The sequence below is a fragment of the Amyelois transitella genome, chromosome 7 (assembly GCF_032362555.1).
Source record: "Amyelois transitella isolate CPQ chromosome 7, ilAmyTran1.1, whole genome shotgun sequence".
Taxonomy (NCBI): Eukaryota; Metazoa; Arthropoda; class Insecta; order Lepidoptera; family Pyralidae; genus Amyelois; species Amyelois transitella.
Genome location: NC_083510.1, coordinates 9,107,697 through 9,251,875, shown reverse-complemented (window position 1 = coordinate 9,251,875; position 144,179 = coordinate 9,107,697). Strand labels below are relative to the sequence as shown.

General features: G+C 33.5%; 1 protein-coding gene across 2 annotated transcripts; it reads right to left on the bottom strand.

Annotated features, from left to right (window-relative positions):
* Positions 1–26,235: 26,235 nt before the first annotated feature.
* On the bottom strand, positions 26,236–69,818 carry LOC106130182 (glutamate receptor-interacting protein 1). Of its 2 annotated transcripts, none has more exons than XM_060945031.1 (16): positions 69,604–69,818; positions 40,771–40,980; positions 39,567–39,811; positions 39,044–39,336; positions 37,829–38,004; positions 35,922–36,023; positions 34,549–34,705; positions 33,781–34,007; positions 33,165–33,310; positions 32,467–32,827; positions 31,764–31,919; positions 31,218–31,346; positions 30,624–31,151; positions 30,288–30,487; positions 29,502–29,609; positions 26,236–28,549 (listed from the first exon to the last, which is right to left on the bottom strand). In XM_060945031.1, the coding sequence occupies exons 1-16, from the start codon at positions 69,731–69,733 to the stop codon at positions 28,484–28,486; spliced, it is 3,234 nt and encodes a 1,077-aa protein (XP_060801014.1). In that variant the 5' UTR covers positions 69,734–69,818; the 3' UTR covers positions 26,236–28,483. The 2 variants fall into 2 exon arrangements, with proteins under 2 accessions (XP_060801014.1, XP_013184411.1); XM_013328957.2 differs by having other exon boundaries at positions 30,624–31,139.
* Positions 69,819–144,179: the final 74,361 nt, after the last annotated feature.

The following is a 144,179-nucleotide window of genomic DNA, read 5'->3' as shown; positions in this document are numbered from 1 at the left end:
AATCTTTCAGAATAGACGGCAGAGATGCAAGTTAGACGTCAGGTACTCTTGTTCATTAACATGGTTCAGAATATACAGTATTTTTTTTTTGAAAGTGTGCTAATTTCAAAATGGAGATTGTACGATATGCATCTGAATAAGTGAAAATGTAGATTTATTTTAACTTGATTACAAATTGATCTTTTTAATCAATCAAAGGTATTTTTTAAAGGAGCCTTAGGTAAGTACAAACGATTACCTATTTTTATCATATTATTTTATCAATTATTTTGTGTAGGTATCAATATATTTATTTAGTTTGTCCTTAGATAAAGTTCTCGGTCAGACCCAATTGTGGCCCAAGAAATTGCTTCTAGCATTAAATCCGCCAATTGTGCTGTACATTTGTATTTTGTACAATAAAGTTTAATTAAATAAAAAATAAATAAATGCCAGTCCTATCATCACTTATCATTCATTACATTTTACATAGCGTCGTGGTCATATGTGCACCCCGGGCAATTTACAGAGAGTTGAGGACGTAACCAGGTCACAGTTTTTTATTCCTATTGCGAAATTCGTTATTCTCTCAGAAAATCATATTTACTGAAAAATTCGCTAGTAATTTTTTCTTAAAGTAAGACGTGATTTCAGAAAGTCTATTCTACAGTAGATAACACTGAAGCCATATGGTTTCCAATGAATATCTTATCAGCAGTATGAAACTTTTTAAGAGTTACAAAGGCGCTTATATGTATACTAGCGAGACGTCGTGGTTTCACTCTCCTTTCAGTTTTAATACATACATACATATGGTCACGTCTATATCCCTTGCGGGGTAGACAGAGCCAACAGTCTTGAAAAGACTGAATGGCCACGTTCAGCTATTTGGCTTAATGATAGAATTGAGATTCAAATAGTGACAGGTTGCTAGCCCATCGCCTAAAAGAGGAATCCCAAGTTTTATAAGCCTATCCCTTAGTCGCTTTTTACGACATCCATGGGAAAGAGATGGAGTAGTCCTATTCTTTTTTGTAATGGTGCCGGGAACCACACGCTTTCAGTTTTAATTTTTGTCTAAATCTCAATTCCTTCAGTGAACGTGGCATCGAGTCCTTCTAGCGAGACGTTCAGCTCTGTCTTCTTTGTAAGGAATACAGACGTGGTATCTTACAAATGTATTTAATTAAAAATGTTCTGTTGTTATATCACATTTGATATTTATAACGCATCAGTTTTGACTACCTACTCGTACAACAACCTTCCCACTAAATCCTCTACAACCAAACTTCCACCCAAATAGATCAATCTAGTATTTGTCCCAGTACAGCTGAAAGAAATACTTGAATTATCATATAAACGTAATTATTTTAATCAAAAATGCTATGGAGTATTTTTTTTTTGGATTCCATAATTGCATTTAACTATTTTGTACCGCACAGTGCATAGAGACATTGCGCTTGGTGCATAACCCGTCATTTGTCAACTCGGGTCTAAACATACATACTATGTCAACTCAAACACAGAACAACTAAGGAATATCTCAGAAACGTAAAGCAAGACTGTGTAACTTGGCTGAAGCTAAACTTGTAATTAAGCATGTCGTTAATATGAGAAGTCGTAAAATTATGTTGTTACCGTTTGTGAATTTAATGTGGAGTACAATGGTACGAAGGTATTTCTATTTGGGGCTATGAAAAAGGCGGATTTGGAGATAGATAGAATGACCTGTAGGTAAGTCCGTCTTTTTCTCTCTCGGTTAGATTCGAGTCAAAGCGTAGTTCACACTAGAGACGAAACGCGACTGTCAAGCAGCACGACACTCAATATTAGATCACACTAAATAAAAAGTTAAATACAACGAAAGTCAATAAACGATTGGTCCTAGAATTTAGATGCTAGCATTATTCTACATCTGTGCTGTTGGTACTTGTCAAACCATTAAAATAAGACCAACGAAGGCAACCGAACTTATTACCTTCTTTCCTTCCGTTCATTACTCCAATGTATACGATAAAGTAGAGTCCTAAAAGCCGCATCGTTTTCAATCTTATCAATTTAATTATATAGCCATTCTATCGTGGTCTGATAACATATAATAATAGTCGTAAGTCTTGTGAATATAATCTTTGCAAGAACAACGGCAGTCTTGTGTTTAATTACATTAATAAAATAATATTTAGCTACCTGTCTTGTACAACCAGGATTATTTAATCGATATTCAGTCTTGTGTAACCAATCAAACTTGTGTTTTCATGGCCCTACAAATAACAACTGCGTAGGTACTTATCGTTGCGAACGGAATGCGTTGTCATTATCATACCATATTCTGATGATGGTCGTAATGAAGCACTCATATCAAATTAGAGAATAATTAAATTATATTAATGCTATTTATGTTTAGGATTACATTTACTTCTTGGATTACGGAATGAGTTAATTGTTGTGGCTTAATTCGTTTCAAACCAAATGAAACTCGGCGCTGTATGTTTCTTGAAGTCCTTTACAATTTTTTAAATGTATAAGTATACGAATAATATAATTTGATGACTTTAAGATGTCTTGCAATAAATATGCTTATTCTTTAGAGGTTCTATACCTGTTGTCTTGTCTCTATACTTGTTCTTTAGAGGCAAGAATTCAACCACTGCGCCAAACAAGGAATGTTTTAGTTGACATATAAATTATAGCAAAAAATTTAAAAAAATTATAATGTACACCTTTTCAAATGAAGAAAAATACGTTATATTAAGTTGTTACTCCTGAACTCTAGCATCATCCCGCGGGAACCTGGCAGTTTAAATTCACCTGATTTATGTTGCCCAAGTCACTTGTGGCTCCTGATTTCACAAGTGAAATATACCTCTGTTTTATACAGTGCCGTGTGGTTACCGGCACCTTACTATAGAACCGCTCCATATCTTTTCCATGGATATCGTAAAAGGTGACAAAGGAATAGGCTTATAAAATTGGGATTACTCTTGTACGCGATGGGCTAGTAACCTGACACTATTTTAATCTCGATTCGATCATGAAGCCATACAGCTGAACTTGGCCTTCCAATCTAATTTATTGACCTTTTTCTCTTTTTCCTGGCGTTAATTCCATATATAATTATCTCTCTAGAGAGTAACCCGGAATGTGCCTGTCATTAACTGGTAAATCTAAGGTTATTTGCCTTTATTGTATTAAAGCGAAGCCATCTAAAGGAGTATTTGAGGTTTCAGTTTTCAGCTGCGATGACACCACGATTAGACCTCATAACAAAAATAGATACGAGTATGACGTTGAAGATTGAGTGAAGTTCGTCACGTCATCGCGGCCAACGTGTCCCGAATGCCGCTTCGAGATTAATTCTCAATAGCTGACTCCCGCGCGTGATAATCATTCCGTATTACTTGATTTGTTTACTTGAAATAGCTGAATACAAAACAACTCACCTCTCTTGAGAAAAGCTGCTTTTGATCCTGATTTAGGTAAGTAAGGTACCTCTGCAACGTTTGAATTAGAACCAAATCCAGGTAGTTTTGGAAAGATATTAATTAGTCGTTCGGATGAATAGGTTTCTTCACGATTGACCGATGCTCTCATATAATAATAATATAATAATACTAATAGTATATGAAGTTGTAATATCACATGAAACAATAGAGGTGAGTGAAGAAAGTTTAAAAGAATTCCACCTTAGATGTCATCCATTCAATACAAAAAGTAAAAACATAATCGTGTTAGTCTCTTGTGATCGCTTAAGAGAAGAGTTTGCGAATCCGAATAAAAAGTATGGTTTGATCCTGTGGACCGTGGTTATCACCCTGTGCAATATACTTTTTATTCGGATAGTTCAACAATTTGTACGCCAAGGCCCTATTTAAAAAGGTGGGGTGAGTTCATTTATCTTGAAAGCCTATTCGGGCATATAACATGATATGGCCAAAATAAATACATAATTCTGTTTTCAGTAATGTTCAATAAATTGAAAGCTAATCGATGCCTTAATTATGACGCCTAAAAATTAATGTCTTATTTGTTAAAATTTTTCATTGCAGGATAGCAATCCCAGAAAGAAGATCTAGAAAGTCTTTATTGTTTTATATCAAGAAAAAACTTAATTTACGAACCAGAATTGTCCCAATTTTATAAAAAAATAATTGTATCTTGCCAGTAACACAGTTGTAGACAGCTGTAAAACCCGTAACAACAATGTCTACTAATTTTATTCTTACTGAATAAAATATAAATGTAATTTCGCTAAGGGACAGTAAACAGTTTCTTTTATCAAACGGGCCCAAAGGCGAACTTTATGCATAATTACCGCCTCTCATTTAAATACTTTTATACTCCCAACTTGTTATTGCCAAGTTTTCGTTCACAAAATACACATAGGAAGTAGCCGCCTAGTTTAATGGTGAAATTAATTTTGAATTGAAATCTTATATCTCCATTTTTATGAGAAACAAGGGACCATTAACTATAGCCCCGGTTACATTATCACTACTCTAGAGAGAAGCCAGGAGTAGGCCTATGACCATGACCATGGATCCTGAATTGGGTGAGTCAGGGTTTTACATGAAGCGATTCCCGTCTGACCTCCGCAACCTTTGCCGGGGGACCTAAGCCTGTAATGTGCAGGTTCCCTCACGATGTTTTCCTTCTCCATAAGAGCATGGGTTAGTGTTAAAACTAATAAACATTACTCTAAAAATAGTCTGTGATACATGGTCGAGGTGGGATTTGAAATTGTGCTTTTATGCGTATCACGCATCTTACCGATTCGACAATCGGATATTTTAATTAATTATGTTTTTAACAGAACAGCTAATTATTGCAAACAAGACGCACATAAAAATGTAGGTCAGTGTGAGTCTAAAGGAAGTTTACAAAATGAAAAACATTCACAACCAGACACAAACTTAGATGAAAATAAACAAAAGTTCGTAAAAAAATTTAACTTCCATTTCCGTCCAACTCAGATGAGAATGCCCTTACGTGACGTGAAATGTATGAGTATAATAATATGAAATTGTGATATAACATCGCATCAAGTATGTAATAATAATACCTTGGTAACCAAGAACCGACCAAAACTAGGACAATCCACGAGACTTAGTTCTCAAGTCACAAGTAGACATTGACCTTGGCAGAAATAGATTAAACAATAAACTTTAAATTCTGGATATAATAATTGCTAAACATTGGATATGATAAAATTAGTAAATTCTAATGTAAGTAAAGTAGTCTAATGTTCTATAGGTAATAGGTAAGTATCTTCAAATTTAGATGACTTGATTAACCGCTATCCCATGGGGGTTGGGTTTGTAGTGGGAGCGATGATTCGACTGGACCGCCACCGAAAGGAAGCTCTTCCGTCAGGCTAGGTGTGATGCCTGGGGAACCGCGGCTCCAACGATGTTGAGTCGGAGATAGAGGACTTAGGAGTAGAGAACGTTTTATTATTAAATATTCTCATGCAAAATAAACCTTAACATTATTTAACGTCGTTTAATTACTTAGCAACAACTTTGTTACGTGTTAACCTTGAAGAATCTTTTCAGCGAAGTCTCACAGCACCCCTCTTGTATTAACTTACTAATTCTTCACACGTTCTCAGGATTTCGCCTGTTCCCTTGATCTTCACTTCTCAAACAATATTAAGTGCGAACAAAGAGTGGGAATCAAGTTATAATGTGTTTTTGAGCATGTTTATAACGAGGCTACAAATTAATGTTATGTTTTGATTTTTAAGTAACGTTTTATTTAATTAAGAAGCTGAAAAGTTTAAGAACAATTTTAATTCAGTCACCATTTTATTATCATGTTTATCCCTCGGGTGCACACCTTGTTTTGATTATGATGGATTTGAGATTTAGATAGGTACAGATTGCTAATTCATCGCCTAATGAATAATTCCAAAATTGTAAGTAAGTAAGTAAGTTTATTTGCGGACTCTGCTTTGATACAATTTTTCGAAAAAAGAAGCGACACACTTTATGTTTTTCTATTTTATTCAGGAATTCTTTATTCAAATTTACAGAATCATGTTAACCTATCTTTATCGAGTTGAGTTTAGTTGCTTTTTAGTATATTTAATACAATCGAAAATATAAATCTTTTGTTTTCATAATATAAAGTTGGTGAACTGTTCTACCAGGCAACGAAAAATTATATAATAAGAAATTATGGAACTATATAGCTGATCGTGGCCTTTCATTCTTTTTGAAACCTATGGCTCTATCTACCCCGGAAAGGATATATACGTGATATGTATGAATGAAAATACTATAATAAGCGAATTTAAAGATAAGTTTTATATACATGATTATATGTATGTATGAATAAAAATACTCTTAAATACATACAACAAAAGATCAGACTTATTGTTTGACATTAATTTTGAGATATTTTTTAACCCACATTGCCACGTTGGAACTTCAAAAACTAAAACGGTTCGCATCGAGAGTCCGCCTCAGTTTGTGGAACTCGTTAGCGCACAGCAAACTACAGGGAGCACTTTCTATGAACGATAGATGAAGCAGAAAAACGAACAAGTTAATCATTTTCAAACTAACTTTTTAGATTTATTATCATTTATAACAAATACAACGGCTCCTTTTTCAGATGCAGATTGTAAAATCCAATCAAGGAAAAGGCTCATTAACTTCGGATTCTTCTTGCAATGGGCTGACAACCTATCTCTATTTGAATATCAATTCCATCATTAAGCTATACAGTTGAGCTTGACCTTCCAGTCTTTTCAAGGATGTTGGCCCTATTAACCCTATTTTTTATTCTAAAGGAATAGAGACGTGATAATTATACTATGGGTTATATCCCTTTTTCCTTTTTCCGGACTTTCCCTGCGGCCCCGCCACCGCTGTACCAACTTGACAATGGACTATAAAAATACTTCTAATACTCTCGTGAACTGTTCTCAAAACCACAGACTTCATCTTAAAGAAAGTTATTATATTGCGTGAAAAAGAAATATTTAACTTGAAGCAAATCCCAAATATATACTAGAACAAAAGTAACTAGTTTAAGCTTTTTATATATTCATAATATATATTTAAAATAATTCAGGCTAATATAATTGAGATTCTTCCTTAAGGCGATGGGTTAGCAAACTGTCAATATCTCAATATTAATTCTCTTTAGGACTGTTGGCCCTGTCTACCACATACGACATAAAGACAATTAATTTTATTCATGAAAAACTGTTCTGTTTAGTTGAACATTTTCTGTAGTGAATTCAGTGCCTTGTAAGAATTCATAGTGCAACTTTCCTACAACGGCTTTAAAAGTTTTTCTAAGCCATTCTTCGCGATTTAAATTCTTTTGTCAACTTTGCGCTGAACATTCGCGAGTTCCGATTATGCTTGCAGGACGATCCGGCACTATTTTTAACAAACACAAAGCGTAAAGTTTAAAAAGAGCAAACTAGCTGCAGCCCGCGGCTCAACTGAAAAATTCCAGATTTGCGACATTCCTTGTACACCACGCTGTATAAACGTAGTGCATAATAGTCACGGTTGACACGTTAAGGCCTATACTCGTAGCAGTCTAAATGTGTTGTCAGATAGAATTAAGTATCCGATAATGAGACGCTCGACGGAAACCAATGTGTCTCTGTCAAAGGGTTAACATTTCTACTGAAAAAATGTGGACATTATTATTTAACAATCATTTACTGACCAAGCATTAGTTTAATGATTCTAGTAGCTAATTTCAGAAAAATTTTTGTTGAAACAAAGAATCTTTGTAATAAGGACGATAATGTAAAATGTTACTACAAAATTTAAATTAAACCATTTCTGATGAATAAATAAAAATATAATTTTGTATATATTTTTTTTTTATTATTCGCTAAATTTCTATAGTGTAAAAAGAACATAGTGAATTGGGAAAAATATCCTTCACAAGGTCTCGCAAACAAGCGCTTGTAGTTTGGGATTGGTCTTTCTCGGTCTTTTTAGATCGTATAGTTGTGGTTGCTCTAATCTCCTTTGCTTTTGCCAACAAACGTTTTCTTAACTTTAACTTTAGAAGAAACGGTGTATCGAGCTGTAATGAAACAAGAAGTTTATCAGTATTTGATTATAAGATATCCGTAACTCGAAAATTTTTTCAAAGAGAATGGTGCACGGTCCATTAGTTATAGAATAGGACCACTCTATCTCTTTTTCATAAATGTCGTAAGAAGCCATTAAGAGAATAGTCACATTCCATTACTGCAGCTGTTATCATGTACCAATATGGATAAGTGTTGCGGAGGTCAGGCTTCAGGTCAGGCAGGAGTCGTAAAGACCTGCCTTACTCATGGTCAAAAGACGCACTCCGGGCTTCTAGAGAGTAAGGATATAACCGGGATTAACGCCAGCATTGCACGCACAACACCGTATTTATCGCGCGAAAAACTATCGCTCTTTCGCTTTTAATTGTGATGTGAAACGGGACAGAGATAGTTTTACCCGCAATAAAAACGTCGACGCGCTTGCCGTGGTAGAAGGGCATGAGAAAGAAGAAAACGAATCAACATTTTTTTTTGTTTACTTAGTCGCAAAGTCAGTCGATTTTTCATATTTTGTCATTGATATAATATCCTTTGTGTCACAACATATTAAATGCTATTATAATGGTATCTGAATACTCGTGTAAGTTTACCTGAAAAGTTACTACAATATTGCAGACTAAATTGAGTTATCATAAATGCAAAAGTTTGTCAGGATGTGTGTGGGTGAATCAAACCCTAAGGTATAATGGAACTGGTAACAAGATGAATTTTGAAATGAACATACACGAAGTTTTGAATGTCGTGGAAATAGGTGTTTACTATTCTACTAATATTGTTTTTTCCGCTTAAACTTAATGAATATTTAGAAATTTGCTAATGACTGCACATAATTTTTAAGATTTATAAATAAGTTATAACTATAAGTATGTCTCTTTTTCACCAAACATTGATAAGAATTTTTTGTTGTATTCTTTTCCGGTATCGTGAAACATTTTAACCCAAAGTCATTTCTGTTTGTCTACGCGTTTAAGTATACTGCTTGTTAGTTAGTTAGTTCATCGTGAGCCGCATGAGTTAAAATAAATAAACAATTATTATAGCCTCGACGTATGTTCGATACTTGTGCTACGAAACACTTAGGTAGGTACTCAAAGATACTAAATTTTATAATAAAAGCTAAAAGCTATTTGAAATAATTCTTGATTATCAAAAGCAGGCGTATAATAGTGATATTTATCGTAAATTTTAAACAATACACCGATTGACCGCGACCCGTACCGATCACAATCTCTATTAAACACATGGGCTCATTGCCATTCTGATAAAGTCAGATATTAATGATCAACAGTTTTATTTTATCACGCAAAAGTTGCGGGATTTCCGTAAATTATCGCAATTTATTGTCATTATTAAAATTAATGTATGTTACGTGGTTTGTTTGATGCATTATTTTATTTAAATTCTTGCCTCGCTTCGCTGCCTAAATATATTAATTTTTCGATAAAAATTTCAATATTTCAATCAATTTGAAATTAATCTGGTAAATATATGTTTTATGAATGCATATAATACATCATTTCTCTCCGGAAGGATAATTATAATCAAAGACTACATCTTTCCACTTATCAATATTATTACATACTGCATACTCGTACTTTTTTCTTTTCAGCCACATTCATCATTTTCCTAACTTTGACCGCTTGACTCTTGCAAAATTTTAATACAAATATAACATAAAATCAAGTGCAAATTAAATTCAAAATCTACTTTATAACATTTGAGCGTCAGAAATTCTAGAACATGCCCCAATTATTCACTCGTTTTATACCCATTCTTTCAGCGCATAATACGACCACAGAGACAAAGCTAATTCACTATGCTATAAAAATATAGGAACTATTTTAACATACCGAGGGGGACTTTTTCAAAGCATTCTGGGAATAAAGAGGAGTTCACATCGCTTTATCTGCGCCATTCACTAGATCTGCTGACGCATTCCGCTTTGTGTTAGCGCACTTACATTTCCATTAAGGAATTTATCGTTACCCTCATTGTTTTTTTCACTTACTTTGGTAAAAAAAAAATGAGACATTTGCGTAACCATTCGTCGGATCAATCGAATGTTTTATATGAGTTTACTAGCTCTCATGTGTCCAATTTTTTACCGACTTCGAAAAAGGATTAAGTACGGCATATCTCCAGCATTTATAATTCCATTACAAAAACATATCTTTTATTTCATTAAAAACAGAAGAGTATCAGTGCGGTCCCATAGAAATTTGTTTAAGGTATGTACTATGCAGTGACCGGGCATGAGGAAATATGTTGACACTGCCTACCCCTCCAAGAAAAAAGCGTGCTGTATTATTATTACTGTTATTAGAAACCCTTAAAATAAAGATCTAAATTAAATAACATCCTTAATAATAATGTAAAATTTTCTCTGGACACCACATTTCAGATCAAAAATTAACGAAAATCTCGTCACCACATCGAAAAATTAAGCTCAGTTAAAGCGAAACGAATGATCAATTAACGCAAACCAATGATATATTTATTGAATGCAGATCACGGGTGTAATCATTTCACCGAGGACACGTGAATGAACGATAAAATGATTATTATGATTGACTGGCATTCAATTGGCAGTTTCTGATGAGGCCTTGTGGTATTGAATACGTCTATTTCCTTTCCTGGGTGAACAGAGCCCACAATATCAAAAAGCTGTGTATGGCTATGGCAATTCAGATTGGGATGAATTGTTAGCCTATCGCCTTAAAGCAGAATCCTAGGTTTAAAAACCTTTCCCTTGGTCCTTGTAATTGGGTAAACTTAAAATATCATTAGACTAAACAGCTGAACGTGGCCTATCAGTCTTTTTAAAACTGTTGGCTCTGTCTACCCCGCAAGGGATATAAACTAGATTATACATAATCTATGTATGTATGTACAAAATTTTATTTGTTTTAGATATCATTAGTTTAATTTTATTATTTGTAACAATATTCTTCTAGAGTTTCTGTAGTATTCATGATTACAACCTTCAATCATTGAGCCACATAGCTGAACGGGGCCTTTCAGTCAATGTTCGTATGTTTGTTTATTCATGAAAAAGAAAAACTGTTTAGAATATCGTAAAATTATCATTGTATCGTAAAAATGCCAATGTTGGGCTTCATAATTAGAAATGGAAAAGTTTTCCGAAATTCAACTACTAAATGCACTCTATACAAGTCTTTGGTACGTCCTATTCTAGATTACGGAAGTATAATATGGCGCCCACATTTTGCGACTCACACACTGCGAATTGAAAGGGTGCAAAGAAGGTTTACTCGTCGTTCACATCTAGCATTGCATCAAAACTAGATTCATATAATATTCGTTTAGAAAAATTTAATCTCACTAGCCTAAACAAACGCAGAGATATACTTGATCTGGTGTTTCTCTATAAACTTATAAACAATGTTATACACTGCCCCCAATTATTGAGAAAATTTAATTTTACAGTGCCAAGACGAATATCCCGTAAGCCAATCCAATCTTTTGCACCCCCCATTGCAGAACCAAGTTAGGACGAAATTCGACAGTGCCCAGAATTTGCAGGTTATATAATAGGATCAGTGGACTAGCTAATATACATCATTTATCGTTAAAAAAATTCCGTGCTAAAATTTTAAGTTGCTTGAATGACTAATATTTATATATTGTACTCTTATTTTATGTACTTATAGGTTAATATTGCCGCCTTATTATTTTAGTTCTTTGCCGTTCAAAACATTGAAGTTGTTACTATTTGCACCACAATAAACTTTATGCTAACAAAAAGGTAGATAGATACTTACTTAAATTTATCAGTAATAATTAAAATTAAACACGGATTGTTCCCTATAGCATGCTGGGTTTGCCAGTAACTGGTCGAGCAATTAGAACGAACCTTATTGTATGTATAATCTCTGTATTTACTGTTGTATCGACTGTTGGTGAACTGAATAAATAAATAAATAAAAATTAAAAGTACATACTCGTACAGTAAAATTTTAACAAGCAGATGTCTGTACTTAAAAGATATTGCCAAAAATCTATATGAACATCTCGTTTCCTGTACATTTACTTAAATTACCTTTGTCTTTTATTCTAAAGGAGCCTATGTTGCCCCGAAAAAACCGAATATTAAAAAAAATATTTACACTTATTTTTCCAAAGATAATATAATAGCTGTTATGTCATGGAACATATACTCAACATTAAACGTATGTTCGTCATTCAATTTGAATCTTTACTTCGCTACAATAAGATCCATTTTGTTCTATTCTCATGCGCCACTGACTCCGTATGTATCCATCATTTTAAGGATCAAGATTAATAGATCGCGTCATAATCAGATACCTGTTCGACAACGATGACTGATGGGATTTTTTTATTTCCCCGTGGACGGAAAAACTCTTTTTCAGGTAACATTCTGATATTTATAATGTTAACATTTCTGGCTAGCAACCTGTCACTATTTGAATCTCATTCTCATCTATTATTATATCTTTTTATCTAGCTGAGCGTGGCCTATCAGTCTTTTCAAGACTGTTGGCTCTGTCTGTACCGACGTGACCATATGAATGTATGTATTTATGTTAACATTTCTAAATCCAGGAGAAAAAAAACACATACTTATGCTGTACTTCCTGTGCGATTATAAAGTCCTTTATGGGAATGGCTTATATGCTTTTATTATTCTTATAGGCGACCTAGCAACCTATCACTGTCTCAATCTCAATGCTATCAATAAGCCATCCAACTGAACTTGGCCGTCGGTACATGTATCAAATTCAACATTAATTTACTCTAGCAACAAGTAACACAAAATTATATAACTTTTTTGTCTATGATGACGATTTTTTTATGTTGGTAACATTGTGAATTGTCAATTGCTATATCTCTTTACGGCTGTTCGAATAAACGTATCGTCTTGAAGTAGTATATTTTAATACTTCACCCCAGCGAAGAACCTTGATCCTGACTAGCAAGAAAAACCTTGTGTATGTTAATGTATCCCTATTTTTTGATTTCAGTATTTATACCTTCACGTTTATACGGAGCAATTTTTCAAAGCATCAATCTTGTATCACTAACGTAGGACCATCAAATAACCATTATAGCGCTTTAAAAGCATTCCTGTGCACACAGCCACTTTTACGAGACTGTGTAGGATCTGAGCCTTTATATTTATTTCTTGTGACTTCACAAATACTTGAAATGTTTAGTTGAATTTGTTTTGTGTGTTACTTTGTAAACTTTTTATTTTTATAAGTTTTTTTTTATTATTTAATAATAAATACCAAGAATAAAATAATGATTATTAATCTCCACGCGTACACAAAAACATAATAAACTTTATATTTTTTACATAACTTTTGGGGCTTTTGTTAATTGGTACCAAACTAAGCTTTAGTCAGAATATGTGAAAAAATACTTTCCAGGATAAAAATTACGTTAAAACATGCAATATATCAACGAGGAGTAAACATAGCACACCGCTTTCACAAAAAACATAATAGAATTATTTAGAATACGCTACATTTTTCATCTTTATTACCCGTCAAACAGCTCATAATATGGCGTTTCATAACGATCCGAGCTTCGTTAAGCATTTTATCAAAACAAAAAGTAAATATTTCCATATACGCAGACAAAAAGCCCGTGTTTACTGTGAAACGGAACGTAACGCAAATTGTAAAATGCAAAACCTGTGTATTCTCAAATTTTAATATTAAAAGCATCCGCGGATTTATTACCTTAATTAAGCAATCAATGATCCATTTGTAGGTTGTTTTTTATTTTTTGTTTGTACATCATTATTTCCAGCTGATATAAAATTTAGTTTTTCCTTACTGAATACGTGATCTACGTTTGCCACAAAGAATTTATAAAAGTCTCTGCGCGTTAATTTCAATTTCATCCACACTTGTCTGGAGTAGAGTAGTCGCCTGTGACCACAATGCTGTTAGAAAGTTATCACATGTGTTATCTAAAATGTTTCCATAACCTACCGTAACAAAACTAAACTATATATTGTATGCAACTCAGAGTCTTACTCTCTTACAGAGAATACTTAAAAATGTGTGATTAAAAAACATAAAGAAAGAAAATCAAAGCATGTTATCTAAAAAACCTCAAAGTGTCTTTGAGAATACCGCACATAGATCTAACTAAGAACTGAGCACAACCTATCAAAAACACTTTAAGTCTGAACATTAAAGTCTGAAGTCTCTTGCAGCTGTGATTTAGCACCCAAAGGTTCCCTAGGGAGTGCGACACTACATAGAACAAATTACTGAACAATGGACAATTAAGCCCCGTCCAGACACAAGTTCCAATTATTTGTGAATTAGGTATTTTCTCCAGCTTGCCCGCTGTTCCCATCTGTAGAGATTACCACGGAAGAACAATTTCAGTTGTTCGTCATCATTTCATAATTGTGGCTTAGTTGTGAAATATTGTTCGTGAATTTTATTCGGATTAAAACACAAAACGCTGTTGCGCTGCAAATGTGTTCTAATCCAAACAAATTGGGAGTAGTCAAATAAATTAGCCTTGCGCTTTATTGTATCAAAATGAGCTGAGTACAAGCTATTTAATCCGTATGATATTGTGTAGTTAGCTTCAGTTTTTAAATAATATAAAACAATGTGCTCTTTTTTTGTAGATAGTTTAAAATTTCATTAACATACAAGCCCATAAAAGCTCCACTTTTTCTGAAAAAAATATAAATAAATTTTTGTTTTATTTCAATTTTACAATATTATCATACTATTATTTTCTGTAATCATTGGGCGTGTGAACGTACATAATAGAAGCTACACGTACTTATAGTTAAACATAGGTGACCTAAGCGGGCCATAGACCAACAATAGTACTAAATCAATAGCATCATACCGTCCATTTACTGGAATTACCTATCATGATTGGCTCTACATCATCACTATTGATTTGTACCGATTTGCAGATGATGAATTCGCCATGTTAGAATCCTTTCTTTGTAATAATGAAATAAAAGGTAGACTGAAGGCTGTTTTATTCAACCAATAAAATAAAGGACGAAGAGTGGTAAAGTTACCCAGAACCCAAATCTTCCTTTGTCCCGGAGGATTTCAACGTTGTGTAAATTGAAGAAGAAGGGAGATTTTGTTATCCAAATAACACTATATGATGATATATATATATCAAAGTCACTAAGAGTTACCTTACCAAGTTGTTATATAAATCTGACAGCTGCTAACCCACTTTGTTATGGGATGAACATAACATGACCTGCTAGGAACAATAACAATAATCTCATTCTGTTGATTCTACACATTTCCCTAGTGCTACTACCCTCATTACTGTGTTTGTACAACATTTCTCCGGGGCATTGTAATCGCGAGTTACGAGCGTTTACCTCGAATAAGATCATAAGCAAGTTAGCTTTAGGCTATACCATAACTTAACTGATTTCTAAGGTATTTCTTATTTCAAAGAAGCCTTTATTATGTTTTAAGCATATAAATTTATTTTTAAAGTATCTTGATCAAATCGAGGACGTTTTAGCTAAAGCTTAGTAATAGAGTCTTGCTTGATGATAGTGATGAATTTTGTTGACGTGAAAGAAGTACACAAGATTACTTTGGAAGTCATGGCAAATGAAGAGATAAAGTTTTATTCCACCCTCCAGGAAATAAGCACGACTTTATTAATGAAAGAACGATTACTTTATATTGACCACGGTTCCATGTTTTGACCTTTTGTGAAACAGTAACTCTAACGAAACATCAAAGGTCATAAATTTTATATTTTTTAAGATTGTTTAAATTAATTAAGTATATATTTGGTGTTCCAGAAACATAATTGAAGTTTAAATTAATCAAGCCCCGTATTTATTTATAATTTGATTATAACTTTATATTAACAGTTAATTAACTTCATGAAGAGAGTTATGAATGTGGATGAAGCAAAGGAAGTATGCAGGGATCGTGGCAAGTGGAAAGAGGTAGTCTCTGCCTACCCCTCCGGGAAAGAGGCGTGAGTTTATGTATGTATGTATGTTTATATTAACCTACGAATCAAGGTTTCACCTTTTGTGACATACAACTTTATTCTTATTTATTAACTTTATATTTATTATTTACCTTGTTGTAATTAAAATAAGTTTCAGTTTTTAATTAACCGAGAACTAACATCTCGTAGGGATGATAGAAACCTTTGCTCACTAATAACCGCCTATAAGGTCCCGAGGGCGTAGTAGCGAATCTCGGACCACTTACACTGAATGAGGCAATTAGCCCGTTCAGTGCTGATTGTGGCCGTATAAGGGAGCTTGATTGTATAGACATGTCCAAATTGTTGGACTGTATTACTGTTACCAAATGTACAGAGTGCCGTAGGAAAATGATCTTTGTGAACTTATGTATACATACATACATACATAAAATCACGCCTCTTGCACCGGATGGGTAGGCAGGGACTACATCTTTCCACTTGCCACGATCTCTGCATATTTCCTTCGCTTCATCCGCATTCATAACTCTCTTCATGCAAGCTCGGCGGTTTCGGGTACTCTTGACCTGACCCTTTGCCAGGGCATCCTTAATTTTATCAAGACACGTTATGTATAAAATTAATTAATTTCCTTTATTTCACCGAACTTCAACATGTTAGTGTATCTAAATGTAATTTAATAGTAATTCGCAAACGGCGGTGTAATAGTATTTCGAATAAGCAATCTCTTCCTGGCAACAACATTTTGTGATATAGAATAAGGTGCGGGACAGTTAAATACATCTATTAATTTAGAAAGTTACTTACTTGTTACTAATAATATAATAGACGTGCATAATAACATTAACTTACTGAATATTTATAACAAATATAATTATTAAATTATTGACAGAGAATAAACCTTCTAGATGATATAATTATAGTACCGATTGATTATGATAACTCATAGATTTACTAAAATATAAATGAAAACAAGAGGAATTACATTAGCGCGTAACATTATCTATAAATGTTATCAATCCACTTTTGCAAAATTTACACGATTCATCTGAAAGATAAAAAAAGCGACAATATCATTATTATCAAGCATTCCTTTTAACTCCAAGCACTTAATAAAAGTCTGTGTAGAGTTAGTGTCACCGTTCCGTTTCCTGCATTTTTCAGTGCCGGCATTATGCACACTCACGCCAACCGTAATGAAGTGGTGCGAGTGTTCACGGCGTGTTACGTAACACGGAACGTGGACATGCGACAAATACTAACCCATTTTGTTATGTGATGAAAAGATTTTCTGAACGACCTCCGGTTTTGTAATTCGTATGTATGGTGATAGTTTAACAACCTGTCTTTGTATCTCAATTACATCGAATTTGTTTTGGCCTTTGAGTCTTGTGATTTTATGTCCTGTATAATTTTTTTTTTGTACCTCGATGATGTTTTGATTGACATTTTAGAACATATCGGGGATTTAAATTTGAGTGCGGGCAACATGTACATATATATATACCTCATCAAATTCGGTTCAGATTCAAGGTCAGGTCAAACTGAGCATTTTGAAGGCGATTAAAAATAGCTTAGTAATTTTGATTTAATTATAACGTTTAACTCGTCTTATAAACAGCCTACTTAAAAAAAATACGAAAAATTCAGTCCATATTCATTATTGAGTGAACAAAGTAAATCTTAACAGCATCAAGCAGATTATTCTCAAAGTTAAGAAAGCCGATCCATTAAACCGAGTTCAAAAGATAAGACAGTGAGACGGAAAATCCTAAAAGAAAAGGTTGATAGTCTTAAAAAATGTCTTAATTTAGAAGAAGTCTGATAGCAACAATTAAATTGTTTCGTTTTATCACAATGACTAAGATAAAAAAGAAGGTTTTTTTTAATCTGGTCCGAAATTTTAACCCGAGCCATTGAGATTTTAAGAAAATCAACATTTTCTATTGAAGATGCAACTGTTCTGGCCAGGTTCAAAATAAATAAAAATAGCAGCAACGCAAAATGCATCTTTTCAAGGCGAAATTATCATGGATATGTGAAAATGTTAATTGCACTGAATCCCACATAAAATATTTTGTAAAAAAATATTCGCCTCTAATCGATATCCCCTTTATTGAAGTCGGTTAAATTTCTTGAACCTTCTCCTATTTGCAAAGAACAATTTCCTGAAAACCTCATCAAAATCGATTCGGTGAAACGCGAGGCGCGGACAAACATACAAACATATGTGTTAAACTGACCACCACCTTTTTTTTGAGGGCGGTTAGAAGTAGCAAAGAAGAAGACGTTATTGTATGTTTTGAATTCTCAGTTATTTATACTAAAACCACAATTATTTGCCTATCCTTATTCTGTTGATTAGAATTGAACGATAAATAATGTTAATTACGTCACACCCTTTACGGAAAGGTCGTTTGAACCAAATATACACACCACTTTATTAAAATTTAAGAGGGTTTATCAATAAAACTTGGAATGTATTGCACTAAGCACCCAAAGTTATGAAAATGGCTCGTTTTGAATTTATTGATGTTATTGAATATCTTTATTGTTAGGGTTAGAGAAATGTTGAATCACAAAATAACAACAATTTGTATAACCTAATAGACATTATTAATTTATTTAAACTTTATTTTACTAAATACAAATATATAGCACAATTGGAGGTTTAATGCTTAAAAGCATTATCTACCAGTCAACCATTATTTAGGTACTCAAATATAAATCAGTTAAATATAGGTACTATTCATTAAATTACCATCTTTATTTCATACTTGTAAACAAAAAAAGCTATATTTTTCGGTACTATTGACTCTTTTTACCACCCAAGGGATATAGACATGATTATGTCTATGTATGCATGCTTAATAAATTACGCAAAAAAATATTTAACCTTAGTATGTTGTTTTCTTATAAATTTAATTTTAATAATTCAACAACGCTCAGAAACTTGTGTTGACTTTGAGTTCTCTATTTCCACAGATAACTTTAAGTTATACAGTCTACCTGACATGTACCTGAGAGTTTGATATTATACTTTTGAAACATCAAATATATATGAAAATTTAATATTTATGCCAATTCTCTTTAATTGGCATAAATATTATTATATTAAGTCACTGCATCATCATAATAAAAGTCGCTTAAATTATCTTATCATAATTCCTATTGCGTCCTAAACTCTCTAAAGAGGGGCGTAGGGTCTGCTTGTCACTATAAATAAATCAGTTTTTTATTATAGGTGACGTGAGGTCCTCTGACCTTCCGAAAGTATTATTTGGTTAACATTCAGTAGTCTAAATTGGTAAGTTTCCTGGAATTAATTTATTCCTTCCAATTCCTTTTCCTCGCGATGTTTTCCTTTGCAGTAACGGTATTAAGTACTATAGCAATCGAAATTATATGTAGATATATATCTCACTTCATTATCACTATACTTGATAAAGTCCCCCCAGATATGGACATATTTTTTTTCTGTTTGAAAGAGAGTTTTCTGAGAAATAAATGCTACACCTGTGAAGCCGGGGTGGGTCGCTAGTAAATAATAAATTTCCCATGAGTATTGCGGACCGCATTAAGCTATACCGCTGAACGTGACGTTTCAGTCTTTAGATTATGGGCTCAGTCTACCCCGTAAGAAATAAAGACGTATATTATACGTACGGTGTATAGACAAAAAGAAAACTAATCACACGCAGATGACACCACAGGCAACAGCTAGTTCGTACGCAAAAAAATATATATAATCGAAGTGGACGTCGTGTGATAAATCCAGGGAATCACCCCTAACGAGGGCCTCGGGATTTATTGGTGATTTAGGGAAAGCTAATGAATTAAGCGTCCTAACATTAGTACAGTTAAAACAAACGATTTTTTCCTTCAGAACTGTATTGAAATATACGGGCGATATTTCCGTCGAGCATAATGTACTTGGTAGATCCAACTTCTCAAATTTCGCCTACGTTCCTGTGGAGAAAAGTAACGTCTAAAGGTCTAATCTGTTCCCTGTGTAAAATTGCAACATCATCATCATGATCATCACCATCATCATCATGTTGCTAAAACGAATTTCCTAAAATTTGGTTTCTTAATTATTTTTTTTCGGAAAACACCTTAAAACTCACATAAAAATCTTGTATCCGTTTAATATTATATGTTTTTTGTAAGGAAATATGAAGTTTTGAGTTGACTTCCTGAAAATCAGGTGGAGTATTCTCATAAAATAGAGATAAAATGTGCGCATTGCTCAACCTATATTACATATAGTTCTTTTATTTTGGACAAAACATAAATTGGGTTAATATAAACGAAGCTCAGTAATTTAATCGATAATATCAAATTCATTTTTTAAATATATAATGTTTTTTTAAATATACTCGTATAGTAAGTATGGAGTTGAATCCCAATGTCCTCGTGTGTTTTCAAATGTTTTTTTAATACAGAATTAGAGCCGTTGAGCGCCAAAGCCGCTTTTTGTTTAATTTCGTTTAAAGAAAATTAAAATGTTTAAGCAAAGAAATTTGTACTTTTGTATATTTTGTAAAATTAATTCTGCGTAGAATATATGTGAATTGGATTTTTAATTTAAATTTTGAACTCATTAAAATTTAGCTATCAGTTTTGCATTTTTAAAGATCCTCTCTTCTTTCAACTTTATTGGAAAGGCATTTCAGTAAGTTTTTAATCTTGGGGATAGTTGGATCAAGTTAGGTGTGGTAGAAGAGGCATGAAAGCAGAAGTTACATAGTGGAAATGAGATCGTTAAGAAGTATGATCGGTATAAAACTGAGTGACAGAAGAAGGGGCATTGTGATAAGGGATTACTGTGATGTGAATGAAGATATAAAGTCATGAATAGAAAAAGAAATGTTAAGATGGCTTGGTCATGCAAAAGTTGGTTGACTAAGCAACTATACATTATGACTGAAAAAGTATAGGTCCCTAAATTTATACAGCGAAAATTCTACAATATCTAATTCTGTTTGAGGCTTCAATAAATAATTTTCCAGTAAATCCTTACTTAGAATTAACCGAAATATTCAATGTTTGGCGTACAATATAACGTGTTAGTACACAAAAGCCGGTTTATCTGAACGCCCGGCTCCCGCGGGATTACCCGGCTACGACCCGGTTATCCGGTCCATCGGGCCTGTTCCCTTTTATTTTGTTTTGTTTTTACTACCAATGTACTAATATTTTGCTGAATTAGCTGGAACTAGATTTAGCCTCTGTTGTCATGTCATAAAACCGTCTCATTATTCTGTGCTTAATACGCGTAATTTACCTCAGAAATTTAATTATAAAGCTGCAGAATGTAAGTAATAGTTGTAAAAAGACACTGATATAGTTTGAACTTTGTAGTCACTGATACTATACGAACAAGATTTGTTTATTGTTTAGTAATTAACATGCTTGTCCCCACTCTGAGGGCTTATATTGAAAGTTTGTCGAATCAGTACAAAATGAATCAATTGAAATTATTTAAATACAGAAATTGCCGTTAAAGAACAGCGGTATTGAAATTTAAACTCGGACTTGTAAAATTTTGTTTCGCTCAACGCCGTAACCCATATCGGATCATTGTCTACTCTAAATTTACGTAGCCCACTAAATAATAAATTAAATTTCAATTAAGTCAAGCAGCTGCAGTCATAACTCTTTATAAACAATTTTACTTTAACCAAATTATCCAATAACGATCAGAAAATCGGTTCTAAAATCGAGTTTAACTATGAAATATCGATACCGCGTTTGGGGGCCAAATGAAATCGGCAAGTGGCCGACAATAGCTAGGGTGGAGCTCATTTGGGAAGGATTAAGAATTAATTCGAGGGAGAATGGAATGGATGCGCGATTAATTTCTCCTGAGAGCCAGGTGCCATTGAGGTGATACCTGAAGGAGATGACTTAGGTCGATCTACAAAACGCACTTGCAATGTTATTTAATCTGGAACTTGCTTATCGATTGTTTTGACATTATAAATTAAGAGGAAATGAAAATACAAAAAATAGAGAAAGATACATTAGGTTCCCTCATAATTATTTGCCTCGTAGTTACACTCTTTGCCACATTGCCTTAGAGGCTGGGTTCCGTCCTTTCCATATATATATATATATATATATATATTATTTTGAATTGATTGTTTGCAGCGTCTTCAGTTTTAATCCATAAAACATTGGGCTAGCTAAATATCCATAATTCAATGGAGTACATTCACCTGGCTTATTTTTTTTTTTTATGCACCTATTATCATTTCTTTTCGTTTACCAAGTTAATTCTTGATATTGTTGTAATTATTTTTTCCCGCGATAAATCCAACATTAAACATGGGGTTTTTATATGACAAAATAAATGTTTATGTGCATCTTCTTCTTTTCCCGCGCGAAATGTAAGTATAAGAGAGTCAAGAAAAAGGCTTCTTGCAAAAGAGGCTCTCGTCGGAGTCTTTATGAAACTTTTGGCTCTGTCTTCACCTTAAAGGATAAATATGTATGTGTCATTTTCATAGTGATTTTGTTTCGGGTGCACCCTTTTTGATGATGATTTGATGTCTGCCTGATGATGATGAACATGATTAAAGGAATGAGGTATGCTTTGCTCGCTAAGGCTTTACCATAAAACTAGTAATCAGTTGACCTCGGATAAATTTATTATTTCTCTACAAAGGCTCATCAAAATCAGTCCAGCATTATGGTGCGAATGCTTCATATAATTGGTATTGATATGCGTTTTATATAAGTAATAAGGCATTCTATCTTACGACCATTTATTCTTAACTGTCACTTCATTGTAAAAGGATTTTACGTGCATTAATTACCAAGTTTACCCTTCCTGTCTTTTTTGGTCCTAATTATTTGTACAAACTTACACCTCCGAAACTTAAGCCCCTCTTAGGCTCTATATAACTGGATGTCGTAATCCTTAATTTACTGAAAATTATATCACTTACCTGCTCCTGGTATTATAATTGAAGCGGTCCGTAAAGGAAATGGTTATGGGTGGGTCAAATAATTTTTGATGGTGCGTTGTTGTCATTCCTGAACAAATTTCGCTTATAAATTTGTTTTAACTTAAAAAAAAAACTGTAAAATATATTTTGGTGACTATGATGACTATGTTATGGTTCTGATAACGATTAGTTATACCGTTACTTTCGCCAGTTTCTACAACATCAACCTATTTTCTAATAATATTTTAATACTAGAGGCCGCCCGCGACTTCGTCCGCATGGAAACCCTATCAATCCCGCGGGAACTCTGGGATAAAAAGTAGCCTATGTGTTATTCTGGGTCTTCAGCTACCTACATACCAAATTTCATGGTAATCGGTTCAGTAGTTTTTGCGTGAAAGAGTAACAAACATCCATACATCCATACAAACTTTCGCCTTTATAATAGTAGTAGGATATTCTGTATAATTTGGTTGTATCATTTGTAAGCCGTTATCTCCAAGCTCTTAAATCAGAAACATATATACATAAATAATGTCACGTCTATATCCCTCGCGGGGTAGACAAAGCCAAAAATCTTGAAAAGATTGATAGGCCACGTTTAGCTGTTTGGCGTAATGATAGAATTGAGATTCAAGTAGTAACAGGTTGATAGCTCCACGCCTAAAAGAAGAATCCCAAATTGAAAAGCTTATCCCTTAGTCGTCTTTTCTAATATCCATAGGAAAGAGATGGAGTGGTCCGGAACAACACGGCACAAATCAGAAAAGGTTAACTAAAACAAAGTTGGATAATCGTATCACTTCTTGCAAACAATTATCTAAAACCAGTCTCAATTACAGGTAACAGTAACTGCGTTAACGCTATAACTCAAGGTAAATCTTACTTACCTAACTGGATCCAGGAGGATTAATACGATCGCACCCAGCGCGCTAATTCATTTCTAATCCTATTTTAGTTGATCCTCGACCGAAGTTACTTTACATTGTTTATGATAATATTGAAAACGATTTAATAATGTTTTTGTTTACTGAATTTCAAAGGATTGTTTGAATCGTTCTTTGAAATTTATTATTTAAAATGTGGATAATCGATGATTATATATGTATATATAATCTTTATCTCCTTTGAGGTAGTTACAGTGTTTGAGGTAGTTTTGAAAGGCATTGATATTCTTCAATTTTTGCCCCAACATTTAAAAGATCGTTTCCTGTTAACCCCTGATTAAAAAGTAAGTAATGTAACCCTTATTAGGATATCCCTTGTCATTTTATCAATAAAATCAGAGGTGCTCATTAAAAACGAGGCGAAAATTCAAAACACGTCTCACGCGACCGTGCCTCACCAAATGACCTTTGCTGTCACGAAACTTTTCTATCATAACTCCGACGTCCTAATCCCGAACCCTTCAAAGTCCATTTTCGATTAACTCTATCAGCACGATCTATTTTGAGGGGCGTAATATTAAATTTGTATATAGCAGTGATGCCGGGGGCTGCACAAAATTCCCATTTTCCATGCGATTTACCACAAATTAATGCTTGGAATACGTCGCCGCCCAGATATTTATGTATGGATTTGCATCTAGCCAACTTAGTTTTTCTCAGTTCAACGGCGATTGCAATTTATTAAGCAGGTGGCGGGTTAAGTATCCTCTCTAAAATGTTGTATCGCTAATCCAAAATTAAATTAAATGGAAAAACGGTCACGGTTTTAGGACTCTGCCAATTTGTTTCGGTTCGTTGTTATCAACCTACATGGGCAGATTTTTTTTCAGTATAGGATAAGTTTTAGATCGTATAATTGTTTCCTTGAATTACATAATCTTTGACTTACTTGACTTGACTTAAGGTCCAATGTCCCCTAGCTGGGGCAGAGGGCATCCACAGTGCGTCGCCATCCCGCTCGGTCTTTATTACATAATCTTTGCACACAAATATTTAGTCCGTCAAAATTGTGGAGACTTTTTGAAATTTTTAGTTTTGAAATAAGTCTAAACTAAATTTAGCACAATTTGTTCGAAAAAATATTGGGTATTATGAATATGTTAAATTTGAACTAGCTTTTATCATCCATGCATTTTTACACCAGTCAAAATTAAAACTTTTAAAATATAAATTTTAACCATTATAAAATTTACAGGATTTTGGATGGGGGATTAATTAACTAGCCGAGTCAGTCACGCTCATGACTAACAAATGGCTGCTGGTCACGCGATCCGATTTGAATGTTCAAAGCCGGATTATCGGGATTGCATGGGATTTCCCATGCCTCATGCGTTGAATTTACAGTGTAACCAAAGTTTCAGAGCTGTATTTGTTAGTAAGTTTTTTAATTATTCATTTATTGTATGTACGGTAAAACCCCCAATCATCGACACTTTAACGCACGAACTCTAGTATTTTTGCAATATTTGTTTTATTTTTATTATTTTATCATATTTTGAAGTTTTGAGTAAAATTTTAGGGTATTTTGCATGATATGTTAAAGTAGAAATGAATGTGATATAAAAATTTACTTTTCGTTATATAAATGTATGTTTTGATATAACTAACACACAAACTATTAACATAGAATAATTTGACGGAAAATGTAATAAGCTTATAAAAAGCTCATAGCAGTGTTTGTGTATTTAAACAGTTCATTAAGGTACCTGAAATAAGTATAAAATTTCATACGATGCCTTGTAAAGACTATCTTTTTATATGCCACAAGCTACAAATTGTGACTTCATACGCCAAAACTGTTGTCTTCATTATCTCGAATTTTCATTTACAGACTGATGTTTATGTTAATATTTATTCATACATATGGTCACGTCTATATCCCTTGCGAGGTAGACAGAGCCAACAGTCTTGAAAAGACCGATTGGCCACGTTCAGCTATTTGGCTGAATGATAGAATTGATAGGTTAATATTTATTTTTAGAATTTTAGCTCGCACCCCTCAAAAAGCGGTCATGCTATTATAGTGGCTTATGCTTAGTTATTACATTTTATATATAGTATAAGCGTATACTGCTGAACGAGGCGACTTACGTTTAGTTAAAGAACGAGACCCAGAAAAACATTGTCCTAGAAGACGATTCCATGCAAGGGATAGAATTTTGATATAATACATACCTATTTACCCCGTTTAACGGAACCTTAAACTTTAAGAACATGTAGCCCCGTATTGGGACAAACAAAGTGCCGTGTCTATTTTCGTGTTTAACTATATTCTATAAAGGTTTCAGGGTTAAATAGAACGCAACATTACAATCACGCATATTTTATTTCAATAACTCCATTGTAGCAGCTAGGCTCCCCGCTACTCTCAATTAATAAACATTAATTGACAATAATATAAATTATCCTTACAACTAAGGGTACAAAAATAAAATGTAAAAAATTACTAACTAAGTATCTACATTAATATGGGCAAATGTCATACTTTTTTTTTTACTAAAACAGACTCGATTATAGCATCTTATACTATATAAACATTAACAAAGGTTTTACACAACGCTGTTGTTTTATTCAAGTTAGCCAAACATTTCAAATTAAAATAATACAAATATTTTTTCCAATGAAATCTATTTGGATTAAAATTTAACTGAATTATAAATACAAAATTTTTGTTATTATTTTAAGTTTACATACATTATGTTGAATTATTTCCTATTTTTTTTTCAAAAACAGATAAATGTTACTATTTTTTAATTGTTTTTATTTTCTATCTAGATCAAACCCTAACACACATTATTACAAAGTCCTCTTTTCTAATTATTATTTATTATAGTTATTCCACGAAATCAATATAAAAGATTCACACTGTGCCTTTACAGAAACTACAAATAAAGCCTTAGTCATTTTAAAAATATTTAAAGTAAATCAGGAATATCTAAGGCTTTTTGATTTTGTCCACGAGTGTATCAGTAATCTATATTTTGTTCTTCAGAATACTTTATAAGAGGTTAATTATATACTTTGATGAGAAAAACTAATTACTCAAAATTGTACATCTAAGCTATTTAAATCTGCTATCAGTCTGATTTCAACAACGGTAAATTACTAAATTATGTTTATTTATTATTTATATGCTTATATATTTATGTTCTTGATAATAAATACTAAAGTATGCGAATAAAGGACAATAACACTACTAATTTACACGTGAAAAATTCTCATTGCATCATTTGTATTCTATTGAAGCGGACTTCAGACATTAAAGTCCACCTCATAGAAAACATTCATAAATGCGCGATTATCAGAAAGACAGAAATAAAAAAAAAGGCAATTTTGTTATACTTGACATGGTGTGATGTTATTGCAGTGATCAACATAAATACACATTTAAGTCGAAACACAGCGAAACTGTGCGGAATAAAGAAAGTGGGTAGTTTGGGAAACAATTTCTGGCACGCGCCCAAACGAAAAGCGGTCACTGAATTCAACTGATTCTAATTTACAAAGTTATAAGGGCGATAGTTTCTCTGTGACTTTTTACATTATTATTATTAGAATGTAGGATTTCAAAAGAAATTTTGTAAATAACATAATGTCATTTACAAAAAGTTGTTTATAAATAACGTATAAACTTAACTTTTTTAACAGAATAGTTGCAAACCTATTAAGTATGGACAAATCATTTCTTATCGGTTTACAAACGGCAAATGCAAGGGCAATTTGTGCTTACATTCATAAAAATTAAAACTAAAAAATAATTCAATTCTATTTAGCATCTAACTCTATGCATACATGTAGGCACGTTTCGGGATTTACTAAACCATCACATAAAACTAAATTTATCATAACAATGTACTTATTAATGTACCTACTAATGTTATTTATTTTTCATCTTTGGCGCTAACTTCCCTAGTAAAGTAAGATGTAACAATTTTTGGTTGATCTTTTTTGGTGTTAGTTATCCTTAAATAAACCACCACTTATCATTTTAGGAAAAAAATACGTTTTAGTTTATTAACTTAGTTAACTTTAATTTTACATTTAAATGGCAGCTCTATAATCAATTTACAAAAACATGTTAACTATTAAATCTCAATTGCCATTTTAACACCACACATCACAATTACGCATTTCCCCTTATTTTCATCATCAGCATTTATATACGAAAATCTATTTATAAATTTCTGCACCATTATTATTTCTATAATACTGATACCACATTGCACTCATAATTTGTTACAAGTACTTAATATAGAAAATGTATAATTAATTCTTAAAATAATTTTGTTCCGATTAATCGCACATATTACTTTGTAACGTGATAAATTTATTACACTACCATTTTACTAATTAATCAGGTTGAAATTTAAGCACTGCATGATACTTTGATTTAATATTATTGGTGGTACCAGCATCAAGATTTAAAAATTAAAAATTATCTTATTTATTTACAATAATGTTTTCATTAGACAACGCACCTTAAGTACCAATTTTTGACACTTTATAAATATTTTTAAATATTAACGAAACTGTTAGTCTTTGGCTGAGTTTCATTAAAGTCGGGTTATACACTAAATGGTCTTTGTCACTATACTGTCACTGGGGCTCGAGTTGTCATCCAGTCTGTTTTTGAGGTCCTGTAACAAACAAAATTTTAGAGATTACAATTATTGTATACATTATCATCTTCTCAGCATCAGTCCCGGTTAAACATCATTGTCTCGGCGTCAGTCTAGGTTCTAGCTTTTCTCATCCAAGGAGCTTGAGTTTGCCTATAGCCAAAATCCTGCTAAAAAGCATCGCAAACGCGACGCCGAGTCTATCGCTGTCCTGATTCACGTCATAATAAAAAGCTTAACAGCGATAAAAATGGCGTCGCATGCTATACTACGGGGACTGGCATGGATAAGTCTGGTTTCAGTACGAAGCGACACCCGTATGACTCAACACTAACCATTGTTTTTAACTTTGTTAAGTTAAAAAGCTAAATCTAGAAAATTACTCGACCAATAAACCTTACAAGTGAGGAACATTACAAAAAAGAAATAAAAGCACACAAAAAATATCAGTCATTCCGTTTCAGGCACGTTTGTTGAACACTCTTAAGTTGCAAAGCAGGAATGTGTAACATAATTTTCTTTGTCGAAAGGGAATCAATTTACAATGAGTGAAACTGGAGGGAAAAATTGTCGAAGTTGCTCACACATGAAAAGGTACTTTATTGGGTCTACGTTCAATTTTACATAAGTAATATTTTTTCTTCCCTGCGTAAATGTCGTTCCAAAGGATTTTCCCTTGTTTTATTCAGTTCGGGTTAACTTTTTTCTTTTTGATCTACCTGCTCCATTTATTTTGTGTTACTTGCATCGGAATGTAAACCAATTTAATCCTTTTTGTTAACTGTTTTCGCTGCTTGCTTTGCAAAGTGGACTTTCGCATTTTGATTTTATTTATACACGTTTTTGTCTTTACGGGGAAAATAAAAACACGAATGGGTTAAAGTTGAGATAGTGAGAGGTTACAAGTAAGTTATCATCTAAAAGAAGAATCTCAAGTTAATAAGCTTTTTCCTTGATTACTTATACTTACTCTGGAAGTAGCCAGCCTTTGAACCACTATCTCCAATCTTTCTCCGGCGGATGCTATCAATGGGACAGTGAGACAGCAGTCATAGTCCACAGTTCGTGTACCATTCACCTGCAAAAAAAAACAAACAATGCTATATTTTACAAAAAGATATGTATATTGAAGCTTGGTTTGGGTTCGAATTGCATCAATTATTCACACTAGCCTAATTGTTAACCGATTCAAATAAATTTTTGGTAATAAATTCTCTTAACATTTAAATTTTTAATCATAGCTCGTACAATACTTGTAAGAATACAAAATGCATTAGGTAGATAAAATAGAAGTAGTACACCGTAATATGGGTAGATAAAAATTAACGTTATTTTGTCTGTCTTACGAGATAATTATTTACAAAACGAAAGAGTTTATTCAAATTCAACCCTCTAGAGTGCTCTGACCACACATAAAGATAATAGAAATAAAGTATTGTATGACGTCTATTTAAATTTTGCCTTTGTGTGAAAGAAACTATCATAAAATGGAAACTCATCCATTCAAAATTCATATCGGTAAAATGGATTAATCTTTTATAGTGATTGGGGACAAAATGTAATTAACGTTAGCTAAATACTGTACGCGTGTCGCTAAGAGTATAGTCGTTTATATCACCTTTATTTTTTATAACTACCTAAATAAAAGACTAGACCTTTGTCTCGATTTGACATGTTAGTTATTTAACGTATTAATCTTTTACAATCATCTTGCTTGTATTATAAATATTTGTTTATTAACTTTTCAATAAAATACCTGCAGTATCCTATCGTAAGGCCTAAGTAAACCCACTATATCGGCCGGACCTCCTTTTCTGATTCTGTTGATGTAAACTCCTCTTTCGTATAGTCCATCAGATACTGAGAACCCATAGTCATCATAAATGGCATCTTTGTACAGAATCACGTGATGGATTGAACCGCGTGCTGGAGAGACTGCGTCGCTATTGTAGAGGCCTGCAAAGGGAATGATAAGTTTTGGTAAAACAAACACAAAAAAATGATGTTACTTATAGTAAAAATGAAAACGATATTTAAGAAAAGACATCATTTAAAAAGATCTTGAAAAAAACATGAAATAAAAAAATAATACCTGGAACATCATTCTCGTAAATAGGACTCGTCGAAAACTGAAAACTCGTCCCCGCCATATTAGATTTAAGTGGCGACTTCTGTGGTGTTGTCACAGTGTAAATACCATTATTTAAGTAATCGTTATCCCAATTAGGCCTTCTTATTTTAGGGGAAACCATCCCATACGGCCCCATCTGAACATAATCGCATTTACATGACGATCGTTCCATATTATGTAGTTGACAATCCTTCATGTTAGTCGTCAAAATTTCAATTTGTTGAACATCATCTTCTCTCGTTATATTTTGTTTGTTTTTCAAAGTATTCTCCGGAATGATGCAGGTGTTTTCGTAGTGGAAAGTCTTTAGCGAATTATTTAAGGAATAATTTGGCAAAGGGAGGTCGTTAACGCTGTACGGAGCAGCTGAATTAAAGTTTGAAGCCATTAATTTATCTTCATCTGTTGGGGAGTATGGTTGTTTGTCTGTCATTCGAGTTTTATCTGGTACAGCGTATTCGATCACTTCTGAATTACCTATAATATAAACTTGATTCATTAATAAAGTATTATCATTTGCGGTATTATTTGTGACATTGGATTTAGATGTCTTACCACAGTTTGCGCTAGTTCGAACAGGAGTATTTTGATCCCAGGACTCAACAGCACTGTCGTTAGAAAGACCTGGACTTGATGTGGAATGACTGGAATCTCTAGCGCTACATTCAGCACTTTCAATAGAACCTTGAAAGTAATAATAAATAATATCAATCAAAGTATCACCTTATCTGTATCCGAACTTAAAACTACTGTACTGATGAATAGATCCTCGTATGATATTTGCTACTTTTTGTGAAATTTTCCAACAGGAGCGAAGCCTCATGCAAAAGCTAGTAACTTATATAAAAAAGGAGTAGTAGTTTGATTGATGAGAAAGTTAGTGTTTTGCTACAACCAAGATTGTTGTTTTGCCTATACTAAAGAAAATTGATATAAATAAATTATATAGTGAATAAGTTATTATACTCGTGAACCTATCAGTTTTTTATTTATGCATACCGTACTAACTAAACCTATCAGTATTTTTTTAAAATATTACGTACTTAACTAGTACGGTATACTTAACATTGCGTATCTTGTTTTTATAAATCAAATATCTACCTGTAACTTTCCTGCAAAGTTGAAGTTGTACCCGCTGCCCGCTCTGCTGTAATAGTTTGATTGCCTCTGACAAGGGTTTGCTCAACACGCTTTCTCCGTTAATACTTAGTAATTCGTCACCGATCGCTAGTTTACCACACTTTTCCGCTACGCCGCCTGAAAATTAATATGTGTATATGTATAACGACAATATGTGAATTTTATTTAAAAATTAATAAATTTCGGTACCGCTAAAAATCACAAAGGGACCTCTTAATTATAATCTAATAATTTTATTAACCCGGGATGGTGAAGAAAAAAAGAGTCCCTCATGGTTTTTTTATATAGTTGATCAAAGTGCTTTGCAAATAATTTTAGCACTATTATCTTTATTCCTTAGATTACGAATTAGTAAATTTTTCATTAAATAGAAATATATATGGAATTTGAATTACATCCAAAAAATCTGCCTAAAATTAAGACATACCGTTTCGTTTGAATAAGTTTGCACTGAAAACGGTATATTCGTCAAGCAACTTTGTAGAGATAGATAAATACACAAACGCAGTACAAGGATACAGATGGTTAAAATAAAATAATCTCTTTTTATGGCTACTTTAGAGATTGTAACTATGCACGACTGTATTATTAAAGCTTATGCTTGTACACGTTGTGAATAAAATATATGAGAACATATGTGAAAAATACACAAAATATACGATACCTTCAACAAGCCCGCTGACTAATACAGGTTGGGTCACATCCTCGCTTCCAGCGATTGTCAGACCCAAGGGACCATTCTCTTGCTTTATTAACTCCACTGTAAAAACAGCCGTATTGCCATTCTCATTGCTACCGTGACTCCTTTCACTTTCCTTAGCACTATTATTCGGACTATCTGTGTGGTGTCCAGAATCTTCACCGCTGTGTACAACTGCCTTTATTTCTATATTACTAAAGCTTTGTAATGCTAATTTCGGATTATGCTTGTGAGTATTTGACCAATCTTCCGTTATGTCACGCTTACGAATTTTCAAAGTGATAATTTCGTCTGGTGAGTTTTGAAGAATATTGAAAGCAGTGTCCTGTAAATTTTTTAAAAAGAGTTGAAATTTATTACAAAAAATCCTCTTTGACGTTATCTTTACAGGCACAGACGAAGTTTCGACAATTAATTTCGCTACCTTAAAATTTAATCCTAATAGACTTATGGCCAGTGGGCGTTTCGATTAGGCAATTGCTTGTGAATTCAGATTTCTCCAGCCGAAATTACAAATAAGTGTCCTGTCCAAACTTCTATTAATTATCAAGATCTGGTAAGAATTTTGGGTTTGAAAACAAACATCAGAGGCAACTAATACCAAAATAGTAAATCAAGAGTTATGAGCGAATTGAAAAAGTTAAAGAAGTTTAAAAACTCACTAAAGACAAATTATGTAAAGGTTGTCCGTTTATGGCCAAAAGCTGATCTCCAGGCGCCAAAGCCCCACTACGATGAGCCACTGATCCTGGCTTTATGTCTGATATAACCATCGGTTCTTCATTACTCAGAAGTTTCTGTTTGCACCCTGAAAAAGTAGTAAGGTAAACTTTGTATTTAGTCAAGTATGATGTGGCTAAGTGCGATAATTGACACAAATTTAAATCTAGTGATTTTATTAACAATGACGGTATTCAAAAATGTTTTCATTTTGGGAGTATGAAATTCAACGTATTCTTGTTTTGGCGCGGAAACAATACCAGAATAGTTTTAACCAGGTCAACAACACTTTGCGAATATTTTCGTTACTATGGTGAATTTTGACTTATTGTTCAAAATAAAAACTGCACGGAGATGATTTTCTCTTTCTCTTTGCCATTTTGTGTGTTCCTGGTTGCACTCTTCACCGCGACGCTTCAAGTCTATTGTTCCGCCTTCTGAAAATCTTTTCTCCAAGAAAAGATACTATTTTTTATTATGTCTCATTTTTAGTTACATACTATGTTTTACAATACATAAGTAACACATAAAGATACCCGACTAAATCAGCCACGATACCTGTAATTGTAACACCAAGCCCCGCTGTAGTCTTAGCTAATTTGACATTAAATACTCCACTAGATGCTTCTATCGTATTGGGCATACTAAATTCAACATTCAGCGTTAGATATTTTGGACTGTGCGAATCGTTTCTCCTTTGCAAAATTTCATTAGCAACATCTACAGTAAGATTCTCGTGGCCATTGATTGACATAACCCGATCCCTTGTTTGGAGGCAGCCGGATCTGAAATAAACATTAGAAATTAAATTAAGGATTGATGAAGCGATTTGTGTGGTTGCTGAGTTAGTTACAAGCTGTAGAACATTTATTGGAAAACTCATTGTAATTGAAGCTTAATTTCTCATGAAATTGAATTTAATTTAAACATTGTCAGTTCAATCGCTCGTTTGGTTTGTGAATGATCTTTAGTACTTTGTTTGACGTTAAGCCAGCGAACGAAATAAATAAATGAAAAACATTTAATGCTATGAAGTATTATGTTAAGGTGGTGTACTCATATTAAAACAGGCGAGTGTAAGTGTTTATCCTTTGATAAAATTTTGGGTGATCTGATAAAAGGTCAGATTAAAAGTGCCCTAAACTTGTGTAAAAAATGACAAATGAAAGTTGAGGCAAAGAGGTAAGAGTAACCTAAACTGTCGAGCTTGCATGAAAAATTTGATGGAAGTGGATGTCCTAAAAGAAGAAGGCTTAGTATCGTTAGTGAAAAGATGATGTCTTTGGCTACACCTCCGGAAAAGAAGTAAGATGTTTGAAATCTTACCTGTACGCAGGCGACTGAGCCGCCACATGTGAAACTACCAGCATAGCGTTCTCCTCGTGGACCGCCAGCCCACTGCTCTGCCCAGGAGGCACTTCCAGCTGTATATTCAGAGACTCCGTCCGACACACGCCCATGCTCATGTAGTTCTGTTGACTATCTGTCAAAGTTAATTAACAAATTGTATATTTACCCATGGTCACAAACTAAAGGATAGGATGTGGGTGCTATCCTAAGTCAACAGTATCCCGGAATTCGCCTCTTTGGTCCATTAAATATTGTCTGGAGCTTATTATTTTTATTATAGTTCTTTTATTTTGCGGCGTGGCAGCATACATAAATAAAACATTTGTGTATTTTTCTCTTTCACAAATATGACTGTATTAGATTTTTATCCTGTTAACTGTTCTTGGAAGAAAGCATCTATTTTTTGTTTATAATAGAAGGAGTTACTCAAGAGACTATTATCGACAAAGATAAAGTTCATCTATTATTTTAAATCTTAACTTTCTACTAAGAAACGAACAAAATCTCACAACGTAAATCAAAAATAAAATAAGTTATGAAGGAAAACGAATTTATAGAGATGTAATTGAAAATCGATGGTTCTGATAATAAAATTGAAGAAAGCCTGAATCATTCTTAGATTCGGAATCACACAAAAAGGGATAAATCTCTCTGAATCCGTTCTTCTGAAAAACGTACCCATGTAATCCAAGCTTTAGTTGGCCAATACACTTACGGCCATTGAAAGTAATACCTAACATTAAGATCAAATTATCTTGATATTGATTCGATGTAGTTCCAGTAAAAGACTTTGCGACTAAAAATAAGACGAAAAAAATTAAAAAGGACTGTACAAAGTATCGTTCAAAGTTAGGAGACTTAAACAAGTTTCTTTGAAATTTTAATACTTAAAGGTACCTAAGTTACATTTTACTAAATTAAAATTATTGAAACTTTAGTTATTACTGTAATCAATAAGAAAAGATTGATATGAATAGTTATTCAATTTTTTTTGTTTCAGGGACGTCTTTGCTAAAGAGCAAATCAAGAAGTCCTTAGTCTGACGGACTTGTATGAAGAGCATTAAGAGTATGGATGAAGCGAAAAATGTATGCAGTTATCGTAGCAAAAGGAAAGGTCTAGTGTCTGCCTTTATCGCGGAGAAAGAGACGTGGATTTTGAAATTTGTAATTTTGATGAACACAAGTGATCAATTATTTATGTTTTTCCGAAATCACAGAAAAAAAAACCGAAAATAATATTTATAGGTATCACATTATTTGACCGGCAATGTACAATCAAGGTCCAATCCTACAATCCGGCAATGGTAGCAGTAATGTAATTCTAAGGATTTGTTCACCGATCCTTACCATAATCGTCCTGTAAGCCTAGCTTCGGCATCGAGCTTTGCCTGTAGTTCCTCTGCCTGTGTTTCTTAGCATTCAACGTAGATGTACCCGATATTGAGTTTTCTGAAATAAATAATTGCTAATGTTTCAAATTAATCTAAATTAATATTTTGAAGAAAAATATTAATTTAGTATAACACAAGTAGCTAAAATGCATTTTCCGAAATACACTTCCTTATACAACAAAATAAAATATTAACAAAACAGCAAGCCAGCGAGCATCTGAATTATTTCGTTGTTTACCGTCTGGGAACTTTAAAACGTACTAAAATTGTGGATAATAATATTTTTATTTTTATACCGAAGCAAATAAATGGTGCACTACTGAAAGATTGCAATCTTGTTCTGTTACATAAAATGGTCTCTAGCGATTCGATACTGTTTGTAATCAAGCAAGGAAATATCTTATCCGTATTCTTGATTTAACTTTTGAGTTTGAGCTCAATTATCGTTAATGAGTATTTACGCAAGGTGTATGATGTTCTAAAATACTTTAAAATACAGATTTTATAGGTAATAAATAATACTAATCGTAAATAGGATAATTTATGTCATCTTCGCTTATGCACAATATATTTAATATAGGGAGTAATTTTGAAGCAAATCTTCGAAACAAAATCTAATTTAGTAATGAATGCATCATTTATTGCCAAATCCAAAGTTTCAAAGTCTTTAAAAAACTAAAAGAGACACCAAAAAAAATACGAATTACTTTGTAGTTTACTACTAAACCAACAGCTGTTTGATTTGCCACAATTCAGGTTAAACAATGAAAGATGCGAACTTGAAACAAAACTTGGGATTAGTTCAAAGTTTATAGGCACATAATAATCCGCTCTCACCAAGGGATTGTTCCAAATTCAAAATGTAGATAACCGAAAAGCGGAGAGCGGTTTAAATTTGAATTAAACTACCTGGGCGGTATTTGTAGAAGCACATTACAAACTTAAGTCTTTTGAGTTATACTCAAGAAGTTCGATGTTCATGTGTTCATGACATGGTCTAAGTGATAAGTCGACAACGCTTCAACTGGTTTTGGTATACTTATCAATATAAAGTTGTGCTAAATCAATATTTTTCAGTCGCTAACTTTAATGCAGTAATCTAGATAATGACAATGAAGTCCACCCGCATAAACAAAAAGTTCGTTTATTTTTTGTTACCGTCAAAATTTCTCTCGGATTTTTCTTAGGCTTTCCAAGCAATTTACATGCTAAATATATATGGGTCCAGTAGTTCTGGCTCTAATCAATCAATCACTCTGCAAAGCAAGAATTTTGTTTTCAAGCTCGAGAGGTAAAGAACGAACTCGGACTCTTTTCCAGACTGATGAATAAGCAACCAAGACAAGCGCCAGGATAATGTTGATACATTAAACAAATTTCTCAAACGCTGTCTTGTCATAACTTGGTACTGCTCATAGGCGTCGCTAGTTTGGCTTCAAGTTGGGTTATTCAGACAACTTCGCCTTGGGCGAACGAAGAATTACTGGTTAATTATAATATTCTTGGAACAGTATCTATTTCATATTAAAATTACGACAAGGGTATGAACGTGTAAACCAGGAATACGATACTGCAATATTGTTATAATTTGATTTTCGACATTGATTTTGTAAAGATAAATAACATGATATTTACAGCATATGGTATAAATACATATAATAACAATATTGATTATTTGAATTCATCACAGGCTTTTGTTTATCAATTTAAAATGTATCTTGAAACTCCAGTTAAAAGTCCTGCACTAGGTCAAGAAATTTAACAATTGACATTAAGTATGGTTCCATAAACTTAATACTCTAGTATTTAAATAAATTATCACAATTTGTTAAATGAAATAATAAACAATAAATAAATGCTTACCTCTTGTATACCTCCCCATTTGACCTATAACGTGTCTCGGCGCCACGTGCAATCTAGTGAAGCCGCCTTCACTATTTTCCAAATAACACATCACTTCCTCGGCAGTATAGTTGTTCCCTTCGATCACGTGGTCATCGAAGGCTAAAAGCTGATCCCCTGGGTGTAACGCTCCACATCTTAAATTATTATAAAAAAGAGAATGAATTAATTTAGTGTCTAAAATTTTTACAACTTTTTTATTCAAAAAGGTGTGGTGGCAAATATAGATTGCGATTTTTATTTCATTATTTCAAGCCTTCAGGATACAACTGAAGTAGGTCGAAAATAAAAGTTTTGACATTTTGATGTGTAAAAGAAGAATTAGTAAACCTTTCCTTTGATGAGTTTTATAATCTGCACAAAAAGATTTCAGGATATAAGACTAACATCATGCATAATCTTTAACTCGCCCCAAAGTAGAACTCATCAAAGCTAATAAAACCGTTTCTGCTTTCCTTTAATTCCAGTACGACAGCAAACATCACTCAGGCTATATACGACGAAATCAGCTCATTACCATGCCCTACAGGATAGTAAACATTAATTACTTTGTAAACGATCACACAGATAACTTATTCTGTAGCGAAAACTCAACTGTATTTCTGAACGAATAGAGACTACTGTTGCTTGTACATGCATAACAATTACATCCCCTTTGTGCTAAAAAGAATCGTATTGGACACCCTAGGGCGTGAAAACTCCTTAATTAACAAAGGTTTTTCATTCAAACGGCCGATAACTTTTAACGAATCGACAAAATGTTCAATAGCAATTTGTTATGTTTGACAAAATGACTTATTTCTAAAAAATTTAGCTGCATTAAATTAAATAAAATGATTACAAACATTTTGGATTGATGAAGAGAAATATTTAAGTACGTATTATTCAACTTATATTTATACAATTGAACTAACTTTAAAGTTACTTACATATCAAGAGTTTAAAAGTTAAAATTACATAATGCTAACTGAATTTATAGAACCGGATAAATATTTTATCACGGATCTTAGAAAATACTGACTCTCTTCCTATTTTTTATTTTTAAATACTATCGATAATCGATTTTCATAATAATTTGTTTAATGCGGTTTCTTTACTTGATTATAGTATCCATGTTTTTCATACTAAATATAAATCTTTCTGATATAAATAATATTTACAGAATAGTTTACTTACCTGTCACTTATACTAGCCGGTAAAATACTGTCAATATAAATAGCATTGCAACTTCCCACTCTTTGGTACGTCTCTGAACCTGAACTGTATACTTCATCAGAGTACCTCTGATTGGTCAAAAATAATCCTAAATCCTCGTTACAAGGTCTTTCTATTTCTATGAGTAGGGGTCCTGTGGCTAATTTCACTGATTCCATTATGGATACGTCGTATTCTATGGTAAGACTGGTGACTTGTGGACAGTTTTGGAGAATCTGATGGACATCTGATAACGTTTTGTTCGTGAGAGGTATCTGAAATAAAATATATCAAATAGTTACAATAAAAAAATGAATTCTAAGCGGTCTACTTTTCATATTTATTTCTTAAACGAAAAGTATGAAATTTTTCATCACATACATGTGATGGAAAATTTGCAAGTATTTAACAGCTTTTATTTTAACATTAACCAACAAAAGTTTTTAAAAGCTATACCTACTTTGATATATAATTAAACTACTTATTCAAAAATCAGGCTACTCACATGGTCAACTTTTAGTAGCCTATCACCCGGTTTTATCCGCGACGTATTATATGCTGCACCCCCTGGTCTCACATGAGTTACGACCAAAGGCTGGGCGTCTAAGGACCTACTGTTGAGCACCAAATCCGCTGTAGGAGCAGAATTTTCTGGAAGGCCTCCTCTGATAGTAATCCCGAGGGAGCCGTTGACCTTCTCAACAGGCACCTCTGCTAGCTTTGTCGTGATGTACAGTGAGTTTTGAGAGGCTAAAACAAAAGTAATTAAATCCTTAAATAGTTATTAATTATTTACTATTAAATAATATAAAACAATATAAAATTATACATACGTCTAATACATTAGACAATTCATCATTTTGCGGTAATAACGTTTATCCTTATTGAAACAAATATAATATCTTATTCCGACCGCCAGGAGGAAGAAGATCGTTTATTATTTAAATGATATTTTTTGGTATATATAAGTAAGAGTCAAATTCTGTTGCTGAAGTTATAATCTGCAACACGCTTTCATAATTTTTTTCTTACACTATGGTTTTCTTAGCTTGTACAATATCGGCAAAGGTAAAGGCTTCAGGTGACACTATTTCCAGCACATTTTCAAAGGACATCTCTACAGCAGGTGGCCGACAAGTTTTGTATTATCACCCAAACATGATTTATCTATCGGCACCCAATTCATAAAATCCTGACAGCCTTTCGGTTACGAGTGCGGGGACCCTATATTTTTGGATGACGTAGTAAATAATTTGATGTCAGTTACTCTGGCGAGATTATTTTCGGCCAGTCGTTACTTAATAATAAAAGTATTCGAGAACTTATAACAAGGAGTTATTGTTAACCGATGTTTTTATGGTTTCGTTATTGTTTCACGTTTTGTTTTACTTCGACTATGTACCTACATAAATTTTCGTATTATTTTCATAAGTATATCCCTTGTGGGGTAGACAGAGCCAACAGTCTCGAAAAGACTGATAGGCCACGTTCAGCTATCTGGCTTGATGATAGAATTTAATGAAATTTTAAGCTACACAATTTTAAGGTTATTATTATATTACTTTTTAAAATGCAAAAATATTACAAACAATAAATGACAAAGTAAAACTAAACGTAATGTTACATTTGCAAAAAAATTAATAAGCTTAAATTAATTGTCATTTGCATTTGCATTGCATTAACAAATCAGATGACTTTATACAACTTACCATAATTAGGCATATAGTACTCCACTTCCAACGACGCCCTCTCTTCGACATTATCCAGAAGTCTAAGGACCTCATCGTTGGTGAGTCTTGCTGTTGATATCCCGTTGACACTGCAGATCCTGTCTCCAGGCGCTAGGCGATCAGACTCCTGGGCCACGGAGTCTTTGGTGAAGCCCACGATCGAAGGAACGATGCCTGGTTCCGAACGACCTGAGAACAAATATTAGAAATTAAGAAATACCCAATTAACCTTGCTTTTTTCTGTATCTTGGAGTTCCAAATTCGTCAATGTCCATATTGACTATTACTATAGGGCAAATAACTTAAAAGAGAATGGTGGTAAAAATTTTAATATATACTAGCCTTTAATTTTCTTAAAATAGCATTTAATGTTATTAAAATTATTAATTTGTAAATATGAGAAAAATTAGTGATAATGCCACAGTAGAACAATCTTAAAACTTTATGAATAATATAAGACATAAACATAATTTTACATCTTATTGCGTCATAGCCAATATAAAAATTAACAAAAGACAATCATGCTTATACTGTATTTAAAAATGATTTTTTGTTTTTACAAGCGGCCAGTTACTTGTAAAAACATTTATAAACGCCGAAAGTAAGTCCAGTGTATGAAAGTTTTACTACGAGGTAGTTTGAATAATGTAAATTTATATTATTTTACGTAATTAGCTAAAACCTTTAACCAACGGTAAATAATTGTTAGTATGCAAACATTGTGTAACTGTACGGGAATGTTAAAACTCCTTGGTCTATTTTTAACAAACGCCAAAACTTCCGTTTGTTCTTACGGCTTCATCATCTGACAAAATAATAACAAGCTTCCTTACTTGCTTTGTTGTTTTCATCTATTGTTTTACGAGGGATTCGTGTTTTACGACTAAGAAAATATTATGTAAGAACATTAATTAAGAATGTACGTAAAACTGCGATAAAAACCTCACATGGAATTTGTATGGAATCATAAAATTTGTGTGGTAGGTAAGGTTAAGGCGTACATAATTTGTTGCTATATGCGCAACTTTTTTGTTTTATTTGAACACAAACATTTTTGGACTTCGTAATTATATTTAAGCTATGTAGTTACAGAAACCGCTTACATACTTTAAATACTATAAAAAGTAAATTTCATTACTTTTAAAAGAAAAAAATTTTACCTACTTTTTTGATTTTGTCACCTGTTTAGGATATAACTAACTAAAATTGTTCGTTGTTTCATAATGTACGTATTACTATGTTTGTCTGTTCAAATCTCTGTCTAAAAATTTTACATAAATTATAAAACTGAAAACAGGTATTTTGAGCAAACGCAGTGTAATGGTTTAAAGAAAGGCATATTTAGAATAACTGAACAGTGACTCTGTAACGAAAGTATGTAAGTATCAATCATTACATCATTCTTTGTTCATATCGTTAGAACCTATTCTTACACAATTGTATTTATTGCCAAAGAAGTTTTCAAGCTTTCTGGATCGCTAGCTAAGCCCTGTATTTTGTTCCGAAAACAAAAGATACACGAGTGTTTTTTCAAACTCTCACAACAAATAACAATACGAAAAGCAAATACAAATAAAACATTTAGGGCTGAACCCCTAAATGTTTTGTATAGAAACAGGTCATGTTTATTATGTTCCATACGAAGTCCTAGTAACTAATTAGAATTTTATTTAAATTGAAAATGTTATTACTACTTTAGTTTGTCTGGTGTGAAGTAATCAAACATGTTGTGTTTTTAGTTTACTTTTAGAAGTTGTTTCAGTTGTATAATAATTATGTCGTAATAAAATATTTAGATTTTTGCTCTTCTCCTTCGATATTCTTTTTTTACAGATTCGGTTTATGTTTGCTTATGAACCGATGAAGAGATTAGTAATGTACAAATCCAACTTTTACTTGCAGCGCCGTCCACGTTAAACAAAAAAATTCGTTTTTATCGTTAAAGCCGAAGACAAACAGACTGACTTATGCATTAATAATTTTTGAATAAAGGTATAAAGTAAGATGGAATAATTTATTATTTTTAATAAAATATCTTGATCAATTGATAAATATTGGAATTAATTGAAGTTTAAATCAAGCCGCTTTTGTAGGCTATCATGAAACTTTATCATACAAATTCTCGTGCGTGTGTTAACTCAAGGAGAAACTAAAGGGTGTTATAACCATAATTCTCCCTACAACAAAGTCAAAGGCGTTAAAGTGCAGTCCACTAACAACGTCATAAAGATCCGGTTATAATCTGATGTTTCTATGATGGCGATACGTAGGTTTAAGTATTTGTTAGTATTTATTTAGTTTATTAACAAAAATATATTTAAATATACCTATTAAGTAGGAAACTGACTGCATGATTAACTGACATATCAACGCAAAAACACTGGATCTAAAGATTTGAAATAAGCAAATTTCAAATGTTTAGATCCAGAGTTTTTATAAGGAACCCGTATAGGAATACGGGTTCCTTATATGGTTGGGGCTAGGATTGCACTTATTCTAATTAACTATACGCAGTGTTGGAAATTAGAGCGCTTTTTCATTTAACGCATACAAGCATTAAATATCTACAATATTATATGTTTAAACAAAATTATAACCAAATTTCGTTCGGAAATGTCATCGATAAATATTTATCTAAATTATAAAATCAACTAGCTTTCGACTTTGGACCAATGATATTTGTTGGAAAGGTTGGACAACCATTTCGCTGTTTAGATAAAAGCATTTTTTGTAAACATCATAATCTTCTCATCAAATATAAATTCTTTCTTCATTTTAGTACACAAGTTCAATGCATCCGCTTTTGTGAATCGCTGCCATCTGAGCGTTATCCGAACCCTTCATAAAAGTATCGAAATGGATCGTAAATATGGAATGGCACTTCACTAGCTCGGTCATTTACCGTATATTAGTGTTGGGTGTAAAACTGTAATTTGCTTTTCAGCGATCACGTCAAACGGCACTAAAGGGAGCGCATAAAACATAGTTCAAGTGAATCTATAAAACTTGTGAAAGCATTTTTGTTTATTCGAATAAAAAGAATGACGCTTTTGTGTTACAAATACAGTTGACGTTCGCAGCTTTGCTTGTATCAAATACGAGTACATACATACACACATACTATTGGCTCTGTCTACATTGCAAGAGATATAGACGTGACGTATGTATGACAAACTCGACGGTATACTTTAATAAAACCTTTTTATTAACTTAATAATAACAACGAAAAAGTTGAATAACAAGGAAAATTTACAGAGATTCCTGGGGGAAATCCCTTGTCTTTTTCTTAAAGGGATATAGTATATAAGGTGTTACTGGGTTATGTGTAGGATTAGAGAACATTGACAAACCAAACCGTGTTATTCTTTTTTTTTTTTGATAAAAGAAGACTGCAAAATTTTATATTCCATTTTTAAGAATTTGTATCTATAATATTAATATGTACGAGTAATAAACCCATTTCCGGTACGGTAATATAGAACTAGAATTACGGAAGGTTCCAGTGTGGGTGATTAATCTAACTTATTCTCCCTGGTGCCTGAATTTCAACCTAAACTATCTCATACTTAAGCAGATTTACAACTGTTACAGTTTTAACAACCTAATTAATAACTACTATTATTTATTATACAAATCTATTTAACTGTCAATAATAGAGTTCTTTTTAACAAGATGCCCATTTAAAAAAAGAATAAGCAAAGTAGCGGCCGTTCAGTCTCCATGGAGAGACAGACATTTTGACTTGACATTTGAAGAAAAAAAGGGACAATCAAAATAAGACAAAGACGACGAAAAGTGGTTTTATTCAGACTCGACCTTCCAGACTCTCGACCCGATCAATCAGCCTGCTTAGAATCTTTATCAGAATCCAAGAAAAGTCAACACGTCAACACAACATATTATACGGTCGGTAGAGTCCTAGAGTACCCAGGGCTCCGGCGTGACATTCGAACCTTAATTCCATCATTACAATATCTGGCGAAACGTGACCTTGGAGTATTGTATGGATTTGTCTACCCCGTAAAGAATAAAAATATGATATGTGTAATAAACTAAATTTAACAGAGAACTAAAATCCCCGAACCAACTAAATCTTTAAAATAATCAAATGTCCCAGATTTTCATTATCGATAAACATACTGGATTGCACGCTCACCAACAATGCCAATACCAAAATTCATTTATAAAGACAATTAGATTGGAAATCTGCACAAAAACTGCCTAACCCTCTTCAAAGACCCTGAAGAGCCATTTAGATGAAATTTGGGTAAGCCTTGGCAACCATGGGTTTGAAATTAAAATTGCAGAAAAAAAAATCGTATTCCGGACTAGATGTTGGACGGAGAAAAACTTACATACATACATATAATCACGTCTATGTCCCTTGCGGGGTAGACAGAGCCAAAATTGCCTTGTAAAGACTGATAGCTGTTTGGCTTAATGATAGAACGGAGAAAACCTTCAGTTTGATTATTTCTTTTGATTGGATATTTATCTTTGTTCGCTCTTGTTATTCTTGAATTCTTTCAGCGTCGGAATTCTGAAGTAAAATATTTTACTTGACGACTTTTCAATTCATTAGGTTTCTTTGAAATGCTTTAGTATTACTATTGATAAAAAATACATATTTTCTTTTAAAGTATGTAAATAATGTGTAGGTACTAATCTAATTTTACCTGTAGCAATGAACAAACTAAGCACATAACTACCCAAACTGATATGTAAATACGAAAGTCTATGTACCTATAGGTATGCCTCACTATTATGCTCCGGCTGGACCGATTTTAAAGATTTTTTTTTATAAATATAGTTCACTGTACGTAGCCAAATAAATGATACATACACAGTGGCTAAACATAGACTACATTTGCTTATAAATGAACTAGGTACATTGTTATAACAGTGGCTACCAACAAAATCTAGAATTTATATTTTAAAAAAAGTTAGCTTTTGATGCTTTTCGCTCATAATATTTCGAATCAAAACATAAAATCACTCGAATCCTATAAGTCTGATCGGCCATTACTCTCGCATAATGAAATTATCTCTCCACAACGTGCACTATTAATTAGCTCGTAATTACAGACAATGGCGACACAAATCAGATATAAGCCGATTCAAACAGCTATACAAATTAACACCGTTATTAATTACAAGCCGATATGAAGCTTGGCACGTAAAGTTACATGACGTGTTCGCATTAAGTCGTCAGTAGGTTTTTTATGGTGCAAAGTTAGGAATTTATGTCCTCTTGTCCTCCTCCGAAGGTCTTCAAAAGATCTATTATCTTGAATTCTGATGAAAATTTATCTATTGAACTTTCTTCTATACATCATGGATATACAGGGTGACTTTTAATTCAACTGCACAAATTTAACTGTTAAGCGTTCTCATCTAAAGGATAGTTAAAAACATTAAAAATATCGGTTCATATTTCAGAAAGTACGAAAAAAAATAAAAGTATCAAAATCCACGATCCTAAATACGTCATATCACCCCGGCCGGCGGAAAAGCGACGCGTAAGATTCAGAGGTCAACGACACAATTCATTCAGCTGAGCGATCTCGACAACTCTGTACTTTATTTGATCTTGATACTAGAAAAATAATTTATTTTTCAGACATTTATTTACATGTTTAGTTTTAATTTCTTTTTGTAGTATTGGTCTTTAATAAAGCGAAAAAACTACGTCTCACGTAGTTTTTTAAGGGTTTTTTAAATGTGAAAATGATGACGTTTAACTTAAATAAAAATAGGCTTAAACGGCTCAGAAGCATGGGTATAGTCTATGTTTAAAAGGATGCAGTTGTTTTAAATGTCACCCTGTATACGTTACATCACGTCTCTTTATGGAATAGCTAAGCAGACAATATATCTTTCCCTTGCCACGATCCCTACATACTTCTTTCGTTTCATCCACATTCATCACTCTCATGACCTTGCGACATGTCCTGATTGATTGATATATTGATTCCCAATTGAATTCCTGGCTGTCGGTTTCAAAAAAGTCTAAAATAAACTTATGAACAGAACTTACTTAGGATTTTTCATTTATCATAATTTCACTCGCCTCCTTGCTACTCTTATTCATGATACTAATAGAAGAAACGAAAAATATATATTTGTAATGAATTTACTAAAAATGGGATTGATTTTGACTAATTCTAGAATAGAGACAGACACTCATTTGTTTGAAAATTCCCATGGACGCTAAGCTTCGCGAAAAGACTTTCGTCTTCTTCTACTATTGCCTAACTTTTACCTATATATAGGAAACGCAGTGATTATTTTTTAATTCTCAAAAACCTGTTGATTTTCACTTAGGTATTCATCAAGAATCGAAATTGCAATTCAATTAAAAGCATCCATTAGTCACTAATACAAAATGGAAACTATATTTCATATACCGGTCTTTGTTCAGTCTGTCAATTCAATTACATTATGACATTGTTGTTAGTATGATAGATGAGCGTGGGTTTGTGTGGGACAAAGTAAACGTGTTTCAGGAATTGTTAATGGAAGCTTGTTAAAATCACGTCTATTATTATATTATTTTCATTAATCTCTGAAGTTTATCCTACTTTTCGGAAACTGTTAATTCAATGAGTAATATACTGAACAGACTGCAAAACAACAAAAGTAGTTCATAGAAATCTTAATCATACATACATATAATCACGTCTTTATCCCTTGCGGGGTAGACAGAGCCAGCAATCTTGAAAGACTGATAGGCCACGTTCAGCTGTTAATGATAGAATTGAGATTCAAATAGTAACTAGGTTGCTAGGTCATCGCCTAAGAAGAATCCCAAGTTTATAAGCCTATCCCTTAGTTGTCTTTTACGACATCCATGGGAATGAGACGGAGAGGTCGTATTATTTTTTTATTGGTGTTGGAAACTACACGGCTAGAAATCTTTATCAGTGTGTGAAGTTTTTCTGAAGCTATGTTAATTTTAAATGAAATCTTATTTGGTTCTTTTTAATAACTGTTTTCTTTCCTTGGGAAATAAATCATTTAAATTAGTTTTATTATTTTCAGCTTTTGAAAACCAATGCACCAATATTAGAAATCGTAACAATTAAATCTCTCTTTCGAAATTCAAACTTCGAATGCTGACAAATGACAGTATAGCCAATCAGATTATAGCAATACCACCTGTATTAGTGCCCAAAAGCCTGATGAGTGGCAATGCCAATATGGCGTGCGCTAAGTAGGCATCATAGAATTCGGAACAATATTAGACGGCAGAAGTGGTATGTACTGGTGAATATGGCGTCGTAACTGATATTTCAGATATCAGTCTAAGATTTATATGACAGCTTTACAACGCGCTAAAAAAGGATACTAACTAGAAAACAATTCTTACAATTTTGAAATTTCTCATATATAAGCACATTAATTACATGTTACCATATGATTATTTTCGTATATACAGTGGTTTAAGTATAAGTCGTGTGTTTCTACCGTAAGGAAAAATATCCTGAGAAAACTTGCTCATTCAGGCAACAAGATGTTTAACCATTACCCAATATGTATGAGGTTTCTACCCTGTAAAGACCTCATTCACCTATTCCAGGAATATCTTCTCTAGAGAGCCATGATGATGCCATTTCTATTAACTAAAACTATTTCGAATTCTATGACAGGCATAGTATAATGGTGGTAACATTGCATACGTGACTTATGTAAAAGCAAATTTCATCAGCCCAGAGAGTAAATAATGCTTTTGGGTATATTGTGATGTCATTCATATATCTATGATCATGCTGATATTAAGTAAAAGTTTGTATTTTTCTATATTTGTAACCAATAAACTCAAAATTTATTGAACCAATTGTGTTAAAATTTGGACAGATAAAGAACCTTTTTCTTTAAATTTTTTTCTGCATATTCCCATGGGAACGAAACCCTGCGCAAAAGCTATTAAAATATAAAACCACGTCTCTTTGCTAAATCGGTACGCAGAGACTTTAACAAAAAGTCTAAAATACCTTAACTGTCACAAGAATTCCCACGAAAATACCACTAATTACTGTATGTGTACAAAATTTCTTCAAATATTATTTATGAAAGCGAAGCAGACTGACTCTGACAGAGATAGAGACTTTTGCATTTACATTAAAAGTATGGACGTATCTTACATTGCCAGACTTTGGAATTCGATGCACTATTTGTACGTGCATTTTACTCTGAAAACTTTTATTTTAAACCATTCGTCGAAAATAAGAGCTTTGTAACATTATTTCCGCTTGCCTTGGCTTCTACTTTTAAAGCCCGGTGCAATTATGTTTTTTATATTATAGATCGAATAAAAGTAACATAGGTACAATTTTGGTTAAAAATTAAATTATAAATATAAAGTATGCTCAAATAAAAAGTATGCTGAAAATTTCATTCAATCGTTAATCGAAAAATGAAGACTAAGCAGAGCAGACAAAAGTAGAAAGGGGATATCGCATAGCATCAAAACCACAAATAATTGTGAAAAAAAATCTATGAATCTGATGCTAAACAAAATCGGAAATGGCTGAAAATTCAATTGTTTGCCAAACATCAATAAATTGCATAACTAGGTAGATCGATTTTGTTTGATTATTCAAATCCCAAATGGCAATAAGTACCATCACAATTGGATCATACGAGATATACTCGAATTTAAAGCTGGAGCCGACAATGCAGGCTAAATGAGTGTCAATTATGCACTTGCTAAATACGCACAACGACCGGTCAATTTGTTCATGGAGCATAGCTTCAGATCATAGCTTTTGTGTGCTTTTACTGCAAATGTTTGTCCTATCTATCTATATAATATATAAAAATGTAAAAAACTCACTTATTCACTCACTCACTGATCACGAAATCTCAATAACTACTGAACCCATAAAGATGAAATTTAACAGGAATCTCAAGTTTATAAGCCTATCTCTTAGTCGCCTTTTACGACATCCTAATTATTTTTATAACACAATCTATTAGTCTATTTTTCCTTTAGTCATCAAGAGATGACTTAAGAAATATTTAAATTAAAAGAATAGTATGGTTCAATTGACCTGTACTTAAAATTAAACAGTTTTTAAATAGGCACAAGTTTTTACGACTATGTGTGATTTTATCCTGTAAAAATGACTTCAAAACTTTATATATTATTAATATTTTATTTATTAGTAAATTAATTATATCATAAAACACAATATCAACAGTCGGACTCTAGATAAATAGCATTAAACAATGTTTGGTGTCACACTAACAATATATTTGCTTTGGCAAATTACGTAGTTGGACTATTTGTTAAATATATTACTTTGTTTAATGAACCTCTTTAATCGTCTTAATGAAGATCATTTTTATTTTTTATCACTTTCATTCTAAGAAAACTATTTGTGTGTTGTTAAAATGCGACTAATGAATAGGCTTATAAACTTGGGATTCATCTTTTAGATCCCCTAAAAGATGAATACCAAGTTTATAAGGGCTAGCAACCTGTAATTTTTTTAATCTCAATCCTATCATTAAGCCCAGCTGAATTTGGCCTATCAGTATTTTCAAGACTGTTGGCTTTATCTACCCCGCAAGTGATATAGACGTGAGTATATTTGTATGTATGTATTTTCCTTTTAGGGCGGTCATCTTTCTGCAATTGACTTTGATTTATGGTACACTGTTCAAACATGCTAAAACCACAGGGGGTTAGGTTTATCTGCAGTTTAATGTAAAAACGTTATTATAGTATTTGAATGTCTGACTAATTAAATAATAAACCTCTTCGGTTATGTAAAAAATTTGCATCGAGAAACTTACCACTTTTTGTTAATGTAATCATTTGAGTTTATTTCCAGATCGATTAATTTTTCCATTGGTGCAAGTAGTCATATGCATACATACATATAATCACGTCTATATCCCTTGCGGGGTAGATAGAGTCTACAGTCTTGTAAAGACTGATAGGCCACGTTCAGCTATTTGGCTTTAAGATAGGATTGAGATTCAAATAGTGACAGGTTGCTAGCCCATCGCCTAAAAGAAGAATCCCAAGTTTATAAGCCTACCCCTTAGTCGCCTTTTACGACATCACGGGACACGGGAAAGTGATGGAGTGGTCCTATTCTTTTTTGTATTGGTGCCGGGAACCACACGGTAGTCATATGGTGGGTATGTTATTTATGTCCGGAGTACGTAACGTAAGGGTGAGACATTGTCATCTGATATGGTATTCACTTGTCAAAATCTACAAGTTTTCAAACGTAATGCGACCCTTGAGATTAAAACTGTAACATTCTAGTATTCTATCTTCGTCAAAAAACAAAGAAGTGAAAAAATATTTAAGTGGATGAAGTTTATAAACTAAGGTGAGCTATTTGTGAATGTTATTTTTTAAGTTTCCCATAAAGGGTAGGAAGCACTTTGAGAAGGTTTTACCATAATTTCCATGGAACGATAATTTGTGGGAATGTATATCTTTTGCATGTACACACACACGTTTGTATCTCTTGCGGGGTAAACAGAGCCAACAGTTTTGAAAATACTGATAGGCCTCGTTCAGCAGTTCGGCTTTGTTATAGAATTAAGAATAGCGACAGGTTGCTAATCAATGGTCTAAAAGAAGAATCCCAAGATAGTCGCCTTTTACGACATCCATAGGAAAGAGATTGAGAGGACCTATTCTTTTTTTCACATGTATTTTTTCATAATATAATTTCACAAAAATAAAGTCTCACTAAATCAAAACGCTTTTAAATCCCCATCAGACTAGTAAACTGACGTCACCATACAATTTGCGGTGTAAACGAGCTAGTCGATCGCCTTAACTGAGCCGTTTGAACCGCGTCCAATACTCGTTATAGTATCGTAACGTCATTCTGGGCGGCAACAACGCGTAACAAAGACGTAATGTATAAGGTTTCGGCTATGCATGCGTAATTATTGTTGTTTGAGTTCGATTTTGATCATAGTATCGTAGATAGGTACGTACGGGATGCAGTATTTAGTATCGTAGGGGAGTAGTCGTCATCGACCGCTTTAATTAATGGGTACAGGCTTCTATCATATATTTCGGGTACGGGTAAATCTGAGCACCTGTTATCAAGCTTAATAAGTAATTAAGTGTGCAATTTGTTAGTTGTTTGTTTGGCTTTGTGGTAGAATTGAGATTCAAACAGTAGTAACAGGTTGCTAGCTCAACGCCTAAAAGAAGAACCCCTAGTTTATAAGCCTATCCCTTAGTCGCTTTCTACGGTATCCATGGGAAAGAGATGGAGTGGTCCTATTCTTTTCTACACGGCATTTAGATGCTAATTAACTTAGATATAAGCTTTACGTTGTACAACATGATACTTAAACAAACGGAAAATAAAGTGAAGGGACTTGCACGGTAATCAATGTGACCACACGCTCCAGGAATCACATGTAAATGCGCTGCACCAATTTGAATGCGGAGAGCTCGTGACGTGTCAGATTCATGTTTGCTGTGAAAATTATCAGTACGGGTACAAAGAGAGGGGTCGGTACAAGCAAATGTACCGACAGCTCTCTCTCGACGGTGTAAGCAAATGTTGGGTATAAAGCAGTGTTAGTGCATTAATATTCATTATTTATGTCATCTTTACAGAAGGAACTTGGTACAATTTAGTATGATCAAGTTAGCCGCATAAAATGTTTATGTTTGTAAGGAATGTTTAATTTAGTTATAACTAGCTGTCCCGGCAAACGTTGTTCTGCATTTTGTGGGTATGAAAAATAGATGTTGGCTGATTCTCAGACCTACTAAATCAATAATAAATTAAGGTTTCTAAGGTTGAATCGTAAGCAATTGAGACGCAAGCCAGTAATTTATTGATACGTCACATTGTTCTAGCTTTGTATCGGCCGGGCCCTGGGGACAAACCGGGGTTCGCCTATGACCAAGATCCAGCAGTGGGAAGATCAAATAATAACAATCAAATAAAAGTAGATCAAATAATAACAAAAATATGTAATCGACTAAATCAGATAACATAAGATATTTTCTACATTGACTATGGTCACTGAAACGTGACAGAAACATCGATAAAATATGCGTGCCCGCTACAACTCATTATAATTTTCGAAGGGAGAAATCGCTGCATTTTCACGCGAATCATTTATTTTTTTATTGCAGTAAAAACGACTTACATTTACAATTAAATTACAATCAAAAATTGTCGCCATCTCTTTCCCTAGGATACGGTAAAGGCCGAATGGGGTTATAAATTTAGGATTCTAATTTTAGGCGATGGTCTAGCAACCTGTCTCTATTTGAACCTCAATTATATCATTAAGCCAAACAACTGAACGTGGCCTAGGGTTTTTTCAACTGTTGGCTCTGTCTACCCCGCAATGAATAAAGACGAGATTATAGGTATGTATGTAAAAAATTGTGCAGGGTTTTCTTATAAGATATCCACAAGAATCAAAGACAGAAAACATGAAACGCTACAATAGACGGTGATAGCTTCCCACATAACATTTTCAGTTACTATGCAAAGACGATATGGAGATTGAAAAGACGTTCAGACTATCAAACTAAGAGGTTAAAATGTTAGACTATACGACTGTAAAAGGCGACCATCTTTAATTCAGTAGACTCGAAACTGCAGTTGGGACTTCAAAACGATTCCTTCTACAATGTCACTAAATCGAATTTAAAATAGTTCACTTGCTTTTAGTTCTAACTTTTTATTCATATTGTTTCTTCGGATTTCAAATAAATACCTACTGATTGAAATATACCTAAATTTCATGATTTCCACTAGTGAAATAATATTTTCTTTTATAATACAAAATGTTGATGTTCGATGGTATCAGGATTCCATTCAGTTCAGTTGTTAAAGATCTTGGTCTATATGTTGATAGTGAACTCAGTTGGAATCCTCATATCGTCGAAGTCAGTCGCAAAGTTTATGGTACTCTACACTACCTGCAACGTTTAAAACACTTCTTGCCGGTTAAAACCAAGGTCATGCTGGCTCAGGCATTAGTCCTTCCCCTCATTGATTACGCTGATGTGTGTTATCTGGACATAACCGAGGACCAACTTAACAAACTTGAACGACTTCTCAATAATTGCATTAGGTTCATTTTCTGTCTTCGTAAGTACGACCACGTCTCAGATTATCGTTCTCAGCTTAAATGGCTGCCGATCCGTCAACGCAGGAATTTACATATTGTCTGTTCACTTTATAATATTCTCAATAATCCCCTTGCCCCTAATTATCTCAAGTCTAATTTTAACCTTTTAAGTTCCACTCATGAAAGAATCCTGCGTTCTTCTAGTAAGTTGTCTCTTGCAACACCTTCTCACCGTACTAGTTTTCTCTCCAATTCTTTTGCCGTCACTGCGGTCAGACTTTGGAATGCGCTGCCTGAAAACATCAGAAGAGCCCCAAGCCGCGCTAGCTTTAAGTCTCTTGTGTACAAGTTCTACTTGAGTCTTAAGTAAATAATAGTTATATTTGAGTCTCGCTGCTTATATTCCTATATATATATATATGTACATGTATATATATATATATATTTATATATCTATTAGTACATTGTATTATATTTGTGTATTTATTATTGTATTCATATATATTTATTTATTTTTCGTTTCATGTAACATATATAATAATATGTATTATTATAAGTACCAATAGTAAATAATTTATGTTCTACTTCCCTTTATTTTGCACCCACCTAAAATTCTCTGTTTGACCCAAAGGTTGACTGTTAGATAATGCACTTAGCATTAAGTCCACCCATTGTGCTTTTACAATTGTATTTTGTACAATAAAGGTTAAATAAATAAATAAATAAAATAATATACTAAGCTGAGAGGTAAAAGGCATATTCAATTCCTTTATTTTACTATGATATTGTACTAATAATCCACTGTCATTTATATTTTACTTTTCTACCAAATGAAGTTCCTTTTGTTTGATACCTACTTCGTTATCTGTTTTACGTACAGTTTTTTTTTAAACTTCTCACAGAAAACAATTGAATGATAGTTAACTATAACAAATGTGTCGGAGAAATAAACAATCATTTTACTGAACTAAATGAATAGGCTAAGAATGTAAACTTAACATAAAAACATATAAATACAGTTTTATTGAATAAAGTTGACAAAATATGATTATTAAATTAATATTAAATATTTTACACGACTGTATAAATTTTACAGCAAATATAAATTGTAGTCAAATGTATGTGTGTTAGATTACATTTGACTACGATTTATCTTAATAATAATTTCTAAACCAACGAATATACGTAAATAAATTGTTTGAACAAATAATTCAGTTTGACCGTAATCAAGTTGTGAGGTCCCTTCCCAAGGGACCGTTCGTAGAATCTTCAAAATCCTTTCAATTCCACTTAAATTGTTATGGCAAATTTCATGTTCTATTTGATCTTAAACATTTAGGATAGACATTGTAAATAACATTTACCAAAACTTCCAGGAACATAATAACTAAATACTATATGTCAGTAGAGTCTAATTGTATTGAAAGACAGGATTTGTATTATAAACTCAAAATATCCTGTACCAATTTTAATGGGTTTTTGGCACAGGCTGTCCCTGTGAAAAACAAAACCTTCAAATGTAATAATGCAAAAGCTAAAGTTATAATAAAATAGGTGCAGATTGCCAAACAAATATCGTTATAAAAATCGCGTTTTATAAAAAAAAAAATATGTTATCATTCAAGATTCTTTATCTTTATTCTAGATCTTTGAAGAAAAAGATCTTATTTATCGTTATCTAGTCTTTTGAAAAAAAAAACTGTGTACTAAAATAAGAACGTTGTAGGAATAGGTTTAATGATATTTTTTTGTATCTTGAATAGTTTCTAAGAATTCTTATCTTGACGAGAATAAAAACATCTAAATGTTTTCGTAAGAATATGATTATTTCTTAGCTAGGTATTACCGAACCCAAAGAAATAAATAAGAAATGAATACAAAATTGAAATGGAATAAAGAAGGAAATGATAGAATGGAAAACGTACCCGGAAAGAATTGAGATTCGAACTCAAGCTCAACTCATCCGAATTCGCTTCGTGTGAAAAATATTGAAATACAGAGCTGAAGACGAAAATATAAACATGGCCCAAGCTAGAAGATTGAAGCGTAATGATATTGTTAATTTAAGAAAAAGGAATGGATTGTATACAGGAAAAATATAATGCATTACAACGGAGACAGTTTTTAAATGATTTGTAAATTGTTACGATTTATCGCTGTACTGTAAGATCATCAATTCGGGAAGAATACTCAAAATATTTTTTTAAACATTTACATTATATTTTGTCGAACTAGATTTTGGTAAGTAAAATCTGGCGAATATATTTTGACTATATCACCTATTATTTTCGTTGAACGAAACGAATCGATTTGAATAGCTTCAACCCTTGAACAACTAAAAAGATTTATCAAAATATCGTTATAACCGTTCTATTTTTAAACAGGAGCCGTTCACCGTTAGAATTTTCCAGGCTTCTGCAAAATCCGATCCGCTAATTTAAATCCTAATCCGCTTCGCTTATCTCTCGCGGCACTCAGAGTGGCTTCGCGCTGAGCTGCTGAATTAAAGATAGCACACGTAGTTGACTGCCGAGATGATTCAGTGCAGTCTGACTCAGTCTCAGCAGCATTGTGAATCTTTTGTGGGACTTACAATGCGTGGTGAAGATATTTTTTTGGAGTGTTCATCATTTTCCTGACGTTAGTTGAGGGCATTAGTCTCGGTTCTGTCCTCACCTTTCAAAAGATCTCAAAAACGTTTTCATGGGAATCCAATTCAAATTTTGGAGTGATTAAGAGGATCGTCGTTGTAGTCAGAGCCCAAGATCTTCTCTAGGAAAGATAGAAACATGACAAAAAAGTTTGATGAGTCTATTGTTTCCAATAATGATGATCTACATATATAATAATAGCTAAAATGTCTGCACAGACATTTATTTGTAGAAAAAATCGGTGATCTCTCTTGACAGATTTGAATATAGAGAAAAGACTAACTCCTGTATCACATATCAAATAAAAATACTGCCAAAATGTCAAATCCCTGTGCTATCAACAATTTATCGGTAGCACTGCTTGCTGAGCTACTGAATTTAAAATAACAAGCACTCTCTCAGCCATTGACTGCCGAAATAATTTAGTACCAGTTAAGTCTTGCTTTTTCTTCAATATGTTGCTGTTATTTGAAGTTTCAATAGTAACGTTGGAGTTGTATGTATCGAATAAAATGGTGCATGATGAACTTATGTTGCATTTTATAGTAAACTTACCTACTTAAATATGAATGCGTGGAAACTTTTTCTCAATATTTTTATATTACATTCGCCATAGCAACAGTCTTCCTGATATAAGTCACGGTTACATTCTTACCTCTCAGCAAAAGATTCCGAAGATCAATCACATGTGACCATGATCCTCGAAAATGTCAGACTTAACACGACGTACATAACTCCCATCTGATCTCCGCAAACTTGCAAGAGAACCTTGCCTATATTTGATCATGGTAACATAAATGCCATGTTTCTCCTCACCATAAGAGCATTGGTTAGCAATGAAACAAATCAACATTTTTTTTCAGAAGGTTCTAATTCTCACTCGAGCATTATGCCGTTTAATCCTTTCACAAAAATTATACTCTTTAAATATTTAATACCTTACCATAATAAATCAGTGTTCTATACCCACCACCTCTCTTGGCGATTTCAATTTCTCTTTGATCTATGTAATATGATCTATATAATGAAGGAAATCTTAGACTACCACTAATTATAATGATACTACCAAACTAATTAATTATATACTATCAAAGTAATAATTATATATCACGACGCGATTTCCCACAGGGATGGATAGCGATTGTATTTAATTTAAATATTCCCAGATACTGTGTATGGAATTTAGATCGACTATTAATAGACAAAAGCAGTGACAGCTGTGACAATCAACGTGTGGAATAGTCATTTCAAAGGGAATTTAGGTAGCTAGTTCATTGGGCGCGATTTTGTGCAATGAAAATTTTAGTTACTTAGTAACTTCTAATAATAAGTAATACCTATCCATTTTACGTGACAATAAAAATAGATGTCAAAGAAGACGACGAGAAGACGAATATTAATTAAAAACATTCAAAAACTAAAATAATTTTTTTTTGCATGTTGAATAAATTAAAATCCAATTATTTGTTAACTACCTATGTACGAGTATCTATCTGTTGGGGTATGTTCTTTTCTGTAAGAACACCACTGTACGTATGGAAGAGTCCTGTGCATATATAGATGAGCGCCAGTCATACGAGTATATTGCTTTATAAGTGCTCGTATGATGTAAAAAATAACGCTAGGCGGCAGATTTTATTAAAAAGTAATAAATGTCGAATTTATTTGTACCCTATCTGTTTGGCACACTTTCAGCTTCAGATGTCAAAGAATAAGTTACAATATCTAAAAATGCATTTGTAAAATTATGAATTGACTCATATTTGTATGCAACTACATTACATTTCTTACATTACAAAACACAATTTCCTAGATAATAAAGATCGAAGTCAATAGAACGCCGGCTGCACGTAATATGAAAATAAAATTTGTATCACAATTAGATTCTTCAGCTCTCCCGAGAATGGTTGCGGTGGAAAAAATATAAATTTGTTATTATACAAACACCTTTTGAGAATTGCGCTTCCTTAAGTTTGCATCCTTTATATTGTACTGAGTTCTGCTTGGTTTTTATTAATCTAGAAAGCGACTTTTGTTAATTTTATTTAAGTTGAACGATAAAAAACTTATGATAGTTACTCGTATAATATTTGGAGACAGATAATATAGATTGGATCACAAAGCTTGACAGTTTATTTATTATGTGAGCATGCTTTGTCGAATAGGTATTATTTTCTTTATCCACATCAACACTAATAATAAAGAGAAAAGATATTTTTGTATGTTTGTATCGAATAAACTGAAAATAGTAGTATTTTGATGAAATTAGGTACACAGATAAAATAGACATTTAGGTATAAAATGGACTACCTTTTTCTGGAAATTCCCACGAGGAGCGAAGCCCTGTGCAAAAGGTAGATAAGTAGTACTTAAAACAGCGCCAAAGAAATATTATGCCACACAATTTTCGGACTTTGGAAAACATTTATTAAGGTAAGAATTCTCAAAGGAAGTACTTTTAAAAATCCAACCCTAACACCGACCAAGTCCAATCAATTTAAAGACCCCTTATTCCACATTTCTCTTTAGCACAAATCACGCTCCATTACTTTTTAAAACGACCTGAGTCATACATTCGCGTGACCTCCATGACTCACTGACTGCTAACATTAAAGTGACGGATAAGCTGAACCACCCCTAATACTGAATGCAAATGACTCGACTGTTACACACTTGATAATAATTTTAACACGAAAACGGATCGGTACGAGTAATTTTTCGCACTCAACATGTGTTCAAGGTTCGAGCAGTTGTGAATTAAATTAAATCTTTTCGGTTTCAACCCAATTGACTAGAGGATTTGAAAAGAGTTTTGTTATGAGAACTATCAAATTCATAAAATATCATAGTTAAGCAGATTAGAAATTCGCATTTTGATCCTGAGTAAAACCCTAAAATCTAATTGAACTGTATCCAATAATCTATTCTCGTAATCCAAAATACCGTTGGCCAAAATTGTGCCGCCCAAACGACTCGATAACCGCTATCGTTACAACAATAAATCGATTGTTCAAACATCATTCGGATGCTAACAGCGTAGCTTAAAGTTCTCCACAATCGATTTAGAGTAATTCACATCGCTAACTCGCATTATAAATCGAAGTCCAGACCCAGTCAACGATTACCGATGTCGTTACCAACCGATGAATCGATTTAATCGTTTCCGCAACGATTTGCCTACGAAGTAACTGGCTGAAGACGAGAGTTGAAAAACTGTTAAACAGATTAAAGGCTTTGCAAGTTAAATATTGATGGGACTGCCCTGTTAGCGCTATTTCTTTATACTATACTTGTACTTGAAGTTTTTTATTTAAATATACACATTGAGCAAACCCGAAATAAAATTAAAATTGTATTTATCTATACAATTGAGGCAATTACAACAAATTATTGTAATTGCCTAAGTTGTCACGCATTATTGACATTTTCACTTCATTGGTTTTTTTTAACTTGACCATTTCTTGCATGATATTTATTCGACTCTAACTTCTACATATCTTTGCCCAAGCTGTTGATGGCTTTTTGTTCCCACTCTGGCCGGACACATATCACTTCTTTATCTTTAACAGAGTTCACAGAGCCACAAGAGATTAAAATAACGGTTAAGGTATTAATAAGCTACCTAGAGCAGCTCGAACAAGTAACCCGATCACCTTCTCAAATTTTCCGGAAATCGTTTTTACAGAGAGATAATGCTAAGACATAATAAAAAAAACGTAGTTCAAGCAAAAATTATATTATTTTCATTGAATTTTAAGCTTTCACTTACAGGCAATTTTTTAATATTTACATATACTCGTATCTTTTCTTCTATAGAGAAATTATGCTAATGGTCACCCTAAATTGGCAGGTAAATGAGGATGCCCCAACATTTAAATAAGGTCAGTCCATAATAACCCCGGGCTTGATTAAATAAATAATTATCTACAACGTTTCAGTGACAGCTGTTCTGATAGTATTAACTAGACTACTGTACATACCCGGTAAGGAGTAGGGGTAGAGGTGACTTTGACAGTTTGATTTTAGTAAAGAAACATATTTTTAATTCACACCAACGAATTAAACATGATAAAAAAAATTATTTCGAGTTACATATGGTATAGGCGTAGGCAGACACCACACAATTGAAATCACGTCTTTACGGGATAGACGGAGTCAACAATCTCGAAAAGACTGAAAAGCCACGTTACATTAGGGTAAATTTTTGAAAAACAGATCTTCAATCAATGTATTGGCACTATTATATTGGCATGTATGAGTAGCATTTTGTTATTTTGTTTATACGAAGCTCCAAAACCCTCAAAGATCTAACAAGAATAATTAGTGAGTATATGTAGCGAAATTAACGTATCTAACATTAGTTTTTGAGCTAACTGGCTGAATATTATTTAGGAATTCTAGTTACGTAATAAAAAAAAAAAGTTACGCTTGGTACAATCTGTAACAGCTTTATTGTACCACGCAAAATAAAGACTGAAAGTGGTAAATTCGCGAAGTTGTCCAGTTTGGGCGTTCGACGGAACAGCTGCTCCTTAAACTTTACCTAAATAAATACCGCCGTCTCAGTTAAGGGGAAGATTGGAGGTCGCAGATTAAATATTGACAAGTGCTTAACGAGTTGGTTTTACTGTACGTGTTGGAGCTGGGCGTACTAGAGTTCACAAGATTTCAGTTCAAAAGATTAAATGTAGCATACTTAGCTTTTCTAGAGTTTTTGTAAAGGATTTTTATTTTAGTACAGAAAAAATATTTGATGTGACATAAGCTAGATGTGGCCTTTGAGTATTTTAAAGACTGTTGGCATGCATTTAATAGCACGCTTCGGCTAAGACTACATCTTTCCATTTGGTATGATTTATTTCGCTTTATTTACATTATAATTACTTTCATGCAAGCTCTTCGGTTTAGGGAACTTGATACTCTTGACCTGATCATTTGTTCATTTATTTTATCAAATCTATTTGCCAGTCAACCTGAACATTCCTAGCAGATAAGTAACAATATCTACTTCCTCACTCTCAATGGCGTCCTATACTGTGATATCGATCAGCAAATAGTCCTCATTATGCCATCAAATACGGCCATTCTCGTTACGATCATTACATATTGTTATGGTCATACCATTATATTGATGTTTATGACGTACTCATTGTATTATTTCCTTAAACTTACTGCATTATTGTAAGGTAGTATGTTCTTGTTACGAGTTTCAAATCTTTCACTATTCGAATCTCAATTCCATCATTAAGCCATACAGTTGAACATGGCATTTCAATCTTTTCAAGACTTGGCTATGTCTACCCCGTAAGTGACATAGACGTAACTAAATATATATGTATGTGACATAGGAGTCCTAATGAATCTGAACCTGACTAACCCACTCCATCAAGGTCAAAAAGGCACGCCGGGATCCTCTGCGGACTGGTGAGGATATACCAAGTACTAACGTCAAGGGAAAAAGAGAAGGGATCTTAATAAAGAAAAAAAATGTTTTTCTCCAGATAAGTACTGTCCCTTAACATAACGGAAGCAAACTTTACAATGAATTTAGCAACTGTCAACCGCCGGACAATTTGGACTATAAATGTTTATATTTACGTCAAAATGGTGATTGTTCGTGAAGACGACGGTCAAGCTAAGAAATAAATCAATATTGTATATTATTTTAAAAAAGATAGTATAATTACATAATTTTATAAATGCACATACGAACCAAACCTTTGAATCTACTGCACTGCACTAAAGAAAGGTTTCTCGAAATTCCAATAGGAAAAGAAATTAGTGGTATTTTTGGTCCACGCATTGGGCACCACAAGTGAAACACGAGAAAGAGTATTTAAAATAAGTGGATATTTTGCCGATAATTTTACCTAACAGCCTTTTAGTCTTACAATTACTGGCTCTGTGGACCCCGTCAGGAATAAAACGACGTTAGTTTGTATTTGACTCACTTACACAAGTTTGTAAAAGTTTAAAATCTTTAAAAGTTAATTAACGAATATTTATTTTCAGTTATCGCAACGGAGATAACAAAACTCGGATATACTGTCAACTAAACTTGTGATTTATGCGAAGATTTCTGTTAATGCTCCTTATGCTGGAAAATTTCTGTTTTTTTATTACAAAAAATTGTTGCAAATGAATAAAAAAATGTAGATTCAGATTTAACTATTTGTTATTTTCTTAAAGTTGTATGGTAGATAATGCTATGAGTATAAATGTTCACCTACGAGTATTATAGCATTAAGGGTGAATTAATAAATACTTGTTCAAAAAAGAAGAATAAGAAATTATTTTTTGATTAATTCTAAGAATACTTAAAGAAGAACTAGGATAAATATTGTTGTAGAATTCAACTTTATAGCAGCAAACAAATCCCTGTCCATAAAATGTAAAAAATAGTATGCCACAATTTTGTTCCTTAGTGATGCATCACACAACCTGTCAATAAAAACTTTTTCATCAATCAAGATTTATATAAATAAAGTTGAATATTTTCCTCTTTCACTGCATTACGTGTTCTTGGAATAGTACTAAAATAAGTTAAAAAAAATGTATCTACCAATTTACTCAAATAATTATTAACATATCATATAGGTTTCTTAGTCTGTCAGTGAGCCGTCGAAGTTCCCTCCCATTGAGAGGGCCGGTATATTTAGAGAGCTTGCGTAAACAGAGTGACCCTAATTATGGCTTGGACTTGGGCCACGAAGGAAGTCTGAGTTATGATGTTTTTTTACACGCGTAAATCTGCCGGAATGGCCGTCTAGTGTGAAAAGTGTGCCGTTACGAGGATTTAGCCATCCGAAAACCGGATAAAAAGAATTTTCTTGTAAAATGTATTGTTTATTACTTTTAAGATAATAGTTCTTACTTAAACATGTATAAAGAGTATATTTTATTGGTTAGCGGTTTTTGAAGATCCGAACGACCTTGCAAATAACGTCTAACAAATTACAGAAAAGAAACATCTCGCAACAAAAATAATGCACATATAATCCGTCAAAAATTTAAATATTATCATAAATTAGAACAATGAGAAGATATTTTATTTTCTTTGTTTGAAAGCATAAATAAGGAAATAATCAAAAAAGCTTAAACAAGTTTAATTAGCTCGTGTGCAGTTCCTTGATATAATTGGCATACGAAAGAATCTACAAAGTTTTCCTTTGTCCTTTCCAAAATACATGTAAAACTATTCAACCCCCCAAAGGCATGAACCTCAAAATTCTTAAGACGGAACCCCTGACCCGTCACTAACGCGCCATCTTGGACGTGTGTCGAAAGCCTATGACCGAGTGAATTTCCCTAACAGATTTTATAGATGGCTTATTTTCCATTATCGACATATACAGGTGAAAGACAACTATCCGAAATCAGTAAGGGACTTATTATTTTTATAATTTTGACTTATTATAATTATAAGTGTCCACAGATAAAAGTTTTGTTTGTTCAAACAATCTCTTGGGAGAAGACGCAAACCTTTTTTTTAATTTATATTTCTTTAGTTCCATCAGTTTTTTTCATAATTTAGAAAAATATTAAACAATAAACAATGTCAAATATTGTAATATTTTTAGTCTGCAGTGACAGTCAAATAAAGTGTTCCATCAACAACAAAGCCTCAGAAATGGCGATTTTTTGCGAATTTACGGCCATTTTATGGTACCATTCAATTTAACGACTGTTTAAACGAGTTACAAGCTTTGATGTTATTGAAAAAATATAAATTTCCAGTGAGTTTTCACAGCTGTTCAAATTCTGATAACGAAGTTATTCCGAATTAGAATATTTTGACGGTTTTTTTTTAGTCAGATCTGTGGAAATGGAATCATAATAGACTTGATATTACTTAAGAATAATATACTAATATTTGTAAAAATCATTCATTATCATTGAAACCGATTGGATATAAGGATTTTTTACATTAATGAACAAAGAAATTCGACGGTCGATTCCGTATTTTACCTTTCAACGACACCTAATTTTAGAGTTATATAATATTCGAAAATGTATGAAAAGTATATTGAGTGTGGTGGAAACCTATTTTCATTACCCACCCCCGTTGGAAACAGGCGTGATTTGATTTTTTTTTTCAATACCAGACTCGAAAGTCTTAAAATGTCATTTAGAAAAGCCAGAATGAAGGAAGGAATAACAATTGAATGTTGCATAAAAAATAGGTAAACAAAAATCTATTCAGGTCCTGCACGCGCTCTCTAAAATATAAAAAACTAGAGGCCGCCCGCGACTTCGTCCGCATGGAAACCCTATCAATCCCGCGGGAACTCTGGGATAAAAAGTAGCCTATGTGTTATTCTGGGTCTTCAGCTACCTACATACCAAATTTCATGGTAATCGGTTCAGTAGTTTTTGCGTGAAAGAGTAACAAACATCCATACATCCATACAAACTTTCGCCTTTATAATAGTAGTAGGATAACTCAAATACATTCGAATTCAATAAATTGGACCGCTAGGTTTGTAAATGGAACAAATTTTGAAAAAGCAATGTTTTTATTCCGACCATCGTCTCAGTTAGACGATTTATTTGATTATAGCAACAGTCGTAAGAGAATTCGATTGAGGATTCGAGGAAATAAAATTTCAAATACCTCCTTGTGTCTGCAGAAAATAAATTTACAGAGAGATCTAGAGCTATCTGTGATAAAATGAAATCAACTTGAAGGTTGCTTGATTGGCGAAATTTAATTACATTTGAATGTTATATACTATCTGTCTATACCTTCTGAGTGACTGATTAACTGATTGACAGACAACGCATACTGTACAGCTCAAACCAGAGGATTATCCATAATTCCCGTGGGAAAGTAAGCGGAATTTGCTTAAATACACATAGGATTAAAGTTTTATAAGATTTAAGCAGCTCTGTTTAAAACTTAATCAAGAGTACATATTTAAAAAAAACAGCTGAAAACATTATTCCTAAGTTGCAAATATATATCCCTATAATATTTCCCTATTTTTCAGACATAATTATTACTAGTACAAAAGGACAAGTTAATGATGAAATAAAAATAAACAAGTTACCTTTAATTTATTAGCCTAAAACAGGAACCAAAGAGAAACATAAATTTATTTTAATGTATGCGATATTTTAGAATTTGTAATTTTACCCGCGACAGGAATTGCATATAAGGAATTTCATATTACATTCTAGGTAGCAAACTATTGCTGCAGAATGGTTTTGCTGCGAAAATGGCTAGATCAGTACTCTTCGTGATGCTATGTGCTATTTTTATAAGAGAACAGTAAATGTGTTTCTTTATTTGTATCTCGGTGGTGGTGTGGTCTACTTCCATGCTAGTTGCGAAGAAAAACCAAGTGTGCCAGCTTCTTCTCTTTCCGAGCAAATTGTACAAGTCAATCAAGGGAATGTGCCGTGTGGTTCCCGGCACCAATAAAAAAAAATGGGACCACTCCATCTCTTTCCCATGGATGCCGTAAAAGGTGACTAAGGGATAGGCTTGCAAACTTGGGATTCTTCTTTTAGGCGATGGGCTAGCAACCTGTCACTATTTGAATCTCAATTCTATCAATAAGCCAAATGGCTGAACGTGGCCATTTAGTCTTTCAAGACTGTTGGCTCCGTTTAACCCGCAAGGGATATAGACGTGACCATATATATGTATGTATATATGCAATCAAGGGAAGGCTTAGGGAAGGTAATTAAACTTTGGATACTTATTTTGGCACAATTTCATCATTAAGCCATACAAATGAATGTGGCCTTATAGGCATTTCAACCTTGTTGGCTTTGTCTACCCTATAAAATAAAGACGTGATCATATGTAGTCGAACCGTGTGGCTTGGCCGTTTTGCTATTCTAACGAAACTTTCAGAAGCATTCATTTATTGTGTGTGTGATAAAATGACCAATCCACGTTTGGACTAAAATCTAGTTTTATCTCGTTTCAGTCTTAACATCATTTTTTTATTGTTGATTAAAAAACGGAGATAAAAAGAGCCGCATTGTCTGGTCGGAAATGATTGTTTATGGGCTAGTTAGGGTTATCTCGGTATAAAACAGTGCCACGTGGTGCCCTAATAAAACTAGTTCTGTTTACAAATTTCACTATTTATATCGTATGCAGCGGGACACAGTATAGAGAGTATAGAAGTTCAACTCAATTTTTATCGTAAACAGAGAAGTTATATATTTTTTCAGTATAAAAACGATGATTATAAGATTAATGAAGCAATCCTTATTACGTAATAGGCATGTTGACTTATTTTAGTTTTGTTGTTCACAAGTTTAAATTCACAACAACTACATAATACAATAGTGAAATAATCGAAGCAAAAAATAAAAAAAAACTGCCTTAGATATATAAATTACGCAGCACATTACACATTATAAGAATTATAAGTACGGTACGGTCCACGCAGACAATGTCGCGGGCATAAGAAGTGTGATATATTTCTAAATATTTTGTTCTCGTAATGAGCTTATGTGTAGGATACATTTGGCTTATTTCTTTATTCTTATATTGCGGCCTTTCCTCAATAATCAAGAAGTTAATCCCATAACAAATAGTAGGAAACGAGCACTTACTGCAAACATAAACCAAGGAACAGAAAGGAATACTTTCATTATAGCTACCTTAAGATCAAATATAAGTATTTCAATACTTGATCGAAGATAGCTACGAATGTATAGATTAACGTCAGTATTTTTTTGTCATAACACTAATGCTAAAACTTTAAATAAAATAAATCATAAAAAATATGTGCCAGTTAAAAAATCAAAGAGGATAAAAATTTTGTTTCGTATTTACAGTGGAGACGTCATGACTCTCAATAATGTAAGTAATAACTCTTTGGGGTAGATAAATTCCATCTTTATAAGCATTTCCTAAATTACATATAAACATATAGTCACGTAATCACGTCTGTATCCTTGCAGGGTAGATAGAGCCAACAGTCTTGAAAAGACTTGAATTAAACCATGTTCAGCTTTATCTTGACGAAAAAGAAGCATACTATATGTATATCCCTTCTCGCTCTAGCAATCTCTCATTCCGATGAATGTAATACTACCTTTGCTTATGCTAACCTTTCAGGGTTCACTTTGTGTGGTAAATTTTAGTACTTATTTCATTCTATTCTTTAATAAGTTGTAGAAGTGAAGATAAGTATTATCTACAAGAAGTTGACTAAACCAAGCGCCCCATTACGGAACTGAGTGACCTCATTGACCTACATTTCTCAAATGTTGTTGTTTTGTGAATACTTTGAACTATGACGGTTAATTCATAAAAGTGCTTTTTCTGCTAATAAAATAGAAGGACTTAAAAATGTAAAAAAGAAATAATATTAATTTAAACTTATTTTTATTTCTACACAAATTTAACTGTAGGGATTGGTTTCCAGTGTATTGCATGTACTGCTTCCGTGGGCTTGTTGTGTTGTCTTAACTAACCGGTGGTTTAGGTTCAAATCCCGCGAAAAACACTGACAAGCTTGTTCCTGTTGAGATTTTATTCTTGAACCCCTTGGTTTTCTAGACAATTGAGTATCATACATACATATGGTCACGTCTATATCCCTTGCGGGGTAGACAGAGCCAACAGTCTTGAAAAGACTGAATGGCCACATTCAGCTATTTGCCTTAATGATAGAATTGATCATACATACATTAACTTTCAAATTGGCCATGACTAAGGGATATGCATTATATCATCATTGGTTTCGGTAATAAAATTTTTATTTTTAAATTAATATCGATACATTCCCGCGTTTATGCAGTGGGTGCACGGATAAACAGATTCCCCATTGTGGGTGAAATTGGTAGGTGAACGGTTCGCGGCGGAATCTTATACCAAGAGGTATGGGTTAATCTGCCAGCCATTTAAAAAAAGACCAGTAAGTTCTGTCAGTGTTTCTGAATATCAATTCTACCATTAAGCCATGATTTAATACGAATTCATAACATATATACATAACTAACTAAAAGAAATCGGTGATGTATTTATGTGTGTCGAGTAAATAAAACAGATGAGACTACATAATAACAAAAAGTCTATTCATTAACCAAGTCAATGTGCTTCATAAATAACTAACGCTGAAACATAAACACGGTTAGCAAAGCCGAATCTTAGCCAGGCTTCGGTAGCATTGCATACCAAACGAATGTTTGTGCCACATAGAGATGATCCGAATTAACGCTCCTTGTACTAACAAAACATTTGGATGCCTTCGCTTATATGAATTTACTTGAATATGATAAGATATGAGATATGTCTTTAATTTGATGTAGAACAAGTAGTTATCTTACACATTTAATATAAATATCGTCGATATCGTAAATATGGACGCGGCGTTTGAGTTTTTTCAAGACAATAGTCTTGAAAAAACTATAGGCTATTTGCTATCCCGTTCACGATTAAGACGTGATAAATTAATTTATTTATGTATTTTTTTTTTTATTTTAATAATGCAGATTCTCCCCTTTCATGGTTTCATATGTTTTTATTCCTTAGTATTTGAAAATAATTATGTTTTTGTTTGTTGAGCGAATATGTAGAACAAAATTCCGTTTCGTTTCCCTGATAAGGAAGACGGGGTCACATAATTTTCATGCCTAACCGAATTTGAGCACTTTGATCATTGTAAATTAAATATTTTGAAGTGTTTTATGAACTTTACACACATTTACATCCGAAAATACTAGCTTTTATGTAGAAATTGCCAATCGGGGCAAACTAGACTAGGCAATCATTAAACTTTTCTTTCATAAAGGCATATGAAATGAATAAGGTATCATTACTTACTATGCACATATTATTTTAAACTTATGAACTTGAAAATTTTCTCGATAAGCCGAATATATTAAGAGAAACATAAGAATTACATTTTGCTAGAAAATATTTTACTTTTGGATAAACACTTGCCTGTTAGCAAGGCAAGGTGTTCTTTCTCTCAAATCGTAAACGAAAAGGCTTAAGCATTCGAAATGCTCCTGTTTACTGCCAACTATTAGGAAAAGCACACACTTTGGTACCAACTCGGCTCATTAAGGGAAGTTTATTTTAGCAAATACAAACACATCTTACGTCTTTGATGTCGTTTCACTCGAGACAGCGTAGGCGTTTTAGGAGGTTTACTCTTGACGCTCCTGTAGCAATATACAGGCTCCTCCTTCGTCCCCTTCTTCAGAATCGGTAATTTGAAATTGGAGAACATCTCACGGGCACATCACTAGCACTATCGATTTCACCATATCGATCACTGAATCGGTTACACATGGATATCACAGCGCGCGTAGATACGTCCGTTCGTCCAACGCTTTCTCAATACTAACCATTTGTTTTGCCCGCGCGTGTATTTTAAATTTAGAACGGCGTCTGCGGCCCCGCTTCTCTAATTTTCTATACTAATAAATAAACTCATACAAATATTACCGGTAATAAAGTATTATAAATAGTCAGAGGCCTTTTATCTCAGTTTAATGGAACGTGCTACTATACTTGTAAATGTATGATGATTCAATTCGACATCGAATTGGTATATAGAACTACTACTTAACTATCAAATGGCTTGTTGGAAGATCAAAATACGAGCTTGCTCAAAATAGTTAGGTAACGAAAGTACCTTTTGAACTAATTATTACAAAGTCAATATTGAACTAAGTAATAAGCTTATAAACTTGGGCTTCTTCTTTTATGTGATCGTATCGTGTATCGTGATGGGCAAGCAACCTGTCACTGCTTGAATCTCAATTCTATCTTCAAGCCAAAATCTGAATGTGGCCTATTAGTCTTTCGAGACTGTTTACCCCGCAAGAGACATAGACGGTACTTTTGTATGACCTATGATACTTTATTAAAAAAAATATAAACTAAATATAAAACCTTCGTTTCCAAACAGCGAAAACCGCATCCGGAAACTAGTAAAAGTTAATTTTATTAGCAGATCGTGTTATATTACTTAGACAGCTGTTAATCTGAACATCATAGCTTGACCGGAATTAACTCGGATATACTATTTCGTTTTAGAAGCTTCTTAACGTCTGTTCTACTCATTAAAGATAAGTCTTGTATACCTACTTACGACTAACATATGACCATGTCTATTTCCCTTATGGGGTAGACAACGGTTAAAGTTTTGAAAGGGCTATGACGACATTCAGCTGTATAGCTTGAAGGTAAAATTGAGATTTAAATAGAATATTCTAAAAATTATGGTAAATTAAAATCTATAATTTGACTGTAAAGACTATTTATATTTTTATTATAGACTATTTATAAAGATATAATAAAATATTTGATACACCCTATCAAATCTAACTTATCATTTAGAGAGATGAGAACGCAACTGACTCATGACAGGAAAATGATGATGAATAAATATGTCATTTACTAACTTTTTTCTTTCCTAGTCTAGTTACACTCCTAACGGAGTGGTCGTGGTCACGGATCATCTGTGAGGTTGGTTGCAGATTTTGTGATACTTCACCATTTCTTCCTGATTATGGCACACCGTGTACACTCCTCAAGGGTACACTTCGTGAATGACTTGACGCGAGAGGACAAAATACAGTTAATGATAGCCTAGAAGGATAATCAAGTAATTAATTTTTCCACTTGCCTCCATTGCTACATTATCCTTCCTTCAAATTCACCAATCTTCTCTCATTGGAGCGGATCTCATTATTATTTAATAAATTTTCATCAAACTCACTAAAGTAAAAAATGTTTTTTCTGTCATGATATCTTTTACCCTTCACGAAACTCTAATACAAAACGTGACACATTAACTCTCTGAGTAGAATCATTCTACCGCGAAACGCAATGGCGTCTCGTCACAGCCAAAGTGTGGAAAAACAATCTGAAAATAATCCGTCGGTCTCACAGACTAACGGAAGCCGCAACTGAAATAGATTGTGAATAAATATTTTTTATCAACGCACCGCGTCGATAGATTCACGCGACTTTTAGAAGCTACAAAATAGAGTATTTAATTGTAGGATAGAATATTGAAAGTTGGATGTGGTAGAAGAAGTATGAATGCAGAATAAACGTGGTGAAGAGAAGAATGTTTAGGAATTTTATCGGTACGAAATTAAGTGAAAAGATAAGAGAAATTGTGATGAGAGGAGACAGTTATGTGAAAGAACATGTAATTGAAAGAAATAATAAATGGAATGCTCAAATAGTTTGGTCACGTAGAGAGAATGAATAATGATTTAAACAGGTTGATTAAGCAAATCTACAAGGAGAGTATGAATGGGAATGTTGGAATGGGATAGCCTAGACGAACATACCTTGATCAAATAAGGGACGTCGTGTCAGGTCAAGATTACCAGTTAAATGAAAAGAATTGTTAATGTGGATCGTGGCACGTGGAAATATGTAATTTCTATATCTACCTCCCAGGGAGCTGTATTTTTTATGTATGCAGCATTAACGCCGATAAACAAACAGTCATTATCAAGAAAATAACCGACGATATATCGAATAGCTAGCTAAAACTAGTTGCTGATCAATAGTGATATATTGTTAACATGTATGACATGGTACAAACAATGTTAATTACTGTACATGTATGGGCCATGCATGTTCCATGGTCCGAAACTTAGCACGGAACTAACTTAGTGAACGTTCACAAGCTTATTAACAAGCAATACAGGGTAGACAGAGTCATTGTTGCTATCGTCTGACCTCCGCAATATTTCTAGGGAACCTTACCCATTTTGGAACATCGCCATAATAAGTACATTCAATTGCCGGAATGTGTTTCTCGATTTTATACCTTAAATACCTACTTAATATCTGAGACGAAGTAGACGGAGCCAATTCTGACAAAATAAACAAAAATTTTTTATGGTCCTTCGAGCCGGATAGTTCACATGTTTAAGGCAATCCAATTTCCAAAGGCAGCGTAAATCGCACTCGCAACTTCCATTAAGACTTTACTACCACACGGACCTAGGATAAAACAGTAAATCAAGTAAGTTCACAACAACTACATTTATGCCGAAACCATAAAGTTAATTTCTGCGATCCGTTATACGGAACACGGTAAAGGTTTCATTAACTGTAACATAACATTCCCTGTATAATAATGTGGTTGGGCTAACTTAATACTGGCCAATGTCTTCTAGGGCGGTGAAATATACGGGCAACTATTGTGGGCCGGACCGATGATTTGAATAATCTTTTGTAAATTTTGTGAAACATCCGTACGCTAGATACGTTTTTTTTTTAATACAAATTAATCCTAAAAAAGGCCATTTTTATCATGAGTTACTCGTTATCAAAAAAATTAAAATGTTTTTTAGTTCCGGCCATCCGCCGCCAGAAGATCAATTATTGACTTTTATTATTATTGTAAAATTATGATTAATCTTTAGAGAATTTTGGAAAAAAATTAAGGCCGTTTGTTATCAATTAAACTCAAGATTAAACTTGGATTTTTACACGAAATATTGCAACGATGCCCCGGAGACCGTGATCCAATTGGAATAACTAATAATGTACCTTTATAGCCCTCAATGAAGATATGATTATCATTATAATGCATTTATTCATATAATCACATCAATATTCTTGGCGGGGTTGATAGAGCCAACGGTTTTGAAAAGATTGTTCACCACGTACGGCTGCATGGCTTTACGATGGAATTGAGATTCAAACAGTGATAGGTTGCTAGTCCATCGCCTACAAGAGCAATCCCAAGTTTATTAGCCTTAGCCTATCCCTTAGTCGCCTTTACGCCATCCATCCATGGGAAAGATATAAAGTGGTTCTTTTTTAAAGTGCTGGAAACTACACGGCACTTCTAATTTATAGGAATATATGAAACTTATGACCATGCTACTTCCTGTCACATGCCACGATCATCGCTTATTCTTTTTATCCACATTCACCATTTACTGCCGAAATGCGTTACCGCCTATAATAATTGACCGTATGTCGCTCATATTCAGGTACGTAGTTCGGGGACCGACAATGGACTTGCCCATACGTGCGGTACGCTTTAATTACGCACTTAACGACGACCTAATGTCGACTCGTTACAGCACGAAGTGCCTTGTATTGTATTAGTTTGAGCTACACCAACTTTTCATATGAGTAACATAATACGGGTACTTTTTGGGAAGAGAATTGTTATTTTGGATTTTTATTATAATATTTTGGCGCATTATACCTACGGTGATTACAATGTTAATTATTGTGAGGAAATAGCTTTTAGGAGGAGCGATGATTCGGCTCGACCGCCACCAAAGGGAAGATCTTCTGCCAGGCTAGGTGTTATGCCTTACGCGATTTAGGTTTTTCCCTGTTTTTGTAATAATAGCGTAAGTAATAGCGTCGCGTGAATTCATTTTTTATTCTTGTAACTTGTGGCGTATAGATTTCGCCACAAGCTCATTTATGGAACTGGATATAAAACCATGATCCAATATGAGCAGGGGTCTCCAAACGTTGCGCAGGTCAGATGGGAGTCGCATTGTGTAAAAACCTGCCGTTTTCTCTACATTTGGGTGAGATTGTAAGCGGGGCTGATTCCTAGAAGAAGAAGAAGATTTTTCTTGCACTTCCCGTCAGCTACCTAATCAAATGAAGCTTATTTAGTCCGACACCTAACAAGCAATCTAACCCAGTTGTCCAATCCAATAGTCAAAAGTTTATGTACTTTGGCTGAATTTCATCGACATTTACTGTACGAGTACCTAAAGTAAAGACTGGAATGTTTAGCAGGCTTTTAATTAAAATGGTATGTACCTATCCCTTATGGGGTAGACAGACCCAATAGTCTAAAAAATAGTAACAGGCCATGTTCAGCTGTTTTTCTTAATCATATAATTGAGATTCGAATAGTTGCGGGTTGCTTAACTATAGTATAAAATAAGAATACCAAGTTTACAAACTTAAAGTGAATCTAGGTAGGTATATTGTATGAAGACTTGCTCTTTACTGTAAAATTTTACAGACACATTTACATATTTTGACAAATATCACGGCAACCCTTAATAATCCGTCTGAGCTCGTAAAATTAATTCGAAAACTACAGCGGTTTGGACGCCATGAGAGCCTACTAAATCACTGAAGTAAAGCCCAAGAGACAAGTTTAATTAACTCTAAGAAAGTTATAACGTAAGGAATATCAGGCGCACTGGGGAGGTTTAGTGTTTATATGTAAAGAACTAGCTGCGCCCCGGGGCTTCACTCTCGTGGGAATTTCGGTATAAAAGTAGTTCATTTATTATTCCAGATTATATTCTACCCATGACAAAATGTCATTTACATTCGTATAGAAGATTTTGTGAACAAAATTTTAAACACATTCATACATCGTTGCATACTTACCATTAGCGGCCATAGGCTAGCAACCGCCACTAACCTGATTTTAAACTATTGCGTTGCACTATATTATTTATAAATAATGCAGGTATTAAACGCGCACGTAACATACTTTTATTTTATCTCGGACTTTTGGAACCATGTTACAATGATCCGTGCGTACCCGAACGACTGGCTTTTAAAATGCTAATTCCCTTATTAAGTCCCACACCTGAACGTAGCCTTTCAGTCTTTTCAAGACTGTGAGCGCTGTCTGCCGTACAAGGGATATATACGGGATTATACGAGTATATATGTACATGTTAAAACTGGAAAAATGTATGAGTATTACGTTTGTGACTCTCTCAAGCGATGTTAACTAATTTATTTAAATTAATAATTTATTTAATAATTTACTTAATAATCAATTAGTTAAATGTCCAACTATTAAAGTTTTTTATCGATATTTTGAACTAACAAACAATGAATACATTTAAAAATGGAAAAGGTCTATTACGAACATATAAGATTTGAGCGTTCCTTATCTCTCTTACAAGCTTCAATTTCCTTCCTGCAAACACTAAGGATTACTAGGTTGCTTGTTCTAGCGACCTTTACACTTGATCCCGGCTTTGAACCCAAATCCACGGACAATTTGTAACGGGGCTAACAGGTAATCGGGACCGTTATCACTAACACTCATGAATAATAAGTTGGGAAAATGAATTTTGATACCGTATAATCCGAGGATTGTGGCTGGAATCATTTGAAGACCGTTAAATTATATACAACGTAATTTCGCTTCGGAGGGTATACCCAAAAATATTTTTAATAGCATTAGATAAGTAGATATACTCTTAATTGCATTAAAAAAATCTAAACCAAATAAAAAGCAGGATATAAGGATTTTACCTAGGTGGACTTATCGCTAAAGCAATCTCTTCCAGTCAATCTTAGAGTGCAGAAAAATTAAAGATTAGCTTGCAGTTCTGCCCGTGTTTAACTAAAATTCTAGTCATACTCATTACCATGGAAATTTCCAGAATATTTGTCTTTGATTATTAACAACATTTATACTTGATTTTATTAAAATATTTAAATATATGTATTGATTGACGATAGACTTTCGCATTTATAATACTTATATTAAAATGCTCTTTTTATATTGGCTTGAGTCAATCAGGTGACAATCTAAGATCTTATTAAAAAATCAATGACTGAATCACAAAGACCGTCAAATATACCAAGATATTTATAACATTAGTTCCAACCTAATGAAATACAACGATAAGTAATTAAGAACCTTTGTGTGAACTTTTCTCTCTATGGTTAATAGACTATCCATCTAAAACAACAAAAACGGGGCAAGTAAAACAATACGTAATTGAAAATTGATATTACATTAGTTTTGTTAAGTTAATGGGTACCAAATACGCTTAATTTGTTTAATGGAAACTACTGCTTTGTATTTTAATATCCCCGAAATATTGTTTCATAGCAGTTTCGTTGTATGTCAAAAGTCATAATTTTGTTCACGAGGAATAAACAGTTTTACAATGTAGTTTGTACGTCTTCATACATCAGCTATTTTACGGCAAATTATACGGGATTATCTTTAACAATGTTGCAAGCAATATCGCGGGTCAAGATCTTTTGTTATGAGTCAGTTAAACGGTTGCTTTGATGGTACGTTATTAAAAGTTTAGCTAGTTTTGTTGGGGATTATCTTACTATGTATAAACATAAAGTTACTTGCTTACTTGCTTGCAAATTTTTATTTAACGTAGTTTTGATTTAATTTCAAAAGTAAACTTAAATTGGATTTAGATATATTTTTGCCAAAGTATGAAGATTACATAATTTCTGATCTCATTATTTCGCAAACCAAAATATAAGACCAAATAATAATTTTGAACAGAAAACGAAACAACTGTGCCTACATACATGTCACTTGAAGCTTTCTATTTATAAGAACAAGATTGGATATTGAAAACCGAGATGCAGGGTTTGGTTGTTCGATATACACACAAATAATCTGATACAGAAACTGCACAATTTAATAACTTAATTTAGCTTGACCAATTTCAGTCAAATTCAGGATAAAGACAATACGATCTATGAGGCGCTTTAGAAAAGAGCTTTTATGCACCAAGTTCACATGAAATACAGTTTCAGTATCAAACTGCTTTGCAACGCACAGGAAGTCAGTGTCCATTCAGTCCAGGCCAAAGGATCTTTAGTGAATAAGGCCAATGAACACACAATGAGAATTAACGCCTACGGCAACAATTCACATAGGTCTGCTTCCTCTCATTTTAAGCGAAAATCAACTTTATCAATTTGATTTTAAGTGTATTATTAGGTAAGTGGAGATGAATAATTTTATTTCTTAAGCCGTATACCTAATTATACGGCTCAACTGATAAATTATTTTTCCTTTCAGACCAAAAGTTACTTTTTTCTATGGACTGAAGCGGAGCAAGATCGTGACGAGGACTGCAAACTATGGTTTGCTTATACTGCGAAGTTTGGGAATCACTTGTCTGAAAGAGATCTAAGGGCGGTCAACTATATCACTCTACATTTCTTTATCGTAGATCTCATAAAGGTAAAATGTATCCAACATAAATTCACACCTCTTTCTCAGAACGGTAGACAGAAACTATATTTTCCTTAACTCTCTTCATTCACACTGGTCGGTTTAGGTTACTCTAGACTTTGCCATTCACCAGGATGTCCGAATTTTATGATTTTCTAACGCATTTTATAACATATTTAAGTGTTCAATAAAATGCTGTTATTACACAAAGAGCATATCACATATCTACAAGAATAGACGTCACGAAATGGAGTATAATGCGAATGTTTACTCAAACAAACTAAAAAAAAACTAGAGTGGCGGAAAAATTTACAACGCCAGCTCGCAACAGATATTTTCATAGCACGATAAAATCTTGTAAACTTCCGATTCTGGAAGCATAACCTTAACTTTGACGAGTAGAGTTCATTTTCCTGTGATCTCTTTTTGAATATAGTGGCTATGAATGAAGTGCTTGTTCCATTTATGGTGATAACTAATATGAAAGAATCAAGTTTTTCGCTATATTGTCGATTGGATGGCTTGTTTGTGAAGCGGCGTCGTTTTTTGGAATGTACTAAGCAATTGTGAAGCTATATTTTTCTGGTTTTAGTTTTTGCACGATAGAGAGCAAACTTATTGATATAGTACCGATTCATGGGTATCTGTGTATACAAAACTTACACTTTATTTGTACTGGAACAACTGGAACTACAAAGAGAAATAGAAAGATAAACTTATAGAATCGAATTCATTCCTTGGACACATTACCTGACGGAATTACAATATTACTGAAATGTAATTCGTTCCGGAAATATTATATCTTCAGTTGTAAAATAAAAACACCCCCTCTTGGCGTTAGTACCAGATACATCCTCACCTCTCTGAATAGGAGCTTGGAGTGTGCTTTTAGATTAGCATGATCTTAGATTGGGTGAGTCAGGTATTAATTACTAAACTACCTCTTATATAAAAAGACTTTCTTTTCTTTTTCTTATTTAATTTTTTAAATCCTCAGAATGTATTTTTATGGTTTATTATTTTTTTAACCTTTAAAGATCAATCGTTGGCTTTTGTCACTTTTGATTTCACTTACTTTTATTCAATAAAAAATGCTAAAATTTGATAATTATTTTAAACCACGTTAGGAATATCTACACCGGACTAAATTTACAATTACAATGAAATACATATTCATCATACAAAGCTAACAAGGTTAGTAAGTTTACCAAAAAATATTATTCGTTGGAACAACAAAAAATGTTGTTTTTCATAACATCAGTCGAGTTATGCCCATGTTCTCCCTTTTACCCCAAAAAGGGGTTTACATAAATCTGATTTATGTGTAAAATGTGTACTAGAACAAGCCAAGTTTCTGAGTTCAATGCGGCACATTTACATATATTCCATGGGTGAAATATTGCAGTATGCTCCACATAGTTATCATAATTAATGGTTTTACGTGCAAGTAAATAAGGGATTGGAAAAAATAACCATTCATTTTTATCATCTATATGATTGAGGAAAATATTTTTTTAAGTATTTTTGTTTGGTACGAATAAACTTAAAAACTGAACAATGCAAGTTCTGATTTATTTCAATTCTAATATTATTAAGGAAAAACCTTTGTTTGTGATGGATAAACTAAAAAGTGGACTACATTTGATGAACTTTTGCATAAATAGATTAAACTTCCAGGAGTATAACATTCTCCATGTAGAAGTAACAGGAACCAAGATAAAAACCGTACCTGTAACAAAAGAAAAGACAATAAGTAAACTTTAATATTGTTGATGTTTTGTAACATAGTACACGCATGATTCTTATTTTTTGTAGTTTCCCTGTTTATAAGTATTTTCCGTACTTATTCGTGGATGTAATGAATGATGAATTGATCAACTTTTTGGTTTTAAATATCTAGAAAAAATTAGGATTTACTTCATTTGAATTGTAAATTATTTACTATCACTTAAACGAAACATAAAATAATAACAAAATTACTTAGAATAGTGTCACAAAATCTTTAAAATAATATGCGGCTTATGATAAAATAAACCGCTCATTAAAATTCACTTTTTTTTCTTACTCTTAATTTATTCATCTTCTTCTAAATATTTCTTTCGAACCTTGGGTGATTTGACGGGACTTACTCTAGGAGGATGAAAAAAACCCATTCGTAATCCACTACATGCACATATCAATAAATATAACTATAATCAATTTTATTCAATTTTACTCATCCTATAGCACATTTTCCCAAACCACCTTAAATATAAAACACATCGTTACCTAAAAGCGAATAAACCTGGCAATAAATCTCCAGAATTTTATCTTTCATCGCCATTACGATTTATTTATAACACCATTAAATAACGCATATTACACGGATATTACTGCGTATAGTAAATTTAAATTTCCACACATAAAAAGGAGAGGAAAGGCCCTCTATATCATTATCAAAAAGTTATTAAGAGGGTCCTTTGGTTCACAATTTATCGCTTTCGGTGAAATCTTCCTATTTCATACTATTATTAAGAATGAGTAATGATACTTTACTAAAAAATAATGGAGGTTAAAGTGTGGGGTGAAAAATAAATCTGCGATTCAAAATAACACAACGATAAATGTTTGGGTTGTCAGAGATTTTGGTATAAAGTTTCTTTGCAAAAATGTCGAAAAGGATATGAAATATGATCAACATCGATATAATAATTTCTTAAATAATTCACACGTTTTCTACTTCAAAATGATATAACTTTTTTATTACTAAGGATGTAACGAATGAGTTCTTTTATTGCTAAAAGCTACCTACAGAGTTTAAAACTTTATACATACAAACGTTATAGAAGCTTACTGTAAACTTTAGTATTTAAGCCTTGCGCGCGATCTTACTCCCATCTTTGGTCAGGTCTTTAACAAAAATCAAATAGATAATGCTTTATCCATTGGTCCGAAAATGTTGCTTTACTAGAATTTATTCCTACTTACCTATTTATAATATAAGTTTAATTAAGAATGGAACTCGAATAAATTTCAGACGATTTACCTATAAAACGAGACGCAGGCGTAAATATTCTTAACAGTGATTCCTTACGCCCCATCAATTCTGTAACTATTATTCATATTTTCGATCCCGCCAAAATATCTAAGATTTATCAAACTCCAGATTCGGATGTTGGTAATAAGTAAAGCATATACGCCACCGGAAGTAGGTCGTAAGTCACGCCGCGTACCCCGGGCTCACTTCCGGTGTGACGACCATTTTGTTTGCTCTTGTCTTTCTATTTCCACGATTATGGTTTGTTACAGATTTCTACTACAAATAAATATCACGTCTGCATCACTAGCGTGGTAATCAGAACTCAATGGTCGAATTCAAATCTTGAGATAGTGACAGGATATTATTTTCCATTGTGTGAAAAAAACCTAAGTCAGTACAGTCCTTTGATTATTTTTTCAATTTATTCGGGATGAAAGGCAACATGTACGCAGTATGTTTAAAGATTTAACATTTTCAATATTTATTTATTTAACGGAGATAAAACCAAACAACCAGTTAAAACATCAAATTACCAATTTGCTGTTTTAACTCCATAAAAAATGAGCAAATTCAATTACCCAAACAAGATTTCCATGTAAGTTAAAAAATCTCTCTCCAATTGATAAATTAATTTAAATTTATACTCGAAAGCGGCGGGCTGATAAAGATTGCTCAAATTATTTATCGTTGCTAAGCTACTGAATAATCAAGTTATCTGGGGCTTAAAGGATTTTTATACTTCAATTAACTTGAAATTTTTAACTTATTTGAATATTTTTTGAGCTCATTGAACGAGCGCTTTATAAAACAGTAACAATAAATAAATTTGACGTTTAATCTCTTGTTGTTTTTTCATTTAGCTATATGGCGTTCTTTCCTTTATTATTTTAAAGTAGAATATTTGTGACCTATCCAAATTATAATAAGGTTCCCCTTCAGATATTTCAGTTCTCAAAATTATAAGCTGCCGACAGATATAAATAAATATAAAACTTTAACTTTTTGTTTCCAATTATATTGAAATCTATCGATTGGACTGTTAACAGAATAGATTATTTTGATAATTAGATACCAGGTTTAAAAGATATATCGTCCGAATCAGTCCAGTAGTTCCGGAGATGAGCTTATTCAAACAATCAGATATATTGAAAAAAAAAGCAGGATTGTTTTTATAATCTTACTCCTCTACAGTTTCTTTATCATATGAGTTTATTTTTTATTTTGACGAATTTCATTATCTGAATCTCAATTTCATAATAAAGACAGCTGAGTGTGACTTTCAGTCTTTTAGAAGTTGTTAGCTCTATGTACCCGTGAAGGTTAAAGATGTGATACATGTATGTATGCAAATGCATAAACACATAACTGCAACCAGAATTCACACGGTGTCGTCAATTTATATTTTTATACAGAACATTTTTACACAAAGCCCGTGGTTAACTAGTTTCGTGGCCTGTAATATTGCACGTTCCCAAGCGTGCAGTTGCACGTATATAAACCACGAATGGTGCATTGCAATGCATTTTCACATACAACAATGTGTAGAGGCATGATCGGGAGGCTGATTGCAATGATAATTTTTGAGCCCTCGGGGAATCGCACTACCAGTTATTGTTTAACTTAACGTTGGAACAATTTGTGGATAAAACAGAATTGCAAACGTACAGACATACCAGCAAATAAAAAAAGAAATGAACGGTGGACGCCCCATTTAACTCTATCGACAAGAGCTAGCTTTTAATATGAGAGAAAGATTTAAGGTTTCAGTTGCGGGGTAAACAGAGCCAACAGTCTTGTAAAGACTGATAGGCCACATTCAGCTGTTTGGCTTTAAGATAGAATTGAGATTCAAATAGTGACAGGTTGCTAGCCCATCGCCTAAAAGAAGAATCCCAAGTTTATAAGCCTACTCCTTAGTCGCCTTTTACGACATCCATGGGAAAGAGATGGAGTGGTCCTATTCTTTTTTCTATTGGTGCCGGGAACCACATGGTAATTTTAAAATTATGCTACGATTACAGACAAACAAAAACTTCTTTAACAAGTTTACGAAATAATTATAAGACCAAACATCCACTGAATATCAATCATCACTGTTTAAACTCTCACTGATAATAAAACAAATATTTAAGTAGTTTAATAAAAAGATAAAATATGTACATCAAAATTTCCTTCCTCAGGTCTGAAAATCAGACATAATCCTTATTAACCTCATATTTCATATTATGTAATGCTAATAGATTTGTATCGACGGTAATGCGATTATCGAATAACTCATGCGAGGATTACCGTATTCGAGTTTTACCTTTGAGATGATTCTAAGTCGGAAAAACCACGATGGAAAATATGATGGGTTTATGTTACATTTTATTAATATTGTTATTATATTGTAAGAAATATCGAAAAATCCTGATGGCAAAATTTCAAGACCTTTTCTTTCTTCAGAAGAGGTTGTAGTTAAAAGGTTTAAATTCGTTGAAATAGCACTCTTTAATCAGAAATGTCTAAAGACTAAATTTATTTAGGTTTATAAAGTATTGTTCCCACAAGATTTAATCCGGGCTAAAATGTAGCATGCCTATTTGAACACTTTCATACCTAAACGGGTCTTAGCTAAGGGTTTGTTAAAAGGCTTTTGATTTAGAATTTGTGATAATTTCACACTACATCACCTCTATTTAATAAATTAGTGGTTAGCGACTAATCCGGTCATTGCTCGGTGGTTTCATTAATAATACTAGTGGGTATACCGTGGCTGCCAATGACATTTTACGTTCAAGTTGTACTTAGCGTAGCATAATAGTTTGGTTGGTAAAACTAAACCGATTCTAAATTTTGGAATCGCTCAACCGATTTCCATTGAATTGTACAAAAGAAGTCTTGAAAAGACCATTATTGGTCAAAATAATATGTAAAAAACACATGTATACTTAAAATTAATACATACATTCAAAATAGTCTCGTCTATATCCCTTGCGGGGTAGACAAAGCCAACAATTGAAAAGACTGATAGGCCAGGTTCGGCTATCCAGCTTAATGATTGAATTGAGATTCAAATAGCGACAGGTTGCTAGTCTATCGCCTAAAAGAAGAACCCTAAGTTTATAATCCTATCCAAATTGCCATTTACGACATACATGGGAAAGATATGACTTAAAATTAAGAAAGTTATTTTAATATTTAGATTAAAAAATATAATATTAACCTTTGCGCATGATTTTTTATAATTTGATTAAATTGAGCGCGTCAATTAAAAACCTTTATAACAAAAGAAATATCAAGTAATGCCATAACGTTAACGCAAAAGGTTTCATAAAGAAAAATTATGACAACGCTGTCATAACCGCTTAATGTTCGATGCACGGAGCGAGCCAAAAATTTCAAAGATTTATTCGCCAACTTTGAAACCCGGCCGAGGTGACGTTGATTTACATTGTTTTCAGTTCAAGTCTTTGATTTTACGATAAAATCCTAAACTAGTCTGAAGTTTTAAATTTGATCGTAGACAGACAACAAAGAAGCTTAGTTCTTAGAAGAGAGAAAAATTTCATGAAATATTCACATTTCTCGCAACACTCTATTGATATTAAAATGTAAAGAATTTTAGTGCTGTTTATTTTCGTCAAATTATATGATGTCATATTAAAGAAATCTTTTTTCTCTGCATTCAATGTACCTTATAACGTAAAGACCTCTTTTAAATATTGTTTTGAATAGTAATTTTTACTGTCAACGCCATATCGCCAATTGTTCTTGTTTTAGAGCGTTTATTCCCAAGATATTAACGAAATTACAAAAACCCTCCAGGATAACAGCAGAAAATTTGCCTGTGAAAATTTAGCTCTAAAACAAGCTGAAATGTCTACAAAGCCATTGAAATGTCTGGGTCTAGAAATGTAGACTTATCCCTAAATGAAACAATATTGGACATAGAGCACGTTGAAAAGAAAGCGAGATTCTAAAATTAATTCGGAAAAAAGAATTGAACAACGTTTATTTAGAATCCTAAAACAGGAAAATGGATCTAATTTTACCAAAAATTTGGAGTGAAAATGAATTCTTACCTAAGTACCTTGTCCCAAACGTGTCATAGTGCAAAAGGTCACCTTATGGGTGATTTGAAAAATTGCTGTTCCTAACTTTTTGAATTGAATGTTAAGGTACGAGGTCAGAACACTGAGTTTTATCAGGAAAATAAATGTTTTTGTTTCACATTGTTATTTCCTGGTTTATAAAATATTAACTGACAATTTTGACTTGAGATAATTACGTACGAGATATGCAACGTTGACTTGAGTGGTGAATTTGAATGAAGTGAAAGACGTATGCAGGAATAATTATAAGTAGATAAATATTTGGTATGAAGAAGTCCTAGCTCTACAAAAAAAGATTATTTATATGAATAAATATTAATATTTATCTAGAAATATTTGTCAGGTTAAACTAGTTGAAGAAACTGCAAATTTAAGTTAAATAAGTATTATTATCATATGTACCTACATATATTGTTACATGAATCTTGCTTAAGCCTGTAATTTAAAAACATTTTTCACTGAAATAGTACAGTTCATTTAGACTAAAAATTCTTTTTACCTAAAACTGGCCAAGAATCGCCGGGCAACTATTCTAAAACCGCTCTAAATTTTTCCTTGAACTGCCAATTATATTTTCCGTCATGAGTAAGGTCATTTCCGAAGACCTTTGCGCACAAAGCTTCCTTAAACCCATCATTATCAGTACCCACTCAAACCCTTGACTCATATATATTCGGGGATTTCGATATTGCATACCGATGCAAAAAAAATCCTAGATATATTATTGTTATGACTCCGATTGCCGCCTTTGATGTCAAGAAAATATAAGGCGATTTATTGAAAGAATTCGTCAATGTATATGTATATGGAAATGTTTTTGTATAAAAAGGAAAGGCCTATGTAGTCTCTGCCTACCCTTTCGTAAAAAAGGCGTGATTTTATGTATGGAAAGGCCTAAACAAAGGTACCTTGATCAGATCGGGACCGATCGGACGAAAGTTCAGGTCATGAGTACCCGAAACCGACGAGCTTGCATCAAGAGAAAGTGGATACAGCAAAAGAAATATGCAGGGATTGTAACAAGTGAAAGACAGTGACAATTTCGTGTGCTCAATTTTTTACATCTGTCATCTTATATATTTCTCATTTTTATTTGCAATAAAAGTAGCTGCTCTCTGCTTGAAATTTAAGTAAATAAATATGTTTATCGTCTACTAGCCTGTTACCCGCTATTTCGTCCACCTTAAATTTCTACATGTTTGAACTTATTATTTTATTTTAATTACATGAAAATCTGTTTAGTTTTGGCCAAAAGATTAACAAACGCATCAAAAATCCTAACAAACTTTAACATTTTTATTTGTACACTACAACCAATAACCTTAATTGATACCCTATTTATGAGACCATTTATTCACAAACAAAACACCTTGTATTTTTTTAATTTTTTACTCACATAAAGAGGATTTGTTGAAAGCGTCGCGATAGATTTGCGACTACAAGCCCTAACAAATTTGCTGTGAGCTTCCCAGTCACCGATTTGACATCCCCAATTTGCCAAAAAGTACTTCAAAGCCCTTATTTTTGATGAAATGACAGATACTTCACCCTTTTCATCAATCTGTCGGTATCCCCGACACTTATGAGTGTATTGGCGTTTTTGGACTGAAGCATAAAATTGAATTTAATAACATAACATATAACATAAAATACCACTAAATAGTCTTTGTGTCTACTACTACTAACTACTTCACTATGCTCTATGCTCTTACTGTGAGGGAAAACATCATAACAAAACCTGCGATTATAGGTAAAATTACCTGTAAAACCATGATCCAATACGTTTGAAAGTTCTCCCGAATTGGTTGCTGACTATTGTGGAGGTCTGATTTGTCGAATATTGGTATACTTTATGTGCCAAGGAATATCATTGTAAATTTCCTAGATAAAAAGAGGCGCTTAAAAAAAACTGCTATTCCTGCTTATCAAATGAAAATTGCGAGAAAGTAATTAAATTCTCTCAAAAATAAGAAAGAAAAAAAAATATTAATTCCATTTTCAAATGCAAGTCTTCTATAGTTTCGCTTACTGGTATTGCTCGTGGGATTAGACGTCACAGTAGCAAGTCGCAAATTATCTCAGAATTGCAGCATATAAACCGCTGCAAACTAACTAGATAACAAACGAAAACAACCATTATTTTTAATTTTAATTTAAACCTTATCAATGTTTCTTGTTTAAAATAAACTTAAATCATTGAAATTAGTCTTTAGTTCAGTATTGTATTTGAGTCGGGGCTTGAGGTCCGCAGAATATTTCAATATAAGCATTGTATGTTTTTGTTACCAAAAAATCAGCTTAAATCCCAAAACCATACCTAGTTTTTCTTTTTTATAAAAACAGGTAATATTATCACGTTTTATAAATACTCATCAAGTGGGTCTGTAACAGCATTGTTTCCGCGCAACTGGAAACATGTATGAAGTACGTACTGTACAGTAAATTGAACGCGAGCTTTGCCCAGCACCGTACCATAAGGCCTTGTATCCACGCATCTGGTTTACGCCGATGGTGGTGGACAGTGGACACATCTACTAAAGGCTTTATATAGGTATATGAATGATTGGACGGGCCGGCGTTAACCGGTCGCGTGGACATGCGGACTAACTGCCCAATGATAACTACTCGTAAGACAATGAGAAAGTTTGTGAAGACCAGTGTAGAAGTGTGAGAAAGGGCCTGTGTTATTATATAAATTTGGCGGCTATGTAGGTAAGACAAAAATCCAAGGTTAATGCATGCAACAGACTGCGCAGAATGTTGTAGGTAGTTTTCACTACTGTTCATGCAAGTCCGCATTGTAAGTACCACTGCGTTCAGTTTACCGTTTTTGCACTGTGCAGTTGCTAAGTCGATAAACCGATTATGAGCGCATAGTATATCAGTAAATTAAACCTATTTGTATTCTTAAATTAAAAATGGATAGCACTTATTTTTCAAATGGCTGTGACATAACAAACGGTCATTATTAAAAAAAATTGTTGAACAAAATGAAGACCAGATACTACGCTTGAATCTCTTTTAAAGAATTAAGCTCGTTTAATTGGAAAACTTCTGTTTTAGTTGTGAAGAAAAAAAAGAGAGTTTAATTTCGTTAACAGTAAATTACTCGTGTTTTTACTATCTGCAAAAGCTTTGATTGCTTAGCACTTAGAACTTTTTCATCCTACCCCTGGGGCCCTTTTCAGTTACTGCTGATTTTATCTTTTATCTTTGTGTTACCCAAAGCGATGCTTGGAGATTGAAAATCAAAAAATCCCGAAAGAGTTAAGATGATGTTTTACAAGCAAAGAAATTAAGATGTTAATTTATATTTATAATAAACTTTATTGTACAAAATACCGTACAAATGTAATATAAAGCAAAATAAACAAAATAAAATTTGTTATGTGTATGTAATACCAGCCGAAACAAACACGTCAATCTTTAAAGAACACTCTATTTAGTTGAGTTTTTAAATGCTCCAAATACGAGATTAATAAATAATTGTCACTTACATTTCCTGAACTATCCACCTTAACCTGACCATCCGAGTATTTTGACTACTATTCTAGTCTAAAACCTGGTATGTATGTACGTGTATATAAGTTGTACTTTCATAAAAAACATGCTGAAAACATATTTCTAAAGACTCTTTCAGATGCACAATAAAACACAAGAGAATAAAAAATATAGGAACAATTGATTCTATAATTCAATTAACTTTGAAGTGTCTACGAAATACAAATAAACCGCCTTGCGATTCCTGATCAATTTATCTGAAGAATTGAAACTCGACGCAGGACTCTTGATATCGGATTTCTGGATAATCTCCTCCTCGCCACGTTTATCCCTCCAGCCGTTAATCCATCCACAAATAAGTTTCGCCAGCCCCCGTAGCATGACACGCGCGAACCCGATTTTATCGCGCGAAAATCGCTATCGCTGTTTCGCTTTTTATTATGACATCAAACGAGACAGCGATAGTTTTTCACGCGATAAAAACTGAGTCGCTCGTACCGTGCTACAGAGGCAGGAATCGACCTTTTTCCTGGACGTGATTAACAAATACTTATGTGGGATTTCTTAAGTTCAGGCCTGAAGTAGTTTTAGACGTATTTAATCTCACTTGCCATTAAGGGGGTCTGTTTCCTTTTTTATCTCATTCATAATTAATTTTATTACTACCGTTGACTTATTTTTTCTCACAAACGTCCCCAATTTGGTCAAGATACGGTCATCAACAGCAAAAACAAAATGATAAAACATATGTGAAGCGTGAAAACTAATCAGCAGCTGAACGTGGCTTTTCTGCCATTTAAAGACTGTTGGCCCTGTCTACACTGTAAGTTAAAATGTAGGTATGAAAAGTATCACCCCACTCGTTTAATTTCACGGAATCCAAGCTTTTAAATTAAAAAGCTGCAAATACAATCGGAAATATGATGAGGAAGAAATATAAAACCGGAATATTTTCATCAAACAAAAGTGACATCATAATTTCTGCAATCGTTAAAAGTATTGTGCCAGTTTACAAAAGATTCCTGACGCAGAACGCAAACTGTACAACGCTGAAATGTTTGAGTGTAACTCAAAAAAATAATTGTGATTCTGAGATATTTCATTCATCTTATGAATAAGCAATGTTCGTTACAGTAGTATTACATAAAACAATTATGATCCGGCAGCGGTAGTGGAACGCTGGTAATTCGCGCAATTTTTACAAATTCAGACAGGTTCACTTGATTTGTAGCCGTGAAAATCCACTATAAATCTTTCCTTTTGCCTTTTTCAGACTTTGTGTGTGGTCTTAATGACAGTTTTATGAATTTTGCGAAGAATTTCCTAATGTAAGTCATGTTCGCGCGTAGTTAAAATCTTCAAGATGTCAAACTTTTTTATTGAATGTGGATGCACGAGGAGAATGGTCAATTCACGGTGCATGGATCCGCGTGCACAAAGAGAATAATGAATGAAAGCAAAACAAATATGTGTTTGTGTGCAAATGGAAAATAAAAAAGCTGACCGCACTCAAAATTGTTATATACCACTTGTATACTAAATATATATATATATATATATTTAGATATACTTCATTTATAAGCAAAAACGCTACCTCTTTTCACCTTCACCAACACATATGAACTTTGTTGCGAGCCGCGTGAGTTTATTATTAAAATGTTATTAGGAAGTCGAGTGGATATCCCCGAAGCTTATGCCTTGACAGCTAGTGTATATTGCTTCGCTCCAAAACAAAGGAAATGAGCAAATGAGATTTTTGGGTCTTATATCTCAGAAAAGATCTAAGAAGCTTCACAGGTTCACTTCAAGCAACTTTAAAAGTTTAATATCAGTATTTTCTACTTACATACTTAAGAGGAACTTATTTGAAAAGACCATTATGTTGTTCAGGTACATATTGGCCGAAAAGTGTACAAGGTTTTCTTACGATAGTTTCCTTCCTTGTTATTGCAAAGGTTAGCGATCCAATTAATGTACGTAACACAGAAACAAAATGCTTTATCCTATCTTAACTATACTATACGACCGCCGCTTCTAAAATAAAAAGTCCTTTATTTTACCTCAACTTGAACCAAATTTGAGAACATTTTCTTATATAATTAACAATAACGAATCGAATAGATTCCACCTCATATTATTTTCCATGTATGGTTTCAATTCTGTAAAAATGGAAATTAACTATATTAATCTTAGGCTATTTTATCAAAATACTAGGAAGCCTTTGAAAAATTGGAATCTATCGAGAATGTAGACTTTTTTAGAATTTCATTTGTTTTCTGAAAAAATAAAAAAAAATATCAAAATGTTCTTTTATATCCTTGGCACCTTGTCTGCAACATTTAAAGTGAAGTTAAACGACAAAAGCAAGTCTTGGCCATAATTTAAAATTATTTGTTTGCCCGCATTACGCCATTAACTCGGCAAACAGATATAATATGGCGGTCCATCACTTTTATGGCAAAGTATTTGTTATGTTCTTTAACTTTTTATTGCCGTGTTTTTATTCAACATTAAGACGACGTGACATATTTTTATTTAGTCGTTACGTCAAGTGCAGTTTAATGTTGATTGTTTAAGGGAATATGACAAAAATAGGTCCACTTGTAGATAAATGCTTTATTTTGATTTTATAAATTGAAAGTGTTGATTCACCAGCTTCACCCGCGGTTCAACTCACGTTTAAAGTACCGTACCTATTAAACTACATACATTTAGTTAAGAGTATGAAGAAGGATTCATACTCTTAACTAAATGTATGTAGTTTAATTGTGAAGAGGTTACTGTGAAGACAGACAACGTTACTTCACATTTATATTATTCGTATCTACTTATTTACAAAGAATGAAATAAAAGTATAAGCTTAAAGAAGGTTTACTCTCAAGAGTATGCCTTCGTAAGCCCGCGACAAAGAAAGTTACGAATAACCCTCTTCGATTAGGAATTTTCGCAAATTTTATAGCGGCTTAGGAGCTCGATAGGGCCACAGGGATCGACGCCAAGATGGATCTTGAAAAGATCCCTAAAATTTTATAGTAAGAAGGTTTTTAGTCTTTTGGAGCTTTTTATTTCATTCCACATGATAAGAACCTCTCCTTCTTTTTTTAAACATTCAACAAATTTTATAATATCTGCCGTGTATATATATGTGCCGTGTGGTTCATAACACGCCAATATAAAAAAATAATAGGACCTATAAACTTGGTATTCTTACAGGCGATGGGGTAGCAACTTGTCAGAATTTGAATCTCAATTCTATCATAAAGCCCAACAGCTGAATATGGCCTGTCAGTTTTTAAGACTGCTGGCTCTGACTACCGCGCAAGGGTACATGATAATATGGATAACTAATATGAGATGATGGATGTAGGTAGGTTAGGTACTAATCCATTAATCGTCTATGTACGACGTATTGTTAATTTAATATTCAATTATTGTAAGATTTTTTATGTTTTTTGAAGTCGGTTTTAAGCTATGGTGGGCACCTACCCACATCAATCTGGAGCCGTTGCCTGATGATGAGTTATGTCTGATCGAAACAATGATAAGAGTAACTATTGGTCGAATAAACTTCCCCTTCTGACAAATTGTAATTTGTCAGTACATTCCAAAACATCATTATTCAAACGGGACTTACGATCCGTTACATCGATCGGATCCTTAAATTTTCAAGTTCACTAGAGACTAGAAAAACCTATAAAAGGTAATAAATGGACCCTCACGATGTCTTGGGTTCATACCCGAGCTATAAATTCGCAAGCCTGTTTAACTGTCAAGGAATAATGGGGAATATCGAATGGGATGCCTCTGACCGATTCTGTGTCTTGCCATGATCTTTTTACTTTTTTTTTCTATTTTAAATGTTATATTTATAGTTGTGTGGCTCCCGGCACCAATACAAAAATAATAGGACCACTCCATCTCTTTCCCATGGATGTTGTAAAAGGCGACTAAGGGATAGGCTTACAAACTTGGGATTCTTTTTTAGGCGATGGGCCAGCCACCTGTCACTAGTTGGATCTCAATTCTATCGTTAAGCCAAATAGCTGAACGTGGCCATTCAGTCTTTTCAAGACTTTTGACTCTGTCTACCCCACAAGGGATATAGACGTGACCATATGTATGTACGATCGCGTTCATATCTCCAGTCATAGTTTTAAAATTCTTACGGGTTAAAATAGCGTGCACTGTGGTTCCACTAGATACACACACACATGCATATTTAAAAAGAATAAATATTCCTTCAAATGAATACGGTCTTTAATACCAATGATATTACTAAGTAAAACAGTTTATTATTCTATGACATATTTTATAACATAACAAAACAGAAAGAGACGGTAATCAACGATGGCCGAACTGGGCCCGATAATTGTCGATCGAGATATTGTCGTCTCTCATTATTTGCATAAGATTTGCCTATAGAGGGAAGCCTGCGACTGCCAGACTTATGTCATTTCAATAAGGTTGAAAGTTTGTCTGCACACGACCCAAAGTGGTTCCTTTGAAAGTTATTGGATAGCAATTTTATTACTTCGTGTGAGCAAGTGAGATCTAAGATATATTAGATAATCTCGCTTGCTCACACTCACTTATTCTAGTTACTAGCGTTACTTGGATTCCGAAATTATTCATGGATTTTTTTGTCAATTTAAAAAATAAAATTAGTTTTACTGACAATTTTTAATGTTTCAAGGTGTCATTTCAACTAAGTAACTGACTGACTAACTAACTAACTGATATCTAAGAATTACAATACCCGTGTCTTCAAACACGGAAATCAGCAAGAAATGTTAAACAAGAGGGAGCAAAATAAAACATTAAATAATTAAAATTAGTAAATTTTATTAAAACAGTTTACCTATAGTTTTATTTACATATTGATGATTATATAAAGCTATACATACAGCATATTACACTAATTGTATCATCTACTTATCTCCTGTTATTAAGGTTAATTATTCGTTTTCATAAAGAAAAGATATTGAAGCCGTCCTTAAAATACTATCTAAGTAATAAGTAGTTTAAATATAAACTGGCAGAACCTTTCACGCACTATATGGACTCGATGCACAGGGCAGTTGTCTTGCACAAATGATATTGTTGGCATATCATCAATCGGATAAATACACGGCACAGTTGGTAACATGGTTTCTTCCAGCACTTGCACATAAGTAATGATCAGCTGTAGCGCGTCCTGCTATCCACACCTGTTCCCCAGGTCCAGCAGCACTCATCCAGCCCCACATATTTACAGATATGCGTCCAGACTCCATATTTGGCATAATATTTTTTTCTTCATACCGAGTTGCATTTCTTTGCCATAAATGAAGCCTACCGTGTTGCGATGACGTAAACGAACTTTTCGTCCGTAAATATCGCTTTTTTCCAGTCAAAATCCAAATACTGCCTAGCAAATTCTAAATGTTTTTGCTTATTTATTTCGGATAAATACGGCTTTCTTGCTGGCTGTCTGTGGTGTAGTCCCTCACGGTGCAAACTCGACGAACAGTAACCACTGATGTGTCGAACTGTTTCGCAAATGTTCGTCGGTAATGAAGCCATTATTTTCGTACTGTTCCACCATGGATCTTCGCTGTGTGGCGTGTCGCTGTGTTGATTAGCGGACGACGGCCACTGCGCGGCGACTTTTTACACTACCCTCTTCTTGATGGCGCGTTACCCAACGCTTTACCGCTTGTTGTTTATAGTGTTATTTGTGTGAATGTGTGAGTGATAGCGGTGACTGCAAGCTATAAAGTTTTGCGAACTATGACTGCAATTATGAACGCGACCGTACATATGTATATTTATAGCTAAAGGTGGTCTTTGAGTTTTACCACAATAGGTTCTGTCTACTTCATAAAGGATGAAGACGTCATTATGTGTATGAAATAATTGTATTTCTTATTCCATGAATATTTTTTTCTACTTTGTGTACAAGCCAATAATGTGTATTGTTTGGCTCTTAGTTTAAGTTTCCTCAATAATGTCAAAACAAAGAATTTTATGGATTATTTTAAATTTTTGACCTCAAACATAACTTTCGATATGTGAAATATTATAAAATTTTATGCAAATTCACCGTGTTAATTACAGTCAAGGAAATATGAAATACTCATCAATGATTTTTAATTAATAATGTATGAACGGGATTATTTTTTTTATTTGCATTACAGTGGTTTTATTAAATTAGTATTTAATTAAAGGTTGCAATTACAGGTTTCGATGATTTGGCTTAAAAAAAATGTGTAAAATAAATTTGTTGATTTTCATTTCTATCTCACCTATTTTAACAGTTATATACCTTTATTAGGTCAAGGTTGATGAAACATGTTGTTGAACATATCATTTTATCTGAGAAAATAAAAATAAAAATTTCAGTTGGTCAGTTAAAATTTATTTACACTGGTCATAATAAAGCAACAAAAATAATACTTAAATGTCGCTGTTTTGAAGTCGAAACTTAAGCAGTACACTCACGTACGCAAGTGCCACAAAACAGCAAAAAGAATTAATAAAGCCAAAGGCTACCAGAATTACCGTATTATCACTTCAGCGAGCACCTGAATGAGTATTTTTGTCACGCACTGGAAAAAAAATAAAAAAAAGCGTGTAAAAGGCGGTGCCTAACGAACTTACTGGAGAAGGCGATGTAAATTGACTACTAATTTATGGTAAAAACGAAAATTGCTTTCGAAAAAGCTGGCGGAATGCTATGAATAAAATTTCAGTTATTCGACCGCCTCTTGACTGGGTATGATTTAAATATTTAAACGCCAACGTATGGCTGCTTCCGTTGTTCGAAGGCTATCACGGTGGCATACCCGTGTTTTCAATGTGAACCGTCCTCTTGCCGTTTCTATGGCAAATAAATTTTAAATCTATTTTCTTTGTCAGCTTAATCTCACGACGAAATATTATTATGGTTTCATAAATTTTTAAAGAATGTTATTTTTGGATTTCATTTACCATTACTAAAAGAAAATACCACTGTTTACTACTTAACTGTTACTTTTCAAATTAATCTTTTTCATATAATTACAAAAAAGATCAATACGCAACACAATTGCGTATTGATCTTTTTTGTAATTGTAAAATAGAAACATAATTTTTACATTTTAGAAACCATTATCTACTACCGAAAAAAATTACAAATCCTGAATTTTTTTAGTTATCCAAAATATCATTTTCAATATAGACCTGCTAGGTCATAAAACTCACGGCTAACGCTTTTATGCTCATTATCCTTACACAATTTTAAAATTAAATACGTTTTCAACGTTTTTCACTAACAGAAGGGGTTGAAAACTATAACATTGCTCTAACTTTGTTTACCGTTTGATTAGGCCTAACTTCAACAAACTGCTAATCCTTATTCCGAATCACGTTCCGGCGTCCTGATTTATGTAGATACTTTTATTTGAATTAATTTAGGGTTATTCAAGCTATTTATTATTGCCGTAAGATCACACTGTATTTATTTATTTATAATACAAGGCAGATCATCAAAATACCACAAACACTTCAGTGAATTTTACAATGGCTTAATGTAATGCCATTTTAATGCTACTTTTTACATTGTCTTTCAATTCATTTTTAAGATAAAAAAGTAACACGTTAAGCTTAGAATTTTATAATCTGCTCTGTAACAAAAGCATCTGGCTTACACGGTGGTTCTTTTCGTTTGTTCACATTTTCTGAGAATCAAACCTAAATAAATATATTTAGGAAAATTACATAGATTGAATTATCCTCGATGTGAGTTCGAAACTTGTGTTACGAGATACTTACTCAACAATACCATATTTTATAATAAATACTTATGCAAAACAACATCCAAGATCCAGGTCAATCAGAAAAAGGTCGTTTCTCAGCATGCCATGGCGGGGATTCGAACCTGGGACCTCCGGTATCACAGACACGCGAACGACCGCTGCGCCACAGACACCTATTTTCACGAAGCGAACAAATCTCCACAATCTCCATGTGTGCTCACAGCAATTTCTTTCCTAAATGCCGTATCGCCTTGCGACATCAAATAAATATTTCGGAGTACAAAATCGACGCCTGCGAAGCGAAGATTACACAAAATGCGCTGCTCGTGTGGGTTGATATTTTTCACAGGCCAATGCCTTCGGAATTCGCAATAAAAGTCTTAAATATAAATATACTTGTGTTGCTAAGAATAATAATTTTATTGTTATAGTTTACAAAGCCCACGTATTAGATTGGGTACCAACCAATGATAACAAATGTAAGAGAGATCTAATCAGGTAAAATCAGATCCTGGTTAAAGTACGCCTGGGCTGCCTCTCCAGTGAAATGAAGATGAAACCAGCACTAACGCTACGAGGACGTAGAAATAGTTAATTCATTTACGTCGTCTTCACTTACGGGGAAGACAAAGTAGTTGAAAAACTCAAAGTCCAATCATGTCTTTATTCTTCAATCGCACATTATAAAATTAAGTAATATAGTAACTTTGCTATTAATTTTACAAAATCTTTTCCTGTAGACCAGTGAGAGGTAAGTACAATAATGTTGGCGAAACGTATAACGTATCATTTTTACTCGGGCAGAAGATTTTCACGTAACTAAATACGCTATAAATTCGATGTTTTCTTATCCGCTAACCACGGAAACAGCTTTTTCCCATCCTACAAAATATTAAGGCCCTCCCAGTAGAACCGAGAGAAGAGGTGTGGCTTGTAAAAAGATTGGATAAAAACTTCGTTAGGCCAAAAAGGTCTATATAAATCCTGCGGCGTAAAAAATATACCCAAATAAAGCTCTGTGCTCATGTTTGAAGAGATAAAATATGTTTTTATGATAATTAAGTTTTTTTAATATCTGAATATAATCTAAGTTTGATATTTATTTATATTCAAAATAAATGATTAAAATCCCTACCAATAATTATAAATGCGAAAGGAAGTTCATTTCTTTATTTGTTTTCTCTTCCTGCGTTATCTACTTTACCAATAATTATGAAATTTTGCGTTTATTTAAAGAGTCTGGAGAAGAAAATAGGGTAATTTTCATCCCTTTAAAATCTATTGTTCTTGTTGTGAAGCTGTAGGTGGCGCTAAATTCAAAGTTACTATATATTTATTTATGTTTTTTTTGTGTTTGTAGTAAAAGCTTTGGGAAAACAAATAAACGTTTCATCTAGCTATGTTTAATAACAGAGAGGGCGCGATCTATGTGGTATGCAAATCTTCAAGAAGACTCTTTTTGTTATGACTATTGGGTTGGTGTCGATAACGAGATTCCCCGAGGAGTAGGCAGAGAACTTTCCTTGCCACACGATCCCTGCATTCTTCTTTCGTTCCATCCACTATTATCACTCTTTTCATCTTAGTACAACTTTTATTAAGCCGAATAGTTATTTCAAGTTCCTAAATTTTTGATGTACCAATTTACATTTTTAATTTTACCAACATTTTGAAATTAGTTTGTCTCAACTTTCATTATTAAAAACTTTTGACACATTTTTTTAACCAATTAATAAATATTTTAGTTGCAAGTTATTAAAGTTTATCTTTTCATCCTGTTTGAAAGTAAGTAAGTAATTATGTTTGGTTGGACGCGAACTTATTTCTTCGAAATAATTAAGTTTCAAATTATGCCTGTAATAGGCACCTAGTATAATTTTCAGACTTCAAGAAATAACAAAATTTTGGTTTAATTTCATAACCAAATAGACAAGTTCGCAGGATTCAGCAAGACCGTACCTGAAACAAAAAAAAACTTTATTATTTATCTTGTTTTTAATTTAAATTCTATACTCAATATGTAACATCGACGTAATGAAAAAAACTTATAAGTACTATACTAGATACTCCAGCAATTTACCTTCGAATTCCACTGACGAATAACAACACAGCTATACTCATTGACCTGAAAAGTCCGTGAAATTTTATATTCGCCAACCCTTGAAATCCTTCTAGTCCTTTTTACTTTTTATTCGTTACAGCCTCCAGTAAATTTCTGGAAGAACGATAAATTCAATCTTGAAATTAACTGAAAGCAAACTGTACCACAACATTGGCGCTTGCCCAAACTGGCCCGAAATAAAAAAGCGCCATCTGAAATTCAGATGCGAAACATTCGCGTTACTGAAATTTTATTCTGCCAACTTAGTGGGTAATTAGATAATGTAATATAACCTTTGTTACTGTGCACATAGAGATTCTCGTAAGTGAAAATGGCACTGGTAATTGGCTAAACGGTTGAATGGACTACATTTTCATTTGCAAGGTATACGGGTGGCTGGCTGGTTCTAAAAGTATTCTGTAAGTGTATGAATTCAATCGATAGGATATTCGGTTGTTTTAAATTATTTTTCACCGAATACCGACAATAAATTATAAGAGTACGTGATAATATATGGGAACATTGGAAGAGAAATCCACTATAAACACAGATTTATCTGTTTTGACTTTCCATTAGTACAATGAACATCCCTATACATTGTACTAATAAAAAGTCAAAAGTACTCCAAACTGAAGTGCGCTAATAAAAAGGTAGACGAATTGAAGAAGCTAAAGTATGCAAGTGTTTGAAGGTAAAAAATATTATGTAAGTAACTAGACCAAATGTAACTTATGTTAAAACTACCCGTGTTTTGGTTTTCTTAACAACCCTTTGTTAAACTTTTAATCGCCAAGTAGAAATCAACAGAATATTACATTGTTCAAACCTATTTGTTGGCCCAAGATTAACTTGGTAACTGTTATTTCAGTTCCGTTTGAAGATCACGTATCAATAAAAACGCAGACTGATGACAAGATAAAACGAAAGGTTTATGAAACAAGTCTGTCAGTTTGCAACACGACCGCTAAGGTAACAAACAGTAACAGCTTCACAAAATTGAGTTTTTATGTAAAATCCGAAGCAAATCAAGTCTCACACACCCGTAAAACTGTTTATACGTCATAATTCCACAACGTGCGAGGGATTCATGAATTTTCAGGGAAATAAATACGGGATAAGGCGGCGGCCCGATCAAAATTCGACGGCTCATGCATACTAATAGGTTCGCAATTTCAAAATTTGGCTCATGCCGTTAATTTATAGCACCATGTGATGTTTATTGAGTATTTAATCGGTTTTTCTTTTGAATCGTAATGGTTAGTTAAAACATGATATGTATTTTTTTATGAACCCAATTTTTAGAGATCGCCGGTCGCCCGCCAATTTTTAGTCTCATGACGTCAGTCCCGGTTACATCCTCAACTTACTCTGAAGAGGAGCCCGGGGTTCGCTATAGTAGCCCTTTTTCGGTATGAAATATAATAAGAATATAATTTATCATAATGTTTAAAATTCAATACGTTCTTGTGTAAGCCACTTACAATTTCTGACAAATCACCCCATGCCTTTTATCAAAATCACACTATTTTCTATTCAAGTTGAGCTGCTTTTATTTTTTTAATGAATTAAAATAAAGTCCATATTTGTGACCTTGACTTTTTGAAAGAGAAAAAAAAATACGTAAAAATAAGTCTTTTTGTTTTTAAATTTACAGCATAATTTCCCGAAATACGTAACTTAACAAGAAATTGTCACAAGAAATCTCTTCCATAATTTAACTGTGCATCTTTTTTAACTACCACGAACTGGGTGTCGTTTTTATTTAGTTTATTTTGATACCCTTGAGTTTTATGATTGTGTTACTTCACTGAAAATGGAGATCCCAATCAAAATGAGATACTGCAAAGGAGTTAAACAAATACACTTTTTCATTTTAATTTTTTTATTTCCACTGTTTAGTTACTAGCTTATGTTACCTAAATACTAATTTTTTTAATTTATATCTTTGAATTTTTGTCATTTTATATCTTCTCAATTATTTACTCTTTATAAAGTAGCATTAAGGTTTTTATGGGGAAGTGGCTGAACGATATTTTTCAATTAAGTTAATTATAAATTAAATGTAAAACTATTTTTCTTCCAAGTACACCGACTTCTTAACACACGCATAATACACATATTAAATTAAGACAAAAACAAACACTGACGAAAATTCGAGTTAGTATAACTACTTTGAAGGCTGGACGATAATAAAAATATATTTTGTTTCCTTAACATATTCATAAATTAGTTGTAATTTAATCTGTGTTGCAAAAATAATATTTCATACGAGTTCAAGTAGTAGGAACTCGCCTTCAAAGTGCCATCTCTTTTTGCACGCTTATTACTCGCGACACGGTACGCTTAGCGTATACGTTCCCTCCCTCTAATTTTATTTTGCATATGAAATTTTATCTTCGACACATCAAAGCGGGAGCTTTTTCAACTTTCACGGAACTTGTCTCGCTTTTTTTCCTCGTTTTTTTTGTTTTCATTTCTCATAATGAGGAATCGTGTTTGGAGAGTGTAATCATGATTTTGAATCTTCGCAGGTTCAATGAATCCTCATCCAATTTTGAGGATATCGAGGAATTGGTGACATGTTTTTTTTTATCACCACCTTATTTGATATTGAGATTGTGCATACATTGGTTCGGGAATCAGATTTCTTTTGATATTTTGATACCTTAAATATTTTTAGAGGTTGTTACGAGGAAATAAATAAAGATAAGTGTTTAATTTTTTCGGCTCGTTTTCCTTTCGTAGCGCATGTACATAACGCAAAACACTCAGGTACCAAATATTTGAACGCATTAAAATCTCTTATAGAATTAACAACGCCCCTCTCATACGATGCTGTGGTAAATGCATTGAAATGAAAAACAAAAAAAACTTCAAGTGTAGATGTTCTTCAAGACTAATTGTCTAAGTTCGAAGTTACTGTCACGCAGCTGCTGGATCCCGTAGCGTAGTGTAATTTTATATACATATAAATTTAACAAAATACACATTAGTTGCAAATGCTGTGTATGTACATACATACATACATATGGTCACGTCTATATCCCTTGCGGGGTAGACACAGCCAACAGTCTTGAAAAGACTGAATGGCCACGTTCAGCTTTTTGGTCTAATGATAGAATTGAGATTCAAATAGTGACAGGTTGCTAGTTGGTTGGTAAGCCTATCCCTTAGTCGCCTTTTACGACATCCATGGAAAAGAGATGGAGTGGTCCTATTCTTTTTTTTTTGTATTGGTGCCAGGAACCACACGGCACGGCGTGTATGTATTAAGAATATATTTATGAAAACAATTAATAATTTTATTTTACCTTCTCCAAATAAATAAACCTGCAAAGGAAGAATCTTTAACCAGAAATGAAGCTCCAAACTACACAATCATTCCAATTTAGCCATCAATTGCATAAGCTAATTTGGAATTTCACAGCACGCGATCCCCAAGTAAAATGTCGAGTTCATTTCTAGTTCAAAAAGTGGAGTCAGCTAAAAGTATTACAGAGTTTTCTAGAAGTGGTGACCGTTTAGAGAACAATAACAAGCGAACGGCGAACAGGAGCCAAATCTAAAATTCCGATGTTGACGCTTGCAGACACGAATACACTTGTATTTTGACCGAGCTGAATTTATTTTCTACATCCACGGATTTCGGGTAATAGAGACTTGTTAGGTACATTCGCTTTGGAAATTTATCGTTGCTTAAAGCCAAAGGTTTAGAGACTGGTGTTGTCTGTATTGAGTGACAATGATATTGATACAAAAATTGTTTTTTAAGAATTAATGCATAACAAAAAAAATGAAATTACAGTAAAGTAGAAAAAACAACAGAATAGAGTCACGGGGAAATTCTGCCAATTCTGTTAGCCTCAAAAAAAGTTTGAATTTTGCAATAAGGAGTTCGTAACTCAACAATACTATATTTTATAACAGATAAACATTCAAGTCCCGGGACAAACATTAAAAAAAAATAGACTCGTATTTTTCCCCTTTTGTTATTAAAATAGTCTAAAATAAATATTGAATTTCAGTTAATCTATGTTGTTTGAACTAGCTCTCGAGTGTTGAATTCCAATAACCGTTCCTATATTGACTTTTCTAACAACTCAATATAAAATATAGAATATAAATAGGAAGCATAATCCTTCAATTTTGGAATTTTGCGTTTATCGTAAAATACTATATATAGAGTTTCAATGAAGATAAAATTATATAAGTATTTCTTTATTTATTTTTCAAAAACTTTACTGCACAGAAAATATGTACAAAAGGCGGACTTAATGCCGTTTGGCATTCTCTACCAGTCAGCCAGATGACCAAACAGACAAACTTCATTAAAAGTAAAAAAAAAGGTATGCAGGGATTTCCACCGGGTAAAGGACGTTATTTTATTTATAAACTACTTTATCAATAATAAAAAAAACGAGAGTTAATTTGTTATCACACTTTTTACACGTTCCTTACTGACATTTCAAATGCAGAGCGTCGCCTTCTTATTCATTCTTGTTAAGGAAATTTTCACAGCATATTTAGATGATGAAACTGGGTGAAATTTCATAATATCATAAAGCAAAAAGCGAAAAAAAATTCCCATACCAAAACCGAGAAGCTGATCAACTAATTTGTATGAGTAGCATTTATTTTTCTCTATTTTTCAATTTATTTTTATGGGAACTTACATCCTTATTTCATTAAAAATTTCCTTAACCAATAAATAATCGTAAAACATTAAAAATGTTAGTCAAAAACCCTTAAATCAATGGTGGCATACATGACTTATAGCGAAATATCTTCTATTATTGTTTCTATTTGATCCATTACACCATAGAAACAATAATGAACACGATATCAAATCACTGATAAACCGAAATTGTACAATTTAAGCATCCATTTTGATCGAAAACAAGCGGCCGCAAACTGCATTTGAATTTCAAATTCTGACACTGTCACGACCACTTTCAAGTAAAGACATATTTTTACCGCGCGACGTTTATTATCTACGGACCGTATGCGCTGCGATTCCCTTTTGTCGAAAATAAGAGCGGGTAACTTTGAAGATATATTTTCTTTTGATATTTTTATACTAATATTGGAGCATCGGTGGTCTCACCAATTAGGTCAATTATAAAGGAGTAGGTAAGTGCCATTAGAAAAGAAAAAAGATTTCATTCCGATCATGTTAAGTTATTACAAAAACAAAATACCATTTTTAAAATACTATATACCAAAGTTGGATGAAGACCAAACGACGTGTTCTTAATAAAATAAAAAAAGCGATCCAATTTTAAAATATCGCATTGTGCACGGTGCGGCGTGCGTGATTGGAACGGTCAACGTCGACCGTAAAGCGGATTGGTTGGATGTGCGTGTCACGCTACTCCAGGATTTTTTACCATTGCCAATAAGTTTATCGTAAATTATTAAAAAAAAATCTTAAACCGAGACGAGAGGCGTAAATTTTTAACCGTCTAGTGTTTTATTAATATTCTTTACAACCCGAAAACGGTATAAACTAGCTAGAATAATGTCTAATAAAAAAAATAGAGAATAGGTTATAAATAGATAGAATAAAAAATAGTTTTTCAAAGGCACCTGATCCAGCAATATCATTACGAAACAAAAAAATATTTGCAATGCATTAATCGAGATTTGATCCACTACGCCGTAGGATCAATCGTGATCGCTTACTACGAGTATGTACAAGCTCAAACTGCTGTCAAAAGTCAGTATTTTTATACTGCTTACTTTAAATCCACACAAAGACAAAGCGGCTTGTAAAAACGGCTAATAACGATACAAAGTTTATCTACAACTCTTCACAAAGGTAAGTAGGAACACAGCGGTTCTTAGTGTCGCAGACAAGAAAACCGCATCTGAATTTCAAATACAGACCCGGTGGAACTTTGACGCGTCTGCAATTGGCTAAGTAAACTTTTTTCTAACATATCTTGAAGGAAAATCCTACTACTATTATAAAGGCGAAAGTTTGTATGGATGTTTGTTACTCTTTCACGCAAAAACTACTGAACCGATTACCATGAAATTTGGTATGTAGGTAGCTGAAGACCCAGAATAACACATAGGCTACTTTTTATCCCAGAGTTCCCGCGGGATTGATAGGGTTTCCATGCGGACGAAGTCGCGGGCGGCCTCTAGTCTCATATAAAAGATTAGTTAATAAGTTTTCCATTCATAAATAAACGAATTATATCATCATTCGGGTGACGTCATATTCCGGACAGATTTATGTAACTACGTTTTTTGCAAAATATAAAAAGTAGATCATAATGTGATAACATTTTTATTGCAAGTTAATGAGTGGTAAATGGCGAATTGACCTGCTTAAAAAATTAAAGATTATTTTATAACTGAATAATTTCATAAATGGCTATTTAAAGGTCGTGCTCCAATACAGTTTCTCATTGGAAAAAAAAAATGAAAATACATAGGTTAAGAAAACTTAACTTAGCCAATTTAACGAAACAAGTTTATCGGTATGTCTGGTGCTAATTTCATCAGCCACCCTTGGCAAAAACCTGAAAATATTCAATTCAGTTGTGCGGTATGGCGTTGTTAAGGTAAATGAAAAGTTAGATGGAGGTCGGTTGAATTTTCAAGTTTACTTTACGCTAATTTATGTATCTTAGTACAAAGTTTCATGGTAATTTTCTTTAAAGTAACATAAACGTCTTTTAATTTTGTGAAAGTTTTTTCGTGAAATTGAGATTTTTGTCCAATTGCCATCATTTACCCTTCATAGACTTACTTCAAAAGACCAGTAAGATAAGACGCCATACTAAAATAAAAACAAAAAAAAATAAGTATGACATGTTATTTAAAAACTGCAGTTTTGAACATACTCAACAATCATCAACTGCTGAACTGGAGTTTATAAAAAAACCTACCGACAAGCAGAAACTGTAATTGAAGATATAAAACTGCATCAAAATCCCTTCAAACGGCTGCGATACCTTAGTAGTCAAACTCACATTATCATTGATTTTAGGTAGGGGAAATATGTTGTAAATAAATTGTATCAAAGTCAACATAATTTAATTCTAGATATGAGAAAGGCAGCTCTTTTCAGTAAACGTGTGTGATAGCTGGAACGTCGACTGCGGCGAATTGTTCTAAATTCTAACGTTTCTGATAAAATACACGGGTTCAAATTAAGCAAAAAACTACTTTAATATACATTGAGTTCTTCGCCGCGATTTATGGCCTTAAGAAACGTTTAATTACCCAATATTTGCTAATTTTTAAGAAAAAATCCAGCAATTACAATACGTAAACATCATTTCATTTAATTTGTTGTTTTCATAATACGTACACGAAAAACAATGTATTAATTAATATTGTTTGGTTAAACACTGAGGTAAGCTAAGGAAAAGTCATGAGTTTAGGTTTAACCATTTTGCTTTACTTTACTTTATAAATCATATTATGGCCTGATACGCTGATCACGGTCTGATTCGACGTTAAAAAGATTAAGTAAATCCTTATCCTTAATTTTATTCTCTGTATAGTTAGTTTTATACGAAAAATAATTACTTTATTAGGGATTAGTATTTTATAAAAAAACGCACAGAGTAACACAAACATATTTCACGCTGCGCGCCCGTCTGTTATTACTACCCGTGTGTTTTGTAATCAAGTTAACGCTTACCCGTCTACAGCCGGGGCTGTAGGTAACCATGTTACCGGATTACTGGCTACAGCGACTGTCTCTTGGCGTGGGGATAAGCTAATGAAACCACACGTGCTGAGAAACTTGGTGCATCGTACATTTGCAATATAAAGACGATAAGATGTAATGAGGTTTTACGTTTTACAATATCTATTTTTTTACAAGTTTTCATTTCTCTTCCATAAAGAAATCATCATCATCAGTGTTATGATAAACCTGTTGCGTGAGTGAGCGACTGACTGGCAAACAACCTAAAGCCAAAACTCAGTGTCGGAAGCTTAACTTTGGCATGTAGATGATGATGTAGATGATACACAGAACGTTCTTAGTGTTATGTATTAAGAGATCATATCCCATAATACCACAGGAATGAGAAATAAACAAGATTTTGGTTTTACACAGGCGAAACTACAGGAAAATTCTATCATGTTATAAAAAATATATAATATGGATTGTTATTCTTTTTTTAATAATATAATACTTAAATTTTATTAGGGATTAGTATTTTATAAAAAAACGCACAGAGTAACACAAACCTGCTCTATGCCGACGATCAGGTTATACTGGCGTCATCAGCGGAGGAGTTACAGGAGATGGTAAACTGTATGCATGAAGCTTTAAAAGAGAAAGGAATGAAAGTGAACGTAAGTAAAACTAAAACACTGGTTTTTGAAATGGAGAAAGAAATGACAGCATGTAATATTTTGATTGGAGGAGAAAGAGTGGAGCAAGTGAAAGAGTTTGTATATCTAGGATCAAAGTTTACATCAGATGGCAAGTATGATAGTGATATTGAAAGGAGAGTGAACGCGGGGAACATGGTGAATGGAGCTTTGCATGCCTTTATGAGCAGTCAGAAACTATCCAAAAAGGCTCGACTGGCTGTGCACAGGGGCGTGTTGGTCCCGACATTAATGTATGGGAGTGAAAGTTGGGTATGGCAAAAGAAGCATGAAAGCAGAATAAATGCAGTGGAAATGAGAGCGTTAAGGAGTATGATGGGTGTGAAATTGAGTGACAGGATAAGGAACAGCGTGATAAGGGAATGTTGTGATGTGAAAGAAGATGTAGTTACAGGAATAGAAAAGGGTATGTTAAGATGGTTCGGTCATGTGGAGAGGATGAATGAAAGCAGGTTGACTAAGCAGATATACAAGGAGAGTGTGGAGGGAAGGGTCGGAGTGGGAAGACCTAGACGAACGTATCTTGATCAAATTAAGGACGTCCTGGTAAAGGGTCAGGTCAAAAGTACCCGAAACCGCCGAGCTTGTATGAAGAGAGTTATGAATGTGGACGAAGCGAAAGAAGTATGCAGAGATCGTGGCAAGTGGAAAGAGGTAGTCTCTGCCTACCCCTCCGGGAAAGAGGCGTGATTTTTTATGTATGTATGTATTATGTATGTATGTAATACTTAAATTATTTTTACAATTTTTAAAAAGTAATATTTTTGACAACCCTCAATTTCTCCGGCACCTAATCCTGTGTACTGTATACCTTTATGAAAAAAAAATACCAGGATTTCATTTACCAATGTGAAAAACATAACCAAATTACACATACGTGACACGCGCGGAGGAACTTGTGTCCTCGTTAAGCGTAATATACCCTCTAAATGGATTAACCAAACAAAAATTGGACAAAGTATTACGCTCTGGAAAATAGGAAATCAGTCGCAAATTGTCCATAGGGCGGAGCCTCTTGCAACAGCTAGTATATTAAATTGAAACTCCCCGCGGCGACGTCTGTAGATTAGAAGGAATGTGCAAATAAAATCTTGATCAAGGATCCGATGGAATAGTTAATATCCGGAGAATTCGGCGAAGATTCCAATTCCAAAAAAAAAGGAAATATAAATAAATACTTCGTATTATGAATTTGAATTTAATATAATTTTAAATTTAGAACAACAATGCTTACCTCGTCGTGTTAGGTAATTTGACGAATTGCAGTCGAAGGCAGAAAAAATCCACCTCTTTATATAAACCAACGCCGTTAGGTCATATTTTTCTAGTCCCAATCGTACAAAACTGATTTTAATGTTAAGCAACTACAACCAACTGCCAACAAATCTACAATATGCGTGGAAAGTATCAGGAAGCCTATATTAAAAAAGTTTCTGTGTTGTAAAAAAATATTTATATTAAAGATAAAACATTAAGAAAAATAGTATCTACTGGCTTTATTACTAAAGCTGTTAAAATATCATAGTTCAGACTTCAAAGAGTTTCACTTTAAGTCATTTATTTTAATTTACTTCAATATTAAAATTATATTTCACAGAGTGAGACACATTAAGAGTGGGCGTATAAAAAGAATAAGAAATTTGCTTCATAAATAATTTTTAACCTTTGCATTATCCTGTGTAGGCGTCTGGACAATTACAGATTATTTCTGTATATCTGTCCACAAGTAATAAAAATACATTTTCCTAGAAAATTTATTGACCTTTCACTTAAACTCGTTGTAATGGAGACGCATTACAACTTTGCCTTATATTTATTTCAATATATTAAACTAGGTGGTGGTTATATATTTAACTGGATCGTGGCAAGTGGAAAGAGGTAGTCTCTGCCTACCCCTCCGGGAAAGAGGCGTGAGTTTATGTATGTATGTATGTATGTATTAAACTAGGTTTTGCCCCCGCTCCGCCCTCTTAAAAAGTACTCTGTCCTTTCCCTTACTCGGCACTATATGTATGCAAAATTCATGTAGATCGTTGCAGTGGTTCTGACGTGAAAGATGGACAAATAAATACACTTTCACATTTATGATATCAAGGATACAAAACCTGCAGATGACTAAACTTAAATGAAACCCATGAGTTTCATCACTAAACCATTATTAAAATGTGGGTAAGGTTCCCCAAAGATCATCTGAGCGTAAATTGCAACGGTCACATTGCCTCGGCTCGTCTAAGAACCATACTTACCCTATTTAGGATCATTTACGTAGGTGCACCCTGGGTCTAGAGAAGTGATGAAAAAGGTAAGATGTGAACGAAGATGTTAGAAGATTGACAAAAATCAAATTGCGAATGATGAGATAGGGGAACCACTTATTTTATTTTATTTCTATTGTCATGAGAACCAAATATTTTTCGTTCGAACAAATATATTACTTTAGAACATATTCACTAGAGGTTAATACACAAAGTGTGAAAATTGAACAGGGATCGTTATTAATTCTCTGTGTACATTATAATAGCATGGAACAGCTTAATTAAAGCTACCACATCCTCTCGCAGCCAGCGCAGACTGTACTATGTGATTGTACATTCAGCCCCGTATATTTAAGAAAATATAAAATTTTCAAGTCAGATTGGTGACAAAAGTTTTAGAAAGCTATAGAATGAATAAAATTTGCCAAATAATATTAAAAAGTGATGTGTTTTTAACCATAAACGAGATTATGTCCATGAGAATGTCGACCTTATCTACATATATGAGGTGTAGCCTTTTTTTTTACATTAGTCGCTAGCACGTAAAACGCAGAATGAAATATTTTTATAAAATATTTGCTTTTCTCAAAAATAAACCAACAAACATTGTAAAGAAATAAAAATTATTTCTTGGTTGTCTAACTTTGTAAGCCAAATAAAAAAAATATATTTGCCATAGACTTTTTGCTATAAAAGTTACATAGGATTATTAGAAACGTGAAAAGGTTACTGATGGTTATGGCGCCTGATGTGTTAGGTGCTGCTTGCTACAAAAAATGAGTTTTTTTCAGTAAGTCTTGTTATGAAAATGTCTAAATGAAAATATTCTCGACGAAAAAGTGAATAAATTACGTGAAAATATTAAAATTTTTCAGAGCGAATATTGTAAAAACATGGAAAAATTTTCATCAAAACTTTCAAGCATTCACTAAATATTTGGTGTGTTCTTTACCACCCACACATTTATGTTAGAGATAATCGTTCTCATTTTAGTTTTAGAATACCTAGTAACTGTTTAGTACCTATCGTAAGACAGACATGGCAAAACTGTAAGGGGTAGATAACACAGATTGAACTGGCCGCAAGGTGCACTTAAATAATTAACTTTACATTTTGAATTTACATTATTGAATTCAATGTCTTTATTAAATATTACGGTTGCAGGTGTAATTACATGGTACAAATGGAAAAGTCACCTTGCTGGCTCTTGTCCGCTTTGCGTCTTCACCTCACTAAAGAGGACCACGGTGTCCGAATTTGACCACGATCTTCGTAATTCAGGTTTTACACAAAGCCACTCCCGTCTGATCTCCACAACCTTTACAAGTCAACCTAACTCATCGGAATGATTCATAAAACCGTAAGAGCATAACTCAGAAAAATGCCATAAGTACAAGAGCATGATAGGATTTGAATCTGTGCCACCCCGTGAGGTATTAATACACCTCACGGGGAAAAAAGCATGACATAATTGTCATGCTTTTTTATTCAGACACCTTATCCGCTCGTCCACCGAATATATGGTGCGTCATGAACACAATAAACAGCAAACGAAATTCATGTAGTTACGATCGCAACAATTTGTAATTACCAGCACTGGTTTGGTCAGTTTACGTGACCCCACAAAAGCCTCGGGGGTAAATTTGTGTGCAAAATTACTATAATAGAACAAGTTATTACACTGTGTTTTGTCAGCCGTGTAGTTTTCGCAATTGTTACCATTTTGGGGTTCATTTATGCATACCAACACGATAGGACATCGCAACCTGCAAGAACGCATGGTACCGTGTTGAGTCCTTAAAACACGATTAATTTATTAGGCGTAAATGTAGTAGGCGCATAAATTTTTCAATATTTAAAAGTTTAAGTAAGTAAGTTACAAAACACTCGATTTTCATTCCAAAACACAAACAATTACATCATTTCAAAAAGGGCTTATGTATTAATCAGATTAAATTATGTCTTATTTAATAATGTGGGGCGCGTCGTAAATGAAATTAGAGTGAATGATTAATTATTTGAATTCCCTATGATCATCGCACGAAGCGTTGACGTAACACATTAGGGCTCGTCAGACGTCATACTTGGAACGCAAATTAGGCGTGAAATCTGAAAATTAACTCGGAATTAACCTATGTAATTTGTATTATTTTAATAAAACGTGGTACTTCATTATCACGTATCGTATTATACAACGATTTCACGTTCCTCTGAGATTCTTGAGATACCTATCTTTACTTTTTGCTCTCTTACTGAAGGAAAATACTCGCAATCCAAAAACTTGAATTCCTGAAATATGTGGTGATATCAGGAATTCCAAATATTACATTTCAAGATTTCATATCTACAATTTCAGCAAATATTATGTCTGACTGTACCCGGTAAGCATTTCCCACGTGGCACTTCCTCTGGCTAGCCGCTCCACAGAACAAAGAGCGCCTTATCGTTACACGCTGTTTGTACAACCACGCCAACCGCTTATGACGTTTTGTGCAGTACGTTTCGACTTCCACTGACGTTAAATCAGAAGAAAGAAAATATTTTGCACAATTTGAATTTTGAAAACGGAAGACATTTTTCCTTTTGAAAAAGTTTGCTTTTAAAGACGAAGAGTATTTCTAACAACTAATGGAATTCCAAAAAAAATATTATATTTTTAATCGGAATTCCTTAACGGAATTTCACTAGAAATATATTTTTATTCTTGTTTTTTCCTGAAATCTGTTTGTCTTTTCTTTTTTGTAACAAAAATTTTGAATGTTTGCAATACAAGTTTTTGCTCAAGACTTAGATTATCTACTTATGAAATAAAGGCACTTATGGCTTCAATCTTTTTGTGAATTTCATGGCGACATAATAAAGTTACGACTATGCGTTGATAGACACTGACATAGGTATCACTACTAATAAATTAACTATCTCAAAGGCTTGATTTTTTAATTCAATTAAATACATACTTACTTACATACAAATAATCACGTCTATATCCTGGTAGGGTAGACAGAGACTACAGTCTGGAAAAGACCGAAAAGCTGCGTTCAGCTGTCGGCTTTATGATGGAATTAAGATTCAAATTGTGACAGATTCCTAGCCCATCGCCTACAAGAAGATTCTTAAGTTTGTTTTTTTCCCTAAGTCGCCTTTATCAAGAAAATATTGTATAAAATATTATTTTACAAAACATTCCGTAGTTTCGTTTTGTATTAGCTTGAGAAAAAGCATATTGAAGTTTTCTTATACCAATTAATTATGCAAAAGAGCTCGTACTGGCGCGGGAGCAAGCAATAAGCAATATCTGCTGATAGGATTTGCATAACATCTGCCTTCTTCAATATTTTGCTGCCATGGTTAATTTAAAAAAATATCTAATACTAAGGGATGATTTCTATTAGAGCGAGCTATTATTATAATATTCATTCTATTATACATGCAGAAAATTTACACGGGCATGATATTTTTCCCGTCCGAGCCCTGTAACACTTTGTATTATATTATTAAATCTTGTTGAATTGTTTAATTTAAATAGCAAAACATTATTACTCAATACAACCTTGTCTCGTTCATTCCTTCGTCCACTGTGCTAGGAGATGACCATATTGCCTTCCAAGTTAAATAATAAGATAATATATCTTATAAGTCTATGTTAACTCCTTTGTTTGTTTCAGCAATGGACATATTTCCAATAAATCCTAAAGCTCAAGCATGGCACGCTCCCATGAGAATCATCCCTTAATAAACACTTTTTTATATCAAGTAAAACGGCATCTTCATAAGTATGAAACAATGAGTTACTAAATATATTCTAAATATCCGTATGGCTACCTCCCAAGAAAGAGGCGCGAAATCGCCTTTTTCTCGGAGGGAAAGTCAGATACTTAAGGTTATTTCACTTTAACTGCATGTTTTTTTGCTTATTCCACATTCCTCCAAGCGTTTGGAATACAGAAAATGTGTACCTGGTTATAATAAAGTTCTTTGAACGCTAAACGTATTAATACTGAGCAATTCATTGTGAATTAGCGTTGCAATTTTTGAAACTGACGCATGTTTTTGACAGAACGGCGCGATTCCGACGCGAAAATTTAACTGAACAACGAAATAATGGGAACACTTGAAATTTGAGAAGTGCATGGAATAAACAAGCAACGCGGGAGAATTTAATGTATAAACGATCTGTTGTACAGAAACAACCACTGCTCACCCGCGTAAAACAAATTAACCCATATTTTGTTCCCGCGAGAATTTTAGACTGGTTTCTGTGGATTAGTCAGCTAGTGTCCACTTTATATTTAGATATAAGATTAAAAGTGCCATGCATATAGCACCAGTTCATCCCTTTCCTATTTCACATCAGATAAGTATTTATTAAAATAAACCGTACAAATATTTTCTCCCCCGATACAACTTGGGGATTTTCAAGGCAAGAGTTAATACGAATTATTTGAGATTGCGTGCACCATCGTAGGCCTCATCTTGAACATGGTAGATTTGGCAACGCACCCACATTATTATTTTAAATTAAAAATCGGGTTCGGTTGTAAAATATATAAATTATTTAAAAAAAAATGGTCATAATAAATTATACTAGGTACGTTGAGGTTGAATTAAATTTCAATAGCAAACATTTTGCCTACACATACGTAGTTAAAAGTACCTACCTTACCTTTGCGAGCTAAATATTTGTTAGCCACAGGCCAGTAGAGTACCTAATTTAAATCTGGCAAAATAGTCCAAATTCTAAAGCAATATCACTGAGAAATGAACACGAAACTTTTCATTCCGTATCTCATTCTGGAAATTCATGAATGAAATAGCGAAATTTTCAACAACCTATTTCACCAACCTTTTAACCAGAAACTACTAGACGTCAGCGAAAGTATAATTTGGCAGAGTTAGGTTCTCATAAATTTTGATATGAGGATCTCGTGTGAGAGCCCGCGTTGGGAGTAGGAGATCTTTATCATGACCTGGTCAAACTATCAGCATCAATACAAGTATCTTGGGTTCTATAAATACTGACTATCATGTGCGTATAAAATTCTTTATATATTTTTTATTTATTTATATTATTGGCTTCAAGTTTTGGTAATATATATTATTTTTTAAAACAATGATCATTCAAAACACATACTAAGCATACATAAATACATGCATTTTATCACGTTCAACTCTTACGGGGTAGACAGTGGCAATAGTCTTGATAAAACTAAAAGGCCACGTTCATCTGTATCGATTAAAGATGAAATTGAGATTCAAATAGCGACAGGTTACAACAGTAGCACGTGTGATATTTCATAGATTTCGTATACCTATCACTATCATTGCCTAATTCGCCCTTAATAATTGTGATAATAAATGTGATAAATATGATGCCCAGCTCACGTTTTCCTTTTCATTACGTAAGTTCCTCATCTCAATTATGGCAATAATGAAGACAAAGAAATATAGCTTTATGAGGTATTAGCTTTGACCAGCAGCATCGCCCGGGCGAATTTAGCCCCACTTCCTAAAAGCGATTTAGGGCCAGTGTGACATTTGTCGTTTGGGAATTCTACTATTTTCTTTCCAATTCCAGTTTCTCATCTTGCATTAAAAAAAAATATATAAAACAAAAGACAAAATAGCAATAATATTAAAGATATTCAAATAAAATTAAAGACAGTTCAAATTCATAAAAGATGTATAAATTTAAATGGCTGCTATAATTATGATGATAAATGTTTCCGTACCTCGTGGCATTTCGACAGAAAATCCTCATTTCTCTATTGTGTTCTCAAATATTTGTTCTGTGCTAAACCTGTGGTTGAGCTAAACTGTTTGTTTCTTGTTTAATGTTGCCATGATTTTAAAGTTGAAGGAAATAAGTCGTTGTGTCTGTATTATTTTTATTATGTTTGGACAGTTTCTCTCTTTTTGTTGAATAAGCTATCCAGCTGAACGTTTTCTCGAATACAATGAATATGTTTGTTTGTTTGTAATATCTTTATTGCATAGAAATTTACACAGTAACAAGAAAATAGTACATAGTTGTAAAATAAACAAATCACTTGCAATGGCGGACTTATCCCATGAAGGGATCTCTTCCAAAATATCGGTTGTATATAGAAAATCGGTTCTGTCTTTCCCAGATTCGGGCCAGGGCCTTATGATCTGGTTGGCCTGAATCTTGGATGTTTATCTTTATAAGTATTTATTATAAAATACAGTATCGTTGAGTTAGCGTCTCTTAATAAAAGTCGAACTTTCTTCGAGGCTAACTTAAACTGTATAATCTGACCAAAAAATTATCCATTCCGTCGTGCAAAGTGTCCCATTTGCATTCACCTGTAGAAAGAGCCTCGAGTTGCCTTTGACCACGATTCAGGAGTGAGCTTTAGGATTACACTAAGCCATTCCCTGTTTGACCTCTGTCAAGAAGGAATACTCCAGCTAGGAACGTTTTTGTTTTAAAAGGTAAAAAACTTATTTCTAAAGGTGTCTTTACGACATTCACGGAAAAGAAATTGTTCCTATTAAGTGACTGGAAAAAAAAAATAGCACCGGTATATCATGTTGTTTTTCTTACCAAAATCTTATTTTGTGTATAACCTCCTTTACACTCGTTTTGTTTAGAAAAAGTCAAGAAATCGTGTTTGCCATTCCATCTTTTTTTTAAACAAATCTCTAAAACAATGTAGGTTCCCCATCTACCAGTAATATCTGTATATTTTTATAAACTTTTGTTGTGCATTTATAGGTCGAAGTTTAAGGAGATTTATTAGTTTTATGCCTCCCTTTATTTAAATTTACTAATAAGATAATTTTCCCATAATTATTCGACAATGTCTACCCAGATATTTTACTTTTTCTAGAAGTAGGTAAAATATCTAACAAAGGTCATAAAATACGTTGATAACAAGAAGGTACTAAATTATTTAATATTACACCAGTATCAGATATTAAATTAAAATACATTAATATTGCTATTTCCAATTTTGTTCAAGAATTATGTTTCCATATTTAATATTCATAAATCTGAATCAGCATTTTATCAGCCACAGAACAGAACTTTTCTCAAATATCCGGAATCCGGATATTTCCCATTAAAACTTGCTCATATGGTCACCACACAAACCGCATTACTAGTATGAAATTCAAATACGGAAATCCTCTTCCATTATTCATTACGAGCAAAGGGAAAATCACAATATATCATTGTTATAAATGATCCGCAGTTTTATACTACTGCAAATAATTAACATAGACTTTCTACTCGTAAATTAACCACATACACAACGTTCAGGGCTTGTTTTAAATATGTTTTTGTTATTATAATAGGATCACGGTTAGCTAATTGTTTACCTGTATTTGTGTTCGTGCTCAACTTTGCAATTTTCAGCGTATACACAAAGTGGAATATTATTATGAAAATGATATTATATCGTCCTATCTCTTTCTATTAAGATATCGGAGGAGGCAAATTTTCGCGTACATAGAAAAGTCCCGTCAATTCCCGTCTTTGTGGGAATTTGGGAAAATCCACGGCTAGTGCACCTCTAGATAACATAAGGAACCTAACGACCAATAGGTATTAGTTTGGGCTGTGCGTTATTCATGAGCCAGTCACTCAGTAACAAAAGAGTAATTTATAAATCAATTTCATAGTTATGAAAAAATGCTTTCATATTAATAATAGAAACCATAATTTGGACCAGTATTTTCATATAATGTCATATAACGTTCTCTTTCTCATGTTCTAACAATAATTACCGTTACTCATACCTCTTATAAATTAGCGCAGGAAGTCGTTATCAGAAGAGTGAGATGACAGTGCGCACATTAAAGTCTAAAATTGTACAAAACTAATTACCGTAGAACCGTTGGGTGAGTATAAAGTTATTATTAAGCGGAGTTTAAACACAAGAAATTGCAAACCAGCGACTTTGCGACAACGAAAATTCCAAGCATGTCAAGTAAAATAAAATATTGACTACAAAAATAGAGAAAATGTTTTGATTCATTTTCCACGTGGATTATTAAATCGATGTAAGGAACGGCTTTAATTTTGGGATTATGGGCAAGCAACCAATCGCTTCGTCTTAAAATCAATACCATCAACAAGTCAAATTACGTCTTATAAACTTTGGATTCTTCTTTTAGGCGATGGACTAGCAACTTGTTACAATTGGCATCTAATTCTTTCATTAAGCTAAACCGCTGAACGTAGCCTTTCAGTCTTTTCAAGACTGTTGGCTCTGTCTACCCAGCAATTGATATAGACTTGATTACATGATTGATTACATGATTGATTGATTACATACATATGTATTTATGCACTTTAAGGATTTATCTGGATGACTTTACTTTATTGATAGAAATGAAATCCAAAATATTTTATTTTCGCAACCTCTATCTTTTACTATCATTCCAGATAACCAAAGACATACAAAGAGAGGATAGATAAGTTATAAATCTTCTTTCGCTAACTAAAATTTTGTAATAACTTGTATTTCTGTTTGTTTCCCTTGTTTCTTTTTTTGTGTCCGTTGATTAAATATTTTTTACTTTTACTTTACTTCTCAAGTCTAGTACATAGATCATGCATGTGAACATGATTAGTCAAACTTATAACCTTTAAAAAGTCGCAAGTGTACAGTAAACGTATATGCGCGTGGAGTTTACTTGCAAACGGAAGATGTTAAGGTGAAGCGACCAATGATGGACAGAATGGATTAAATGTTACCTCGGCCAGTGTCTTTCTTCTGATTTATTTACATTAGTTTAAGTGCCAATAACCAATGCTCTTACGGCGTGGGAAAACATCATTGAATAAACCTGCACATTCAGGCAATTGAATTTGTAATAATGATCTAAAACGAATCAGGTTCTCCTGCAAGGTTGTAGAGGTCAGATGGTGTCGCTTTATGTAAAATCTGACTTGGACCCGGATCATGCTCAAAGTGCACACTCCTGGCTTTATTCCAGGGGGGTGAAGATGTTACCAGAATTAACGCCAAGAGGAAGAATATTTTACCGCCATTCATAATAAACAGTAAAAAATCGCAAGTCTACAGAAAACTTATTTGCATCTGGAGTTTATTTGCGAACGGTAGGTGTTAAGGCGTGGCGACCAATGATGCACGGTTCCTTTGAGGATTGGCTCCTTAGGAAGTGAACGCTGACGAGTTTAATGTTTCAGCTAAAATAGTGCGTCTCACTTCAAGAAATATTGCCTTCCGCTGCAGGAACAAAAGCAACAAGTACATACATTAAACCGATCCGGTAAAATATCTTATTTGCCTTTTTAATGTATTAACCATTTTTTTTTCACTCTTTCCTCTTATTTTGAGTTGAACTCCTGACTTTCACGCCAATCTTTATACGTATCTCTTTATTCCTCATCTTCTCAAAATCACTATAAAATAAATAAAATCCATTTATTTCAGGCTACTGATAGGCCCATAATACAAGAGAAAATATATTAACTATATTATATGTAAAAGGCAAAATGATTAAAATCGAATGTGACATAAACTTTATTTCAAATATTACGGTAGATAGGTATGCCCCTAAAACTGATTTCAATAATTTCGAACAAAGAACTTCTTTAGAAATCCGTGTTAACTATTGGTCGCGGCGTTTGGACACATTTGTAAAGGTTTTGAGACACCTGAATAGTTTGAAAACTTGCCAAATTAATAACTGTTTTGTCATACATCTCATTTATTGGCCACAGACATGACGCCACGAAACGGCTCTTCAAAGATCCTTTGATGCACGCCGTCACGCCCCGACAATTACTAAAATCTAAATCCTGGTTAACGGTCCATACAGTCAGTTTATATCATATTAATATGAACCATGTATTATGCTACCACTGAAGCTATGACGCATTTAACTTCTATACCTATCAAGACATACTTATGCACTTAATTTCAAACAAACAACAAGTCTGACATTTATTTGACAACTGCGTAGAAATCTTATTTGCATTACAATCAGTCCTACAGTTCCAAATAACGGCATATCTATTTTGGTTTATTCAGTTTCATTCATTCATTATTCTTTTTTATATTGATGCTGGGAACCAAACGGCAAGTTAAAAAGATTCCGTGTATTATTCTATCTACGGCGAAATACCGAGTACTACTCACCGACTTGGTAAAGATACATACATACATGAAGTCACATCTATATCCCTGGCGTGGCAGACAGAGCCAATAGTCTTGAAAAAAACTGAAAGGCCACGTTCAGCTATATATCAATAGCTGTACTATATCAATACTTTGTATGTAACCTACAGTACCAGTTAAAACCAGGAACAATTTTCAATCAGTCACGGCACCATGTTTTAACTTATGAAAACGTGTCAATCGTCATGGTATTTAAGGCATATTCGTCATCGGCGGTCACGGTTTGCATGCACTAATTAAACTAAGATTTATCTGTTGGTTTGTTAAAAAGATCAAAGGCATCATTATTAACCCACACCCGAAAATAATAGATTTAGGTCCAGTTCATTAAAATGAAGTAGTGTCTGCTAAAAGAATAATATGTTTGGGACTTCAGAAATAAAAACATTAGGAATTCTAGCAAAACTAAATAAAAAAAATTACCCGTACCAGCCCCGAAGTAAATTTGAGATTTGAATTGTAAGTTACCAATACAACGATAGCATATTGTTGTTTTATAAGTAAATAAAGTAATGAACGTTCTTAAAAGTTCAGTTTTCAAATCCGATAAATACTTTTTGTTAGAATCGTGATCGAAAAAATTACTGTTTATAATTGAAAAAGTAGTTGAAAAACCTGACTAGACTACTGCACCAACAGACCATCTAAACTAGTTTACACGTAAAATTTATTCATCAAAAAATACCAACTATGTGTAAATTTAATATAACTTCACGTCGAGCCGTTATGATATTATAAAATTACATGAAAATCCCGGCCGTACCACCGTGCCTGGGTTAGCCCAGGGGACTTCCTGATCGTCCCTTTCTGGGCCGGGGTCAAACCGGTAGCGCAAAGTTTGGGTTGCTCCCAAGAACGCTGAATATTGAAGTGATAGTATGTTTTGAGGGGCGTGTTGGTCCCGACATTAATGTATGGGAGTGAAAGTTGGGTATGGCAAAAGAAGCATGAAAGCAGAATAAATGCAGTGGAAATGAGAGCGTTAAGGAGTATGATGGGTGTGAAATTGAGTGACAGGATAAGGAACAGCGTGATAAGGGAATGTTGTGATGTGAAAGAAGATGTAGTTACAGGAATAGAAAAGGGTATGTTAAGATGGTTCGGTCATGTGGAGAGGATGAATGAAAGCAGGTTGACTAAGCAGATATACAAGGAGAGTGTGGAGGGAAAGGTCGGAGTGGGAAGACCTAGACGAACGTATCTTGATCAAATTAAGGACGTCCTGGTAAAGGGTCAGGTCAAAAGTACCCGAAACCGCCGAGCTTGTATGAAGAGAGTTATGAATGTGGACGAAGCGAAAGAAGTATGCAGAGATCGTGGCAAGTGGAAAGAGGTAGTCTCTGCCTACCCCTCCGGGAAAGAGGCGTGATTTTATGTATGTATTTATGTAGTATGTTTTGTTATCATATTATTATATAGTTAAAGTAATACTCAATTGCCTATAGGTATTGTACCATCACACAGAGGCATAATAATGGGAAAGTTGAGTAAATTTATTTTGTTTTGAGTGGTTTAAATGACCGTGATAAAAAATCCAGTATTCAGAACAATTACCTCATCATTATTAAGTTATGTTTCTTACGTATCAGACTGAAAAGTAAATCGAATGCAACCATGAACAAATAGAGAGTAAGTGACCTCAAAGTTTTAGATAATAACTTTTGTAAAATGGTTAACCAACTCCAATCTTCGAGTTGTAACAAACATTTTCCTGAAAATCACATCAAAATTCAGTTCATCAAGGTTTCGTGAAACGCAAAATAATCGTGGACAAACATAAAAACATACAAACAGGTGAAGGTTCGGCAATAAAAAAAATATTCAAGAACTATAATAACACGCGCAGATACAAAAAACTGCAAAAACATCGCACTGAATCTATAACAAAATACACTTTTCCCATTAGTTAAATCGAAAAACGTAAGCAAACGTTCCATTTCACAATTTCGCGTGCCAACTGTTTGTAAACATTTCATATTCCCCATCAGAAATGGTGCATCAGTTTATTGCAGCAATGACAAACATTCAGTTTTATAGCACTGAATAAAATCGCGATATTTCCGAATATTTGAGAAATAACGAAAGTACACAACTAGTCCCTTCTTTGGTGTTAGAAGAGTTACGTCAAACGGTGTGGCAAGCGTCAAACAAGTAAAAGCTTCCGTATTGGCACTTCACATTATTGTCATCAACTTCAGGTAAACAACGTCCAACTAATACAATAAATTTATTTCTAAACACGGGGTAATTTTGTGTTCTTTTTATTGTATAGAATTTGGTGTACGGAGATGCGCCCAATTGAAAAACTACCGAGACTAGCGTGCTTTCGCATATTGCTCTTTGCTCAAGCGCTGTATTCAAATAAAGTAAGCCCAAAATGAACTGATACGAATTGTTTATAGTTCTAAATTGTTCTTTACTTAAGATAGGTTACGCCTTTAATATATCTTCAGAAAGAATTACAAGAGTCTTAAGAAAAAATGTCGAGAAGATAATTGTGACAATTATATCTAGTACCTGGGTGGCCGAGCTGTGCTCGGTGAACGTGAGAAAAACATGGAACTAGAAACATTGTAATAAATTCACACAGAACTCTTCGTGACAATAACAGAAATCAAATACCTACGAAATTGAACCAAGGTAATCGCTTTTACATCGTTTCTGTTAAGGAAAAGGAGAGGGAAATTGCCTAACCAATTTGAGTGTTTGTAATGTTTTATAGAAAACTTTATAATTGGCCAGCAAAAGTATTGTTCTTTTTAAGAAAGACGTTTCTTAATTTATTTCTGTTCCAAATATTACTTCTCGCATAAGATTTGAAAGTTCTCCTTTAGCATTCATACTATAACTATGAACTACGTAGGAGCTGAGTATACTTATTTTCTATTAATTTGACTTGCGACTTAAATTGTGAAATATTTTCTCATTTTACTCGTATTTTACACATAGCTGTCAAATCTTTTCACAGGCACAATCAAATCTACATTTTCAATCGAAGAGAATCGAATTCATGACCTCCTGATACAACTAAGGTAGTTCCTTAACTACAACTAACCACCTTTGGTTTAATATTAGCGTGATAACCAATACGCTGTAGGGTTAGTCGTAAACACATAAGTGTAACCACAGACAGTCACTTTATTTCCAAATTGCTCTTGGAACCACTTCGCGCCCTCATACTCGTAGCCCCTTTGGAATAACAAATGACTCCCTATTAAAGCTAAAGACAACAATCTGGAGATCGTAAGTAAGAATAATAAAAAGTAAGTTTACACTTAAATTGATGAGTTGGAAGAAAAGTTATCATAGAAATCAATGTTACCATAAAAAATTAGTGGAAGTCGTCTCACACTCATAATTCTTCATGCGAGCTGGTCGGTTTCGGATACTCTTGACCTGACCCTTTTGCCAGAACGTCTCCGATTTGATCAATGTTTGAATTTGTAATTAATTTTATTATGTACTAGATTTTTCGTTGCAGAATACATTTTGCTACTTTAGAACAGTAAATTTTCCGAAAAAATGGAATTATAAAAAAAAATGGCAACCTCCACTTTGTTTTCAAATAACCAAAGACCTATTCAAAGAATAGACTACGGAACCCTAAAAAACGTATCGTATTTTACACAGAAGTGGTCGGTCGGTAATGTTTTGATATTATATCATTGGCTGTGAGCCAACGGAAGTTAGTTGCACGCTTCAACGAATGGTCCTTCGGGCCGGATGTTGAATCTCAATTGCACTTATGATATTAGCAAATTAAATTACAATTCTTTGTTAAGTAGAGAAACTCTTTTAAGTAAATCAACTCTAGCGATTTTTAGAAAAGACAATATCGGTAAAATAATTTTTGGCCAAAATTTCAAATTAACGATTTATTTAGGTATACATATTTATTTGATGGTGACTCAAAATGTATTTTATAAAATTTAGAATCAAATTGATTTAGTGATCTTCCAGCAATTAAGTAGCACTTATACTGAGATGGTTTATGCAATTCACGAAAAGAGCTGTAAATATGTTAAAAAATTTATGTTAGTAACTGCTTGATTAGAAGTTAGTACAAATAAAGACGTCACGACGTAAATTCTTCCTGTAGTTTGTAACAAAAACTTATATCAAACTTACTCAAACAAAAACCAAGCAATTTAGGACCGCAACACAAAAACCTCTAGTAAAACCGTTATATAAAGAGGCCAGTTCTGTACCATTATGATATTGTATTATTGGCACTACGCCAACAAGACCGTTGCACGGTTAAGATGGTCCTTCGAGCCATGAGCTGCAAAAACTGAAACATACCACTTATTATATTAACGGGATAAAGCTATAAGTGAAGAGCTAAATTGGTTTTGTTCGTAGAATTTGGAAGGCTATAGAAATCGTAAGTACTGGTAAATGTGTCGTTGCAACTGATGGAAATCACCAACATACCATAACAATTTGAAATTACATCTCTCATTCTGAGATTTCTTTGACAGCGCAGAAAATTTCGTGATTTGCTTCTACGGTTTTTAGATTATGGTATTATAGATTTATGGTTATTAGAAACAAGGCGTGTTGTTTATTGATTGTTATATTTTTATTAGATCATCTACCAGAGTTTCTACCCTATAAGGTTCAAATACATAAATAGATATTACCGATACCTACATATTTGTGCCTTTTGAGATTTTCTACTTCATATGAAGCAGCACGGACTTTGGATTTAGTAACCTGAAGATGAGATGGCGCAAATGTGTCGAGCAAGCATCCTACACCAACGGCCATCCCAATCTCCAGGGCATAAAAAATGGTATTATAAAATAAGCTGGTATTTCCAAATCATGTCTTCAATTTACCTGTTCTTTAGATAAGATATAGAGGAAAATATTTAAACCTCATAAAAATAAAAATTGGGAACAAATTTCCTATTCAATGCGAAAACATACTTTCCCGGGTGCCGTGGGCTAGCTAATTTTCCTTTTAGTGAATCCCTCAGTGAATATAAACATATAATATGTTCATGTTCAGGTAAAAAATGTTACATTGAAAGGTATATTTGGATATCTTTTTCTATTAAATTCTATCATTTCTCAATGATGATTACGAGTGTTGTAAAAATATGCGTAGTAACAAACTTAATTTAATAGTTTAGTGTTATTACTTACATTTACGAAATAATGCCAACACACATTTGTTTTACCTAATAAATGCAGATTTTTGATGTAATGAAAATACAGACATGACCTCTTTCCCGGAGGTGTAGACACAAACGGCGGTTTAGGATACTCTTGACCTTGAACCTTTCATCAGAATGGTCCGACTTGATTAACAATGATCAAGGTGCGTTCACTTAAGTATTATTAACGTTTCCATTTATATTCGCATTTGTTAAATTCATCCATACTTTTGGAACGATGACATTAATGTATAGTCGTTTACCTTTTGACATACAAAAAATTCGTGTCTACATTCAGGAAAAAGGGAAAAAGTTAATTAATGAGAAATATGTTAACTTATAACCTCTTTTTGACAAAAAGCGCGATTCATTTGAGAATCAACTCCCTACAATAATTAACTTAACTTTTTCAGCGCCAAAACTCATCGCGTTTTTCCTAACTTTGAATTGGATATTTTTCCAAATTTTAATGGGATTAACTTGTAATTGTACTATGGAGAATAAATGATAATATGAAGTTATTATTCTGTTTATCCTACAACTCGATGCGCCTTCTCTACCGTTTTAAAAAAAAGTCCCGTTAATTTCCCTTCACACGGGGATTCCGGGAAATCTCTTCGTACACCCATAGACCACATAAAGAGACGTCTAGATACAAGGAAAATTTCAAATGTCGACCCAGCGGTTTGAGCCGGCGTTGATATTTCAGCCACTATCCTCTTTTATATTATTTATTATAAGAAGATGAACACCTAAGTTTATTATTTTTGGGGGATTGCAATATTAAGTATTAAGATATGTTTATAAAGACGAGCCTGCATGAAAAGAGTCATGATGTGGATGAATTAAAAGTATGAAGATTTTTTTTTTATCTCTGTCTACCCAGCGGGAACGAGAAGTTATTATATATATATATGTTTAAACATTAAATTAAGAAGTAGACTAAATTCTAGTGCATTTTATTTTCAATTGAACGTCGAAAACATATCGGGTGTAAAGCATTTTTGTACACGGGTAGGCTTTGACGATTTCAAATCTCGTTTTAGGATGGATGGAGCACAGAGCTTCTATATGTTGGAAGTGAAAATGTGTAGTCTATGTACTTTTTCTATTCCGAGTGTAGTATGCTTCGGTAAAAGCCGATTTTTACGGGCGTCAAAGGGTTTTTGATTCAGCATTCTATTACTGTGGCTTGTATTAAGTATCTCAATATGTAAAAGAAAAAAGTTAATAGAATGGATATCCTGAAACGTATTTAATCTATTTTTATTAAATACCTAATGGACACACCATTGATTACCAAAAATAAACATATCTCAGTAAAAGACTTTATTGTGGCCTCAAACTAAATAATATATCATAAGAATATACATTTAGGCAACTTTGTTGGGGGTTCTTCATATTTTAACACTACAATTCCTACAAACTTCTTTTGATTTATTCACATTCTTGTTTAGGTAATTTTAACCTACCTTATAAATTTTCCTCAAATCGATACTTATAAAGAAATAAAAATAATTAATTTAGGTATTTGTCACAAAAGTAACATAATACATATATTGTCACTAAAGATTTGTAAGTACTTCTGCCCTAATCAAGTAACTCTCCACTTAGTTATTCAATGGTTGACTAGCAGAGAACCCTAAATGGGATAAGTCCGCCTTTGTATATTTTGTCTAACCAATTTACTTTCCTTTTTGTGTTCTTTCGTATGTACAATAAAGATATAACAAACAAACAAACATTCGTGCTAATAAAAATACATACATACATACATATGGTCACGTTTATATCCCTTGCGGGGTAGACAGAGCCAACAGTCTCGAATAGACTGAATGGCCACGTTCAGCTATTTGGCTTAATGATAGAATTGAGATTCTAATAGTGACAGGTTGCTAGCCCATCGCCTAAAAAAGAAACCCAAGTTTGTAAGCCTATCCCTTAGTCGCCTTTTACGACATCCATGGGAAAAAGATGGAGTGGTCCTATTATTTTCTGTATTGGTGCCGGGAACTACACGGCACACTAATAAAGATATAACAAACAAACAACAAAGCTCCAAAAAAGCTAGCTAGATCTGCCACAAGAAATGATTAATTTCAACGAATAACATCCAAGCTAATATTCTGCGCGGCAAGATATGGCAGGTCAGCGGTTTCTCCAGGGATTACTTCGCTTAGAACCTGGAGTTTGCATAAGCTGCTTATATCGGGGTATATTTGATAGCCAACTGACTTTCTTGCTTCGCCAAAATATACTATTATTGTCTATCCTTTCCCTTAAACTATATCACGCCTTACGATACACAAAGCAGGGGGTCATAAGATTTAACACTACGTATAGCTATATTGTCAAAGGTAGTGACAGGTTTCTAGCCTATCGCCTAAAATAAAAGTCCAGTAAGTAAGCCTTTTTTGCTTAACATTTTACAATGCAAATTAGGCTGTTTCTATTCTTGTGACGATTGTAAAAGTCAATCAAGTTATACTTAGTATTAATATTAGGATGTCGTAACACAAGTTTCAACTTGCTTCTTACCAAATATGTGTTATTTGTCCCATAAATTTTAATAAAAAAACAAATTAAAAAAAAAAATCTCAATTAGTAGGTAATCTTACATGACGGCCTCTGTGGCGCAGCGGTAGTACGCTTGTCTGTGTTTCGAATCCCGGCCAGGGCATGATGAGAAAAGAACTTTTTCTGATTGGCCTGGGTCTTGGATGTTTATCTATATAAGTATTTATTATAAAATATAGTATCGTTGAGTTAGTATCTTGTAACACAAGTTTCGAACTTACTTCGAGGCTAACTCAATCTGTGTTATTTGTCCCGTATATATATTTAATATTTATTTATTTAAATTTATTTACATGATAAAACAAAATTCCATTTTCATTGAAAATCTAATGACTGGAAATACGATACGACGTCGCGTATATTTAAGTTTGAACGGCATAATAAAAATTTATTCTTTGCAAAGCCCTCTGCTAACCTGTAAAATATGCGACCATTACGCTTCTCCACGAGACTCGATCGCTTTTTGTTTTTATTTACTCACAGACCCCACCAAAATGTTACGGCGATTATAATGTTTTTAAACATTTTAATCTCCAACTTTTAGGACAACTGGATAGAAATGAAGGTCCTTTAATTAAGATCCTTTATGGTTACAATATTAGAACAAAAAATCTTCTTAGGGTTCCTTAGCCAAATGGAATTTACGAGATTCATATGATATAAAAACTGAGTGAATTAAATACAACTTTAAAATCAAATTTCAAAGAAAAAGGACTTGAACAAATTGGCCGTTTACGAGATAATGGATAATACTTATTAGAAGCATATTTTTATCACTAAACATAATTTTATAGAATCCTTGGAGCGTGACTAACACTTGGCCGATCTATTATGTCGAGAAATAAAAAATATTTTCACAGATAATGTGTTTTATAACTGATCGCCTGCAAACAGTTACCTATGACTATTAACGGATTCTTTTCCAATATAAGCCCACAATTAATCTTTGATCACCGTAGCCACCTCTACAATTTCCCCTCCATCTGTTCATTGAGAATGAATTTTGATTTGTAAAAATGAATTGTGTTTCACAATATTTATTTTTGTTTTCATTTTTGTTAAACAAATATAATTGACTTGCAAAAACAAATTTGATGTATCGAATGAAAATAAAAAGTCTTTTATACTGAAAGTTACATTGTTATGTGGAATTAACTCGACGAAATAAAAAAACAGCTTAATCCTATTACATTCAGGAATTGCGATTTGTGAATTTTCCATTTGATAATAAAGGACATACCTATTTACAGAAAATAATTTTATTTTATTTACACAAGTACGTTAAAATCTATATTTAAAATGTTGTATTTTTTTAGTTAATTAATATTTTGATTATATATGCCTTAAATAGACAAAAAATAATATAAATAAAGTTATACTGAGTTTATATGCTCTTTTAGAGGTCCAGACGTAATGCCTTATATTGAACTGTAAAAATAACTCAAAAAATCAATTCCAATTAAGTATTAAATGTCTTCATGAATAAATACGCATTAATCCATCGAAAAAGAGCGCCTTAAATGCAGGTCATCAATTTAGCGTTGCTCAAAAATGTTTTGATAATATTTCTCGTTAATTTACCTGCTTTGAAGTAATCTTGGATTAGACGATGATTAATGGAGTGCCCTATGGAGAGACACTTACCTTGGAGCGGTGTAGGGTGAAAGATAAAGCGAAATTGATGATGTAAGCAACAGGCTTGTAGATTTAACGAGTGGAAAAGCCACACTACCCGTTCATATGACCCCTGGTAGCGACCTCACTTCTCTGAGGAGGTCTGAAGCCACCTGTGACCACTTTTCTAAAGCGGGTCAGGTTTTTACCGTCTCACCGCCACCGCAAATGTAATGAATATAACTCAAACAACGTGACAACTTTTGATCAAATTTCAAATCAATTATAATTTAATTAAAATTCGGTTATAACTTATACCTTGAACGGACATAATTTCATAATAAAGGTCAATAAACAAAGAACCAACTCCTGGTTTATCCTGCCCATAAATGCCTATTGGGAAATTAAAAGCGGCCTGTTTGATACCTCACATTTGTACAAAATTTTATGAATCCTTCATTATTATGTTTTTGGATGTTTAAAATTTTCACCGACTTTTTGCTAGTATCGGAATTTGCGTCACCGCTTGCTTATATTTTATTATTAGACGAACTTTACCATATCTTCACGATATGGTTAAGTTCCTTGGATATCAATACGTTTTTATATTAGTGAACTCATTAGAAATCACAAAAGCTTTTACATACTAGTATTATATGAAATTTTGAATTTTATATTATTTAAAATAGTTGTTATTTTAAATAATATTATAAAGCTGAAGAGTTTGTTTGTTTGAACACACTAATCTCAGAAACTACTGGTTCAAATAAAAAATTTTTTTGCGTTGAATATATAACATCACGCTGCAACTATAAGGAGCAAAGAAATAATGGAATATGTGAAAAAACGAGCAAAATTATTCATCCTTGAGGGCTTCAATGATGCCCTAAATAACTATTCCACGCGGACGAAGTCGCGGGTACAGCTAGTTTAAAATAAAACATAATTGTCTTGGCAAACCTGTCAATGACATCTCTAGCGAGTCTGCACTACGTTTCAATAAGCGATGGTTGAATGAGCATAGAAGAAATATTCGGATTATCCAGTTTGAATTCACTAAGTTAACTTATTCTTTTGTTTAACTGATAAAAAGAAAAATATCTTAATATATTATGTGATATTATATGAATAAGACTTTCAAGATTAATATTAATATTGTAAATTGGACAATAATATATATAGTTATCATAAATATTAATTTGTGCCGTGTGGTTCCCGGCACCATTACAAAAGAATAGGACCACTCCATCTCTTTCCCACGGATGTCGTAAGAGCCGACTAAGGGATAGACTTGGGATCCCTCTTTAATGTAAATCCCTGCCAATCTAAGGTCTGCCGCGCCGATGGATGCATGGCTAGGGGCGAGCCTAGTCTCGAGCGTGCCACTTCCGCCATGGGGTTGGGCGACCCCCAGGTAATGGCTAGCCTTACCCTGGCATGCGGGGCTCTGCTGGGGCGGACAAAATTTTTCCCTAGCGTCTCGTGGGAATCGCATGGATGCAAATTTTTTTAAAGAGCACCTAGATGGCGGCGATGGTGTCCGCACCCCATCACGTCTCGTTCCCGGCGGGAGCGGTATGCGGTCTGCTGAAAGCCGCTTTGCGACGATGAATGTAAGAGGAGGAATGAAGGATAAGATTGAGGAAGTATGCCAGATGATGGATGAAAGACGTTTGGATGTGTTGTGCGTGAATGAAACGAAGCGGAAAGGATGCGACGCGACGCAGCACGGCCCTTACACGGCGTATTGGTCTGGAATTTCCAGTACCAGCCGAGGCTGTCAAGGGGTCGGTCTAATTCTTTCTGCACGAATGGCTGAGTGCGTGAATGAGTATGAGTGTGTCAGCCCTCGTCTTCTATGGATTAGGCTGAAAGTTGGAATCACTCGGATCTTCGTTCTAGGTGTTTATGCACCTTGGGATGTGGGTTCGAGGGGTACAACATCAGCAAAAAGCGAAAACGAGGAGTTCTGGAATAGTGTAAGAGAAGTATTGAAAGTTACCAAGCCAAATGAGAAGATTATTATGTTAGGTGATTTTAATGGATGGGTGGGTGTAAAGCGTGATGGATATGAAAAGGTGCTTGGTGCGTTTGGTGACGAAAAGGTGAATGATAATGGAAGAAGTGTATTAGAAATTTGTCTTGAGTGGGATCTTTTTGTGTCGAACTCAATGTTTCAACATAAAGAGATCCACACCTACACAAGAGTGGAAGGTATTTTAAAAAGTATGATAGACTTTGTGATTGTAGATGAAAGATTGAAGAACAAAGTGCTGGATACCCGTGCATATCGCGGTGCTGGCATTGACTCGGACCATTTACTGGTGATATCCCGGATAAGGGGTATCTTCAATCGCTGGCGGCACAGGGTAAGGGAGCAAACCAGCGCTTTGGAAAGAGTAAAAGTAGAAAATTTGCAAGATATGGATGTAGGTAAGAAGTATATTAATAGACTGAAGGATGAATTTGAAGATTTAGAGGAAATGAGCGATATTGAAGATGGATGGAAGGAATTTAAAGAAAGAATTGTGAAAGTAGCTGTTGAAGTGTGTGGTGTAAGTAGAAGAAGGAAAGGAAAAAATCACAAAAATGCGTGGATGAGTAAAGATGTGCAAGAACTTGTGCGATTAAAGAAGAAAGCATGGCTGGATTTGTTAGCAGCAAAAGCTAACTTAAGAATGCAAGAGGTTATAGATGAAGATGTGAATGAAGCACGTAAGGAATATAAGAAAATGAAAGATTTGGTTAAGAAAGCTGTGATTAGAAAGAAAGAAGAGTATAAAGAGGATTTTGATAAAAGGCTATCAGAAGACTTTCAGTCAAATCTGAAAGTATTCTGGAAATCCGTAAGGTCAGCCCGAGGAAATACTATAACCAGAGAGCTGACTAGGATCAGATGCCAGGATGGTAGCGTTGTGAAAGGAGAAGAATGTGTACTAAAGATATGGAAGGACTATTTTGAAAGTTTATTTGAAAAAAAGGAAGGAAATAAGAAAGATTTCTGCTATAGCGAAGAAAAAGAGAATGAGATGGAAGGCGAAATTGAAATGTTCGAAATTGTGGAAGCACTTAAGAGTATGAAAGCGGGAAAGGCTGCTGGGTGTGATAGAGTGTCGGTCGAGATGCTTAAAGCAGGAAAAGGCGTAGTAGCTAGTCAGTTGTACTGCCTTTTCAATTTGTGTTGGAGAAGCGGCCGAGTACCAAAAGATTGGTGTAAGGCTGTTATCGTGCCACTTTACAAAGGAAAAGGGTCACAGCTGGACTGCAAAAATTATCGTGGTATAAGCCTGCTTAGCGTCGTCGGCAAATTGTATGCTAAGGTATTGATTAATAGAGTCAGGAATGAAACTGATGACAAAATATGGGATGCTCAAGCGGGATTTCGAAAGGGAATGGGATGTACTGATCAGGTCTTTTCCTTGCGGTGCATAGCCGAAAAGTTTTTGGCCAAGAGTCAAAAAGTCTATTGCACATTCGTAGATCTGGAAAAGGCCTATGACAGAGTTGAGAGGAATGAATTGTGGTCAGCACTTTCTATGCATGGGGTGAGCAGTCTCTTAATACGAGCACTGAAATCCTTATATGAGGATTCGAGTGCTTGTGTCAGGATAAACGGAGCGCACACTGAGTGGTTTAAGATTGAGAAAGGCGTTAGGCAAGGATGTGTTGCGTCACCGTGGCTGTTCAACCTATTTATGGATAGCTGTTTGACAGATTTGAAAGAGTCTAAAAGTGGATTAAGGATGAATGAGTTACTCGTCAAATGTCTGCTCTATGCCGACGATCAGGTTATACTGGCGTCATCAGCGGAGGAGTTACAGGAGATGGTAAACTGTATGCATGAAGCTTTAAAAGAGAAAGGAATGAAAGTGAACGTAAGTAAAACTAAAACACTGGTTTTTGAAATGGAGAAAGAAATGACAGCATGTAATATTTTGATTGGAGGAGAAAAAGTGGAGCAAGTGAAAGAGTTTGTATATCTAGGATCAAAGTTTACATCAGATGGCAAGTATGATAGTGATATTGAAAGGAGAGTGAACGCGGGGAACATGGTGAATGGAGCTTTGCATGCCTTTATGAGCAGTCAGAAACTATCCAAAAAGGCTCGACTGGCTGTGCACAGGGGCGTGTTGGTCCCGACGTTAATGTATGGGAGTGAAAGTTGGGTATGGCAAAAGAAGCATGAAAGCAGAATAAATGCAGTGGAAATGAGAGCGTTAAGGAGTATGATGGGTGTGAAATTGAGTGACAGGATAAGGAACAGCGTGATAAGGGAATGTTGTGATGTGAAAGAAGATGTAGTTACAGGAATAGAAAAGGGTATGTTAAGATGGTTCGGTCATGTGGAGAGGATGAATGAAAGCAGGTTGACTAAGCAGATATACAAGGAGAGTGTGGAGGGAAAGGTCGGAGTGGGAAGACCTAGACGAACGTATCTTGATCAAATTAAGGACGTCCTGGTAAAGGGTCAGGTCAAAAGTACCCGAAACCGCCGAGCTTGTATGAAGAGAGTTATGAATGTGGACGAAGCGAAAGAAGTATGCAGAGATCGTGGCAAGTGGAAAGAGGTAGTCTCTGCCTACCCCTCCGGGAAAGAGGCGTGATTTTATGTATGTATGTATGTTAATTTAACAAATTAACTTTTCACTGGTTTAATCTTCTTATCTAAAAATTACGTAAATCAAAGTTTATCCATAGCCAGAATTTACGAAAATTTTTAAGTAGGTATAAATACATACATACATACATACATACACACATACATATGGTCACGTCTATATCCCTTGCAGGGTAGACAGACCCAATAGTCTTGAAAAGACTGAATGGCCACGTCCAGCTATTTGGCTTAATGAAAGAATTGAGATTCAAATAGTGACAGGTTGCTAGCCCATCGCCTAAAAGAAGAACCCCAAGTTTGTAAGCCAATCCCTTAGTCGCCTTTTACGACATCCATGGGAAAGAGATGGAGCGGTCACGAGCGGTATCACGGCACCAATAAATTGATATAAATTGATTAATTAAATAATAAAATTTTCTTTAAATCTTCCTTTTGAAACTTAAAATACATTTCACTTCGAGCAATATCGAGTTTTAGACAGTCGAGTGGGCACAAGACACGAACCCCGATCGGCACGCGCCACCTCTGACCCGGTTCTCATCGCTTGGTATTTCTTTACTCCTTAGCTATTTTTTGTGGGAATATTTTTTTTGGATTTAACTTAATTACGGGAAAATACTATTTATAAATAATACAGGAATTAAACGCGCCCGTAACGTACCTTTACTTTGTCTCGGACGTTAGGAATCATGTTACGTTACAATGATCCCTAGTCAGTCGTTCGGTGACTTTGTTTAATAGCTATATCATTTATGATTAGTTTAATGCAATTTCAAATTTTAAAATCAGTTACGGGAAAATAAGTAATCAAGTTTTAAAAATATTTCCCTCAATCTATCTAAACATGGTCTTCGAGGATTTGCTGGATCATCAGACACATATTAATGTGTATGTTTATTCTGCAAAAGCATTATGAAAGTTGAAATTAAGTTTTTCGAAATAACGTTTAACACTGTTCCACAACAGATGACTAACTTAACATTTATAAGATATACATATGTACCTAACATTTTCTTTTTATAAATTTGAAGGAAGTATAAACCTGTGTTAAACAAAAAACCAACTGAGTGATCAATCAATACTCCCAAAACTAGTGGACGTAAAAAGCTTAAGTTAATTTAGATATAAGAAATAAGGGGAACCCCCAAGAAAGAAATTTTCAAAAGACGTTTGAATTGGAGAGCAGATGTGAAAAATTTGTAATAAATTTTTATCAAAAAAACAAAAGAAAAATATTGAAAGATAAATTAAAAGAGGTACTTAGAAATGAAAGGTCCCCTGATAAACATTACTGTATCATGTTTCAAGCATACAAAACAAGATAAACAATATAACTTTAATAAAAACCAAACATGGCGTAAAACAAATATGTGACGTCCCGATATTAAAAGTAGGTCCCTTTCCTGAAGCACCCTTCAAGACTAACGTGAAATTCCGAAGGGCTCTGTAGGTTTGTTCATTGAACACTCACAATAAGCCCCGAACCAGACAGTATGATTGAAGATCGAGTATGATTTCGTAAGGCGTAGAAAAGCCTATTGAATTGAAGGACTTACCCAATTTAGATAGCTTGCTTTTGTATGGTTTTCTGTTTTGTTTTCCTTTTTATTTTGTGCTTGAGGTTAAAGACAATATTGTTTTTGTCGTCAGTTTTATGATTTTAGCAGAATATAAAATTTTAATTTAAAATCATTCAACTAATCCAGCGGCTCAGTTCGAGCGTTTCGGTTTTGTCAAAATGAGCCACGATTATTCTTCGTTATATACCATAAAGCTTTACTTTTAAAACTTTTCAAACTTTCTGACCTCATCAGATAAAATAGATTGTCTATCTTTCTTATACAAAAAGTAGGCCCTGTCTGATTTTATAAAAGAGCATACATGCTTTATAACTTTTAGTTACATTAAGTTTCCATAGCATGTATGGAATCTAATAAATTATGTAATGAAGAAACAGATCTTCTATGTAGAATGTAGATAGTTAAGATGTTATACAATGAATAGCCAGCCATTCAACAACGAAAGGTAGAATTTCAATATAACGAATGAATTTCTCGTCAATAAGTTTGGTTCTCATTTAATATCCTCTGATGAAATATCAGCATCGGTAGACGACCGCGGAAGCTTCCAAATTAATCCCAATTGGCAATAGAGTGTTTGACTCACCTAAATTGTAGCATACTTGGGCGATTTTGGAATTTCAGGATGGTATTGAATTACCTCATAAAAAATGAATAATTGTAATTTTTTTCATAATGTAAGTTCTAATAGATAAGGTCATTTTTCTAAAACATTATACGATATATATATTATTATACGACAATAGGAAGATCACACTAATTACATAATAATTGGAATAACATTTTTCGGATCTAAGACTACTACTTAATATCCTTCTATTTGGTATACACAGGATTCTATAAGACAATTTCCAAAGCTGGCAAACTGTCTCCCGAAGCGGCAAAGCTAGTCAGATATGTAACAACTTCTAAAATCTCCAATTCTAATTCGCGAACATCATTAAGAGGCAAAAACTTTTCACTTAGTCGTCGTAATGAAACTGCAAATTACATTCGGAATCCTGGAAAGTGCGTCACTCATTGTTTCTTGTTTGTTCTTCTTGAAAAGAAATATGGGATTTGTATTCGAGTGTCGAGTTGTTTTTTTGGTATGCAAATTGTTACGTTGTAATTATTAAGTGTTTATATTGTTATTCAGTTCACTTTAATTTCCCGGCTATTCTTTGCGTGTTCCATTGATTCTAAAAATTGTCTCGCCATTTTAACTGGTCTTCGGAATTTTTCGTTTTGAGTTCATTTGCCTAGATGTTTAGACACTTTTAGCTAAAATTTAAAGCCGATCCAGAAAAGTCTGCATAATCGGACATTTATTGACTTGCAAGTAAGTACCAGAATTCAAGTCCCACTTGCAAGACGTATAGATTCAAACAAAAGTAGAAAAAGTTCTGAAGACATGAATATCACTTTACAATCATTTTTTTTGCATAATTGAACACCAAAAAATAAACAAATTTGCCAAAACGCCCAAACGCGTCGCCTAAAAACAAGACATCAAAAACCGTCCGTTTTTTTCCCTCTCTGAAAATATCCACTTTGATCAATAACCCCTCATGTCAAGGGTGAGCTGCCTAAGAATCTGAGTTGGCAAGACACGTCCGCTAGAGAGCCCCTCAGCTTACTGACGTCAATCCTTGGTTCTTGAGGGTTGTTGGCGTCAAAGTCTACGCGTCAGCATTTGCGGTTGAATGCCTTAGAATGCTTACCACGTCATCAAGGCCCGAGCTTGACAACAAATTATTTTTTCAACGTTTTCTTGGTGAAAAATTTGAACATCATGTATGTTATGTCGTTTTTTAATGGTTTCTTTAACGTGTCGAAGAAATTATTCTAAAAGGTCTGTGCTACTCTCAAAGACGAATGTAAGTTTAATGATTTTCTTGTGATTCTGAGACATATAATATTACATATTATAATAATCACAATTTATTCCTTACGAAACTTACACAGCCAAAAGAAGAAGAATAAAAGCCTGAATATGATGACTTCATGATAAAATTTACCTTAAGAGTTAGTGACATGACTTTAATACTTTGCTGTAATAGTTTCTGTGACTATAAAGATTGTAAATTAATAACATGATGTTTATTTTGAATAGCGCAAAAATGTTACGGTTGATTTAATTTATTTGATTATAAGCAATAACAGAGAATTCCGCAAATCATAACAATTTCGAATTTACATTTGTCAAATAATATAATCAAAACAAATTGAACTAATGTAAACAATTGGTATGATTTTTAAATTATGAACGAGTAGTTTAAGTTTTAGTATTTTTAGCATTTACTCTTCAATTTGTTAATAAAAAAAATTGCAAAATGATGTTAGCAACATTGCATAATTTGAATTATGAAGAAAATATGAAACAGGACATTCCTTTTTTAAATTCATCAAGTTTATTTATGTACTATCTAAGTTGTATATTTATAAAGTATGAATTACGGACAAAGTGAATAAACAAAATTTTGCCATCCTCTCAATCACTAAATTATACAAAATCACATTGATCTTTGTAACAGCGTTTCATTGATCTTACATTTATGCCATTGAAGAAGAAACTTTAAATGCAACGGACTAAGAATGATCTTGAAAATATTCTTGTAAACCTTCAGTTTGTGAAGCAACAAACTAATGTCAAAGGGATATTAAGGGAATACTTCAAAGGCTACACTGACGTACGCGTTTGTTATTATGATTCATGTTATATTTGATGGGACCCACCCACAAATGTAGGACGTCATTAGTAAGGAAATGTCAACTACTTTCTTTTTTACAGCAAAGAAACCTTAGTCATCGTTCCTACCTTTGTCCATTTCATTCAATTTCAAAAATAGAACGGAATTTTTTCGTAACATCGTATTCTTGTAGAATTTTATAATGTTAGTCTTGCTACAACATTATTATTATCTGCGCAGTTTTCACGCTCGTCTGCTTGTCTAAGAAGATCGCTCTTTAGAAAAATTTTCCTTGATTTTTTCTTTTTATTCGCCTCTCATGACTAGCAGTAAGAAATGGTAATTGACACGAATTCTTCGATTATTTTAGTATTTCTCTATCAGATGGGATTTACTTCGTGTTCAAACATGACTTATTCAATCCAGGATCATGATCATTACCGCATCCTGGGCTCCTCTTTAAGGGTCTGATGTAATAGAAGGTAACGCCAGGACGAAGACAACAATTAAAAGTAACTAAACCATATTTTTAACAGAAAACTCAATTTAAAAATCAAATTTACGAGTACCTCCATACTGAATCAGAACTAGTGCTTTGTTCGACTAAAGTGCTGACAACTGTTAATTCAACCATTGTCTAGAGTCATTCCAGGTTTCCTATAAAAAGTTAATGCAACAGTAAACGAAACTAGACCTTACGACTATTGTAATAACATTTCCTGTGTCAGTAATGCGGATACAACGGTGTAGTTTTTCTCGCAAATGTACTTGCTCCCGTGGGAATAATGTTTCATAGCGGAAACTGATTGTTCCTGTTTTTAAGAGAGCATTATGGGTTAACTGTAATGTTTTAGTTCAATTTATATGATACAATTTCTGAGTCTGAATAGTGCGGAAAATGAATGACGTTTAATTCTTCAATGCTAGTCTGGTAGGTCAATAGAAGGCTTATAAACTTCTTATTTTAGATTATACAGCTATCTAATCTAATCGTAGTTATGCAATTATTAGCTCCGATAATGTGTAGGGATGCGATTTATGCGCGTGTGACTCACAGTCAGGCGTGTATCAACTTGGGATTTTTTTTTAATTGATAAAGATGTATAGGTATTTTCCGATTATAGATTTCATTTCAGTAATTTGTCTTTTTAATTATTAAAAAATTAAAAATGCGTTGCCGCTGTAACAGAATTGTCAGAAACTTTTAAATTCGTATTGTAACGAAAAAACTCAGCAAAAAAATATATCCCTCATTTCCGAATCTGCTCTGGCAGATTATTTTTCATATTATTTTACGAGATATGTTCCTATCAGAATACGTCTGCCGTACGTAATGTGAATATTCCGTCGACAGCCTTATTCCGTAAATCTGGTTTAGCCAAATGAGGTTACAGCCAATGTGAATTCTTACACGTTGATTTGATAATAACCGGGCGTATGCAAATCCCTGGCGGATGACCCGCGGCGTTATTTGAAATATTTCGGAGGCTTTTCACCTTTCATTTTGTTTATTGAAAACAAAAGGCGGTGGTTATTATTAAACGAGGTCGCTTATTTGGATGACAGTTATTGGAAAATATGTATAAAATATGCAAAAAAGTCTAAAGACCTAAACCATTTAGTGTGGTGATTACTGCCATACTCCCTGCAATTTAAATCGAATACATTTTTTTAAGTAGCTTCATATCTCTGTCCTTAACTATATACAACGTTAATAAAAATGTCATTTTAAAAACCCATTACAAGCATCATGAAATAACGTTATAAAATAATCATTAAGAATCGTCGTAAAAGGCGACTAAGGGATTTTAAACATGAGATTCTTTTTTAGGCGATGGGCTAGCAACCCTATTTGAATCTCAATTCTATCATTAATTCAAACAGCTGAACGTGGCCTACCAGTCTTTTTAAGACTGTTGGCTCTGTCTACGGGGGATACGTGATTATATATGATGACATATATATATTATTATGCGCTTAATATAACACTCAAGCACAATAACACTATACTAACTACCTAGATGTTGCTGGCCTTTAGAAATTGATTTATTTTTCAGTATGATGAAATGAATATGAAATCTCCCTACCCTCATTTATACTCGTAATATTAGTATGATAATCATACAAGTGTAATACTGTATATTCTTGTTAGTGATTTGGTATCAGAATCTATACTAGCTTGGCTGACAGGTTAATGTGTTTTTAATTTTTATTGTTTGTTATGTCTGTGTAAACTGTATGTAATAATTGTACAATGTTGTTATTGTTAAACATGATTAGTGAATTTGTAACAAATCAGTGTAAACAACTACTTTGGAAGAGCGGGCTCTCCAAACACAAGTATTTTATACTTAAATAGAGGACCCAATCATATATGAGCTATTGTAAAAAGAGTCTAATAAAGATATTTATTTATTTATTTATATAGATTTATACTCAGAAACAAAACCAATAATCTCACACCAAATAAATTACTAATTCGAAACACAAACGAAATTAAATGTACCTTTTTTCGGAGGAAAGGAGAAAACATATTACACGCGTTATCAACGTAACGTGTCCACATTTATCACGGCAGAGGCATTGCGTATTATTCGTAGACAATATCACACCTCAAGGTGTTGAGTTATGAGAGGAAGCGGCCGAGAGATTCTTACAACTAAAATTATAAACTTAATATTACTTAAATCATAAAAAAGAAATATTTATAATTTATAAAATAGGAATCTGTAGACTAATGACCTTCAGATCAGAAGTAACATATTTTATTTGGGAATTTCAACAGGACAAAAGCGTCATAAAAACTTCTAGGCATCGATTTAATGTACTCTTATCTTGATTGAGATAAAAAAAAACCGAAACTGTTAGAACTTACCATAGGAAGAATTAATAATGGGATTTAGGAAATTCTGATTGGAACGGAAAACCATGGGATTTTGCTCATACAAAGTTAGTGCTTATGTAATATACGAGGATAAAATGAATTAAGAGTATCTACATAATATACTTACTCGTAGTAAAATTTTGTTAAACGATTATATTGCTACGTTACGTTTAAACATCTTAAATTACGAGTGCGTTAAAATTAATATAAAATGGTAGCGGAATACATTTTCAGTAACATAATTAACACAAAATGTGAGTTTTTCACTTGGGCCATACCATTATATAGTGGTACTGGAACCTACAAGTAATGTAAGGGGACCATATATAATATTGAGCGCAATATATCAGGCTTGAGTAAGTGTTGCGTTATTTCCGATGATAACTCCACCTGACTATGCTTCACGTCACTTGGATACCTTAACAGAATGCAATAAATATTAACGAACTAAATTTCGTCCGAAGCTTCGGCCGCGTGAAAAGTACCTTTTATCTTTTTCTTTTTCTGAGATTCCACACTACATGTATACAAAATTTCACGGAGATCAGTTCAGAGGTTCTAAGTTCTAAGGTAACGTGAAATACAGACAAACACATAAACCCTTTCACATAAATAATATTAGTAAGATTTCATTAATCGTTACAAATAATGCAACGAGTTTCGTTATTGTATTAAATTTATATTCAAAAGAATAAACCAAAAGATTTTAAAATGAAAGTAAAAAAATATTTATTGAATATTGAAAACAAAACGTGGTTTGCACTGAAACTAGTGCAAGGCAAGGAAACCAGAGGAGTGGCAGCTGACCTTTTGTACATATATACATACATACAATCACGTCTAAATCCTTTGCGGGCCAACAATCTTGAAAAGACTGATAGGCCACGTTAAGCTGTTTGGTTTTATGATAGAATTGAGATTCAAATAGTGACAGGTTGGTAGCCCATCTCCTAAAAGAGGAATCTCAAGTTAATAAGCCAATCTTTTAGTCGCCTTTTACTACATCCATAGGAACGAGATGGAGTGGTCCTATTCTTTTTTTCATTGGTGCCGGGAACCACACGGCACCCTTTGTAAAACGATTGAAATTCGTTAAGATTTTTCTTTATTATTCCATTGAAAGTTTTATACATTTTTATAAAAACCCTTTACCCATTCAACAATATGAGATACAGCGGTTGAACACAAATAAATGATTTTTTGAAGTTTGGCAAACGATACATCCCTTCTTACTTACTCAATCGGTGTGATTAGTATTTATTTATTTATTCTTAGATTCTATATTTAGCAGTTCTAAATAAAATGTGTAGGCTTCAAAGAGAGATGAAGTCAAATGAAAAACCGAGTAAAAAAACTTCTTAACAGGGTTCCTCCTTTTTAGGCAAGAAAGCCTCTCCACCTAACCAACAAGAGCTAGCTATTAAGTACAAGAAAGCAAATTAATTAATCCCGGAAATGGAGTCCCGGGGAAAACCTAATGACATTGAAATATTACACAACAAATTTCCGAATATCCAACCAATTGTATATTTGTTTACACTCAAAATCTCTCACGGTCTCATAAATCATTGTTTTGTTACTCGAATGAATACTGGGAATTCAGCAGATCCCGAATTCCATATTGGGGACTACCTTGTAGGGTTTGACAATTAATCACTTAATTCGGGCGCAGAAACCACTTGGATCGATTTCGTATCTATTCGAGTTAATCATTTAATCGGGCGTAATCGAGTAACGGTTTTGGAAACGCGAATATAAATTAAAATACAGTGTTTGTTACGTTGAGACAATTTCGGAAATGTAATTAATAAACACTTCAGTTCTCGGATATGGTTTTAAGTGATCTTATTCTAATTCTTACAAAGCTGGCAAAAGTAATCACATAAAATACTTTTTTGCTTTTAGAAGTAAATATTCATATATAGGTAGTTCATTAATAAAAAAGAAGATCTAAAAGCTAATAAATGCTGTTCTTTAATGACCATTACAGATGAATACTTTTTAAATAGCGTTGTATAATAAAATTATAATTTTGTATTTAGATAATAACATTGATTAACGATTTTATACACATAACTTTGTTTACAGGCTCATTTTGCATCATTAAATTAAGTAATAAAAAAATACTGTTGCAATACTATCGTACTTTCAATCTGAATAACATTTCCAATCAATTTACCAACGGTATAAATAAGAACATTTTCCATTCGAGAGCCTCAAAGACGAAACTGCAGTTTCTCAGAAACGTAGAGATTACACTTGCATCCTCAAGACGGCAGCAATTTAATAAGGTTTCCTTTGAGGCTGTAATCAATTTGTCCAGGTGTAGCATTGAGCCGCAGCTCTTAATGTGCAAATTGCTTCCGCACTCACTCGTTTTGTAAATAAGAAGTAATTCGTGTTAGTGTTTTTTTTTTCTGATAAATCTCTATCTGCTCAGAAAACAAACTTGACAAATAAATATATTTAACGGCCTGTTTGGCGCAGTTGGGTTCGATCCCTGGTCAGATAACGATGGAATAAGAATTTTTTTTCTAATTGGCCCGGTGCTTGGATTTTTAAGTATTTATTATAGAATATAGTATGGTTGATTTACTATCTCGTAACAAACTTGGAATTCTTTTTAAAGGCCCTGGCCTAGTAACCTGTCACTTTTTTAATCTCAATCCTATTATTAAGCCAAACAGCTGAACGTGGCCTATCAGTCTTATCAAGACTGTTGGCTCTGTCTACCCCGCAAGGGATATAGACGTGATTATATGTATGTATGTATATTTCTTTCATTAATGCATGTAGTTACACTCCTCACTTGTGTGTTTTGAGCCATGAGATCAACTGATAGAATTTTACTCTAATTTCTAAAACAGCAAGATAAATAGGTACGTTTGACTCATATTGTTTATAAGTTTAAGGAATCGGTTACACAATTGAAATAATAGATGTCAGTATGTAGCTGTCTTAAGTGTGGTTTAGTTTGGCATTGCAACTAGGTTTAACATGGATAAATAACAGCTTGGACCAATGCCAATACTACTGCAAATGGTGAAATCCAGCTAAAACTCGGCTAATTCATTTAAAATAACACACATAGATACATATAAATATGAAAAGGGCGTCGGTGGTCGAATCGGTAAGATGCCTGGTCAAAACGAGGTTGCGTATAAACGCACCGGATCAAATCCCAACGCGTTCTGTACCAATGACTATTTTCGAAATTATGAACATTAGTTTGATAACTATAACCAATGCTCTTACGGTGAGGGAAAACATCGTGAGGAAACCTACACATTCAGGCAACTGGATGTGTAACCATGTGACCCTCGCTTAGGTTCCCATGCAAAGGTTATGGAGATCAGATGGGAGTCGGAGAGTTTACCCAGAGTGGTCAGACATTGTATCCGTGCAAACTTTGATAACGTAATTTATGGTTACCTTGTGTAGGACATTGCCATTGTATTTCAATTTTCCTTGAATAAAATTTAATCATCGCAACTAAAAAAAACCATTAAAATAAATGCCAGTCTATTGTCAATTTCCAAAGGTTTCTAGTCTGCCGCTTCTCAAAAAGACCACTAATTGTACTAGATAGTGATTATTAGAGTGCGGTGCATTGATTTGAAAAATTACAGTAGTTAAGATTCTGACATTGAAGTGCTAAGTAATGGAATAGTCAAGTTTGTCCGGTACATTGAACTTTATTTAGTCATTTTATAACTCGATAAGCTTCAGTTCAGATAACTTTTATCGGAAAATTCTTTACACAATATTTTATAGGGTTTAGTTTCTTGAAACTAAAGACCTTACGATAAAAAATGTGAGAAATTACAATGATTCTCTTGCATATTTTCTTAAAGAATAATCGGATTTAATTCCGCTATCATTAAAAAAGGGGAAAAATAAGTACATTAACGAAATATTATTTTCTAGCTTAACATCTAGTTGAATATGTAATATCTATGTAAAAAGTTCTCTTACTTGAATTTATTAAAAAAAGGAATATTTCAATTGGTTTCAATTAAGCAAATAAATGGCGAGAAAATCACGTCAGCAAAAGTAAGAATTTTCGTAATATGAGGAAAGAATAAATTTTTATTACTGTTGCAAGAATGATAAAATATTAACATCTGTTTTTCTTAATATGAGTAGTGTTGAAGAAGTCTGGTAGACACGGGTAATATTATGTTCAATTAATATGATATCTGGTTGTCTGTAGTTATTAAGCAACATATATAACAAGAAATACATGAAGTATTTATTATGCCCCTTAGGGCATTACTCAATTTTGTATTAAGTAAGTGAGAAAATAATTTTTAAAATATACATTTATGACTTGTTCTGTAGTATGTAGTATTGGTAAA

Excerpts from the sequence above, each read along its gene's own strand:
- LOC106130182 (XM_060945031.1), bottom strand. The coding sequence starts at position 69,733 with ATGTTCTCCAATTTCAAATTACCGATTCTGAAGAAGGGGACGAAGGAG. Across the intron at positions 39,812-40,770 it reads GTACTATATGCCTAATTATG|CCTCTCAAAACTCACTGTAC; the intron begins GTAAGTTGTATA and ends CTTTTGTTTTAG. Across the intron at positions 30,488-30,623 it reads TTACGAGAATGATGTTCCAG|GCCTCTACAATAGCGACGCA; the intron begins GTATTATTTTTT and ends TTCCCTTTGCAG.